Source organism: Abramis brama, assembly GCF_963993115.1.
Source record: "Abramis brama genome assembly, chromosome: 9".
NCBI classification, from domain to species: Eukaryota; Metazoa; Chordata; class Actinopteri; order Cypriniformes; family Leuciscidae; genus Abramis; species Abramis brama.
In genome coordinates, this window is record NC_139971.1 from 39,651,363 (window position 1) to 39,788,460 (window position 137,098).

The 137,098-nt window shown below is 37.4% G+C and overlaps 2 protein-coding genes across 3 annotated transcripts in view; one reads left to right on the plus strand and one right to left on the minus strand.

Moving 5' to 3' along the window:
* Positions 1-31,175: 31,175 nt before the first annotated feature.
* b3gat1a (beta-1,3-glucuronyltransferase 1 (glucuronosyltransferase P) a) lies at positions 31,176-120,136 on the plus strand. Of its 2 annotated transcripts, XM_084123801.1 has the most exons (9): positions 31,176-31,637; positions 71,038-71,230; positions 88,617-88,734; positions 97,765-97,907; positions 100,363-100,434; positions 100,525-101,033; positions 108,699-108,995; positions 119,124-119,227; positions 119,397-120,136. In XM_084123801.1, exons 4-8 carry the CDS (start codon positions 97,796-97,798, stop codon positions 119,208-119,210), a joined length of 1,077 nt encoding a protein of 358 aa, XP_083979927.1. In that variant the 5' UTR covers positions 31,176-31,637; positions 71,038-71,230; positions 88,617-88,734; positions 97,765-97,795; the 3' UTR covers positions 119,211-119,227; positions 119,397-120,136. The 2 variants fall into 2 exon arrangements, with proteins under 2 accessions (XP_083979927.1, XP_083979928.1); XM_084123802.1 differs by lacking the exon at positions 100,363-100,434.
* Positions 120,137-129,669: 9,533 nt separating this feature from the next.
* Positions 129,670-137,098, minus strand: part of bckdha (branched chain keto acid dehydrogenase E1 subunit alpha) — a 9,135-nt gene continuing 1,706 nt past the window's right edge. Inside the window, exons 3-8 of the mRNA XM_084124309.1 lie at positions 136,272-136,358; positions 136,054-136,162; positions 134,798-134,959; positions 133,477-133,683; positions 133,246-133,387; positions 129,670-130,721 (exon numbers count right to left, since the gene is read on the minus strand). Coding sequence (XP_083980435.1) covers positions 130,379-130,721; positions 133,246-133,387; positions 133,477-133,683; positions 134,798-134,959; positions 136,054-136,162; positions 136,272-136,358 — 1,050 coding nt within the window. The 3' untranslated portion in view covers positions 129,670-130,378. The remainder of the gene's footprint in view (positions 130,722-133,245; positions 133,388-133,476; positions 133,684-134,797; positions 134,960-136,053; positions 136,163-136,271; positions 136,359-137,098) is intronic.

Genomic DNA, 137,098 nt, shown 5'->3' on the forward strand with positions numbered 1-137,098 from the left:
TATGGTTTTCAACATAATATGTTTTTGAAGACACACAATGTTTGTGAAGGATCATGTAAAACTGAAGACTGGAGTAATGATGCTGAAAATTCAGCTTTGATCACAGGAATAAATGACATTTTAAAATAATATTTCACAATCTATTGTTTTCACTGTTTTTTGAATAAATGCTGGTTGGTAAGAGACGTTTTTCAAAAATATTTTAAAAATCATATTTGTCAGTTTATATATATATTTGTCAGTTTATATATATATAAATTAAAATAAAGAATAGCAACTATAGAAACAAATCTGATGATTGCACATACAATGAGTCAGTCCTAAACTATATCAATCACGGTAATATTGAAATCAAACACAAAGCAAAAGCTTCTGCTACTTTTCCATGATATAATGTCAGTTTCAAATAGACTATGTCAATTTTAAACATTTATTTATACTACATATACATTTTGTATCATGGCAGTTTCTCAGGTAATTACTAGGCTAAAACAAAGAGTGTGATTTACATTAACCATGTGATTTCTAAACTGGGGTCATCTGCAGTAGCTCTCGTTCACATGCGTAGTCTGTTTTGAGACTTAAAAGCACGCAGCGTTCATTCGCCTTGCTCACTGCTCTCCCCAGATGTTCAACCATATGTGCAACATCACTAAAGTACGAGTAAAACCTTTGGATTTCACAGTATTAAACCTGTGTCATCCCCAATCTACAGCTCTTCCACTCTGCTGCAAGAGATTACAGCTAATGGCCAAACTGCCATCTGTCTGCTAAGAGCTGAAAAATAACAGATTCAAGAGAGATTAAACAGAGATTTCAAAATGCGAGCATGTATATCAGCAGTATATCAGGTAGGACGGTTGTTCAATTAAATATACACCGGTAAGATTTAAAAAATGTTTCTTATGCTCACATAGGATGCATTTATTGCATAAAAAAATAAAAGCAGTAATATTGAGATACATTTTTTTTTTGGGGGGGGGATTCTTTGATGAATAAAACATTCAAAAGAACAGCATTTATTTGAAAAATAAATCTTTAGTAACATTATAAATGTCTTTACTGTTTTGATCAAGTTAACAAATCCTTGCTGAATAAATGTATTAATTTCTTTCAAAAATAAAATAAAATAAAACGTACTGACTATAAACTTTTGAATATTAGTGTATTTACACTGATCAAGAAGCCTAAAGTTGCTGTATTCAACTTCAAGATTTAAAAAGTTATCATGTTTAATTAAACCAAGTTTTCTATTTCTAGTTTTCTAAGTATAAGGTACAAGCTGGGGTGTTTAGTTGTGCATAAATTAACTTCACATACAAATATTCTGTTTTGTATTTTTAGAGGATGAAAGGATGACCGAATCATTCAATGTTTCCATTATGCAAACACAAAAAAGAGATAAGCTTCCATTACTGACTTACTCTTACAATGCAAAATCATACTCTTCATATATACGGATCAGAGACAGGAGTACATACATATGATTTCAATCTGCACTTTTTAGTTACAAAATCAGGAGAATTAAGGTTATTGCTGACGTCATGGTTAAACAATATAATGTTTCCTCTGTCTCCTCTTGCACACAAGGATGTAATCGTAATGTAATCGTAATCTTAATTCCTTCGGCAAAAGATATACCAGTGAGTGTTGATTAAATATTAGTTGTGAGGCACCATCTGCCTTTCCTCCAGATTAAACAAAGCATGTTGATATAAAACCAGCCTTGAAAACTCTCTAATGCAAAACGTAAAGGCCAGTGAAATCGTCATCATTCAGCACAGTCACATTCACGTAGTGTAAAAACGCAGCGCTTCTGGGTTGTACGACAGAACGCAGGCTCACTATTGGCCGATGCTGGTCATGTGTGTGATGCTGGCCAATAGTGAGCCTACGTTCTGACGTACAACCCAGAAGCGCTGCGCTGATACACTACGTTGTAAGCTCACGCTCAATCGGCCCAAAGTCCGGCATCCGAGCAGCGCGGAGGTCTCTTCGTGTTACTGTCTTTTCTCGAGACAAAGAATTTTTTGTTTAAATGTAATACATTTAAATATGTATTTTCTCGTTATTTCGACTCCATAAATGAAAAGGTTTTAATGATATCTGTGCATCATTAAATGTGAGCGAATGTTTGACTATTCTTTTTAACTCTTTAATGAAAATAATGTCAAAGTCAGTTAGAATAATCAAATGTAACAATTTATTATGTCAGGTAAATGTATCATGCCAATTTCATTATCAATTCAAATCAATACAAAACATCAAATGCTCTGGAATAAAGAGAAGAGATGCGAACCCGACATTATACATGAAGCTGAGAGTCTCACTCTCAGCCTCACGGGCTAATCTGAAATACAGAAAGGCCCCGAACCCTTTGCTACATTCCATTATATAGACAGAACCTCTTTCACATGGAAACGTGCTAACAATGGAAATTTGCATTCAGAGGTTACACCTTTTGGGGGTATGAGACCATTTGCCACTCCCTTCCTTTGTGTGTCAGTTATCTCTAAACTCTTGAAAGCCTTATTACCTTTTGTTTTACTTATTTGGAAATGAGACATTTGTACCAGTCGCACTGAGACATTTCAAATGATACTAAATATGTATAATACTCGATGATAATTATTCACATTAAACTATATATTTTCTTGGGTGAAGTCAGGTGATCATCTGAGCATGAGAGAGAGGGGGTGAGGGGAGAGGGAAAGAGATGTAGATTAGGATGACTTGGAGGTGAGACTTTTGTCTCAAATGGTGAGTTCAAATGGTAATTTCCAGCAAGGTCCTGTCTTCAACCAGACTGTCCGGCATTTTCTAATTTCTCAATTCTTACAACGTTAACTCACTCAGAGGCCCACACAGAAGAAAATGAAGAGTTGAATTAAGTCGTTATTTTTGTTTGTTTTTTGCGCACAAAAAGTATTCTCGTTGCTTGATAAACTTAAGGTTGAGCCACTGTAGTCACTTGGACTATTTTAATGATGTCTTTACTAACTTTCTGGGATGGCAGATATCGATTACCTTGCAGCCTATGGAGGAGTGAGACAGCTCTCAGATTTCATCAAAAATATCTTAATTTGTGTTCCGAAGATGAACTAAAGTCTTTACGAGAGTAATTACTGACAGAATTTTCATTTTTGGGTGAACTAACCCTTTAACTTCCCCACTTAATAACATGTTTTTATAAGGCATTTCTTTTCATAGTCTAGTCATGACATTTGTGTGTTTTTGTTTCAATGAAGATGGCTGGAAACATAAAGATTTACAGAACTCAACCGTTTGGTTTTGATTACATGTACCGACCAATGTGTGTTGATAAATGTGTAAATTCAGTTTTCTAAAAAAAAACCTAGTCTAAAGTCAGTGGTGCGTTGCGCATGTTATTCAGATGCTATTTTAAGGGCGCATGCTTGGCCATAATGTAGCGTGTGCACAACGCGCATACACTTTGCTTCTCTCATCTACACACAGACGCAGCAGTTGCCATTTTTAGAAAACCATACATTATTACAAGGAAAAATATTAACACATGAGGGAAATCATTGTTGTGTCCATGAAGATGTGAAAAAATATGCATAAATCTAGCTTACACATTTACCCAAATTATTATACGCCTGTTTAACTGAAGCTAATTTGGGTGGGTTTCTCCCGTCCCCATACAACGTCACTTCTCTGTGTTTTATGGCCCTGACGAGAACGTCGGTCTTCTCGGCTGTGAATCTCTCCTGGCGAATCCGCCGTTATAATAGCAATCCGCCATGGAACAAGCACGCCTGCTCTTAAAGGGAATGTGAGATGTTGCTCTGATTGGTTTATTTCACGTTACGCCCAAACCACACCTATGAGTAATGAAGCTACTTCAGACCAACCCATTTTAGATTTGCGTCGGGCGCAAGAGTCATTTATCCGCTGGTATAATAGCAACAGCGCCCGAGACCCGCCCACAAAGTTACTTGCGTTTCGCTTTTGATGCTTGCGTTTCAGATCGTTAAAATAGGGCCCAATAAGTCAATAACCGAGAGTGTTTCCAAATTCCTTGTCAATGTAATGTCTTCTTCAAATATTTAAAATGAAATGATCTGTATCATGACACTGTTGTGCTAAAAAGAAAAAAAATATTTTGTCAATCATTTTTATTATTTTAATTTTCTGCATCATTTATAACAGACAAACAAAAATACTTTATAATGAATTTGTCTTGGCCTATGTGAAATAAATCATTTGAAAGAGAGCTGCTGTGAGAAACCTTTGAGCTGACCTGATAAGCTTAACTTCCTAGCTTGTCTATGAAAGCATGTAGACTGATTTTTATGTGAAGGATTCGGGTCGTTTTTGCCAGGAAAAAGCATGTGACGTTTACGCTCCCGAGAGCCTCTCTTCCGTTCAGTGACACGTGAAATTAATTCTTAATGTTCAGGATAATGCTGAAAGAGCCATTCTGTGCTGTAATGTCAGTGTATGGTATGCAAAGAAAAGGACGGCGTTGATTCAAACTATAATCTCACATAGCCAGATCTATATAGTCTATAGTCTCAAATATACTTTATAATCAAACTATCATAACAGTGTAATTTTAATCACGTCATCTGTCGTCACAATGCCGGTGAATTGCAGAGCTGGTGTAAACGGATCCACATCGCTATGATCAGATGCTTTCTTAACTTCTGTTTTCTCACCGCTGTTATTTTTTGTTGTACAAAACAACGGCCACCGGTGTCACTAATAACAAGGGTTTCTGAATTCTACATACAGCCCTTTTAAAGATTGGCTCACAGATGAACTTCAGTGAAGTGCATGAAGAAAGGATGTATATGCTTTGGATTTTAAATCCTGGCCTTTCTTCTCTACTTTAAGCCCCTGAAACTGTGCCATCTCTGCTTAATCAGGAGGAATTGGCCCAGAATGGTCCCATTGTTTCTGTGTTCTCCTGATGAATCTGAAGGGAAAGCAGGAAATTGAACTGCACATTTCTGTTGTGCAAGCAAATCCATCAAAATAAGCTTTGTTTGGGTGCATATAAAACCAAAGGCTGTATTGAAGGTATTTGCTGCTGGACATTTAGGCCTCAACATTCTTCTTCATGTCTATAGATATAGATAATATAATATAGCTCAACAGATTGTATGTGGCATATACTGTAGGTGAGAGCTAGGCTAGTAATCACACAGGCTCTATCTCACTAACTAAGCTGATATCGCCAATATTTGTGTTAGTTTAGTCCTTGATGTTAAAAATTACAACATCATAATATTTATGCTATAGCTGTTGGGTAAATAAGTGAACAAAACTAGACTGGCATTATATTATAGCATTACTGCATTCAATATATATAATGAAGGTAGATTTTCCCCAAAAGACTGAACTATGGTCTTAGGAGAAGGGAGAAGTTTAATGTATTGTGATTTTTAGGGATGTCCCGATCAAGTGTTTTGTGCCCCCCATATCTCTCTCTCTCTCTCTCTCTCTCTCTCTTTATATATATATATATATATATATATATATATATATGTATAGGCACTGTATAAAGACATTAGTAGATGTAAACATCTGTTGGTCTGTATGTAAACAATGGCAGACATTGGTACAATGGTAGGTCACAATTATGAATTTGGGACTACTGATATAAACTATAAACTTGTATTTTATATGTATGAATGCCAATCTGTCAGTCAAGTCTGAAGCAAGGCGCAACACATTATAGCAATGTCGTCTCACAGAGTCTGAATTTTCAATATTTGCTGTTTCAATACTTCTTTTGTGTTCGATAATTGTTTTTCTGTTTAAGGAAGGCAAAAGTTTTTTTGTGTAGTCAAGACTTTAGTTACGTGCAGAAACTGACTTTCCAAAATAAATCAACCCTGAAAGATATTCACTGCAGTAAAATATGTGACAAAGCATATTATGTCATTTTTTTGAAGGTTTTTCGGTAACACTTGAAGGGGTGTGCATAAGACTGACATGACACCTTCATAATCATGACATGCACGTCCTGAATATGAAGGAGGTTTTATGCATGTTTATGACAACTGTCATTAAGTGTCATTTGCTCAATTATGACATTTTTTATGCAAATATGACATTGTTTGAGATGTTTTTGTTATGACAACTTGACATAAACCAATACATCATAACCTGTCAGTGTCTTTGTCATGACAACTTGACATTACCAAGACAACATAACAATATATATCATAAATATGTAATAAACATGACATAGCAGATTAATCATCAAATTTAAGAAACTACTTGGCTTTATGGGTTAACATTACATTATATTTCTTTCTTTTTTTTCAGTGGTACAAATTGAATTTGTCATTAAAATGACATTAGGTGTTAATACTCTGTCAAATTATTTTATATAAGCGTCATGAATATTTTTGTTGACCTCAACTACAGTGATACGAATTTATTTTTTTCATTAAAATGTCATTAAGTTTTAATACTGTCAAATTATTTTATAACTAATACTGGAATACAGAAATATATTCATGACACAGTTATAATGGCCTCATGACAGCCAATGTCAAAACCAACCACATGACAGTTTAATGTAATGTTAACCCATAAAGCTAAGTAGTTTCTTAAGTTTGATAATTAATCTGCTATGTCATGTTTATGACACATTTATGACAGGGTTTAAAGGACAAATCCAGTGAAAAATGAACCTGGGGTTAATTAACACATGGTTACCGAGTCGATCGTTCCCTGCGATGCGTTTTCATGAAAATCGAATGTAAAGAGTTTTATCTTTAAAAACAGATTAGCTCATAACACTAGTATATGGGGCACAGAGTAAGTAAAAGTAAATCGCTAGTTAATACCACTAACAATGCTCAAAATAGCCTCACACTAACACGGTAGCATAATGAGGGTCCTTACATGCAAACCGAAGCATTGAGAACTTTGTAAGTGTACAGACAGTTTAATAAGAAGATACTTTATAAAGACAGTACATTACGCGTTGACATGCAGGATCCATCTTGGAAAACAGTCTCAACTAATCGAGCCACGAACGCCGTGCTACGTTATATTTCACAAACGTAATTCCTATCAACAAGCTCACTTAGCACGGCGTTCGTGACTCGATTAGTCAAGACTGTTTTCCAAGATGGATCCTGCATGTAAACGCGTAATGTACTGTCTTTATAAAGTATCTTCTTATTAAACTGTCTGTACACTTACAAAGTTCTCAATGCTTCGGTTTGCATGTAAGGACCCTCATTATGCAACCGTGTTAGTGTGAGGCTATTTTGAGCATTGTTAGTGGTATTAACTAGCGATTTATTTTTACTTACTCTGTGCCCCATATACTAGTGTTATGAGCTAATCTGTTTTTAAAGATAAAACTCTATACATTCGATTTTCATGAAAACGCATCGCAGGGAACGATCGACTCGGTAACCATGTGTTAATTAACCCCAGGTTCATTTTTCACTGGATTTGTCCTTTAAGTTAAGTTGGCATAACAAAGACATCTCAAACAATGTCATTTTGCATAAAAAATGTCATAATTGAGCGAATGACACTTAATGACAGTTGTCATAATAAAACCTCCTTCATATTCAGGACATGTGCTAGTCATGATTATGAAGGTGTCATGTCAGTCTTATGCACACCCCTTCAAGTAAAGTGTTGCCGGTTTTTCTATACATGTATTTCACTCTAACATGAACAGCAGCATTTGACTGTAAATCTTACCTTCCAGCAGTTTACATGCAATTGCGATTAAAGCTCAAATACAGAATCCTACAACCAGATGGATTATAACAAGTACATTACATGAATTCAGCTGCTGATCGTACTGACAGAAGGATTTCAGTGCACACCATATCAGTGAAGTGAAGATTGCAAAACAATGAGGAATCAGCTCAGCGTCAGAAGAGATGGTGTTTGAAATCTATCTATTCCACCCAGCCAGAGATAGCAGAGAGGACGTGAGGACAGAGCTTATTGGCCCGGAGGATTGGAGGTCAATGGCTCATATGTACCTTGCATTACAGTGATAGATAGTTTCATATGCACTAACCCCTTAAAGCTAAACGGAAATTGAAATATATGAGATATATCATGATTTATTTCCATGCTGCCTTAAACATTTCTTCATTTCCTTTTGCAATATGCATGGCATATTGTATTACCTGATGATGCTGCTACATGTGAATCAGAATTTGATCATGTCCAATATTTCAGCTTTATGGCGAGAGCAGGTTTTGCAATCCTCTTTATATGAATCTGTGTACTGCGCTTCTCTCCAGGCAAACAGGTTCTGAAACTTCGAACATTAGCTTTTATTTCCGTCATCAAAAAATGAGCAGATTCTTTTGCCCTCTAGAAGTGGAGCAAAGCCAATCTAGTATCTTTATGACCCCTGTCTCAGCCTCAGTCCATCTGTGTGAATGTGTCTCAACTGACCGGAGTGTTTTGGAGTTGCATCACCCCCATATGTGCATAAAAAACACACCTTTCACAGTTCAGATGGCAGCGGTTTAACTTCGGTTCCAGCCCGCATGTTTCTGCAACGGGTGAATAATACTGTCCGATGCTGCTTCTGCTGAGAATGCTGATTATCCTCAGTGATCAGTGAAGGATGGTCAATTATACTATAATTCATGCCCCACGGTAAATTGCCTCTTTACAGCATTATGCTGCAGAGGAGCATATGTGGCATTAAAGACTCAACACTTCCCTATCTCTACCTGCCCTTCAGACATCTCTGCTCAGATGAAGAAGCGTCATTTCCAGCTCAACCGTGTGAAACTGGAGCTTCTTGTAAACCATCATATGACCAAGACAGTCTAAACAAGACAGCCAGGAACCTAAGGGTAATGTTTGATGACAGACTGAGCTTTTCCACACACATTTCAACAAAAGCCCTATTTGGACGGAATTAACTTTACAAGGGTAGATGGAGTAATGTCATTTTACCACAGGACGTCTGTAATATTAATGGCCAATTCGCACGGGATAAGATATCTCAGTAAAACTAGCAGAAGTGGGAGAGTAACTCGATTTGCGCATCGCCGTCACTCCTGTCGTCATGTGTGAATTACGTTGCGTCCTGATATCACGTGTGCAAACACATATAACCTATATTTATATATATAAAACAGTTATGTCCGGTCGAACGATGTATTAATTCACTTCAGATTGGATTGTGTTGGTAAAAGGCACTTACCTAACGCTAAAAGATGTTTCGTGCCTCTAACACGTGCTATCGATCTTCTTTCTGATCTGAATGGGGTGTGGAAAACACTTGAGTTTTGCACACACACTCGTCCCGGCGTCTAGAACGCAACTGATGCTTTTTCAAGCGTCTCCATACTTTAAAAACAGCGGAAAACTACTTTTAAATAGAAAATGATGAAATATTTCCGTACATATTTACAGCGGGTGCACGGGATTAGTATTACCTGAGGTCATTTTTCCAGACCTTTTTACTGAAGGTAAAAGTTGCCGTCATTTTTACTGACATTGTCCGTAATGATTACTGAGATGGCACATTCAGACAGGACTAAAATCACAGAGAAGCTCTGGTAATTATTACTTTACCCCTCCTCTCCATGTTAAACTAGGCTAAAGGCAGGTTCGCGCTTTACAGAACCAGGAAAACCAGACCCTTCCTGTCAGGATACAGAGCACAGCTCCTTGTCATTTTAAGACTGGACTTCTTCAATGCTGCCAGGTCTTCCAGCCAGCACGACTAAATCTGTAGATGATCCAGCAAATCGAGTCTTCAATCAGCCAAAGAGAACCACTGTCACACATCTCCTGATTTCACTCCACTGGCTCCCAGAATTAAATTTAAGGTTTTGATGCTGGCTTCCAGGAGCTCCACTGGAACAGAACCTCCCTACCTTATATGACTCCTACAAGTAAATGCTCCCTCCCACCGGCTGCGGTCACTGAACGAGCAACACCTTATTGTTACTTCAGAACAAGGTGCAAAATCACTCTCCAAAACCTTCATGCTCTCTGCTCCTCTCTGGTGGAATGAGCTGCCAGTCTCCATCCGAACGGCTAAACACATCACATATTTCTCAAGAACCAGCTAAAGACACACTTCTCCTGCAAGCACTTAACCACCACACACTCTTAAACCACACACACACACACACACACACACACACACACAACCCTTCTATTTTTATTCTAGGTTGTTCAGTCAATTACATAGTTGATAGAACTTTTGCAGACATTAGAAAAAGAAAGTCTTTTCTTTTAAATATCAACATAAAATATCATCAATCAAACTAATTTTTCTGAAGTGTTTAGAGTTAGAAGTAATTTAGAGACATCAAGGCAATTTCATGCATTCATTTTTCATGCTTTCCCTTAATGGATAAAACTTGATTTTCTTTGAGGAATTATCATCAATGGACATAAACAGTACTCCCAATTATAGAATGACTCATTATCTCAGTGAAAAATCTCTTTCTTTTTTCATATTTAAATACATGAATATCAGGAAAAAATATAATATAAATAATTTGTTTCCTATTAAATTATATTTATATATTATTTTATTTCAATATTTGTATTATTGATATTATTGTACTCATATTATTAATTTATTATACTTTAATATAATATTTTTTATTATATTATTATACAATTTTATACTATTATTATTTTTATACTATTACTATATTATTTAGTATACTTTAATATAATAATTTATTTATTATACTATACATTTTTAAATGTATAAAAAGTATAAAAAATGTACATATATTATAACTGTAAAGACTTTGTCACGTAAGCATAATGACAGAGATGTAAATGCATTAATATGTTAATATGATCATTACATCACTCTAAATCATCATTTGTAGAGGTTAAACTACTGTATAACATTTTCTGTTGCATGCGACTCCTCTATTTAACTTATTTCTCTGCGCTCTGAGTAATCTCTTCTTCTCTTTTCTTCTGCTTCTGCCCTCCGTCCTCTCTGTATGCAGCAGAGCTGTATGTCTGCTGGATCCTACACTTTGATCTGCAGAGAGAAAGCAAAAGAGCCTGCTCGCTGAGGGCAAAGTCACACTAACACATTACTCGCTCATTGGTGATAAGGAGGCTTTATGCCATTTTGTCCAAAATGCTTTCATTAACATCACTATTTCCCCCAGCTCCTGTATTCTTTTGGCCGCTAGCATCCACTGCCAAGTCTTTATCTTCTCAGGGACAAGTGGGAAAAGCTATCTTGCGTGGGGGGAAAAAATGGTGCTTTATTAGTCCCATTAGCCCTCATTTGACTACCCAACCTTGGTTGCATGCCAAGTTTGGTACTTTCACACTCAGAATAGTGGAGAAACATGATGAAGAAACATTGTAAGCCTATGAATTCATGTGAAAAGTGAAAGAGTCTGGTGTCTTTTCACTTCTCAGTATCCCTCTATGAGCTCAGAGGAACATTTTAATTTGATGTGGGTAAAATTACAGCAAGATTTACAATTATCAAACCAAACATATTGAGCTTGGAAGGCATACCCCATATTTGTGGCTAAATATAGGCAGAGATGGAATATTCAAAATTAAAATCCACAGCCCTGTTTGCCTTAGAAACCACCAGGCCTGACTTAAAGGGTTAAATGACTGCTTTGCTTTTGATTAGCTAAATAAGATGACCTGGATATTGCCTGCAGTCGTGCGGCAGAGAGGGCAGCTCAGACGCTAATAGGCACTTTCCATAAAAATGGAAAAATTAGGGCCTGAAACTCTTTAAAAATGTCATTTCGCCATTTCACTGTCAAAGGTAATTTCACTGACCCCGTTTCAACTTTAAAAAGGGCGAATGAATGAGGTGCTTTGCCTTCGAAAAATGTTCATTGTGAATTGAACTAAATGTTATATCAGCAATTTTATTTTTTTATGTACTCTATCGGAAGTGCAAATAGCCCGCCTTGTTGGCAGAGGGTATTCACACTAACTCCGCCCACTGACGTCTGGTTGGGCCACACACATTCATGAGTGAGTAATTAGGGTGAGTATGCATGAATGAGGAGAAATTAATGGCAGAATTTTAATTTTTGGGTTAACTAACCATTTAATGTACAACAACACTGAGGTGCAAATAAAATCTGCCACTATTTATAAGTATAAAGCATCTACTATTTACACTAATTGCATAGAATATACTGCTATTTTTACATAGGCTTAGTGTGAAAAGAATCTATAGCTATTTTAACTTAGAATAAATAGCATCAATTGCAAATAGCCGCTGCCTTATTTTATATGAGGTTTGCAACCAATGTGACCAATGTTTTTCTTACAATGACTCACAGGTTTACATTGTAACAGGTTTGAATAGTTGAAAGAGTCCGAATGCTGTGCATTCTTTGGTGTTACAGTTTTACCAAACGTTTAATTTTTTTAAATGGTGGCAATCACACATTTCTAACATTTCTGAAATCTGTGATTTTTCCCCTTCCACCCTGCATAAACGTCATAAATTGGATACCAAATGTCTCGGAATAGGTAATAAACAAGCATTCCTTTGCCACACTCATGACAGCACTGTAGTCAAGTCAAGCAAGTCACATTTATTTATATAGCGCTTTTTACAATAAAGATTGTTTCAAAGCAGCTTTACAGTAATAACAGGAGAATAATACAAAAAAGCGTTACAGTCCAGCTTAAGTAAGTTCAGTGATGGTTCATTTTTGTTTTAAAAAAAGTTATTAATTTAGTTCATTTATATATATATATAGCCACTCCGGAGTAAACCGTGATGTCATCGTCCAGCTCAGTTCAGATCTTGTATAATAGTGTCAATGCAGGCAGATTAATATTATTGTTGAAAATTAAATTAAATGTTAAATTTAATGTCCCCAACTAAGAAAGCCAAGCCAATGGCAGCAAAGTTGTTAAGAGGCGACAGTGGCAAGGAACCAAAACTCCATCAGGAGACAGAATGGAGAAAATAACCTTGGGAGAACCCAGGCTCAGTCGCTCAGTTCTCCTCTGGCCAATGAACAAACACTGTATGATTATGATTCAGGCAGCATTACGGGTCAGAAGTCAGATTGGTTTGGAACAATCACAATATTATCCAGTTCCATCTGGTTGAAGATCGGAGTCACGCCGGCATGGAGAGGATCAGTGCTGATGGTACTGTATGTGATCAGTACTGTAAATGTAGCTTGGCATCTTGTTTTAATGTACAGTGAAGTTTTCTCAAAGTCTTAATTTGTATTGGGAGCAGAGAGCTGAAGGCTCATCACAATATGACGAGTTGGAAAGCCTACGTGAGCGACACTGTGTAGCTAAAGGACAGCCGCTCATTAGGCAACTGAAGACAGTTGAAAGAGGAGACTAGATGGTGCAGACCGACCTATTTTTGTGTTTCAGCACTTGAGGTATGAGCCTCCGGTTTGCCGCATCAGCAGATCTGTCACATCCACTGAGAAAGCACTCTGTCTCCAGACAGATCCATGACATTCTCACACGCTAATGAGCCATCAAATCCACAGCTGATTAGACAGAGCCTTCAGACGTGTTTCTGAAGAAATGCCATTCAAGACCATGTAAAGTTGAGACGTTGTTCTCATCGCAGTGGTCTTACATGTGGAATTGGAGATGTTGATCACAGTTCTGTTTACATCAAGTAAACCATCACACAAAAAATGAAAATTCTGTCATCATTTACTCACCCTCATGGCCAAGTCCAAACCTGTGCGATTTTATTTCTTCCGGGCATCATAAAAGAAAATATTTTGAAGTATTTTCTACTTTTATCCATATTATGAAAGTCCCAATGTTGTGTGAAATTAATCCAGACTTCGGAAGCAACTCGATCATTTTGAATGAACATAAACAGAAGAATTCACTCATTCATTGATCAATGCATACAGACTACATCAAATATAGTGACATCAACCTCAAACGTACTAACGTCAACTAACAATTGGTTCAATTGGTTCTTGAACATCATGTGACCAAACATTAAGAAATTTGAGGTTTGTGTCTCCATATTTCTTGTAGTCTTTCCATGCATACACCAATCAATTTTTAGTTTTGATATGAGAGTTGCTAAAATTAAATAAATAATGACTGTTTTTACTTTTAGTACATTATTATCGTCCCAGTTATGCTCAGTTTTGGTTTCTTTATCAGTCTGTTTAGTCTTTTCCCGCCACTAATCAGTTACCATGGATATTCATTTAATCATCACAGCTGTTCATCACTATGTGTATTTAAGTTCCTCACCTTCACTCATTGTTTGGTCCGGTATTGTTTGTGTATATGGCACACTGTTTTGAGTTGTTGGCTTATATTTAATAAAGACTGTTGATATTTATACCACCTTCTTCTTCATCCTTGTACTTAACCGTTACAATTAGCTTTGAGGCTATCGCTTCTAAATGAAACTTTTATCACATATACACTAAATTTGAAATTCACTGTCTTTATCTTAAGGGAAAACAGCTATTGATGACTCATCTTAATGTCATCATGGCCCTTTTTTGTGACACAAACTAAAGGATATTGACTAAAAAGAAAAGAAAAAAACACTTTTTGATATGTCTTTCCTGTTTAAATCGGAAATATGTCAACACAAGACAGAAAACTGCGCTCATCAAGCCAATTTTATGGGGTCTTTAAAGATTAGGATGCGAGCACCTATTGGGTTTAGCTGGCAGGGCTTGGTATGGCCTGGAAATTGTTCACTGAGGGGGAAAATGACGGTCAGTTTCCCGCTGTCAAGCTATCGGGAAGGAGAGCAGAAAAAACACACCCAGGCCAAGGCTCATGCTGGCACTAGCACACAGAACAGAACCGAGAGAAAAATGCACAGAGCAAGAGAGAGAGGGAGAAGATGAGAGGTGGGACGCAGGCTAAAAATATGGATGAAAACACACTGTCATTGCTGGAGATCATTGCCCTATTTCTCATAGGGTTTGTATTATAGGTTTTAAGACTGTATGCTATACTTATATGTGAATTGACCATTGACATAATTTTGTGGGTGTAATAGCCAATTTGGTGGCAACCTGCTGGAATTCAATAACACCCCTTCCTTTTGCACAGTTTACTCAAATCTTCCATGGAGAAATCCATATTGACTGACAGAAGACTTAAAACACAGGCCTCTTGTTCATTTCCACTTTAATGAACAACCAGAGCGTCAGTGCCTTGCATCAGGAGTAGGGCTGCACAATATATCGAAATATCGCAAATGTATACTGTATATCGCAAAATGCATATCGCAATGCAATAACTGGGGTCATGAACAAAAGACAGAGAAAATCACTCACTGCTCTTGGCTGAATAACTTTTGTAGCTTTAATAAGAATCAGTAAATATTTAATTCATACAGTGAAAACTAAGTAGTGTTTTATTTTTACATTTGATTATTCAGTTTCTGTTGTTAAATAAACCTAATGTAGGCCTTCCTGAAACCCTAAACCCCGTGATTTACACTGATGTTAAAATAACACTTCTTATGCTACAGTAAAACACTGATGTTCACTTTCAGAAGTTGTAGGGATGTTTTCTTGTCACAAAAAGAATGTGAAACGTGTATGTAGGTTCTATAATTTTTTTTAAGTATTTAAGTTTATTTTACACACTTTAAGCATTATCGTTACGCATATCGAATATCGCATTATTTAATAAATTATTGCATTTTGCAATTTTCTTCAATATCGTGCAGCCCTAGTCAGGAGCTGTGCGGTTTACACTCCTGAATGAGGGGAGAAGCTAAAAGATGAGCTCATGGAAATAAAAAATAAGTATGATTGGTGTCCAAGCGGCTGACCTAATGAAGTCTCAGTCGGGCCACTGACATGATTGATTGAGGTAATTTCCTTCCTTTATGAGTGGGTGAAGAGAAACAAGTGTCCTGGAGCAAAATTCATGAGCCACCACAGTGAAATCTGACAGCATGTCATCTCTTCAGATGGAAGATGCGTCAACCCACTGGTGAAACAAAAGTGAATGTGATGTGATATATCCCCTAAAGTAAGTCTTTCATAAATACCCATTAGAGGAAAAGAAAATTAGTCATACAACTTTTCTCATATGCCTTATTTTACAGAGAAAATAGACAATTAAAGTAAGATGTACAAAAGAGTAAATAACATCATTCCACCTAAATTCACACCTGTTATCAGAGTTGGGCGTAACATGCATTACGTGAGTTACGTAATTAAAAATAAAAACAGTGAAATGAAAACTCAGAATATTATGCAAACCTGCAATAATAAAATATGTTGAATAATACATACTTTATGCATTTAATCTCACTTTAGTGTATTTACTGCTGACCTTCAAACATCCAATTCAACCATACTAATAAGCAAAAATGACTTTAGTTAAACATCACATCTGCGTTCAACTTTTTGTTTTTATTGCTTTATTGTTTTTGTTTTTATTGCTGAATTAGGAGTGTTGAACTTTCTTCTATCATTTCACTTTTACTGTGAAAGGCCCAATACATTCCATAAAAAGTAACTAAGTAATGCAATTAGTTACTTTTTTTAGGGAGTAAAACAATATTGTAGCGCATTACTTTTAAAAGTAACTTTGCGAATAACACTAGTACTTCCTAATATAACAGGCATCCTGTCTTTTTTGCTTTTTGGTCTAAATGTATACATAAAACAGCTTAAATTGCTCAATTATTAAGGCACTCTCTGTCTCTGATTTGCATTAATGTAACCTAAATGTTGGTAAAAACCAGTCATTTCCAAAAAAAATTCTGTTGTTGTTTCGATTGAGTTGTTTCCACCTGATTTTTTATTTTATTTTTTTACGGTTTTTGTCTCCCTGGACAAATAATTTCAAAAACCTGCCAATTTTAAAAAGCTGTCCTTCATTTTCAAAACAGATGATGTCTCAACTGGCCTGTCTGAACTTCGGCCTTTTGTTCATTTGTGAAGAAACTGCGTGGTGATTTTGTGCATTGAGCACATTACTGTATGTAACCCCTTTTGGTAACACTTTATAATAACTGCACGCTATTAATCATTAGTTAAGTAGTAAACAGTTAATTCATAATTTATAAAGCATTAATAGACATTAATAGGCAGTTTATAAATACAACTATAAATGCTTTATTATTGATTTAGAAGCATCTCTATAATGTTTAATAATTGTATTTTCATACTTTATTAATGATCAATTTATCATTTCTAAATGAAGTATAGCATTATTTACAAACCAGTTATTTAGGAGTTGTCAGTGATTGCCAGAATATTCCATCAATGTCAGGGAAAGAGTTAAAATGTGTTAATAAATGTGTCAACCAATGTAAAAATAAAGCTGTATAATTTAACATGCTTTACACAGTCGCTTTAGACTCAGGGGTTAGTTAGGCAACAAACAGCGCATGCATATTTCACTCCAAAACATAAATCACCCAATAAACTGCGGCTACAAGCATGCAGCCTTCATGCATACTTACTGTCTGCTTTGCAACAATTTATATTTGGAAAAAACAAAACTTTGTATGTACGCCATGTACATTCAGAAGTACTGAAGACATTTTAGATTTTATTTATCTTAAAATACATTTCTAAAGTGCTGTAAGAGTACTTCAGAAATAATATAACCCCAGTCAGTCTTTAAAATCAATACACATTTTAATTAATTGATCAAAACCGTAGAAGCCTTTATTAAATACCTTTTCACAGAGAAAGAATACAGCACCATTGTCAAGATCCATTCATTTTTTGGTTAAATACCTCTTTTAAAGAGTGACAAGTCAGAATTTCCTTTTGTATGCCAACCACATGCTTTCCATACAGCACATAATCTTCAGAAACATTCTTCGCAGATCATTTACATATCAATAAAATAGTTTTTTTTTGTGCCACATACAGTATGGAGCCTATTTCAAAGATTTTTTTTTTCAAAGACTTGAGTTAGACTTTTAATTTGTCATCTATGTGAGTAAAGAAAATGTGCACACCACTGAGCATTACCCATAATCTCATCCTCGAGAGTGTGTCTTCGCCAGAAACCATCATGAGTCAGCCATCAAAGGTATAAGAGAGTTATTCATCCTCCGGGCATCTTTCCTCCTCAGCTGGACTCCATGCAAAAATAATCAACTAACAAATCAGTCACTTCTAATGAAGGATTAAATCAGACTGAGCAGAGAGTACATGTTGCTAGAGAAAAACATTAGGATGCAGTAATGGCTACTTGTCCACCAGGGAGTTTCATTTCTGACAACAATTCAGCATGTTATTTACTGCTCATGATCAACAGATTTTTGCTGGAAACGCCAGATCTTTCTGGAGGAAGACAGCAGGGGTGAGGAGCCTACACATGCTCAGCAAACTGATGCTGGAAACTGTGTGCAAATATTAGCACATGGAAACAATAAATGCCAGGGTTTAAAAAATAATACTGCATTGTGATTTGATAATAGTGACTGAATGAAGCTCCCATTTCTGGTATCTATTTTTGCCATGCAACACCATATACCGGTACTACTTCAGATAATCTGTTTAATATCATGCACATTTTCCAATCTGCTACACCAGTAAAAATGTATACATGCCATAACAACAATGTTTAAAGCCAAGAATCCTTGAATGAGCGTTGCAAATTTGCATCTCCATCTCGTGTTTCTCCAGAACTCTAAACGCAAATACAAATGAATATGTCAGACATCAAATTGTGAAATCATATCTCAGCTCCTGTATATTACCATTGATTCCACAGACATTTTTCTATTCACATTGTTCTAGTATTTGTGAAATTCTAATACTAATACTAAAACCTAACCATAACATTCATAGCAAAAACAATACACTAAAATACAACATCACAGTTATGAAGGCCAGCAACACAATGTACAAATAAATTTCATGTGTATCTGAATAAATCTGGAATGTCACTCATCGTACAGAAATGCCGGAAGGTTAATGCGAGTTAAGGTGAAATATATTTTTTCTTTTTTTTCTTTTTTTAAAGCAAATCAGTGCTTTTATACGCTGCATCTAACTTTGAGAAAGTAATATATATAGGCTAGCATATGTTTCTTTTAACCTCTTGTGGACAGGATTTTGAAAGCCAAATATTCACTATAGGTGTATACTGTTTCATGAAAGAATAAATGTGTACACATGAGGAATATTAGAAATATATTATCCACTTAAAAGGCTAAATGTACCATAGCATGTGGTGTGTTGGATTGTCTGGACTGCTTGTAGGCTAATTACTGAAATTATGAATCATAATGAATCATAATAAATAAATCATTTTGATGTAGTTATATAAACCTGGCGGCATCAGTTACATGTAAAATGAAGTATTTAAGGCAGTGAATTTTCATATTCATGACTGTATTCTTATTTTAGTAGTCATCTGAGTGGGTGCTTTTTACATTTATTTATTACTATTATTATTTTTTTTTTTTTAAATATACAGGGCTACAGATGATTCTGAATCTCTCGTATCAGCTGTGCTGATCTGCACATATAAGATCCCAGTGGCGGGTCTGGAATATTGTCCATGTCATTCATTTCATACTTCTGGATTGTCACTTTAGTGTCTCCATTCTTACAACCTCATGATAATCAGCACTTGAGACTGTCGTGGGTGATCATCATTAGCGTAATAGGCAATTCAAATGATTTTTGGATAGATATAATCCTCTCTCTTCGTCTCACATTTCATTTTTCTCTTTCCTTGAATGAGAAAAGCAAGACTGCTATATAAACCCTAGATATTTGGCAGCAGATAAGATGCCATTAAATGACATAAAACACAGACACAGCCAGAGGACCACTTTATGGATCAGTCCCTGCATGTCTAATCATTATATAATTCAAGCCATTTTAATAATTCAAAGATGTAAATTCTTTGTTTTCCTTAAATTAGTGTATTCACTGAATCTTGTAATGTATGCTGAGACTAGCACTATAAGCTTTGTTCAGTCTCTCAATACTCTTGACTTTCAGTTGCTTTACCCACTTAATGCCTCTGACTGAAATTGTTTTCCTATAAATAAGGGGTTGGGAGTGTGTGATCTTGCTCAGTTGTTTCTATAGTAACCTGACATCATCATCATCGCACATACAGTATAAAGGTGGAGAGAAATAGTGAAACGGTAAACTTCTGATTTCTGACTGAATTGTCTGAATTGAAATGTCCATGTCTGACAGATGAAATGCAGCTTTGCAACAAAGTTCCTGTTCTAGGGGTTTTTGTTTTGATAAAATGATAACTTAAAGCTGTAACTTCTGTCATTACTGACATTGTCAGCTCCTTCTCTGTGATTACAATGTCAGGTTTAGATATACAGGTCTCGCAGGATCATTTTTTTTACCAGCTCCTATTTGGTGTTTTCAGCTCAATCACTGTACGTGTTTAGTTACATTTTGAAAAAAATCTTGATATTTACATGCATTTCTGTTTCCTACAGAGTTCCTAAAGGGACATTGTAATGGAAAGCAAAATGAGATGGGAGAAAAAATGATGTTAATTAGGGATGTTCTGAGATGATCTCAAGGATTGGTATATCGTGGGCACAAAAACTTGATCGAGACATCCCTAATGTTAATGCTTTTGCATTCCTCTGAGAAACTTTGCATTCCCTCGCAAAAAAATGTAGTTCTTTGCTAACGAATGCCAAGTTTCTCAGGGGAACACAAAACTTTTCCAAGTTGCACTCTATTTTACAGCATGTGCACTTATGAGTACTTCCCTAATAAAGTGCTATGCTCACCAAAGCTGCATTTGTTTGATCGGGGGGAAACAGAAAGAAAAGTAATATTGTGAAAACATATTACAATTTAACATAACTGTTTTTTTGTTTTTTTTGTATATATTTTAAAATTTAATTTGTTTCTGTGATGACAAAGCTGAATTTTCAGCATTACGGTCTCAAACATCATTCAAAATCTATTTCCTGATTTGGTGCTCAAGCAACATTTCATATTATTATCAATGTTGAAAAGAGTTGTTAGAGTTACAGTTCAGAAGTTCAAAAGAACAGCATTTATTAGAAATAAAACACACACACACACACACACACACACACACACACACACACACATATATATATTCAGTATATTTATTTCTGCAGTGCTGAATGCAGGACAGGAATAGATCATTGTTTACAGTCTTCAGTCTTTAATGTTTACATCATTCACACTAGTGCTGTCATGTGTGTTGTTATCTTTGAGTTATGTGGCATGTGGTGATAAAGCAGAGCACAAGTCTTCCACTAATGATGTGGGATGTGATTTCGAGTGTCACCATCATTGTATTTTGTGTGTGGAATGTAAAGGACTGTGTATGTCGGGTTGAAAATCTTCATTCGTTATAAAATGCATGTCACAGGATGTCATCTTCTTATTCAGCAGAGATATTTACTTTAAATCCTCATTTAAAAAAAAAGAAGGTGTATTTTGAAAGCAAAAAGCAACACAAAAAGCAGACGTTTGCTTACAGGAGTTCAGCCTAAGTCAGCGTGTGTTAATGCTGAAATCCTCTGAAATATTCCCAGTGTTTATTTATTCTTTCAACCTCTTCTGCTTCTTCTGTGTATGTCTTTAGTCTGGGTTCCAGCACCTTTAGACTTTGTTCAGTAGCTTCAGAGCCTCAGTTATGCGCACGCCATTGTTTTTCTTAGCAGTAAGAGTTGTCCTTCATCTTTGGTCCTTTTTTCCCAGACTACTGACATTCTTCCTCTAGAGAACTCAAATGCTTCGAAGCTTTAAATATATAGCCGGACATCTAAAGCTAAGGATTTGTTTATTTTGTTACATTATTCTGTGTTTAGAATAATAATTGATGCTGCTTTTCTAATGGTGGACCATGTAGGGTGTCAGTTATAATCGGCATTAAACGGAGAAATCTATTTTCTAAATGCATTTTATTGATCTTGTTATGAACTATTCATCCATGCACGTTTTATTGCTTTAACCTACTTATTTTAATCAATATGTCATATATTGATGTTCTGATTTATGAAATGCCCCGTATGAAAAATGGATATTCATTTTGAAATCTGCTAAAGATAGTAACATGATAAATGTGCTGCTGTGTATAGCCTCTCCTTTTATAATATTTCCAATTAGACACCGCTATAATCCACTTATTACAAAGACACAAAACTACTTCAGAATTAACCACCAATCTCATTCATATTTTCCTTACATAACTTATTTCACATGTTATTAAATGTCATCTCCTTCAGCTGTATTAGGCAACACACGTCTGTGGGAAAGAGATTGTCCCTTCAATAATAATGCGGGCCCCTAAGCCCAAGGCTGAAGACAGTGTCAAACCATCACATGTGCCATTACTGGCTCTCAAACCTGCCTATTCATCATCCCAATGCCTCATAATCATCACAAACGGACTCTTCCATCCCTCACTCTTGACACAACAGCCATTCTGATGGAACCTGAATCCTGTCAAGCACTGAATGGGTTTTACCTCTGTCAGCACTCTCATCATGTACATATGTGTTTTATCATATGCCTGTCTGCCCTGCTGAAAAATCCAGTATAATCCTGTATGAATTCCATGTCGGTCCAGGCTGGTTTATGCTGGTTAGAGCTGGTCAAGCTGGTTGACCATCATTGACCAGCTGTTCCACCAGCACTACCGCTTCCCATGCTGGGCACCAGTAAACCAGCAAACCCATGCTGGTCCCATGCATGCAAAACATACTTTATGCTGCTGACCAGTAATGCTGGATTTTTCAGCAGGGTTTCAATCTGTCAGTCAGTCAATCTAGCAACCACAAGTATCTATCTATCTATAAATTACAGAAACGTCTGTCTGTCTGTGTGTCTGTGTGTGTGTGTGTCTGTTAACCGCAAATCTCTCGAACCGTTAGTCCGATGGATTTCAAATTCGACAGGTGTCTCGCTACGGGCACGAGTAAGTGCAGTGCCAAGTTTGACGTTGTTTATCGTTAAATATATCATTTTTAGAAGGTTGTGGTTTAAAAATAAACATTCTGACATAAACACTCAGTCAGCTACACTGTTTACTTCTGAATATTATAGTTTGGTTCCAGAAGGTGATAAATCCATTTTGATTAATTTGAGTAAAAATGTGTTTTCTTTACCAAGAAAGTGGCAAGATGAAAACCACTATTTTCTGTTTCAAACTTTCACATAGAATCTTTAGGTTATAATATCATAAAAAATTCAAATCCAGATTTTGATTTTCAAAGACTTGTTATAAAAACGGATTATTTCCCCCAAAAAATGCAATAAATTCATGACACTTTTTTTTCCAAAATGCAATTAATCCATTGAATCAATATAAAAGTTATTTTTTATCATATTGAAACTGTTGAAATCAGCCATCGCTTAGAAATATCTCCTGAACTTTTTTGACGGCGATCAGCTCACAAAAACTGATTTTGCACGGGCACTTTGCACTGCTCCCTGAATCAACGCGCTTATTCATTTGTGGATGTTAACTGAATCTGTAAGTCAGCTATGCTGTTTACTTCTGAATATTATATTTCATTCTGGTGCGCTTAACGTTATCGCTACTGTGTAAATGCTATTCACCAACTAAACATATCCTTTTCAATGCGTTCACAGTCTCTTTCACGGCCATCATTTGTAGTAGCCTATTCACAGACTGTTTCCTCGAGTTCACTGTGTGCTTTCTACCGTGCACAAATAAAAATGTCACTGAACTTTTGCTGTGTAATTGTAACAATGAGCACTCAAACACACCAAACCAACAATTACTAAAAACACACTTAAAAACTTATTTTGCACGGGCATTTTACACTAGTGTTCTATAAAGTATGAATATGGGTGGTATGAATGAAATCTGGAAGTACTACATCTGCCATGTTGTTATTGTCACATCATCTAGATTCAGTTGCGACGCTTCAGTTCCATTCATAAATCCTCTCCCGTGGCCTCATGGGAGTGTAAAGTGTCCATCGAATATACACTTCAGAATCTGGCCGGAAGTAGAAGGTCATCCAGAGACTTTTCGCCTATTTTCCGAATACTATGGCTGTATCCGAAATAGCATGCTTCCCTACAGGTAGGCCCTAAACAGTATGTGACATGTCCGAATTCACAGTACTCATAAAAGAGTCGGCAAAAAGTCCCCGGATGACCTGCTACTTCCGGCGAGATTCTGAAGTTTGCATTTAATGGACGCTTTATTATCCCATGAGGCCACGGGAGAGGATTTGTGAATGACAGTGAAGCGACGTAACTGATGCTAGTAGGTCACATGATAATGACAACATGGCGAATGTAGTACGTCCAGGTAACATTCACACTAAACACATTCATACTATGTAGAACATACTTTTTTTTTAATTATTCAGTGTCTACTCAAGAGAGTACACGATTTCGGACGCAGCCTATGTATTCGGACATACTACACTTTTGGCGTACTGCTTTTCACATACTATTGAGTAAGGATGTATTCTATTTCGAACGCAGTGCTAGCATCCTTCATTACCTAAAGTTTGGCCAATAAGTAAAAGTCATTTTAACAGAAGGCTCAACATTTTGGACGTATTCCCCTAACTACCTAAAAGTATGCGAAAACTTGATTCTGCACGAATCGCCTAGGCTGTGTGACATAATTTAGCTTCAAAACTAAGAAATTCATTAAAATATGGCAACTTTGGGGCACTATTCATTGTGTACCTACAACATTCTAAGATTAGAGTAAACTTTATAGTTACCCACACAATGTGCCGTAGACTATCAGATATCAATAGAACACGTTGTCAAATTATATTTGAAAGGATTATGGTCTCTTCCATAGACATCAGTGTATATTTTACAAACTATAAATGTTTTGTTTTTTTGATGGTACTTATCTGTATTTAAATGTTATATGGTTAAAAACACTAAACAGTTGCCAGCCAAAGTGTGAACGCAGATTTTAATTCAGCAGTTGATAATGTGACGTTCTAATCACACTGGTGTGATATGCTTCAAGGGATTAATTATCAAATGTAAAAATATGAGTTGATGAGTTGAATTATGTGTGTTAGATGAGGGAGACATACAAACTGTGCAGTGGTGAGGCAGGTTTGAGAAGCACTGAGCTAGACCAGCACTATACCAGCATAAATCAGCCTGGACCAACATGGAATTCATACTGGTTATTGCTGGAATTTTCAGCCATTAACCATCCATCAACCGCAACCACTAGTAAGAACACCTTCACAACCACTTAAAAACCTCCCAGATACATACCAACCACATTGATTTTAACTTTCAAATCACTACCAAAGTTTTGTAGTTTTACCAAAATACAATAAGCCAAAATAAATCTAAGTCTTTTTTTAAATCTTCAGACAAGGCTTTGACAACCCAGCAGGTTTGAATGTAATTTATGGCTACAATATAAAACAATTTGTTTTGGTTAAAATCCTACAAGGAGTTGAGTGTTCCACTACTGACAGTGTGATCAAACACAAGGATGTCCCCAAGCTTCTATACAGAGTTATAAAAGGTTTGTGTATTGACATTCTGTGCTGTGGATGTAACTCAGTCCCCAGCTCCTGGTGTAATCAATGTTCTGCTATTATATAAAAAAAGAGAAGGGGACAATACACAAGACTTTCCAATAAATCAGTACTCTAACTTTTGCAACACCTGTTTCCTCCTCGCAAAACCCTCTCAAGCCTGTAGGGACATTACTGCAATTACAACAAATGAAACATCATTAAAGTCGGCATGAAACTCAAGTTGCATGCCGATATAACTGTGACGTATATCCGAGTAAAACGGCTTCTCAAACAAGTAGAAATGTAGGGCGGGAGTTTTGTCCATTGGGAATCGATTGAATCGTTGTGGTTTGCTATTGGTCCATCTAATGTGAGTGACAGGTTGTCCCGCCCTTGCATTATTCCATAAAAAACAAAAAAATTGTCAATTTTGATTTCATGGTGACTTTAAATTGACTGTATCTGTAAGTATAAGGTGAAAATTGTATTTATCTAAATGTGTTTTTCTGCAATCTGTGTTTACTCAGCTATTTTTCTTTGTTTTCTTGCTCAGAATTCTGACTTTTCACATTGCTAAAAAAACATTACATTGAGTATTATCCTTCCCTCTAGTCCGTGGCAGACTCGGTCATAGTTGACCCAAGGCACCAATGTTGAGCAGGGCGATTCCCCCAGGCTACTGCCGTCATAGTCCGTTTCCCATGGTGCATCTCTCATCTAAATGCTTTCCACTATAATGAAATCATAAAATAAAGTAGAACCACATATGTCACAGTCTACTTACAACAGATGCAATTTTGATATTTATTTAGAAAATTGAGTCGTGACCTCTGGCATTATGTATAACATGATACATTACAGTAGAGTATGACTATTATATTTAGTCTTAACTAAACATTGGTCAGGATTATTCACTAGTTATGTTCCTATACCACCTATCCCCACATCTTTATACCAGTTAATAATATATTTTTTTTTTTTTACTTTGTCAAAGCTTCACTTTTATTTTTCACAAATGATTTTTTGTGACATTTATGGCTGTAGCTCAACAGCCGTAATGCTCACAGATTCTGACTCACAGTGGGAAGGTCTGAAAGCTACGCCAGTGTCACCCTGGAAATACTGCATAACGCCCTTCAGCTGAATGTAACATGCAACTGCTGGACCCAAGCGCATGCTTCAGTAGCTTCTCATCTTTTCCACTAAGCCAAGCCAAGCCAACGTCGGCCAGTCGTTGAGCATCAGTCGGGCTATTTTTTGCTGTGTTTCGCACGTCGGCTTTAGGGCTGTGAAACACCAAGACGCTGAACCTGATTTTACCAAGTGCAACATGTTCCTGAATCAACAGCTTTGTTGATCCTGGAACAATATTCCAATTAACCTGACTAAATTTTCATACAGGAATGTTGTTTCAGGATCAATAAAATATACTGACCCAGGAACAGGTCTAACTCAGTGAAATCGGGACGTGCCACCAAGACGACGCTCTGTTGTGGGGTAATGTCAGGCAGTCGGTGAACGTCGGTCGGGCTAGTTTTGGCAGTGTGTTCTGCACATTGGTTTCAGTCAGACCTCTGTCGACTTTAGTCCGGCTGATTGATCATGTTGAATTGGCATTGGGCCATCAGGAAAAGAAATCGCTGGCTGTTCAGCTTTGTAAACCAGCGTATGAAAAGGTTCATAATAGTGTACGGTTTTGATCATTTTATAATTTTTAAGCCACAGTACAAGCTTAATGTAGCATTTATTACAAATAAATGTTTATATCCATGAATAATATATTTAAAAACTGAAAATCATCAAATCCGACTGTGCATAACAGGTTGTGCACGATTTAGAAGTGAATTCCCATTTCCATTAGTTAAACTTTAATTCAAATCAAATTATGTAATGTAATGAAATGTATATATAAATTGCTGTATTTTTAGTGTTTAATCAAATAAATTATTTACATTTAACTTAAATTCACCTTCATTTTAAAATTGTAATTATCAAATTCAAAAAATTATTTACAAAAAGAATTACACATAATTGTTTACCTGTTATTACTGTTCAATTTGTTGAACCAAACTTAATCTCTTTTGTCTGTCATTCCAATTCCTATTCAACATCCTGTGGAGCATGGCCAATTCAATTCAAATTCATCTTGTTTGTATATTTAGTTTGTATTCTTGTAAGTGCTTACTGGTTCCCTGTCTACAGCTGACTGACCTCAGTGCCTGTTGACAATCATCCTCTGTGTCACACTTGAATAATTTCCCGTCTTCTGGGTGAGGCTGCACAAACACCAACTTGTCTTATGCTCTCATGCTGTCAGCGGGTGGTACACCACGAACTAATGTTTATTTAAAATGTCTCGCCATCGTATTACTCCAAGAGCTCTGAATGTTCTCTCACCATTGGGCCGACCCATCACTTTAAGAGGGGTTTAAACACTCTGTATTTATCCAGATGGCATCGATCCTGTAACCCACAGCACAGCCAGCAGATCCTTTGTGCATTTAAAATGTGTCACGTATATAATTAACTTTAATGTCTGATCATAGGTCAAGTCTGTTAAATCATTCACTTATTATGATTAACAAGCACAAATATTGACATAAAATCAAATGCATTTCTGACATGTGTTCTCATACCATCTGTAAAACAAGATGGTTGATCTCTCCTCTAAATGATTAATTACTCTGATCTTGAATGACTTTGCCTATACATTATTCATCAGTATATAAATCAGTTGTTTCAACACAACACAAAGGGACTTTGCCAGGCCAGAGTTAGAGGTGACACTGGGATGCATATTTGATTATGCGCTCCAGATTGCACAGAGATCCATCTGTTCAATGTACATGAGCTGATGCATGTCCGAATGTTTAATATTCCCACACGATTCCAAAAAGCTACAAGGCCTTTTGGAAATGAACCCAGATGGAAAAGTCCTATGACGAACTGGTTCTCAGGGGAGGATTGGAAGAGAGGCTGTCATAAAATGACATTTAAAAGAGTCACATACAGTAAGGACTGTGAACAAATATAGAAACTAGGTAGATAGATGTGAGGCGTTGCTATTTTGTCTCAAATCAAATATAGTCAAGCCTCATGTCTGTATGATATTCTGGTGCTGAGATGCTAAGATGTTCCTAGTTGATATGGTGTTAGTAAATGGCTGGAGTCAAAAGAGCCAAGCCCCATGTCTTTCTAATACTCTGAACGTATTCCTTTTTAAGGCAGATTTATGTGATTTTAGCTTGTCTTTAGCTGGGCAAACATTGCATGTCTAATCACTTTACAAGCCGCACACTTTGACATTTACACATATGCATTTGGCAGAAACTTTGTTCCAAAGCAATTTACATTGCATGTATTCAAGTTTTATCCTTTATTAGTTCATGCTTTCTCTGGGAATTGAACCCATGACCTTGGCATTGTTAATGTCATGCTCTGCTGTTTGAGCTACACGAATGCCTTTTGAGATATCATACATATCTTTATCTTTTTTGGATCCATATTCATATTACCATTAATGGTAATATGCAGAAATGTTGCCTGGAAGAAAGAAAAATATGTGAGATGAAAGAGATGTCTACACCCCTTTTTTTCTGTTTAAAGGGGCAGTTCATCCCCCCCCAAAAAATAAAATTCTGTCATCATTTACACATCCAAAACTGACTGATTTTCTTCTGCGAAACACAAAAGAAGACATTTTGAAGATAGTTTTAATGTTTTTTTCCATAAAATGCAAATCAAAATTATTCAAAAGAGCATTGGACCTTACTGACTTTCATTGTTTAGAAAAAAAAAAAAATCTTTTAGATTAAAAAAGTAGTTCCAAAGTAGGGCTGCACAATATTGGGAAAAAACTGACATTGCGATTTTTTTGTTTTTCTGCGATATATACTGCGATGAGAAATTTTCACCAGATGACTTAAATAGCTCTATTTGGAAATAATTACTCATTCTTGAATGATTGGTGTGATTTTGTAGGGGAGTGAATCTGCATAGAAAGTAATAAGCAAATTACAGGCATAGATAAATACAATAAAACAAAGATACAAATGAAATAAACAGTGCTTTATGATTTACTATCAGTATTCAGGTACATAAATTGAATAATCAAATGTAAAATAACATTGCATAGTCTTCACTGTATAAATTACTTCGATAAGCATTTGGGTAACATTGACACAGACAGCGACAGGAATAGGCTCCTGTCACTTTAAGACCGAATCCACGGATGCAATATACAATGATACCCATCCATTTACTTTCTCAATTATTTACATTCACGTGAGCCCTAAGCGACTATGTTTACGAGGATACTCACAAAGACAGGCATTATTTTCTGTGTATGTGTCTGTTCAAGTACAAATATATGCGTAAGAGAATAGTTTACAATCGCTTGAATGTTTAAACTGACAGGACCTAAAACACGTGCAAGTGATAAACTTTCGCTCTATGATGGTTAAACTTTGCAATTAATCCAAGAATCACGTGCGTTTCGAACCGTGGTCCCTGGTCTGTACAGATAGTATCCTTATACTTAACATCGCACATCCTGTGATGTGACTAAAGCCCTATTCGGACGGGATCTTTACAAGGGTAGATGGAGTAATGTAATTTTACCACAGGACGTCTGTAATATTTATGGCCAATTCGCACGGGATAAGAGATCTCAGTAAAACTAGCAGAAGTGGGAGAGTAACTCGATTTGCGCATCGCCGTCACTCCTGTCATCATGTGTGTATTACGTTGCTTCCTGATATCACGTGTGCAAACACATATAACCTATATTTATATATATAAAACAGTTATGTCCGGTCGAACGAGGTATTAATTAACTTCAGATTGGATTGTGTTGGTAAAAGGCACTTACCTAACGCTGAAAGATGTTTCGTGCCTCTAACAAGTGCTGTCGATCTTCTTTCTGATCTGAATGGTGTGTGTGAAACACTTGAGTTTTGCACACACACTCGTCCCGGCGTCTAGAACGCAACTGAATGCTTTTTCAAGCGTCTCCATACTTGAAAAAACGCGGAAAACTACTTTTAAACAGGAAATGACGGAATATTTACATACATATTTACAGCAGGTCTATTCGCACAGGATTAGTATTACCTGAGGTCATTTTCCCGGACCTTTTTACTGAAGGTAAAAGTCGCCGTAATCTTTACTGACATTGTCCGTAATGATTACTGAGATGGCACATTCAGAGAGAAGCTCTGGTAATTATTACTTTACCCCACCTCTCCGTTACACTAGTCCCGTCCGAATAGGGCTTAACGTGGATGCACATATTGCGATATCGATGCTAAAAAGATATATCGTGCAGCCCTATTCCAAAGTCATACAGGTTTGTAATATGAGGGTGAGTAAATGATGACAGATTTTTCATTACTGGGCAAACTATCCCTTTAAATAGTGGCGCAATTATCGCTATTATTATCATCTCACGTATTTTAGATTTGTGTGTACTTCACTATTGGTGTTAATTCAAAGAACAGCAGTGACAGTCTTTATGTATAAAGTAAGATTTGTCTTATGTGCAATGACAAGAGGAAATATACAACAATATATGTACACGCACACATGCACAGCACCACTAACATCCAATCAATCCGTCTACAAACCTCTTGTTCCCCTCTCTCTCCCCCTCCTTCTCTCACAGCCCACCCTGCTCTGAGCCATAATGGTACATGCCATTAGTGAGCACATCTTGAGCAAGGAGGGGGTCTCTGCTCGCCGAAGAGCCTACGTTAGAGCCACATAAACACATTCACAGATGTGTCTCCATGCATTCTGACAGACCGACTGAGCCAAGACCGCCACGCTGAATGAAGACGGAGAAATCAGGGGGAGAGACGGAGAACAACCACCAAGCAAATTACCACACCATTACTGCGGGGTCTTGCCCACATCCATCTCTCTCTCTCTCAGATCGTGGGCTTGAGTGAGAGCACGTCTGACAGGGAAGAGAGGAAAACAGGAGAGATCTACCGGCAGATTCATCCTCAAGGCTCTCAATTACAGCCCGTTTCCACTTTAATCCAGAAGCCACAGCACAGACAATACAGGGATGCTCTGACCAAAAACAAAGAAGAGAAGAGGAGAAAAAGAAATCAAGAGAGACACACAAAGACGGAGAGTGAGAGATGGACGGATTTTTTTCATGAATGAAGCATGCAGCAGCATGTGGTGGAAATAGCAGCGTCTGCGTAAGGTAAGACAAACCTTCTTTGTGTAAATCTGTGATAAAGCACAAAAACAAAGATGCACAAATGTTCTGCGTTGACGAGCAACGACTGAGGCTGAGACTGCTGTTTCTCCATCTCGACTGTGGATGAGCCCTGGAGAATAAGCCATGCATATGTTAAGATATACACAGAGATGAGCTTGTGACAGAGACCTGAGGCAAGCCTGAAGAAGAGAATCACTCATAATCCGTACAGAGCTCAAAGAGCACTGTGGTGTCGGCTAGAAGGATTCAGTCACTGGCTGGGAACCTTGGGAAACAGTCGTGTTTGTGTATATATATTCATGAGTCTATGCACAGTGTCTGTTTTGCTTCTGTTGGATCTCTTGACAGTAATGCAGCATAGACTTAAAATGCAGTCATTTTAACATATTTTGAAACTCACCACTCTTAGGATATTAAGTCCAGGTCATCTGCAGTTAGTTATATTCGGTTGCATTTAGATCAAATAAGTGTCAGTTTAATATGCATTTCATAACTGCACTGCAATGATAACCGCGCAAGTATCATAACAGAAGTGTCAACACTACTAAGGCTACGCAGCACTGCTATTGCTAATCTACACCTGGGTATTAGTGTTCAGTCATTAACAGCTTAGTTTAGGGCCCCTCCCCCCACCTGACCCAGTGTCAAAACAACCCCGCATGCTGGGAAAAAAACCCCGGGAACAATGCATGGCCGGTGCTTAGCAAAAGTGTGATGCTAATTAAACTGAGAAAGCTTTTACAAATCTCTGTGCCATCAATGCTCTCTTTTATTGTGTTGAACCCAACTCTGCCAGCTGCTGAAGCAATAACAACCATAGCTAAATATGTAAATCATTACATAAGAGCAGGAACGGTGCCGCTCCAGGGCAGGACTATGAAGCCATTAGTAGAGATGTGTAAGCGATGTTATCAGAAAGTGCGTCTCTATGAGGCTGCGTCTGGGATGGAGTCAAGGAACTGGCATTTCAACAAACTGGGCAACTCTTACTGGAAAGTTTGGCTCAAATGAGCCTGTTGCGACTTCAGAGAGGCGAACAATTAACAACTGTGAGATGCGAACAAACAAGTTAAAGAACGTCAAAATTAATCTTATTGGTTATGGCGAACTACAAACTCTAGAGCAAAATCTTGGATGGTGATGATGTCCTGTCTTTTACTGTTATGAACAACATGAAACGACATTCGCAACCCTTTTCACTTCCTTAATACGATGTATTCCCTAGTGAAACAGGATTTTCAATGGGAGAAATGGGGCACGACTTGATTTTATTGAATTGGGAATTGATTGGATTGTTAAAGCAGGCGGTACCAGATTGGAGACAGACCTGAATGTGAGTTTGCAGTGATTGTTCGATGACTTTTTCCATCTTGAAACACCACTGGCAGCCGCTTTTGAACAGGCTTTTTGATTGAGACGTGGATCTCTTTGTATCCTTAAATCTATTATATCCACAATCTCTATTGCATTGATGCTAACCAGCATTAAATGAATGAGGCTGAAGCCCAGTCTCAGACTAAAATGCATGTTTGAGCTGTTTTAACTGAAAGCAACTTTATTGCCAAAATTGCCATATCTAAAAGTCCCCCAGTAGACTGGATTGGTTATAACATGTTTGTGACGTAGAGAACAGGGGTGATTTCAAACCGCATTTTTGAGACTGTCTCGCACAGGATTAGTATTACTTGGTGACCTCTAGTCATTTTTAACAATTGCGAAGGTTTTCTGTGACCTTAATGCCGTGCGAATCAGCCATATCTGTAATTTGTGAAGTAAAAATGTTTCGCCGAACATCGAGGTCCTTTAATCATATTAGTCCCATGCGAATCAGCATCTCTGTGATTTGGCCAGGATTTGGCAGGGTCGTATATATAATTTTTTCAAGGTTTTTGTTTCCTGTGCACTTTCACGAAGAATGGAGGCTGCGTTGGAGTGTTTTTTCATAGAATTTTGGGTGCTGGGTCATATGGCTATACACCATACAACTATACAATAAGCAGAAAGAGAAAGCTGAAAACTATCAGAAGAGTGAAAACAAAAAGAATGATTAGATGGAGATGAATGACATGTATAGCAGCATGCGGTGAAGAACATTCTTCTGTTTATGATATATCATACAGCAAGACCTATAACGACAAGACATTTCCAAGCAATAGCCTATCCAAAATACGCAAAGCCTTGACATCATATCCGTTGACAAGTCAGTAAATTCGAGGTAAATCACAGGCTTTGCTTATCCCATGCGAATGCGAAATTCAGATGTGTGTGGGGTGGGGGTCATTTCTAAATCACACGAGGTCCCCAGATAATATTAATCCCGTGTGAATAGAGCTTTTGGTTCACTGCAGTTTTAAGAAGAAAATACTCAGCAATGGTGTCGACTGATGAATTTGCACGTGGTTTGTCTTAAAGCATATTAAAAACACCACATAGGCATATAAACATTAAAAACGTGATTTTCACCACAGGGGGTCTTTAAAATATGTCACTGCCATTGTTTTGTCTCAAGAACAATGTTTTTATCCAAGGCACATTTATAAAGGCTACTTAAATGTCCCAATTGAACTTAAGGCCTAATCCTGGCTTAATCTAAGCCCTGTCTGTGAAACCAGGCCTATATATAATAAGCTATGCTACCTGGTGAACTTTGCTGTTCTTTCTCTCTCTCACGAGGGCTCTCAACCCACTCAAACATTTTTAGCCAGCGCTCTGCTTTGTGGTGTCAGCACATAACACTGGTGGCTTTATTTCACCTTCAACAATAAAGACTCACAAACAGAATATTTATACTATATATTCAGCACAGTAAGCTATAAAAGCCCTGAATGACCTGCCATAACTCGTGTGATCACAGAGCACTCAAAAGGACCGAGGGGACAGAAGCAAAGAATACAAGCCAACAATATCATGCAACTCCTCAGATAAATCAGTGCGGTTTCAAGGAATTCTGGATTAAGCAGATCTCAAAAATATTTTGAAGTCCCTGTGGGTAAAATTCACTGCGTTTCTGCTGAAAACCGTTCTGACGTTGGCATTTGAAAACACACTAGGCCGGGGCGGCTTGCTGTAGGCACTCTTGCTTTCCCTCACACACTCTCTCGCTCACATGTGAACAATTTTTTCATGTAGCAGACAAGCACTCTGATTCAAACTGCAAGTGTTATGTCCCATTTTGCCTACTTTCACATGGGAACCCACACTGTTTCACATGTGTCACACAGGCTAGGTTAGTCTAAGCTCTCAAAAGACTGTAAAGCGATTCACGACGCCATCTGAATCTCCATGCCATGAATATTAACTAGCACAATTGTTCCCTGAGTGACGCTACCATGGCCGCATTATTCATTCATCGCCACAGAGAGTAACACACCGCTACGGCCAGATCAGATCTTTACCAGCTCGCGGTGCCCGGAGTGGAGCGCTAACACCCATAGCTCTTTCTCAATGGATGGATAATGAACAGCTGAGAAACAGAATAAGAACAGAGGAAGAGAGGAAAAGACAGATTGCCAGGCCTCAGGCTGGGCTGTTATTCTGCCTTCTTGAATTGGGCACCGCAGGGCTTTGAGCTTGTGTTTGGCTGCCATCTCTGGCCCACTTTAGTTGTGCAGCCGTAGACACACACACAAACACACTCCCATTACAGAAGCGTAACACCCCCAGGGACAGCAGCTGTTACCCCCGGAAGAGCTCGGCTCATAGTAGCAGAAGAGCTAAGAAGCTAAAGTGAGGGTGCCAGGCCATATTTCCTCAGAAGGGTCCATGTGCCAAACAACTTCATCCATCCATTCATACCGTATGTGGCTCACCTTTTTCTTAATGATGTCTGGCGGCTGTACAGAAATGGTATAATCCTATTATGAGTCCTGATATGCTTGTGAGGAGAAGGTACACTTCACTGAGCGCCATCATATGATGATTGACAAGCATTCTCGACTCCTTTCTGAAGCACATGGGTGGCAGAGGTCCAGGACCATGCTGTTCATACGCCTCACATGTGTTTGACAAAAGCAAATGGGCTATTCAGTTTTGGAGGAAAGAGACATAACAAAAGCAATGTATTTTATTGTAATAGTCTACCATTGCTTGTGTTAAAGGGATTGCTGACCCAAAAAATGAACATTCTGACATCATATACTCTCCTTAATGGTGTTCAAAACCTTTCTTTTGTGAAATACAAAAAAAAAAAAGAGATATTTTAATGAATGTTTTTGTGAATACAACCAAAGTCCCTTTAAGGCAAGTCATTTCACTCAGAGTCCATCTTTGAAACAGCAATTTCAGTCATGCAAGTAAACATTCAATTCTCCAAAGCTGTTCACCAAGCTTACAATTAAATTTCAGTGTTAAAAACAAACAAACATATTTTTCAGGCTAAATCCACCAATGTGTGTGTGTGCAGTACAAAGAACGCATCTCAAAATACTATCTGTTTCTATCACAACCGGATCTTTTAAAGGCAGCTGCAGTGACGCGATTACTTTCAGTGATTGTCTCTTTTATTTAGAAGGCGGGATAAATTAAGTTGATTAAGTTGCACTTTCTCCCATTCATATGAGTGCACCATCTTTGTGTATCTAAAGTCTTTCAAAATATCTTCACTGTGTTCCACAGAAAAAAAAAAGTCACAGAGGTTTGGAATGACCATCAGTTTAAATGTCATTATGCAAATGTAATGGTCTGCAAAATATCTTCTTTTGTGTTCCATAGAGATTTAGAAAATTAAATGTTTTCTTTCCAATTAATTTAACTCGATTAATCACAATTTTTTTCTGTGATTAATCGCAATTAATAATTTCACAATTAATCTACAAATGAATGTAGAGACAAAATAAAGGCCAGTATCACTGATACTAATACAGCTATTGATGTCTGGATGAATATATATATAAAGCTTTAACATGTTTTGAGGGCCTGAAAACACAAACTTTTAAAAAACAGATTTCAAAGTGCAAGTTTTGAAACCGATACCATTATTTTCTCTGTGTAAACTACAAAAAAAGCAAATTTGTGAGAACGGTGACATAATGCATTGTGTATTACGTGTTCAGGCTATAGATGCACAGTGTTCCTTTACAAAGCGACATCCCCAACTACTGGCCTTGCAGCAGAATACAGCGTTTGTAGGCGTTTTTCGAGGCTACATGTCAACGGGGATCGTTTTGACAACAGTGTCGTCTTCCTTTCCGTTTTTAGTACATCGTTTTCGTGTAAACGTACCCTCAGTCAGGAGCAGTTCATACAGGTCATGTTCTTGCTAGCTGTAATGGAACGGAACAGACACTCTTATAGCAGTTCAGTTTGAAGAAATAGAAATAAGTAACGGCCTAAGATTTCTGTCTGATGTATGTATGTACTATAAACAAAATAAATAAATAAAAATGTACGTAATCTGCTAACATTCACTGCGTGAACTTGCTGTCTTTTACAGAGTGGGGAAATATCCAAATCCTGTTTATTCTCATTCTCGTACTGCATATAAATGTCTATGAAGACACTGTGTACTTTACAGTGTACTTGAGGAGAATGCAAAAGGAGCAGCGAGAGCCATGAGGGGATAATAAGCAAATGACCTTTAAAAACAATAAAGTCTCCCTTTAGTAAATCTAATTCAGCTAAGTATCTGTCGGCCGTGCCCGTCCTCTGGAACAGCAGTAACACACATCGAGTCCCTCCTGTCTGGCATCAGACCCCGGTCCCTCAACAGCAGCTGCTGCGCTCACGATATGAGCACTGTGAAACATCTGAGACCAATCAGATTTTCTAATCCTGTGCATTCACTATAAAGTGACCGTGACCGTTTCATCTCTGGACACCAAGTGCATTCATATTTAATTTGAGTCTTCAATAATGTCCTTCTTACAGTGTGAAACAGGATTGATACAGCAGAGCATCTGGCCTTAATGATTTGGCTTCTGTTTGGGGAATTCAGACCGTCACACAGACAGTCGGATCGACAGACGTTAATTAACAGAACATTGTATTGTATTCTTTAGACAGACTTGTGGTAAAAATAAAACACGATGGCAGCAGCTTTCTTACCTGTACGCGGCGGCATTTTGATTCGGGCGGTTGGGCGGAACTGAGTTTATTTAAGTTTTATTTAAGTTTCACTAGCTGCGTTTACATGGACCCTTGAAATCGGATTGACGGCTCAATCGGACTGAAAAACCTTCATGTAAACACCTTAATCGATCGGATTGGAATTTGGATCGGATTGAAAGGGGTGGTTTATTCCGTTTGTAATCCGATCGAGAGAACATGTAAACACTTGATCGGATTGAAAACCGAATCTGAAAGGACTGCGCATGTGCAATGACGTTGAAATAGCGTAATGACGTATGACGCGCGGAACGAGCTGTTCTTCCTGTTGAATAAAGTGTCATATAAATGAGTGTCCCGTCATTATAAACTTCTCCTTTCACTGTGAAGTGGAGCAGGACAACGTCCCACCAGTCCTTGTTTCGGATTCTCATCCACAGACGACTGGTTTGGGCATTTTTACTTTGTGATGATATTGTATATTTGTATATGCTCATTGTCTCCAAATCATGACCAGAGACGGATGCATATTAAGTCTGCTGTTTAAAACAAATAAAGAACCAATGTAGCAGAATAGTTATGCCATGTAATATAAACTCTGTATATTTGTGTAGTGTGCGCATGTCAAAAAATTATTTCCGATTTTAAGCTTGTGACATATAAACGAGCACATCAACTTCTGCCATTTATCATTCATCATTCATGTAAACACCGTGTTCAGATTCATCAATCGGATTTATTTCATTAGCTACTGTTCATCCAGTTTGAAATGTTGACTATAAACAGAGGTTTCTCAGATTTTTCATTGCGGACTTCTCTCCGTATTTCCGATTCTTTGCAGCTTTTATCCACTGCCTAAACGCACTGGATCCTTCACTGGAAACCGAAAGTAACTCACTCCTGCTAAACGTTTACTCTTTGAATTCCTGCACCCGGGAACAATACAAGTCGACACCATGATGACTAAAATTTTGCTAAGAAGTATTTCCTACTAAAGCAAGGCGGTATTTGAATGGTAATTGTATCCATAGCAGACTGGTGGGAGTGGCCTTAGATGGCAACATGCCCAGTGCATTATGGGTGTTGTAGTTTTCCTACCTATTTGGCAAAATGGAAGACAAAAGCCTTTTTTTCTGTTTTCTCTAGTCAGGGAGTACCGAATTAAAATAAATAAAAATCGCCTTTCTACTATATAGGCAGCAAAGTTTAATTGAAAGTCCATTTTGCCTGCATGTACCCCTTTAAAGTCACCTTGTTGTTTGTCACATTCATTTGGTTGGCCTCTTGCAATATATGACTTGTATTGAATGTAATTATGTTAATTAGTAATAATAATATTATAGTCACTAAAGATTTCATTTGATCAAAATGAATTCTGAATAAAATATGTTTCTCATTATCATTGTGAGATGTAATTAATTTAAAAATTTAAATAATATTATTCTAAATATTTGCATTGCTTTGATTAATCATGATCTTACGAGTGCCATCAGTAATGCTTGCTGATTAACATTTGTTATATTTTCTCATCTCTGTACAATTTAACTATATAACAATGCGTATTGTTCTTTCAGTATTCATGACTGTGCAGCAGCACCACTTGAACTGCAGAAAGAGGTTTTGTGTTTGTCATCAGGTTGCTTGTTGTAGTATTTCCCCTGATGACCTGCTAGTTAAAGTAGTTACAGATAGCCTCTTTAAAGCTATTGTGTGCTGTCAAGCATGCTGTTAGGAATTACTGCTCATCTTTTGTGTGATAATCTGGCTCGAACATTGCAGATCGCATCAACATCAACAGGCATGCTGATGTGACACCGTGCTGCTTTCAGCCGTTCTTGCTGAGCAGGACTCATGACCTGTAACAGACCTTGCATGTATCTGACAGATAAACTGATGAAACCAGATAGTATTTAGTATGTTAAAGATTTAACAGGATATTAAACCAGAGTGGAAACATTGCTTCATCAATAAGACGACACTATATTCTTGCCTGGGGCTTTAATTATCAGGTTAAAAATGGTCAACCTCAGCCTCGTAAACCTTGAATTAAATCACGCTCTTTCACTTTTAGGGACTCGATTACCATATGAGCTTCTCAAATGTGAATATGTAAAGAGAAAAAAAAAATTGTATGCATTATGAATAACCCATGGGTAAATTGCTCTTTAATGCAGGTTAAACAAGCTCTATATGTGCTTGCCAAAAATTATCCGGTTGTGGTCACTGTAATTTTCAACCTAGGCTGTCACTGGGGTGTAAGCAAATTTTTCGAAACCTTTGAATGAGACTGTGCGAATTCATACGAATTAGACACCAATTTGCCAAAACGTAAAACAAGTTATAGATTGCCTTGAGGCTGTACTAAAATCTGTCTATCTATCCATCCATCCATCCATCCATCCATCTCAACAAGCCTTGTAAAAGGGTGCCACCTCCAAAATATTCACTGACCTGGAACGCATAGCAACAGTTACTATGTGTCTCTGCTTTGTAATGTCAGTAAAGATGGAGGTTCATAAAATCTTTATACAATACAGACCAAACTACGATATGACTAAATATTCTGGTATTTTCTGTCTCTTTTCCATTATTGCACAGGTTAAACTCAAGAGATTAAAGCAGAACTGCAGCAACTTCATCTCCACAGCTGGCTATTGATTTTATAGAGTGAGATGTGATTTCAAGACTTTCTACTGCAACAATTTTTTTTTTTTTTTTATTTGTTCAAATCCACTTGCCCTCTTTCATCAGACTTTTCTTGGTGTCTAGTGTCCAGTCTCTAGAAAGCAGGACACATGTGCTTTTGAAATGGCTATTGCAGCTTAATGAATGTCGGGAGAAATCCCATTAAGGTCCATCAGTTGCACAAATTATGTTTACAAAGGAGGATTTGAGCAGCTGGTGGTAATTTTTCTACCGAGAAGTGGGCCACTATTGCTGGAGAACGAAGGGATTTGAAAACAAAGTGCTGCGTTTGAACAAAAAAATGTTAATGCGTCAAACCACACAATAGTCTTGACCACATGTGAACGTGCCGCTCTCTCGGCTGGACAGTTTTAACAAAGTTGGCCAAGACCAGTTGATGATCTTACAAAATGATTTGACAGAATTTGTTGACTGAAAGGCTCCATGTGATTTAATGGCGAGGGCTTTGACACTGTTCAATTGTTCCATAAATGCTAAATGGGATAAACAGAAACTCAATCGATTTGTCCACAGTGAAAACATCTCAGCGGGATTTCTGAGGTAAAAGCACCTGGTTTATCGACAATATCGCGGTGTACTAAACTAATCCTCTATGTCTTTGGTAGAATACTGTGCTGTTATTGACATGCTAATGTTCGGTGTTAAAGACAGCGAGCGTTTTTAGTTATCATGGGGATTCCCTGCTTTTTCCAATGGTCCAATGCTTTTTACACCACTGCAGTCATTCTAAATGAGCTACAAAACCCGACTCTGACTAGAGGGAATAACAAAACAAGGACCCAGCACTTCGTCTAGCAACAAAGAGAATGGCTGATATTCTTTCTCTCCCACCACAGTCTATCTAGAGTCTTTGTATTTAGAGAGAAAAAGCTTGTGAGGCTTGAAAATGCCAATTTGTTTCTTAGTCATCCTCCCATCGTGAGCCTACTGCGATCCTCGTAGGTAATGAGTCTGGTGTGCCAACTATTTGCATAGCCAATTAAACCTCCCTGCCTTCAATAGGGGCACTTTAAGAGGATAATCAGGGCTGGATGGGAGGCTGAGACGGGAAGCATGACTCATTTTAGACTTTTGGGTGACTGAGAGTCAAAAAGTAGCTCGGATTTTGGATTAACAAGCTAGCAGTGTTTTCTCGCGTGGGAGAGGGAATTGAGCTATACATATTTTTATTTTTTTTTCAATAATACAGAGAACGCAAGGATGTTTTAGCATTCATAATCATATTAGTCATTGTCAGAATCATCGAAACAATTGCGAGTAATCAGATTAATCGAGAAGTCGGAAGTATCCAAATAATAGGACCGAAATAAGTTCTTATTCATCATGCCTGACAGTATGTAGTATGAAATGTCATGCCTCATTCACAATAGAATCAATACATGTGCAAATGGCTTCATATCAGGTTTGATTATTCAGGTTATTTTAGTCATTACGAGTGATGTTGCTCATTTGACCCATAGCCACATCAGCAAATTATATATGAGCTGTTTCACTCTCTTAGTCCTGAGAGTGATGTGCCATATAAGGCACACATGTTAACAAGCTTTTACAACATTGACTTGATACTGATTTTCCAATATCTCCTGTAGATGAATATTCATGAATGGTAAGCTATAAAATGAGCTGAACACATTTTTTTCCCTCATTTGTATGTCATGGTGATAAGGGGTCAACTTCAAGCACTTTGATGTCCCTAGGGCTGTTTTTTTTAAATTATTATTAAAAATAACAGATTATTTTTAAATAAAGATCAAATTTTACCATGCCTTCATTATTTATTTTTGCTACGTGTCATTTATTTTGTATTTTACATAAACACTTCATATTTTTTACTTAAAAATAATTTATATTTATACACATTTATATTTTATTTGCTTTACTCTTGTCCCAGATCAAGACTTTCCATTAAAGTATGAAAATCCATCGAAATAAGAATTATGACATCTTTAAAACTATTATGATATAAACACATTTTTTTAATATTTAGTATATAATTGTGTCAAATTAAACAAAAAAGTTAAATGGATTATATATATATATATATATGTATACATGTATACATATACATTATATATATATATATATATATATATATATATATATATATATATATGTATGTATACATGTATACATATACATTATATATATATATATATATATATATATATATGTATACATGTATACATTATATATATATATATATATATATATATATACACACACTGTATATATACATGCATTTTCTGTAAAGCTGCTTTGAAATTATGTATTGTGAAAAGTGCTATATAAATAAATGTGAATTGAATTGAAAATGCATTTATATTGAAAATAGCTTGTTTCAAGAGATTTATTGCAAGAAACAGCCATATGTCAAAACATGCGTGTAATATGTGTGGTTCAGAGGGAAATAAAAGAAGCAGTTTTATGTTTCAACCTTGGTTCTTCCTTTAAAAGGTGGCCTTGTGATATTTTGGAGATGCATTACATCTTGAAAACCATGGCTACTTTATAACTGACCTTCACCTTATCAGACGGGGCTGTTTTCTCCTTTAGATAAGCATCAGTGCAGTGGACATTACTGGCGTTGATTGTGTGGAACAGGCATCCATTAGAGAGTGTGTAATTGATCGGTGTGTGGCCGTTTCTCTCTCACCCTCTCTGAGCACCAGGGGTGAATCATGACCTCTAAGGCGACTGCTAGACAGAGATGTGGGAGAAAAGAATAATGGTGCAAGCGATACATTCTCATTTACAATCATTTACACCACTCAATACTGCAAAGCTAAAGAAAATGGGTGGATTTCATTTAAACACATGTGAGCAGGTCAATGCAAGATGCACAAGTTGTCTTTCAGCATTTTGCAGTGGAACGGGGCATTTTTCAGATTGATTCAGTCTGTGTCTCGTGTCCCTGCGGACCACACAGTCCTCCAGGGGAGAAGTTTGCACGCACAGAGATGTCCTCCTCAGTCTAACTGAAAACAATGGCCAATTAAAGTGCTCCACCTGTCCTGTACACACTCTACAGGAGATTTGTTTGGGAAAGTGTAACATGGCTTCCAGGAGGCCATATGTAATCTTAATGCCAAGTGTCGCATTCAGAGCATGTGCAGATTTAGTCCAGATGAACAGACTAAATTTTTATCCTGCAGATTAGGCCTGATATCACTCGTGTGAGATAAAGATGTGTACTTTTGATCTCCTCTGGCTTTCTGTAACTCGGCACATGGTTGAACCAGTTGGTACAAAATTGATTGGAGATTGTAAGACAACACACTTATCCTCACATTTCACAAAGGAGACATATGTGAAACATGATGATTTACAAACCAAAGTTGGGAAATATATGGTGGAAAACATCCCTCGACTTTACGGATTTTACATTTAAAAAACTATAAAAGAAGAAGAAAATATATATTTAAATAGTATTATTATATATATGTAATTATATATAACATAATTACATATTTATTGGCTTATAAATATAAGTTTGGAAAAAAATATATAAATATGATAAGTTCAAAGGAAAAAGAGGCTGTTCAAATGCATGGTGAGTTTATTATAATTTACCTTTTAAATTATTATTATTATTTTTTTTGTAATAAAAGAAAACAAAAATTGGTATGTTTTCCATTGAAAGCTGAAGATATTGGAGTTAATTTTCAATTGTTGCTTTTCTAAATACAATCACAAATACTTTCCAAAACAATCTTATATCTGTTTGGATAGTTTTGACAAAAGTAAGTCATTTTCACAGGTTTTAATCATGTTACTGCCAAAACTGCTTCACAATATCACACTATATATTCCAGCCCACGTATGAATAGCATTCATTTAATTTCTACCACTTTATAAGCTCATTTTACTATAAGTAATTGGTTTCATATAAAGCTGGGGGGTTGGAGTTTTAGTGAAGGGTCAGTTCTTAGTTTCTAGTTAATTAGCTCTCTTGCTCCCTCCAGCCTGATAAGTTTAAACACACGAACTGAATAAAGACATCTGAAGTCGTATTGAGAGGGTCAATCAGACTGAAGCTAGCGCAATAAAAGAGAGGTCCGGCTCTGTGCAAAAACAAACTCAAGCCAATTCACATCAGCTCTTCTGGGGCCCGGGGCCTATGAGATTTTGATCCGGGAGTGCTCTGCCTGCCAATGCCGGCTCTGACAAGATCCCAGGCAAGGGCGAGCGGGACACACTGATCCGAGTCGAGACCTTGGCACAGCGCTGCTCACTGGCAATACTGATTTGTTCCCACGGCAACGGCCATGCGTGGTTTGCCGTGCTGAACACATGCAAGATGGGAGAAATCAGACATCATGCTGTATTTGTACCAGTTCACCATCCAATGTTGAGCTGCTACACGGCACGATCTGAACATAATGATGTCCTTATTTTGATCAAATGGAAGCCAGTCATGAAATCAGCTCTGCTGTGCTTCGCCTGGTAAAACAAAGAACATCTTATATATAGCTGTCATTTGGTGGTGCTTTTTTGTTGCTGTTTTGTTTAGCCCACAGGATTTATTTGCTCATTACTTTGTCAAGATCTCTTTATTCTCAATGTAAAATGAGTGTAAATTGCTGTTGGAGTCTCCTGCTGTGTGAGTTCTGGTGTGAATTGAGCCAGATGCTTCGCAGAGTATCACCGCGTCTCCTGAGACCGCAAGTCTGCAGTCGAGCTTTTAATCAAAAACCTGCATGTCACTGAGAGCCCAGGAAACAGATCTTCCTCTTCATCAACATGTCCTCCTGACTTTCATTAGACGCTTTCTAGATGTATGTTTATTGGAGCCAGCTGTTATAATGAGGCAAGAGAGAAGAGCAAGAGCCCTCGAACAATACAAATTGAAAACAGGGTTTCTGCAGGTATCTTCAAATTAAATGTAATGCTAATGCCATTTTTTTAATTTTTAATGCCATACACGACCCATGACTAACCACGGATATTATATATATTAGTGCTGTCAATCGGTAAAAAAAAAATAACTCGATTAATCACACATTTTTTCTGTGATTAATCGCAATTAAAAACACATTTTTATAGGTTCATATTAGTTTATATATTTTATAATGTAATAATTTCATAGTTAATCTACAAATGAATGTAGAGACAAAATAAAGGCCAGTATCACTGATACTAATACAGCTATTTATGTCTGGATGAGAATATATAATTGTTTTTTAAGCCACAGACAGTAATTAACAATTATACCACTCAAGTCAGTCAAGAGACAGTCCTGTGACAAAACATTGCATATCAACAAATCATCTGCACAAAAACGCAAAGTGAGCTTTAACAGCGGATGTCAAGCTGATGAGGGAAAGTAACTACAGCAAGAGCCCTCGGACAATACAAACTAAAAATAAAATAATAGGCTAGGCCAGAAAAAAAGAAATACACTGTATATACTGTATATTTATGGTTTCATTGTAATGCCCTTAGTATGTCATTACTTGTGGGTGATGTGGGATCGAGTCCTGATTCCAACTATTATTTCATTATTATCATTAAAATACTTTAAATCAAAAACATCCGTTAAATGTATAATGACAATGAAAATCTAATACAAAAATAAATTGATGCATTACAATATTGCGTTACTCTCTAAAAAGTAACTAATTGTGTAACTTAGTTACTTTTTATGGGTTCCATTACTTTTGTGTTACTTTTTTTTTACTTTACTTGCTAGTTTGTTTTTTAATAACAAAAAAATACATTTTTGGTAAATATAAGGGCCCTTTCACACCAAAAGTGAAATGAATAAGCCTCAGGCTGAAGGAGTCGGGGGCGCAGCTCAAACAAACCTTTCAGCTGCGCTGCTGTTCTGGATTGCAGATTAAAAAAAATAAAAAAAAGACAAATTTTATATTTATCTAAAGCCATTTTTGCAAAATGTGTATGTTTGAATTGGATCATCGAAGGTAAGCACATTGACATTGGTTAATAAAGTGAGATTAAATACATAAAGTATTTGTGTAATTTAACTTTTTGTAGTTTGCATTTCACTGTTTTTATTCATATTGAGGAATACTGAATCTGTTTTTGTGCAAGTGAGATGAGTAAACGCATGCACGCATTTAGTCTACAATATCTAGACTATTATTTACAATAATCACCATGTTCACACACAATGCCTCTGCACTCACTCCTGATTTCTCTCTACATCAGGACAGGAGAGCTGTTAGTCAATACATGAGAAAACAAAGTACTTGGTTACTTTGAAAACGCAAGTACTTGTGTACTTTGCGTTACTTTGAAAAAGTAACTCAGATATTTTGTTGTAAATTTAAAAGTAATGCGTTACTAGTTACTTGAAAAAAGTAATTGATTACATAACTTGCATTACTTGTAATGTGTTTCCCCCAACACTGTTTATGATTCTGCATTATTTCATTGTCATTAATCAAATATAGAGTTTGATTATTACATTTGTATATTTTTTAAAGATTGCATTAAATTAGTAAACAATGCAAAATAGAAGAAATTTAACTGAAGGCCAATTATATTTTCCTCTAACAAAAAGGAAAATACAGTCAGGCAGTGAGAAGAGGTAATTAACCAATAAAATCCCCCGTTGTTCTGTATGAACGCATGACTAATTGTTATTCCTGTCTTACTCTCTCTCTCTCTCTCTCTCTCTCTCTCTCTCATGGTGTCAAACATGATCAATACCACCTTCAATCTTCCTTGCTCAATCACTTTTCAAGTAAAATCACACCGAGATGCAGAAAAACATAATTAGATTTAAATTAAGCCGCTTTTCCACTGTACGGCCAAACTGTTCTCTTAAAGGGTTAGTTCACCCAAAAAGTAATTACTCACCCTCATGTTGTTCCAACCATGTAAGACCTTCGTTCATCTTCGGATCACAAATTAAGATATTTTTGATGATATCTGACAGCTTTCTCACTCCTCCATAGGCTTTCAGAGGGACCCAAACTCGCCGGCCCAGAATAGTTATTAAAAACATTGTTAAAATAGTCCAAGTGACTACAGTGGCTCTACATTATGTTTATCATGCGACGACGATACTTTTTGTGTGGAAAAACAACAAAAATAACGACTTTATCCAACTATTAGTGTTCTTCAATGTGGGCCTCTGACGAGAGTTCACGGGAGCGCCAGGACGCATGCGCGAGAACTGAGATTACGGCGTTCTTCTTCTACTACTACTTGTTACTGGCTGCTCACTCCTATTACCGCCATCTACTGTACAAGATGACGCCCCGACATTGCCGGAAGCACAAAACGGTCTGTTTATAAGCAGAGGAAGACGCGCGCTGTATGTAAGCTATTGAATTCGACACTTATTGTGATTTACGCCTCGATGAACATGATGTCGGGACGTCATCTTGTACAGTAGATGGCGGTAATAATACTCCCAAGGAGTGAGCAGCCAGTAACAAGTAGGAGTAGAAGAAGAACGCCGTAATCTCAGTTCTCGCGCATGCGTCCTGGCGCTCCCGTGAACTCTCGTCAGAGGCCCACATTGAAGAACACTAATAGTTGGATAAAGTCGTTATTTTTGTTGTTTTTCCACACAAAAAGTATCGTCGTCGCATGATAAACATAATGTAGAGCCACTGTAGTCACTTGGACTATTTTAACAATGTTTTTAATAACTATTCTGGGCCGGCGAGTTTGGGTCCCTCTGAAAGCCTATGGAGGAGTGAGAAAGCTGTCAGATTTCATCAAAAATATCTTAATTTGTGATCCGAAGATGAACGAAGGTCTTACATGGTTGGAACAACATGAGGGTGAGTAATTACTGACAGAATTTTCATTTTTGGGTGAACTAACCCTTTAACCGTTCCATTCCATGCCAATCCGGCCCAGCCGGTATATGGATATGATTTCATTTTCCACTGTGAGGCTGATAACAGAGCTCTTTAGAAATGTAAAACAAATGTGTCAGTCATTGCCTTGATAATGCTTGAGTTTACAGATGGTATGAGATGTAAATACTGAACAATCATATTTTAGTTTTATTATTAATTTGTGTTTACATCACTCAAATACAGCTACAGAGAAACTGGTAGCCAGACAACAGAAAAGCGTCACGCATTATACCAGCACGATTCAGATTAGACGACCATGCTGAGAATTCCAGGCCAAGAACGGTTTGTAATCAAGCCGTGCCGAACCAAGCTCAAGTGGAAATATAACTGGAACCATTCCTTAACGTTCGGCTCAGCAGTGGAAAAGGGGCTTTAGATTTCAAATAAATCAGTCGTACCACTGCAGAAATGAAATTTGGGGAATTCACATTCCCTACTTTGGTGCCTGAAAGGCATTTATTTCAGTAATTTATTACAGTTACCCCAACACTGATGTTTATTGCCCGTTTATTTTCTAACTGCAGAGGTATCACATTTGTGGAAAAGATACTAAAACGTGTGTTTTGGAATAAAAAAATCCAATATAAATCCAATAGGCTTTCATCTAGTCATCCAAACCTACAGACACCTGACTTCAAAAAAACATCCCCATTAGTGTGATATTCCTTGTGTGGATAAGCCTGTGAAAGTCCATTTACCACCTTCTGTCTGTACTTGGCCACACCATCCTCACCGTTCTGGCACGCAGGCTTTATCCTCATTTACCATGTAAGCAGATTCAGGCATTACAACAGACTAGCTGTGGATGTACAGTCTGTGAGACCTGCTAAATATAACCGCTGGAGAGAGTTGTGCAGGGTTTTCTGTCTACGTTTGGGTGTCCTAGAGCAGGAGGAGCTCAGAAAGAGGTTAGCAGTGTGTGTTATCCAGATCGCAGGAGGCTGAGCTGAGAGTTAAGAGCCGTAAAAGCTGCTGAAATGAATAAGTAGAGATGATCCGAGCGAGAGCGACAGGAAAATTACAAATCTGATAATACTTCCTGTTTGGGTGTGATTAGCACAGCAATGAGCAATTTGTTTGCCATTAGAATCTATCAGATAAAAGAACTGTATGTGCTATATTCAGGGGATATATTAGAAGAGACTGACAGCAATTATCACAAACATGTTCAGTCATGTGCTGCGTTTACATGGACCTTAATAATATAAATTACTAATAAATTACTTAATAATATAAATTACAATTTATTCCGATCCGATTGACGTGATACAGTACGTAATAATCGGATCGGAATGAATTGTCCAAATCCGATTCAAATTTAATTTGGATTGTAAGGTGTGGTTTAAACATTTTGTGATCAGATTGAGAGGATCGGATTGAAAAACAAAACTGGAATTAGGGCTGTCACGATGTTAGATTTTTCACACCATGGTTATTGTGGCCAAAAGATTTCACGATATCGATATATCGCGATATCTATAGAATCTATGGGATGGGGCGGTGGGGGTGGGGGGGGTAGTAGTTATCTATGGCAAATTTTTGTGAAGGAAAACAAGCATGTTAAGTTTATCTGGTTTTAAACTGAAGCCAAACACTGTCTGAAGGTTTCCTGAAGAACTGAAAAGCTCTTAAACCTATTGCCAATAAAGTCATGCAGATAGCAGATTTGAACAAAAAAATCAAGTGCAAATACAAATACAAAAATAAGATGAGTAAAGAAAACAGGGTTCTTAATTTTAATAATCACCCTTTATTAAATATATGAACACAGAAACCCCCTGTTAACAGTTAATATCACGTTTCCCATTCCATGACTAGTAAAATAATAGCCGCGTCGCGTCTATGACAACTCGAGGTATCGCACACCGGACGCGCACTTTCTCAGTTTATGGCCAGCAATATCATTATGTTTAAGGACATTATGGAATTGAGATAATGTCTGTACTATGTTATGATTATACTGTACAATTAAATACAATAGTTGCTGAGTCTGTCATCTGAACACTTTACCTCAGAGCGTCCGTTAACTGAATGCATTGAGAATATCACCTGAAAATCCGATAACATCAGCAATTTTCATTCAAGCAGCTGATTTCTGTAAATAAATGTAAAATTAAATGTATATTGCAGCACAGGGTGAAATCATTTAGGATGATTTGAGACAAATATAATGTAAATTTAATATAAAACGATGTAAATGGCGCTCTGTGTCGTGGCAGGATTTTGAACAAGGTCCTGAGCCGTTGCTGGGCGCCGCCGGGGTGTGTACACCATAGACTGTAAAAGGTGTACACTCATACAGAATGTGTTCTAATTTTAAATACGTGGCGCTGCGCTTCTCGTCCGGTGTGCGACCATCTTTAATGTGCTGTTTTCTTTGATGAAGTCGAAGAACTCTTTTCTTATTAGGCCTACTGGCGAGCTTACTTTTTTCGGTTGTGGACAGAGTGTTTCACTCTAGCTACGCGAGTGCGGACGAGCGCTGCGTCGTCTTCTTATTTGACAGGTGTTCGCGGGTGCAATACTGCCACTTGAGAGGTCAACCAGGTACTGGCGCTGTAGTATTTACGTGTCATGTTATCATAAGAGTCCTATTCATTTTAAACATTGTGGTTATTATCGCCAATACCGGTATATTGTCACACTCTAAATTAACACGATGTCGATATTTCATGCTTTGAATATCACGATTATCGTCAACACCGGTATATTGCGACACCCCTAACTGGAATATACTGCTCATATGCAATAGAAATGGCATAATGACATATGATGCAAAAAACAAGCTCTTGTTGTTGAATGAAGTGTCATTTTGACTGTCATGTTATTCTAAAACTCCTTCTACTCAGAGCAGGACAACGTCCTTGTTTCAGACTCTCATCCACTGATGGGGCATTTTCTCTGCTTGATTAATGCAGCTCGTCATCTCCTAATTAGGACCCGAAATCAAAGAATAGAAGCAATTTAGGATAATAGTATGCGCAAACAGCGGGTAACTGTGTATTCGTGCAGTGTGCACGTCAAAACAATCCATTCTGATTTGAGCGTGTGACATAAATGCCCACATCAGCCCGATCACCTTATTTAGCGTTCATGAACACTACGTTTCGGATTCATAAATCGGAATTAATTAATTCCGATTGCTCAGAAGAATCCTGTCTGTTCCTGAGAAAAACATGTTTGTTCGCTTAACTTTGTGACAAACTCAATAAAAAAGCTGATTTTGAAAAGGTCAACAGACAAGACAAGTTTTTAGGCATTGCAGACATTTTATTTGAGAAAACTTTTAATCATATTTAGAATGATATTAAGTGTCATCTTTTAAGAACCCAGTGATTTTCAACAACAAAAATGTAATTTAATGAGATTCTTCATGTGGAGGAGGGATCATTGGGTAATGGCTTGTTAGAGTGCAGTGCACAGATGAGAGCGTAACCCCATTCTGCAAAGGACATGGATGTGTTATCTTCAGTAATGCTTTAGGTTATCTAATATTATATTCTTATTCTTTCTCTTAAAGCAAATCTTCAAGAGAAAAAAAGTCATTATCCCATGATTGAATTGAAAAGGGAATAACAGACTATAAATCTATCCTCATTATTATTTCATCTGCATTGAAGGATACTCTATGGATTATTAAGGATTAGTATAAAACAATATTTGCAGATGGTAAGGAACAAGAAATGTTCAGCCATAACTCTTAGTCCTTTCACACTGTATATCTCCAATAAACAGAGTTCATAAACAGAATTTATTTTCCAGTACAGATTAATAATTAATTACTAAAAAATATTCATGAACCTAATTAAAATAATATGATATAATAATATGAAACTAGCATAACCTGAATACATTTAATTATTTTTAGATACACATGCTACTATAATAGTCTAAGGACTAGAAAATAAGGACTGATGAAGTTTCCAAGTAACAAATGCATTTTTCCAGCAGTGGCCACACTATCAATGGCTTGACCACATGGTCGGGTTAGTATAAGTGGACAGAATATACAGTTTGTACAGTATAAAAACCTTTACGCCTATGGGGAGTCCCCACAAAGATAGCGAACCAGACTGTGATAAGGAGTCAGTAAAATTACCTTGTCAAATAAATGCAGCCTTGGTGAGCATAAGACACCTTTATCAACTTTTGAAGGGTAATATTTGTACCTTTTTAGAGACCTGATTATGTAATACTATTCATTTTGTAAAGGTATTCTATTATTCTAGCCGGGTTGACACTCAGTTGTAACTGAGAGTGGGTCTGGGGAAGGTTCATTCACAGCCCATTTCCAAAGGGGCGTCACCAACGGACGTCGCTCAGATGCCTCTGGGCGCAATTGGATAGACCTAAAACCAATCAGAGCGATGAAGGAGATGACGTATGAAGAGCAATGGAAAAACAGTGTTGTTCTTTGCTCGGTTTTTAACAAAAAGGAAACGTTCAAATCGCTTAAAACAGACGCGATAGCTATCGTCATCGTGTAAAGCCCGCCTCAAAGTTTGTGATTGGTGCCTCGATTTGGAAAAATTGGAAATGGGCTTGAATGGCAAATATCAAATTTGCCAGAAGTTTGTCAGGGTTTTCCCTATGCCGTAGCTGATTCGAATGAGTGATTTTCCGGATGTTCCACGGCGGCAGCCATCTTTGTTACGTACAAAGTCTGCTTCAACGTCGCTGCGCTATCGTCATCGTGTAAAGCCCGCCTCAACGTTTGTGATCGGTGCCTCGATTTGGAAAAAATGGAAATGGGCTCGATTTTGCAGAGCAAATCTCAAATTTGCCGGAAGTTCGTCAGGGTTTTCCCAGGCTACTATTATTCCCCAAGCCGGCCAATATTCTCTAACATACAGTTTGTCTTTAGTTAGCTAGTTTAACCTCTAATTTAGAGTTCTTTGTTAATAAACAGAGAGCCTGAGGTTAAATAAACCGGCCGTGTTATAGAGTGACACAGAATGAGAATCTTCAACCACAATAAGAAACCACAGAGTCTGATCCATTTATTCCTCTATACTAGTTCATAAAACAGCCACCCTAAGCCCAGAAATGCTGTCTGGGGCTGCGTATACAGCATGACAAATAGCTTACCCTGCTTTTAGCTCAGTTCAATAAGGCCCAAATTGCCACTTACACGATTTTGCTGAGAGTATGGCAGATGCGGTTGAGACTGAGACTGTGCAGCCTTGTGTCGAAGCAATTTGGGTCTCACATTTCGAGCAGGTAAATGCAGCGATGGAGCTAATTTTATAGACAGCTGTGAATAAAATAGAAAGAGTTTTCAGTAGATGCCTTTATTAAATCGGGGTGCTTGTCTGTCTCGCTGTCAGTATCTGAAAATATCCTCGGCTGAACTGCATTTAACTAATCGCGGATGGAGGTCTTTATATCTTTATGGTATATTTCAGGACACTTTCCATCATCACAATGGTCAAGATGCTCAGTTTGAAGGAGAGAGCAGCTCATCTCAAGCCTTGTTGGGTTCATTTACAAGCTCACAGTAGCAGTATTTCTTAATGCTAGTTCAATTGGCATGAAGACCTGGATGCTGACCATGCCTCTGTAAGCGCCTTGTCTCTTTAGGAGATTAAAAGAGCATTCACTAACAGAAATAATCTGCACTCCCCCCATACACTCGTAGGCAAATCCTGAGAATATTACTTATATTACAGAATGCAGTGATGGGAAGAACACCTTCTGTTTTACCAAAAATCAGTCTAACTGAGTACATGAAGCTATCTAAACATTAAACCTGTGTCACAGGGTAACTCAACATTCACATTATATGTTATTTTGTAAGTAGCCTTGTAAAAAGAATAATATACTGTACAAAATATATACATAGTATACGAAAAAGTATTAGTTGCTTGTAAATAAAAGTGATTTTCATATGTTGCTGTAAGCCATTCACAAAACCCCAATATGAAAGAGAAAGATGTTGTTAACAAACCAAAAGATATCTTTAAGCAACCCAGGGCACCTTGAAGAGTCAATATTCTGATTTATTTTTGCTTTTCACATGGATGCTTGATTTTTGTGTGAGAAACACCTACAGGCTGCCGTTACAGCTCCATCGGTGACCAAAACTCACTTCTCTGTTTGTCTTTGCGCTGTGTTTATTTTACAGCCAGTGATTTGCGATTGGTGTTTGGTCGGGATGTTTGCATATGTTATTGATTTTCTCCTAAGCGCTCAGGGTGCAGAAAGGAATAAATAATCGGTGCGAAATTATTGCCTCGGTGGCAAGTTCAGCTTTGTTTGTGGAGGCTCCCTGGTGTGCTTTTTTAATCACACTGTGCTAATTGTAGCCTGAATTCACCAAAGCCAGCAAGCCTGCTGTAGGATTACAGGATCTTTGAGGCATGCACAGTGTAAAGGCCTGCTTCATTCGCTCGTGAAAGAGTAAACATCAATTCACATTCAGTGAAAATCTGTCAGGCCCTCACCGCCGCCCCCACACACCCATGAATCCATGTCAATGCAGATAAAATGTAAGATGCTGCCTCTCTGCATCCACAGCTGAGCTACTGTATCTCCTCAGTGTTTCCTTGAATCTAACAAGACTGCAGAAAAATGTCAGTTGACCTTCCATACGTGCAAGTGTATTTCTGTCTTGCGTGGTGAGATGAAACATTGCCATCCAACTTTGCTAGATGTAGTGAATTTAAAGTATCAAAATATATTGTTATAATACATAAAACACTACAAACACTGTATTATAAAACGTCTGTTTTATTTAATTGCAATTTAATTTTTTTAATTTTTAAAAATATTATTTAACGCAAAAGGGTGAAATACCAACAACTACTAAGAAATTCTCATATTAAAAATAATAAACTTTTTGATAATTTGAAAATTACATATTTATTTTTATAACAAGATGTATATATTGTAATATTATAAAATGTTTGTAATTGCACATAAGATTTAAAAATAGACATTTTACCAACCATTTTACCGAGATGAATTAAATAATGAATTATAATAATACAACTTTTTTGATGATATCATCTTTTTTTTATTAAATATGTATTATCATAAAATGTATTTATTATTAAAAAATATATATATATATTTTTTATTATATAAAATATATAATTTATTTAAACAACAAATCAGACAAGATTTAAAAAAAACTTTTGGACCTTAATAAAAGTAGACAAAATGATTGTTAGCATGAAAGAAATGCTCATATTTTTAAGTTGAGTGCATGTTAGTGTTACACACAGGCCAGGCAAGATGTGTGGAAGAGTCCCTGGGAGGGATGTTTAAAAAAAAAAAAAGTCATTCTGTAGGCGGCCTTGTCTGAGCTGATAATCAGAGTCTGATTCAAACAGCAAAAATGTTCCAAAAAATGTCATCTAAAGGTGAAGAGTGTGAAGTTTTCAATTATAAAATGCCGCCTTCTATCCCAGGATGCAGACAACAAGTACACTGTTTGTAGTTTCAAATTTGGAACTCTCTGGAATCTCTACTGGAGAAAAATGCTTTTTGTCACCACATCTACCAGCAGGAACTAACTTACAAAGCTAATCCAACTGAAATAGCATTTAGCTAACAGGATTTCAAATCACAGGCTGCGCCCATAGACTGTAAAAAAATATGGACGTAGTGTCCGTGACGTCACCCGTAGGTTTCTGAAGAGCATTTTTGAAGCCAAAAGTGGGCGGAGCCGGCCGTCGCCATCTTGGCCTTGCGTCACTCCCGGATTAACAGAAAATGGGCAAAGAGGCCGAGAAATCACGCCCAAATAGCTCGACGTGATCGAGTTAGCTCAGGCTGTTAACGGCTCTGGGTAATGCTTGATAACGTTATGCTACTGACAGTACCAAGTCTGCAACTGCACACAGGGCCTCGCGCTAAAGTGACACTTGATGATGTAAAGCCAATTAAAAGTTCCTGTTTTTGCCCTTCGAAATATTATAACTTAATAGTTAAAAGACATGGCTACAAGTGAGACTGTGTATCGTGATTCTGTACTATTCTGCTAGTTGAAAATGTATTATGCAGTAACTTAATATTACTCTGAGAGTGTGTGTGACAGTGATTTATGTGCCATGTCAGTCACTTTTTTATAGTCTATGGTCCGTCAGCGCGGCATCGCTCGTCAAATTCGTAGAGAGCTTTTCAGTCCATTTTAAATTCTGATTTTGGCCGCCTCTCAAATGGGTTAAACCATAGATATATTGCCTATGAAGTTCAAGTAAATGCGCTAGAAAATCCGCGCTCATTCAAGGATGTGCATTTATTGCATGGACGGAGAAAGCGCCGACACCTGCATTTCATCTGACGGTACATAAGCATATTATAATCCATCTGTTCCGTGAGAGCAGAACGAACGAGCCTTTATTGACGTTTTTAAATTTGAAAACTCCAAAAAGCAACGAAATTGTCAGACATCCATTAGTGCATGTTCACAGAGGAAAACAACTGAAATACAGCGCTGGTTGTTCTCTCGAACGATACTCGACGACAACGGCGAAATCCAAAGCCGTGTGCTTTGTACCCAAGTAATGGGTGTATTAAATTGTATGAAATAATCCCGAAAAAAAAGCACAAACACTGCAGAGAAGGCAAGTTCAGCAGCAACATTTGCTGAGGTGAAGTGACGGCTAGTAACAGCAGACAAACGGCTAGCATTGACATCAGCAGCAATCCACCTGTCACTCAAGTGGCCACACCCTTAAATGCAGACATTTAAATATTAATCAACTAAACGGATGAGTTATAAAAAAATTCACCCCCTCACAGTTGTCATGAAGGGCAAAATTAGCTGTATAGACCAAAGCCACATAGAGATCCAGGCTGTAAACATGTTTTTTTCTGCTGTAAAGTTGGTAATTTTAACATGGGGGAGATACAGATTTGACTCACTTCTGCAGCCAGCCCAAGCGGCCAGTCAATGAATTGCAGTTTAACTCACTTCCGTGTTGGTTTCAAGAGAGAGACGGGGAGGTTGCCGCTTGGCTGCGCCTGAAAAAATAATTACTTTGGGTAGATACATAAGTATATGTAAGTAAATATCACACAAGTTCTATAGTATAAATGTAATCCGGACGTTAGTCTCAGCCTCAGACGTCACGCTCACGGACTGCTGGCTGAATGCTGATGCCACACTTAACTGGAAACACTTCAAAGTCGTCATCTGATTGGTTGAATTCTACAGGATTAGCAGGAGACGTGTGTGTTGCGTTCTTTAACGTTCTGCCTAGGGGTGGGGGAAAAAAAATCGACTCTCAGATGCATCGCGATGCGGACGTGGACGATTCTGAATCGATTCACAAATGTCAAAAATCAATTTTTTTCAAATCAAAAGTTTTTTTTTTCTTCTAACAACGCTATATTGATGGAACGCAAAAGGCTGAACTCTGAAGCGCGGAAGAGCAGCGCCCGGACAGACTGTGGCGTGCGCATAACAGAGACGCATGATGGCTGAGCGCGAAATCCGAACGGCACCCTCTTCATTAAAAGCTAACGTATGCAAAATAGGCATCATTTCATTGTGGACTATTTAGTATTTTTGTATGAGGGCTGCTTTCTGTATTGTTTAGTTTTCACATCAATATGCTGTAAACCGATCTGTTATACGTACGTTATACGTAGGTTTACTGTACCTCCACAGGTACAATGTGTATCAGTGCAATGCCAGTCACAAAAAGTTGTGAGTGCTCTCTGCAGATGTTCATTTACTTTTTTTGTATAAGCTGTTTTTGATTGTTGTATACAGCAAACATTTCAAGTCATAACTCTTTATTATTTAGTTGTGTATAAGAGCAGCTTTGTATGTTACTAATTATTCAGAATATGCGTACGTCCACAAGCATTATGTTTGCATGAGAGCTGCTGGTACATAATTCTATATTGTTTCGTATGAAAGCTGTTTGTGATTTTGCGAAAGCAAAATGTTTTTTTGTGTGTGTGTGTTTTTTTGTTTTTTTGTCTGAAGGATTTTTGTCTGAAGGATTATATTGCTCATTGCACACAACAGGAGGATGTAAGTCTATTATTTTATGTTAGAGATTCAGAATATGTTGAAGTTTGTATTCATTTACTACAAGTATGCTGCTAGTACAGGCACACATTCCTGTTGGTTCTTTGCAATGTTGGGACATATGCTGGCAAATGTAACCTTACAGTTGACTTGCCAAATCACTTCCATTTGTTTTATTAATAAAATATATTGGAAGTAAATTCTTTATGGGTCATTATAAATTCTTTGCTTTAAGAGTACCAAGTAGTCACACACACAAAAAAAGATGCATCGATAATCGTTTTAGCATCGCATCGCAGCCCTCTGAATCGTAATCGAATCGAATCGTGAGATTCCCACCCCTAGTTCTGCCTGGAAACAAAGCCGCCGTGATGCCAAACCCCCTCATGGAAGAAGAAAGCTGTCATGTTTACAACTGTGACAATGAGCGCTTATCAGGATCAACTAAACGCTGGATTTTCAGTTATGTGAAGCATGTAAAGTTCACGGCATAGACTCTTTAAAATATGTTCAAGAGTTTCACACGCCAGTCTGTTATTGTAAGGACATCGACGTTACATTTTGACGGCCCTAAACATGATGTAGAACAAAACTAACTGTGATTGGTTGCTTTACATGTCAGTCAGATGCCCTTGAAAAGCCAATTAGCCAATGAAATAGTCCAGACCTTTTGCCGTCACCTACACAAAACTATCTGGACATATAATATCCGCCATGTTGATACTGTCATGTGACCACAGTTGTATCACTTCATTGCCATTCACAAATTCTCTCCCATGGCTTCATGGGATGGTAAAGAGTCCAATGGACATGCACTCCAGAGTCTTGCCAGTAGTAGGTAATCTGTGCACTGTTTTATGAATATTGTGAATTCGGACATAGTACTCTTTTCTCTAGAGATGTCACGAAGACATTTTCACACCAGTAAATAAACTTGTGACAACACCAGTATTACCGATAACACCTGGGGTATTAGATATATATATTTTGCAGGCATCAGGGAGCCACTATCAATATGTGGGGTATTAAAAATGCTTTTGAATACGCGCTCGCTTTTTTACTTTCGTTTTCTAATTCGCGATCATGCATATTAATCTTAGCATAGACTAGACTCATAGACTAATCTTAGCACTTTCACGCAGTCAAACGGCATGGACCTGATGTGAAATCTGAATAAAGAAAGACAGTTGGTGGATGCGAGTACATCTGTAAAATAAACATGTGGGAGAGTAAACATGAATTCATGATCACATAAAGAAAGAGAAAGATCGCCTTTAGCATTGTAATATAACCTAGTTAATGTGACTGAAACATCTCTCAGGAGAGACAACTGCTTTCATTTCAGACTTCAGAACATGAAGTGCCCTGACGGATGGGTGTCTTGTAAAGATCAGAGCCACATTTTCTTAGGTTGGGAGAATATAATGCACAAAGCAGTGACTCGCACAATGTAGTGGTGCTGGTTTTCAAACATAGACAATTATGGAAGTGCCCAATGGCACAAAAGTGAAACCTTCTCGGCTGTCAGAAAGTGCCTCTCTGCAGACTGCAGAAGTGGAGCATCACAGAGGCGACAAGAAAAGAACAAAGTGACAGGGACGGTCTTATTTCCTAGGGTTCTTCAGGGAGCAGATGCAGGCAATCTCATTTAGCGTTAAACATGAGACGAGATGTGCCTTCTCCTCCTCTCTCACTCCGGCTTTATCTCTCTCGCACACGCAAACTTGTTGGTGTCTGATCATGTGGGCTTTGCTTGAGTTGTAGAGAGCTGCCACTCATCCAATGGCTATGGAGTGACAAAACCCTTGGCGGTAATTTCAGCAAAAAGCTTGGCAGCGCAGAAGAGAGGAGAACTGTGGCTGAATGCGATTGGCCCCCAGATGCCTCTTTTGGAAGATAGCAGGATAGGCAGCTTGAAAAATGCATTGATATTTTGAGGGAGTGAGAAGGAATGAGTGGAATTGGAGAGAAACTGAATTTCCACAGGTGCGATTTTGGAGTCGGATCAATTTCTGAGCCTTCGGGTGCATATTTGAAGCCAAAATTTGTGTTGTGAATTAGCCAAACGAATGATTTGTTCCTTGATTTTTGTGGATATGCAGTCTTGAAATCAGTATGCAGAGCTCCAAATCCAGCTCACAAGACAAATGCAAAAATATACAAACATTACCACTCCAGTTCGGACACACAAGAGACCCAGCGAAAAGCTTCTCATTTCCAGCATATTATTAAGGCCATAATCAACTGGGTATCACGGTCCTCCCCTTGTCCCTATGTGGTTGTAATTACACTGACATGCAGACAGTGGCAGGCAAAGTGATTTTCGCTCCCTGCAGAATGAACACCACCTCTTTAACCATCCAGTCAGGTCGCTCGGGGAGCCACACGCAATTTCCATCCTCATTCAATTCAATTGCTGGAGCATGCAAATGGAATTTCTCATTGTTTGCCTGACTGCTCCAATAGTAGTTCTTATTTGCAGGACGTCACCTTATAACCACAATGAGTAATCTGTAAATACATGAGGTCATGTCATATTTTCCCTATTATACATTGAATATGTGTTTAATTCATGACTGACAGATAGTGACACTGTATATGGAATCGTTTTGCTCTTCATAGAACATTAACTACCAATTCTGTGATTCTCTCTACTGATTTGATGGTATACTGAAGGCATTCACCAACTATTTTTGTGAAAAAATTAGAAATACGCTCGAAACAAAAAACAAATATTAAGGTAACTTCAATAAAGATGACCCACCAACTAGGGCTGCACAATTAATCGAAAAAAAAAAAAATCACGATCTCGATTCAAGCATGAATGCGATCTCATTTCTTAATGATGGCGATTCACTTCCGTGTATTTCCCTGCATTCAGATCATGCTGCATTCACGCGTTATTGGTCACACTCACACAATAACAAAATAGGGTTGTGATGGCTGACCGACATCACGATGGAAAGGTCACGTATATCTATTGATTCGTGTACACTATTGGTTGGGAACGGAACCTATGGCTCGCAAGCCATACCTGGCTCTTTGGCAAAAATCATGTGGCTCGCATGGTCCAACAAACGATAAAAAAAAATGAAGACACATCAACAGAGATCGGCTCTTTCTACAGAAAAAGCAACCAATTACAATTCCCTTGTTGTACTACCGAAGTTAATGAAAAGTGTATGATAACAATAATAATAATAATAATAATGTGGAAGAGGGCTTTGAGCTGGGCAGGACCAGCGGCGAAGAGGCCATCTTGTCCGGAGACACTGGCTCGGCGGGCGTGACATGAACAGTCTCTGGATCGGCAGACGTGACGTGAACAGTCTCTGGATCGGCAGACGTGACGTGAACAGTCTCTGGATCGGCAGACGTGACGTGAACCGTCTCTGGATCGGCAGACGTGACGTGAACAGTCTCTGGATCGGCAGAAGTGACGTGAACAGTCTCTGGATCGGCAGACGTGACGTGAACAGTCTCTGGATCGGCAGAAGTGACGTGAACAGTCTCTGGATCGGCAGAAGTGACGTGAACAGTCTCTGGATCGGCAGACGTGACGTGAACAGTCTCTGGATCGGCAGAAGTGACGTGAACAGTCTCTGGATCGGCAGAAGTGACGTGAACAGTCTCTGGATCGGCAGACGTGACGTGAACAGTCTCTGGATCGGCAGAAGTGACGTGAACAGTCTCTGGATCGGCGGGCGTGACGTGAACAGTCTCTGGATCGGCAGACGTGACGTGAACAGTCTCTGGATCGGCAGACGTGACGTGAACAGTCTCTGGATCGGTAGACGTGACGTGAACAGTCTCTGGGTCGGCAGACGTGACGTGAACCGTCTCTGGATCGGCAGAAGTGACGTGAACAATCTCTGGATCGGCAGACGTGACGTGAACAGTCTCTGGATCGGCAGAAGTGACGTGAACAGTCTCTGGATCGGCAGAAGTGACGTGAACCGTCTCTGGATCGGCAGAAGTGACGTGAACACCCTCTGGATCGGCAGAACAATCTCTGGATCGGCAGAAGTGACGTGAACAATCTCTGGATCGGCAGAAGTGACGTGAACAATCTCTGGATCGGCAGAAGTGACGTGAACCGTCTCTGGATCGGCAGACGTGACGTGAACCGTCTCTGGATCGGCAGACGTGACGTGAACAGTCTCTGGATCGGAAGAAGTGACGTGAACCGTCTCTGGATCGGAAGAAGTGACGTGAACAATCTCTGGATCGGCAGGCATGACGGGAACAATCTCTGCAGACGTGACGCGAAGAGACTCAGGCTTTGCAGGCATGACACGAAGAGACTCAGGCTTTGCAGGCATCCTGGGGATAAGAATCAGGCGTAGACGCCTACTTGGCTGGAGATTACAATTTAAAGCTGCTGGATTCATCGTTTGGTCGGTCGTTCTGTTATGATGAGGCAAGGACGAAGCAGAGAGAGAATCCATACGCAAAACTAATTTAATGAAACAAACAGGAACTCCAGGGCAAACAAAGGAACACAGAACTCAGGACAGGAACATGGAAACAGCTACAACGACCGACAAACAACAACTGAAGCACAGAGGTTTATATACACAGGCAAACAAGCTAAACAAGATAACAAGGGGGTGTGGTTAATCAGAAACACCTGGGGAGACTAATAAACAAGAAAAACTACAAAGGACTACAAAACATGGCACAGGACAGGAAATAAAAGTCCACACAAGACAAGGGAAACACAGGACAGGAATCATGACACTATGGATCAACACCAAATATTTTTGTAAAAAACAAAAAACAATTATTTATTTTTTTAAACAAAACAGACTTAGGGTAATTCTAATTAAATTAATTTGCTAAAGTTCAGCTAAATATAAAGTGCAATATACAGTAGGCCTATAAAAAAAATTATAAATGATATCGCCCCTTTCACATTAAAATTAATTCAGTAAAATGCATGACTAGATTATTTTATGCAAGAATCATAAAGATACTTGTGAATATTTGTATACAAACAGTTCATACACACACATACAACATGCGTATAATATGCATGTACAAAAATCTGTGCAGCTGCATTTAAATAAATATGTATTAAAACATAACACTTAAATACATTAACCTGGTACTATATAAATGAATATACTTGATAATATTCAGCTACATAACATTAAAGGGTGTCAAGTTGGTACACAAGAGACAACTTTCATTCCATTTGTGGATTATCTAGAGCATGTTCAGTGGGAGAGAGGTGAGTGTAGGTGTTCATGAGTGGGTGGAATAACCGCCCTCATCTATTTTCTGCTCTGAGTTTGTTTGTACGTGCAAATCCCGACTATTTTTAAAAGTTTAAAGTATGAAGTACTTCATAACTGAGGGATGCAGCAAACCCAATTCTGTTTCATGCATTAGCATATCCACCTTATTCTTGACGATCTTACTGCGTTTTGAATTATGGGTGGCACTTCCGGTTTTGGGAACTTCCATTCAAAAAGACTGAAACGAACCATTTCAAATCATAAGATTGCCCTACAAATAAAGCTTATCCGTCAGGTTGACTCAATGAGCTATCAGTTTTATTCCATGTTTTATTTAAGAATAACATGAGAATAACGTAACACGTGACATGTTATAACAAGAATATCTATGGCAAGAGCTCTTTTCAGTCACTGCATGAAAAACGTCAACATATACTGCACATTTGCGGTCTGTTCTCCCGATTTAACTTATGATATATGCCATTAATAATTCACTGGAATGCACAAAGAATCTCTCTTTTTTTCTCCTCAAATCCTCACGTCTCTTTCCAGGTTTGTTTTCACAGGTAAATACAATTTATTATCTGTCAAAATGACTGAAATCACTTTGAAATAGTATCACGCAATGCTGAAGTATATAAATTATTATTATAATAATTATTAAGGCAACGTATGTTACATAATACAGATTACCACAGTGATATTTAACCGTCCGATTTTGCTGTGGAAAGATTCACGCTTTTGGGGTTATTCATGGTCTGTTGAAAGAGCCTTGTTGATGCTTTTACACTTTTAAATGTCCTTTTAATGTTCAATGGTTGAAGGATGAGTAGAATAATGTAATGTCATTGTAAACAGTTTTAAAAATATATTATTGCGTCCATAGAGCTAGTCTTTCACTGATTGTTTACAGCTTAACGGAAGTTACACCCATAATTCACTCAAAGAGTCATGGGGCGTAGGAATAATGTGGATATATTTTGTGCCCTGACTGTGTTCAGATATTTTTACAGAATTTTCTACTAGGCTCTTCTCAGTTGTCCCTCATTAAAAATTTAACCCAAGCAGGGCACCAGCACTGTTTTGGGAACTTCTGAGATTGGGCACGAAAAATCCAGCATTGGATTGGTTTTGCATCATGGGTTGCTGGTTTGCTCTAACGGCATAAACCAGCCTGGACCAATTTTTCTAGTTCTGTATTTTTCAGGCAGTGCAGAGCCCGGGGCAGAACACAGAGAGAGACGGGGTAAACAGAGATGCTGTAAGCAACTTCAGCCAGGGCAGAAAATGAACCCATGCTCCCCTTTTCCTGGGATTAATTGAATTCTTGCTGCTATTAAAGTGGCTAGGAGAGCTGAGCGACAGCTAGGAATGCAGAAGAGGTCTGGACTCTTCATGTCTGTTGCGCTGACTGGGACGATATCTCTCTCTGATGTGCGTTTCTTTGTGAGGAAGGGCTGCAGTTGACTGTGAAGGATGTTACTTTAAATAGTGCCTTAAAAAAAATGCTTGACACTATTATCCTTCCAAAAATAGAAAACGGCAAGACAGAATGTATAGGAAAGAAAAATCACACCTGAAATTGTTTCAATTGTTTCTTCTAGACAGTGTTGGAGATCAAACTGAGAAAAGACACCAGTAATCTCGTATGCTCCTTTTCAGGCTTTTTCTATCGTTAACTGAAACCATACAAAATCTAAATACTTGAAATAAACATAAAATAAAATAAAAATAAAATAATAGGCAATAAATAAAGGCAACATTTCTCATTGTCATTTAGTTTAAGTTGAAGTACTAAATATCTAAAATAAAATAAAATAAACAAAAACTCATAACTAAAACAATAAAAAACAGACATAAGTACAAACACTACAAAATTATTAAAAAATTTAAAATTTAAATGAAAACAGCTAATATAAAAAATAATAATATCTAATTCACAATATTAACAAAAACTATAATAGTAGATCAATAATACTAAAATTTTATTTTCCGATAAGATAAATACACAAACCATGCATATTCGCTGTATGTCAACATTTCTCTTTTAAATTGAATTATTTTAAGGCATTTTGAAGAAATAAAAGGAGATAAAAGTTCTCCCAAACAGTTTACCCCAAAAATGAAAATTGTATCATCATTTACTCCCCCTCTTGTGTGTGTTTTTCTTTTTTAATAAATGGTGGTTGGTATATGGTGCATTAATAAAGCTTAATCTTTAGCAAAAAGGTCACCTTCAGTTGTGAGGCTTTGCAGTCATTTCTAGATGAGCTTAGATCAGATTGTCCTTCTAAATGTCCTTGAGAAGGTTTGGGTGATAACCTGCTTTTCTCATCCACCTTTATCACCTGGCTATCCCGCATGGATCGGCTCATGTGTTTAGACAGGACGAATGCACCTGTTCTATGAGCCATTCCTGTGGAAACCCAGATGAGTGAGTGCAGTTTAGATGCAGGTGTGCCAGAACTCATAACCTGAGCATGGACACTGCTTATATCCAGATAAAGCTGTTATCAGCACGCTTCCAGCCGGCAGGCTTTAGCGGACCTCTCTTTTTTCCCCAGGACTTTTCAAAGGGGGTTTCCTTCAAAGGAAGCAAAGAGAAAGTTTCAGTTCTGGGCAGAAGGATTTAACCCTAAACATGCCCCCTAGCTGTGGGTTAGATCATGTGCAGGGGAGAGAACACACGACGCTGCTGTGACAGAGACATTTTAGCATTTGTATTACCAGTCGGACCTCTTGAATCTGGTGGTGAAGTTATCGAAGGATTCTTGCTCAGGCATACAACAATAAGTATTCAATCACACGTCTACCACATTTCAATTTCATACTGTTCATAAGGTGAAGGCTCCTCACTCTCTAAGCAATCAAATATAATCTCAAAACAATATATACTTCAGTGAGCAACATGGGTCCCTTAAGAGTACGTTTGGGTAGTTGTCCACTTCATTCCACTGTTTTATAGCTTTGTGAAGAACAGAAAATACTAACACTGCTATCGGCTTAGATTCAACTGAACCTGTAGAAGGAGGAGGTCTGAAACAAAGCATTAGAGAACGCATTGATTGAACTGGAAACTCATTTAAAACAGTTCTATGCTATTCAACAACCGAGTCCACGCTAGCTGTGCTACTTTCATTCCTATTAATTTAACACAAGCTTACCTAACAAAGACATCCGAAAATCATATTAAATGATGAGTATCAGTTATTATCCACAGATATTACAACTTGTTCAGAAATACTTATGAAAGAAATGCAGCAAATAAGGCATGATAAAGCTCTCTTTGAAATTATTTTTAACTTTTTTTTTTCTCATTCCTGAATAGTTTTTATATATACAGGCAGACATGACATTATTTCTTGTCCTCATTATTGCTTGTACACAACTGACAGCGTACCTCGCAGATACTTTACAGCCTTGAATCATCACCACCAGCTTTTGCTGAAGTCCTAATATAATATAATATAATATAATATAATATAATATAATATAATATAATATATGTAAGGTGCATTTACTTGATCAAAAATACAGTAAATAAAGCAATATTGTGAAACACTATTACAATTTTCAATAACCGTTTTCTATTTTATTATATTTTAAAATGTAATTTATTCCTGTGATCAAAGCTGAATTTTCAGCATCATTACTCCAGTCTTCAGACTCACATGATCCTTCAGAAATCATTCTAAAATGCTGATTTGCTGCTTAAAAATACATATTATTATTATTATTATTATCCACAAATATATATTGTTGTGGAATCCTTGATTTTTAAAAAGTCAGGATTATTTGATTATTAGGAAGTTAATGAATAGAACAGCATTTATTTGAAATAGAAATCTTTTGTATCATTATAAATATCTTTACTGTCACTTTTGATCAATTTAATGCATTTGTTAAAAAAAATTAATAAATAAAAGTTAATATTGTTAACATTTGTTCACATTTAGTTACCAATAGTTTATATTTAATTATATTTAAACCTTTAAAATAATACAAAATACTGAAACATATTTCTATAGCACACTGAGTGATTAGTTACAAAGCCTGAAGTATCAGTGTGAGGTTTTATGGCACGAGTTTCACATTTATTTTTATTTTTTTCCTATAGTCACTTCTAAAACTTTATAGAGAGAAGTTCGGAACTTGCCAAGAAGTGAATTATTGATGTGGGCTACTGACTACAGAATAAAGAAGCATTTACTTCGTGTGGGTTTGCCTGAATTAATCATAACATGAGACTAAGATGGGGGATGAATTCTTTCTTTACAAAACCCACCAATTTTCCAGTAAATGACAGATGTCTTCTCGCAAAACTGGACCCAGCCATTATCGACAGCATCAGTTTACCGTGCACATCAAACATTCAGCAGATGGCCTTTTGTCTGTACTGCGTTCTTGCATTTTCCGCCTACATTGTTAAACATGCGCAACATGCAATTTTGACATCAGCATTCGCAACGTCTCTGTCGACAGAAATGTTTGAGGGAACCATCGGCAGTTAACTGACCCAATGTTATAAAACATGAATGACAGACTGGATATGCAGTATTTAACGGCAACATTTCCAATATTAATGTTAATCATACACTGACATTTAGCCTAATAAAATCCCCCAAAGTATCTTTCTTCCCTCTCCCCAGACTTTATGGATTCCCTCCATACTAGCCATAGCTATAGTTTCCATGGAGACAAACTGACTGTATAAGACCTGTACATTTCCCACATGCAGATGTGTGCAGTGGTCCAAGAGCCACAGAGCGTCATTGAGATATTAGGGTTGACATTTCTTGCTGCCAAACACCACGTCAAGCCCCTTTCCCACGGGATTTATGGCACGGTTGATGTGGTAAGTGGCGCTGACTGCAGGGTGGAGTACGAATACACTGCAATAGAAAGCAATGGACTGTTGATTCATCCTCCGTGTCTGTGGGCTTGCACACTTGATCAATACTAATCCCCTCATCCGTCACGGGTCACATCCAGCTGTACATCTCTCACTGTCAGCACATGAGTGCACATGAAGTGATTCTCAGGACACTTGTTTAACAGTCCTCTGGGATGAGCTGCTCAATAAACTTAACAATTTTCCGGACATTCACATTACATTAAGAGTGATTTTATTTGTCAAACTCTAGATATTTCTGTATATTTATAGTTTGTTAATTTGCCATATTTTTTTTTTTAGCTTGTCACAGTGCATTCTGGGATTGCCTGCCCTATATGAAGCCTATGGCCCTGCCCCAAATGGCACACTTCATATGTACTTGCAGTCTTTTAGATAGTTCACCCAAAAAAGAAATTCGGTCACCATTTAATCACTCTTATGTCATTCCAAACCCATAAGACTTTCATTCATCTTCAGAACACGAATCTTTTTGATGAAATCTGAGAGCTTTCTGACCCTCCATTGATAGCTACACAACTAGAACTTTGACGCTTCAAAAAGTTCATAAAAATATCGTAAAACTAATCCATATGAATTTAAATTTTCTGAAGAGACTTTCTGAAGAGGCTTTTTAAAAAAAATAATTTTTGAGTTTCTTAACCCAGTGAATTGCAAACAACTAGAAAGCCATGTAAATGCATTGCTTAAAAAGAGTGGGAAGCCTGAAGAACATTTGGCTTTTTAAAATTTTGAAATCCTAATTAAGACATTTTAAGACAAAGGGCCCTATCTTACAGCGCCAAGCACGACACAAGTGTTTTTTGCTAGTTTCAGCCTGACGCAGTTATCATTTTCACATCCTGCACTACGTTGTTTAAATAGCAAATGCATTTGCGCCCATGGGTGTGCTGGTCTGAAAACTATTTTACTATTTTATTTTATATATGAGTAAAAACATTTTTACATTTTTTTGTTTTTCTTAACCCAGTAAATAGCAAACAACTAGAAAGCCAAGTATATTCCTGAAATTCCTGTGGGAAGCCTGAAGAACATTTGGCTCTTTAAAATTTTGAAATCCTGAAATTATATTTTTATTTAGCCTACATTATTAAAATTGGGACCCTTTAAATGTTGCTGTGTACAATGGGGGGGGCTTGGAGTCAAAAAGGTTAAGAACCACTGCTATATACAGTAAGAATTTGGTCTAAAGAAGGTGTTATATGAAGCGTAATCATTTTTAAACAGACTTCATGTCAGGAGCATGCATACAGCCTGAAAAGTCTGCCAAGGCAGCTCACTAAGTTCTAGAACAGAACCAATTTGCACTTTTGCTACTTGCTATGGTCTATTTAGCAACATTTTAAAGTTTACTAGCATATAGATGGCCTCCAAGCTTAAACACATTGACTAAAAGTCGAAAAACACAACATCAAATTTTTATAGGGTTTTTGAAAACATTAAAAAAAGGTCTTGAAGTATTAGCTTTATCTACTAAACCCAATTTGTTTTAAGTTCCATTATTAGAATGGATCTTGGCGATAACTTGTATGCCTCTGTTGTGGTCCTGTCAATAACCTGTTAAAAGAAATTCATTCCACCCAATCTCTTTTGATCAGTGGGTAGACGTGTGATTTTGCCTATTACACTGAATCGATAGACAGGCTCCAGGCCAGATGCATAACTTTCTTAACTGACACAGGATTCATTCTCGCCTTCATCAATAATGGATCTAAATGGACAGCATCAAATAAGATCTCAGACTTTAGCAGGGATTCGGCCTCCAACAAAGAGTACAGGCAACAGGAGGCGGAAAAAATCTAAATCAAAACTTGAAGCTGGTTTTAGAGGAAACTTTATTTATAATGCAGGCGTGTGTCAAAACGATTCAAGTGTGGGTAAAAAACACTTTCTGAAGGTTGAAGAAAACTTCTGGCCACAACTTTTTTTTTTATGTGTGGCAGAAGTAAAAAAAAAAAAAACAGGTTTGCAATGGACAAATGTAAGATGTTCATATTAAGAAATAGAGCAAAACTAAAATTATTCAATAATTTTGACATATATATATAGGCCTAAGTGTGTGTGTGTGTGTGTGTGTGTGTATGTATATACAGTATATATATATATAATGTTCCTGTATGAGATATAGCCTCCGTGAGTACATCCCGATATTGATAACACTGCCTGAACATCACCTGCAATCAGATTCAGATTTGAATTCAATCGGTTCAGGTGCAGTGTGAACACGCGCGTTGAGGGTTTTCTGTTAGAACGGTGTCGTGTTAGCGGCCCCTAAGTTAATAACTAATGATCTTCACAACGGAAGTGAATAAATCAATCAAAACTAACTTTAGCTGGACAATAACTTTATCCTAGAGCTGCTGTAAAGCCAAAACAATCTCTGTTACTGTAATTTCCTATTATCACTGTAAAGCTGCTTTGAAACAATTCATATTGTTAAAAGCACTATATAAATTGAAGGTGACTTGACTTGAACACACAACCTACAGTCCACATTTATATTTATCCATATTTCCCACCATAAATAATCTCCAGTAATGAATGACGCCTACTCCAACCCTGCCCTCCCCTCTACCCCTGACTCTCAAAGGGTCTTTGTCCGAGGATGAGAATGAGCCATTCTCTCTCTCACAGATGACCCCTCTTGTCTCCACAGGCGCTGCTGAGGACGTGACTGCCCACGTGGTCTGGATGCCAGCCGCTGCCTCTCAGAACCCCTGACAATCCCAGAAACACATCCTCATCCTCCGTTTCCACGCTCTCGACCCCCCCGGTCTGCGAGGATTATTGAGTCTTGGGATTACTGAAGTGTCCACTTTGGCCGCGGGAGAAAGGGCACACTATTACTTGTGAGTATCCTCAGCTGCTCCAAGCCTCAGCTCTGCCTGCGCAATTACAGTCATTATGGGCTTTTGTGCTTACTTGGTGGAAAAGAAAATGCAGGGAACACTTTATTAGAGCAAATGAAATGCTTCATCATATATTATTGGCCATTACTTTAATTATCGGCATAACAGAATGAAACGAACGAAAACAGATCTTTCTTGCCTTGAGTTCTTATATCTGAAATGGGCTCGAGACTAAATTGAAGGAACTGGGGCATTGCCAGAGATGTCATGCTAATGTTTTGGCCATAAAATGCCTTGAGCGGGACTCGGGCATGTTAGGGATTCAGTTAGCGTCCGTGTGAGCGGCTGCATGGGTTGTCAACCTACCGCAATAAATAATTGAAATGGATGTCCGACAACATTGTGTGTAGTTTCAGCGTTTGCTAGGGTTGCAAGCTCTGTGAAAATTTTGAGTTTTACTGCGAATGTGAGAATTGGTTTAGAAGCTCGACGGACTCAGGGGGAGATCACACACCATCTGATTTCAGCAATCTTCCTGCTGGTGTAAAATATCTTAGGCCTGTTATTACCGGAGAGTGTCTGTCTGAGTCTAGGGGCGGAATAAAACATGTAAGGTGAAAGCTGCAGATGATTTGGAAGCCAGAATGACTTAATGCAATCTGAGATGAGGAACAGGGAGAGCCGGAGAGGCTGAGGATGTGACACATGGATGGATTTTTCTGTATGTTGATGTGGGCTGCCTGATTTAGAAATACACATGTAGTGATGAAACCAACACAAAGCACACACGTCTTGACTGGACGAAGAAAACTTGTACTACAAAGAAACACACTAAAAACATGCTTTCATGCTGTTAAAGGTAGAAAAAAAATAGATTTACTTTTTTTAATGGCTGTTCTTTGACATATTGTGTGCAATTTATTGGTGCTCATTATTTCAAATAATAATTGGAAAAAAACCAATTAGATTAAATCAAAATATAAACTACCCGTCTAACCCAATTTTCGCTTTCTTTGCTATTTCAAACCCCAACTCTGATGCTGCATTCAACACACTTCCCCTGGAATAAACTTTAAAATGTTAATTAAACACTTGTCATCTACTCGTTGTTTAATTGTTTACTTGTTTTCTGCGCAAAAGGAAGTCAAAAATATAATAGTAGGAAGTAATTATTATGATATAAAGACAATATAACAAACGAGACAATGTTTTGAATGGAAGATCATTTCCACTGCCCAAAAAGAATTTAATTATGAGCTTAGAGAAGGAAAGAAATTCACACTGAAAGTCACAATTGTGAGAAATATCTCTGAAGTAGAAATGGTCTTCGATAGTTTTGCGTAATTCAAACCACCGTAACATCCAAAAATTCTCCAAAATGGAAATGGGTGGAAATGTCTCAACATTAGTGTTTTGGAGGCAAAGTTGCAAAAATTATATTTTCCTCGTGAAACTGCCCTGACATATATGGTTGGTAAACACTTGAAAAGCAGAGAAGCAACAATCCTGAGTAAATCACAGTACTTCACAGTCTCATTTACTAAAAGGACGGATGGCTAATCAGCAAGTCTCGGGATCAATCCAGGAGTCCAGCCGTCATGTATCTTCCATCGGCTAGTGAGCGTCTACTCAGACTCTGAACACTGCTAAATGAGTGTCTAAGATAAAACAGCACAATGGCTGTCACAAACACACTCCAACATACAAAGGTGCACAAACATGGTCTGAAAACACCAGGAGGCTGTGGATGTGATGAATTGAATGGAAAGACTGTCCTTTCCAGCACAGCAGTGTTTCAGTGGCACATCCTGATCCTGCAGAGAGAGAGCGGCTTGAGAGACCCGGGCTGATCGGCAGTTCTGGGAGTTAATTAACACCAGAGGTCTAGCAGCTGTTGTGCCCCCCCCACCACCACCACCACCACCACCCTACCACCCTACCTTTCAACTCTGTACCACATGACCATATCTTATAGACGCGATCACACTTTAACATGTTTGCTAGGACATATAACAGACCTAAGCATTAAAGCAATAAACAGTATGCATGTAGTGGGTATAAAATAAGATATCTGCAATAGATACAAATATTTACAGAAATTACTTTTCAAATCGCGTGGGTAATTAGGGTCAACCTACGCAACTATCTATAATTACAATAACACAAAATAAAACTAAAGTAATGCTGTAAAGACAATCCTTTTTGTTAAGTATTTAAAAATGAGTTATATCAAATTATACAGTATAGTTACAAAAGGCAATAAAAGGTAGACAGACAGACAGACAGACAGACAGACAGATAGATAGATAGATAGATAGATAGATAGATAGATAGATAGATAGATAGATAGATAGATAGATAGATAGATAGATAGATAGATAGATAGATAGATAGATAGATAGATAGATAATGCACAAATGGAAAGACATCTGCCCATCCATCCCACCCACAGGGATAAAAATGCCTCTCATTATACATGAGCTCTCTAAATGAAAAACTCTGTCCTTAAATAAATAAGAACCAGACAGGAGAAGTGTTGATTTAAGTTATTTGATCTGTCTATGAGTCCGGTCCATGTTATCAGCCCACTGTTAGGCAGATGTGAGCAGGCCTAGGAAGCCTAGCAACCCCTGACACATGGATAATTAATTTATATTTCTAGGGGAAGACACTTAAGCCCATCCACGTCCATGGTCAGAGCAGTGTGTTAAGAGAAGAAACTAGCTTGTTTTCCAGAAGGCTTCTGTATTGTAGACACAATGAAGCGTTTGATTTGACATCCTTGCGCCTCAGTGGCCTTGCATGTTAAAATGCTCTCTCAATTTGGAACAGTACTTCATTTCTTAACCCTTTCTGTGGAGCCTCAACGTTTTATAGATAATAAAATGCTCTCTCAATATGGAACAGTAATTCATTTCTTAGCCCTTTCTGTGAATAAAAATGTGCTTTCCTCTCTCAACCACACAACATGAGTGGTGGCATACATCCGCAAAACAACCCAGAACAAGATCTATTAATAGGCTGTTCTTTATCTGCTCATTAAGAAATCAATAGGAAACATCCACATTTGAAAAAGGAAGTAACCTTTGCTCCCGAGACTGATCTGATATCATCAGAAAATCCTCGTATCTTGCATGAGTTCAATTATAGCTGCTGCGATACTCCAAAGAGTCTACTTACAGCTGTGTGGGAGTGCAACGGATGTGTTCGCATTTGAGTCAAACTCACGATTAAATCCATGAATGTCCAACACAGAAACTGAGACAAACCCATGGCATTGTGGCTTATTTATGTGACATGATTTTAGCGTTTACATGGCTGCGAGTAATGCAAGTAAATGAGCCATAGAGTGTGTAGTAAATCCACACTTAATCTTTTTCTTTTTTATCGTGTCTATTTTTCTGCTCTTTAGAGTAATCCCATCACTGAAGAGCGTTTCTAGTGTGTAGCATTTACCGCAAGCACTTCCATATGGCGTTTGCATGCTCCTAGCCTGTTTGCACGCAGCTGCTAAACTATGCAAATAGCAACATAAGCTCAACATATCTTGTATGCATAGAAATTAATGAACCGTAAATGTGTCTGTGAAGTAAGATGGGAGAAATAAATGGGAAGAGGGGAAGTGAGGACATGACTATAAAAGACATTGCCTAGTACATACTAAAATGGGTAGCATTTTAGAACATTGTTCCGTTATTAATAAATAACTACACAGGAACAAATAGCACTGTTGAATGCAGTAGTTCACTATTAGGTTTTTTCATAAAATTTTAATTCTTTCGCCCAAGGGTGTAGATTTGGTTTGAACATTGGGGGGGTTGAAGTTTGGGTATGCCTCCTGATGCCTCCTTTTCATGCGATCATGGTATAAATATTGGGGGGGTTGCAATGCATAGATTTTAATATTGGGGGGGGTTATCTCCCCCCCAACCCCCCCACGATTTACACCCCTGCTTTCGCCCAACTACAGCTCACAATTTCTGGAGGAGACACTTATTGAGTCCTAAAGAGCTCATGAAGCAAATTTGACAAGGAATGCTAATTAACATTTCCTTTAATAAGGGAATTGGAGGCTCTCCAAAAAGCTATGGAAAAACAGCACTGGTGGAGAACTTCTGTTACAGTATGATGGGCCCCAGGGAAGACCAGAGGGAGGAGGAGAACCTTCGCTACTGAAAAATATAAATCCAGATTTCCACAATCCTCTGTGGGATTTGCAAGATGGATGCCCAACTTTTTTAGCAGTTGGAAGCCCTGAGGCGGTACACAATAGTGGTCCTCCCTAAGTGATATGGTAGTTCTGTTTTAGAACAGAATAGAAACAAATAAAAACATGTGTTGTTGTTGTTTATATGAAAGTTATATAATGCCCACAAACTGCACAGTGTATGGTAAGCAAGATTTACTGCAAACCCTAATGCTCCAAATAATTAATAGGTTTGAGTAGGGTAAACTTAAATTAAACCAATTAGTTCAATCAAATCAACTTTTATGAGTATTTAGACATTTCTTTTTCTTTTGAGTTCACAAAACTGACACATTTTAAGTAATCTGAATTGTTTCATTGTTTTGAGTTTTATGAACTTGTTTCTTTTAATTTGCGATCGAAGCATTGTGTTACCAATTAGCAAGTAAGCATTTACTGAAATAGCTAGTTAAAGCTAGCCAAGTTTCTACTACTAAAAATATTTAAATTGAGATTACATGATAATTTTATGTTAAAAGTATGAATTAGCTTACTCAAATATTTCAAGTTAAGAGCAATTAAACTGTACGAGTACGAAAAGAATTTTGTAACTTGAAAAATGTTATGTAACTGATTACCTCAAATTTTTTGAGTTCTGCAAACTTATCTGGATTCACAGTATAGCCCTTAACTTCTGTTAAAGGGATAGTTCACCCAAAAAATGAAAATGCCTTCATATCATTCAATTTGGCAAACTATCCTTTTAAGTAACTAAATGTGAACTAGTCCCTGTGTTGTATCCCTGTAGCTCTTCACAAAGTCGGAAGCAGTAACATGTTAATTTACGCGTGAGCTTAAGGAAATCATATTAGAAAAAATGGAACACTGCAAAGTCAGGGATGAATTTTAATCTCACACAGCGCAAGAGCAATCAATCCTTCCTATTCAATCTCTCCCTCGGCTCTTGGAAATGAATTCAGCTCAGTTTCATGTATTTTATCCCTTTCTCAAATCAAACAGTCTGAAACGACAGCATTACAAGTGAGAGAAGTATTAACCTCTTTGCCTTTGTGGGTGGCTGTGTGGATAAGTGGTATAAGAACTACTACACCCAAATGAATGGCATGCTAGATTGATTCCTTGATGTGTGGGCCATTGTTTGTCATTATGAGTGTGCTTTGCTAGACTTAAGCTGTTTAGTTCTACAAGAACCTCAAGGCAGATTTACACTGTCTGGTCATGCAAGCATCCATCTCATCTCAGCCCAAACATGTACGTCATCACTAGCTTTGCTCAGCAGAGCAGACTTCTGGCACTGTGTCCTTAAGAATAAACATGAACACATTAAACAGGACATTTCTGAGGACAGGACAAAAGACGTTTATTACCATTACGCAGTACTTATTGCATTCAGTACAGACAAATCACACCTCAGACAAGGTATGATTTCTTTTGCTGTGGTGAAAAGTGCAGAAAAATGTCACAGGAAACAAACACAGGGAAGCTTTTAACTTGATACATTATAAAAAATATATTACTTTTAAACATTAACAACAGGACCCAAATACACTCTACCGATGCCATTGAAAATATAGGCAAAGGAGATCGATCTTATAATAAGAATTGCTTTCAGGACTGTTAAAATATCAATCAACCACAATTAATCAGGGAAAAATCAATATTGTCCTACTCAAGCAAAACTATTCATGTGACATATGCCTACTATATACGCTTCTAAGCGTCTCTTTAATGATTTATGTAGTTGAATTGTACTATAAGTACTTCACTTTTTGCTGCTGTCCGCAACCATATCACAACAGACCTGTGTCCATTTATTTTTTACACATCTTCTCTGTGCCTATTTTTATCTCACTCCAGCTTTGTATCCTTTCTCTTATCTTCACTCTCTGCTTGTTCAGTGCCATGATGACACTGGTAGTGCTGCTACAGTGGGTTAAGAAGCCAGTCAGATGTCAGGTTTCACTGCAAAATCACTCATTGTGCTCTGAAGCATTGACACCGCACTTTCTGCTGTTGCCGATACCAAACATCCCAGTGTGTCAGCAGTTCTTTCCTTCCTTCTGTCATATTAATCTACCGCTGAGTACATTAAAATGTGACTTTGGAGTAAGCACTCAGTGTATTGCTGTCTGTAAAATGCCAGAAAAATGATAGGAGAGAAGAGAAATCCTATCAGGTCAAAAGGAATGTCGGCTGTATTGCATTTCCTTGTTCAAGGACATAACCTCTACGGTAGAACCACACTGTATAACTTGAGAACGTTCAGCACAACCTGTATTAGGCCATTTTTTTATTTGCAACAGCCTGAGGATACATCAGGCTATTTAAAAATATCAAAGCACATTCAGATTTTATTAGGATATATTACCAAACTAGGAAAATTACCAAATCTTTATAAATAAACCACCGATTTGAGCTTTAAACAACTACATTCTCACCTGAAAAACTCTACACAAAAACAGTTGTATTTTTAAATTACGTGGGTTTTCCCCTCTGCTATTGACGCTTGCTGGTTAGTGCGAGATGCATTCTGGGATACCTGGCTGTCTCAAGTCACCTCTTGATGCATCCTCGATAAAAGGGGCGGATCAAGAACACATCCAGGGATTTGAACTGTACTTGGCTGGATGTGAACTTTGAATTGGATGACGCAACTGATGACGTTTCACAAGTCCACAAATACAGACAAGAACGCAGAGTCACTGAATTATTCACTCAACTGATTTGTTCAATTCTTTCAGGAACAAAACAAGTCACTGTCTTTATGAATGAGTCGTTAAATCAATCATTCATCCAAGAAGAGCGATCTGGCCCGTGCAATATTGCGTTAAAGGGGTGGTTGATTATGATTTCACTTTTCTAACTTTAGTTAGTGTGTAATGTTGCTGTTTGAGCATAAACAACGTCTGCAAAGTTACAATGCTCAAAGTTCAAAGCAAAGGGAGATATTTTCTTTTAAAGAAATTGCTTTTTAAGGACTACAACAAATGGCTGGTAGGGACTACACAACATTCCTCCCGGGTTAGTGACATCACCAACCCTAAAATTTACATAAACCCCACCCCCGGGAACGCAATTTATAGATTATTGAGACAGAATATGCTAATCAATGACTAGAAGATAACTACACATAAGTTACATAAATTCATCAACTAACCATTCGGAAATGTTCTGTTGCATTCTACATATTGTCAATTCTTCTTGAGTCTCTCCATCTTTGTCTGACTATGGTTTGAACATAAAAGGCTAAAAGTTTTTGAAATTTTCCGTGCATGTCTGTGTGAGGTAAAAGGACACAAGCTGTTGAAGCTCCGCCCTCTGTGCCGGGAGCAGCAGCTCATTTGCATTTAAAGGGACAGACACAAAAACGGTGCGTTATAACACCCCTTTAAGTATATTCTTTCAACTGTATGTTCTGCTTATTTTCAGCTGCTTTCCAGCTGTCATATTTCAAAGAAATCATATCGTAAGTAACAGTGACAGTTTTACTTCAAGAATGTGATGCCCACTTTTTATGGGATGTAATGATGTGGAAATTAATGCATCAAGTTCTAGTCAAATGGATCCATAGTCCCTGGTGGAAGCGATGCTGGCATGCCTCCATCAGAGACCGCTTTTGTTCTTCATATCTATAGTACATATGCAGCAGTGCAAAATAATGTCCAAGCGTACAAAGGAGGGTTTTTATGACGCTTTGGCTGGATGCTTCAGGGCCATTCTGAAGCCATAAGCAATCCAGAAGTAAACAATATCTCTTTCTAGTCTTACAGATCCTTAATGCAGTTTTCCAGCATCCCTGGACACAGAAAGGAATAGCAACATAGTCCACATATGTCCATCCATAGAATATCTCCATTCATAAGCATATTTTGTTGCACATGTGTTCATTTAAATGTCTTGTATTTAGTATAGTTGTCCATGTTTTAGTGAGTTCAACAGAGATGGTGCTAATGGCCGTATAATTTCCTTGATCTTTAAGGGAGGTATCAATGTAAATCACTGTGTTCCTGTGGCTTGCAGTGGCACACCTACGGTTCAGAGCATGCGACAGCAAGCTAAAGGACAAAATCACTCACATCATCAGTCTGAGTAATTATGCAATTAAGAGAGCAACAGAGTTGTATTGATGTTTGCATAGAAAATTGCATAGGACACTTTTGTTGCAGTATAAATTATTTTAATTAGTGCATGCGGCACTGTCTCGCAATTCCTGTACTTGATAATGACAAATGAGGAGAAGTGAGAAAATGTGTTCTTACCTCTCCTTATTATGGTAAATTCAGTTTGTTCATTTAATAATTTGCTGGGTTAAAAATGTCTGGATTTGTTATGTGTCATGATGATGATAAACTTTATAAACAATATATCTACACTACCGTTCAAAAATATGTTTTGAAAGAAATATTTTTTTTTATTCAGCAAGGAAGCATTTAATTGATCAAGAGTCAGTGAAGCCATTTTAATGTTACAAAAGATTTCTATGTCAAATAAATGCTGTACAAAAAAATTATATGTCAAATTCATACTTTTCTTTTTAACTTTTCTATTCAGCAAAGAATCCTGAAAAGAGTATGACTCTAATCAGAATAAAGAATAAACAGAATAAGCAGCAATGAGTAACATACTGTATGCCACAAGACAACACGAACAAGACTAGCAAAGAATAGGCCTTTTATTAAACATGCAATCGACCCTCAGAGAGCGTGAACCTCCTGTCCAACTTTCAAAGGTCATGTAACTTATTATCTTGGATGATAAGAGATTCATTAAGCTGTTCTAGAAAAAAAGTGTACAGTTCTCAAACGACTTTCACCCTTACAAATATAGACTAACTTTTCTTATAGAGCAAGGACACAGTGTCCAGGTTTATCTATGAATTTACCAGGAGGTATTTGAAAATAAGTTGAATAGGAAAGTAAAAGGAATAGTTCACCCAAACAGGAAAATTAATTCACTTCATGTTGTTAAAAATCTGTATGACTTGAGGGATTTTTTTATTTTTTGTGAAAATGAAAGATAAATAAATAATAAAAAGCAATCAACAAATGTACACTACATACATAACATTCATAAAAAACACAAATAAAGCATATTACAAGTCTTTCTCATGAAGATGAGTAAACACATTTTAATTTCCGAGTTAACTTTTTCTTCAGTTTATTAATGAATTGTATTAAAAGGAAAAATGTTACACCTGGCCTAGTTTTAGATACTAGGAACATCACCAATCCACCTACTCCTTATTAAAATCCACACCAATTAGTCTCCATCTGAGGGGGAGTAAAAAAAACTTTTCTACCTCAGGTGATTTCCCTGTGGTTTAATTAGCAAAGATCAAATTCATAATTCTGCATTTATTTTTCCAGCATGTCCATGTATATTATTGGAAGCTGTGACTCAGAAGAGTCCCAAGAGTGAGAATTCCTCAACATACCTCATTAGACGGCCTCCACACTTTGCTTTCTCCCAGTCTGATTAACTTTTGAGCTAGCAACTAAAAATGCTGTGATCAGTGAACTGAAGATCAGTGCTGGAAGGCTATTAACAACAGCCCCGTTCAGCTGAAAGTCTTGTAATAGGAGAAATACACGGGATTGGGATTTAATGACCTTTGACTTTGTGATGAATTAAATACTTTGGTCATTAGCATACTAACATGGTCATCCAGACAGCCCACTTTGTTCAAAGGTTAAGATACAGTGCATGATATTGTGTGTATTTATAGCATCAGGACCAATGTCTATTATAATTAAAATGATTTGTAATGGGATATTACTGCACATAATGTATTTCTTTCACTTGAACAATGGTAAATGGAGTAGTTTTCTCTCTCATGCTTTAAGTTCAATAAACTCTTAAGTTTACTCTTTAGGTCAACAACACCATTATTCAAAATGGACAAAAAAAACATTTTTTTTAAGTCCGTTTTAAGATATCTTGTATGTGAGTTTCTTGTTCTGTCAGAAACATTTTTCAAAGGCTCATGTTTGGGAATATTCCGGGTTTAGCACAAGTTAAGCTCAGTCGACAGCACTTGTGGCATATTGACTACCACAAAAATAACTGTTGCATAATTTACAATGGAAGTGAATGTGGTAAACATTAAAATAATAAACCTTTCAATAATATAGCCACAAAATATAAATACTATGCATGTTAACATGATTGTAGTGTGGAAGAATCACTTACTAACCTTTTCCGTTTGAAATTATATCCAATTTTACAACTTTGTTGCCATGATAACGTAATGCTGTAAACCTAAAACGTGTTTAAGACTTAAAGTAAGCTTCACATTTATGTTTTAAAATTGCCAGATTTACTTCCATTGCACAACAAGTGCCTCATTGTAACCTTGATTTGCAAGGGAAAAGTAAAAACATTTTTTTATTGGTTTTGATTGAGCTTATTTTGTATCGCACCCTGGAATGTTCATATAAAAATGCTAATAAACATAAGGTTGGTTAATGTTGCTCAGAGACTTCATAAATATCTCAGATCAACACAAGAGCCATCGTAACTAATCCACATCGGCCTGGGCACCAATTCCAGTTGCTTCTATCTCTGGCCTCAGCCTGAATTTGGTGGCTGGCCCTTCAGATTACAATCTGCAAACTGAAAATAAATGGAATAGTGGAAGGAGGACAGGTCTTGGTGCAGGTTCTCAGTGTGACATGGCCAGCCTGAGGCTAGCCTTTGAATCTCTCGACAGTGCTGAGCTAGTACGCTGAAGACAGGACTCTCACCATCAATCACATCTATCTCTGTGCAAATGGCTTAGACCTACTTCACTTACCCTTACTGGAAAAATGCTCCCCTCTAAATCAAAGTGGGAATAGCATTCCCTCCATCTCCTTCTGGCTGATTAGGTTATTTAACAACACTGAGCGGAGCACAGCATACAGCCAATGCATACAAATGCAGAGATGTAAATCTGTGTGCATAGCGCTGACTATGAGCCATAGCTGTTCACTATGTCTAAGACTTATGATTAAAAGGTCAAGAACTTCAACCATTTGTAGACACAGACACACAGAGACACTCAACTCTCTCGAATGACAATGTCTGATTAGACAGATCTGATTAAATAGACAGGCAGACAGAACGAAAGAACAACAGACATATCTAATGGCAGATAGAACGATAGATAGACAGACAGATAGAATGATAGATAGAACGAAAGAATGTCAGACAAATAGAACGATAGAACAACAGACAGATATAATGACAGACAGATAGAATGACAGATAGAATGATAGAATGACAGACAGGTAGAACGACAGGCAGACAAATAAATGATAAATAGAACGATAGACAGAACGAAAGAACGACAGACAGATAAAAAGACAGATAAAACAATAGAACAGACAGATGTAATGACAGATAGACAGATAGAATGACAGATAGACAAACAGACAGATAAAACGAAAGAACGACAGACTGATAGAATGACAGATAGAATGATAGAATGACAGACAGATAGAATGACAAATAGAATGATAGAATGACAGACAGATAGAATGACAAATAGAACAATAGACAGAGCGATAGAATGACAGGTAGACAAACAGACAGACAGAACAATAGAGAGACAAACAGATAGAATGATAGAATGACAGATAGAACGAGAGCGACAGACAGATAGAACGACAGACCGATAGAACGAAAGAATGACAGACAGATAGAAAGATAGAACAACAGACAGACAGAACGATAGAACAACAGACAGACAGAACGATAGAACAACAGACAGATAGAATGATAGACCGATAGAACAAAAGAATGACAGACAGAACGATTGAGTGACAGACAGAATGACAGAGCAACAGACAGATAGAACAAAAGAACGATAGACAGATAGAAAGACAGATAAAACGATAGAACAGACAGATTTAATAACAGATATAATGACAGACAGACAAACAGACAGATAAAACGAAAGAACGACAGTGATAGAATGACAGATAGAATGATAGAATGACAGACAGATAGAATGACAAATAGAAAAATAGAGAGAGCGATAGAATGACAGGTAGACAAACAGACAGATAGAACGATAGAGAGACAAACAGATAGAATGATAGAATGACAGATAGAACGAGAGAGACAGACAGATAGAACGATAGAGACAAACAGATAGAACGATAGACAGACAGATAGAACGATAGACAGACAGATAGAACGATAGACAGACAGATAGAACGATAGAATGACAGATAGAACGATAGACAGACAGATAGAACGATAGAATGACAGATAGAACGATAGAATGACAGATAGAACGATAGAGACAAACAGATAGAACGATAGACAGACAGATAGAACGATAGACAGACAGATAGAACGATAGACCGATAGACAGACAGATAGAACGATAGACAGACAGATAGAACGATAGACAGACAGATAGAACGATAGACAGACAGATAGAACGATAGACAGATAGATAGTGTTCATTTGGAGGACAGTTACTGCTGTTGTCAAGCTTGCACTCTTCACTCTTGCTCTTTGCTGAGATCATCAGGTAAATGGGCTTTATGGATATCAATAATGACCTGTCAGGCCACCTTTCCTAGCAGCCTTCGGAGTCATTACTGGGACACGGACGAAGCAGGGGGCAGCGGTCAGGAAATGAGTGAATATTTAAGCAGGGGCAGAAAATGAGAAATTACTATGTTCTGCTGTATTCTGTGCTCTCAGGTCTGGGAGTGCATTCCAATTAGCTCGTTCAGTGGAAACATCAGCATTCACCAAAAGAGCCTTTATCAACTCCATCTTTCATTACTGAGATTAAAAATCCCTGGGCCATGTAACTCCAAATCCTCTTGTAAGTGACGGACACTGCTTACAAACTTAGTGGGAGGTTGACTGAGGTGAGTGACTCTAGCACCTCTGATTGACCAGAACCAGGTTCTGATCACAACGGGATGGTAGTTATCGACCTGCAGGTGTTCGGTTCACTGCTGGTTAAGTGTGGTTGATGCATGACCTTGTCAAGGCCATCCTGTCAGACAAGGATTAGTTCTGATGTTTGTGATTCAGCCCACGTTATTTAGCATTCTCACCCTATTATTTTGGCATTTTCCACAATAAATCATTTAGTATAGCCGCAAATAATATATATTTTTTAACTATTACCTAAATATATAGTTTATTTCCTAAAAATATATTACCTAAATATAACCGAACGCCGATTGGTTCTTCCAACAGCATGGCACCAGCCAATCAGAAGTACTTCCAAATCCACATAACAATCTATACCCTAGCCTGCGATCGGAAAGCTTATGTTATCCCTCCTCCTCCCCAGCACCACCTGTAGGGGTTAAACCATTCACTGCAGCAGCCTTTCCTTCGTTTGTTATTTTTGACTAAGCTGAGCAAATTGTATTTGCTCAGCAGCAGCAAATCTCGTCTGCCAAAATCAAAATCAGGTCTATGTATATTTCATGCCCCATGCCAATAAATGCTGGTTGAAATTTATCCACTCCAAGAGTAGTCAAAACTGAACATAATGTCAACCAATCAAATGTAGCTATTTTAAATTTTGCATCCCTCCTAGCACCTTAAAATGGTGGTTTTTGCTGGTACCACTTCAGAGACCATTGACTGTATCTAATATATTGAACTGATATTCAATTAATTGTAGAATTAAAATAGAAGAATTATTTTAATTTATTAATTGCAAACTGTAAAAATTTAATATTCCTGAAAATCTTTAACACCCAAGAAGTGGGTCTTTCCTCTTTCTACAGCATGACAAGTAAAATGTCTATCTGGTTATAAATATAAATACGGCTAAATAGGGTTGCATAATAAAATAAAACAGCCCTTTAGATATTTAGTTTGATCTCCTGATGTTGACAATCAATATTTTCTGGAGGCTAAAGTGATAGTTCACACAAAAATAAAAATGTCATCATCATTTACTCACCCTTATGTTGTTCCAAACCTTCATGAGTTTCTTTCTTCTGCGGAACACAAAAGAAGATATTTTTTTAAGAATGCTGTTAACCAAGACGTTTTGATTAGCATTCATTTGGTTACCCTTTTGGCTACCAGTTCACACATTAACCTTCCAATGTATGGAGAAAAAAAAGACACATATAGTGGTGCAGGGATGTGGGTCCATTCGCCACTGGTTTCCTCGAGATTTTCCTATGGCTTTTTAAAATGTTAAATAAAATAAAAATAAGATCAATCTAAAAAAAAAAAAAGGCCTGTGGTAAACATAACTTGATGATACTTGGACGTTTTGTTCTACAACATAAATTACACACTCAAATCGCAAAAAAATATATTAATTCTGAAGCTGTTATGTTTATTTTATTTTTTTAAACGTACATTTCTAATAAGCAACTAGATAAGAACGTTTGAGGTTTGAGTGTGTGCAGTTTACAGCATGGTAAAACAAAACGTCCAAGTATCGTCAATTTATGTTTACGACAGAACTTATTTCACTCATCTTTTTTTTTTTACATTATAAAAATCCATAGGAACATTTTTAGGGAACCAGTGGTGAAATAGTTCTCCAGGTTTGGGTGTCATCCCTCCACCACTCTATTTCTCAAAATATGTTATAAAGGTGAATAAATTATTACATTTTTTAAGTTTGATACTTGAAATTTTGATTTGTGGACTATCCCTTTAAGCACCCCTTTCACAACCTAATTTTTTAAAACAAACAAAGAACAACAACTTTTTGCTAAACTTTAGGCCTATATTAATCTTTCATCCCTGGCAACCATTCTCCAATACAGTCTCATATCACTCCATCTTCTCTTTCATCTCGCATAATAAATTTATTTCACTCATATCAATATTTAATGCCCATTCATTTATTTATTTGCCAAGTAATCATGTAATAAGTGGGATAATGAACAGTCAGTCAGTCATTATTGAAATATAACCCCCTTCAGGATGATATAAAAACCTTAATGATAACTTTTGATATGTCTATTTCATAGATTATATTATTTCTACTGAAGGGGGAAATTCTGAAATCCCTTGTCTCTTCAGTATATCTATATCCTTTTGAGTGACTTGATGAGTGATGTACATATATGGTTTACAATCAAGTTATTAATTAATCCTCAATGCATTATATGAGTGTGATTACCAAAAAATGTCTCTTCATGTCTTCTTTAAATGTCTGTATTAAGTTTCTGAGAGGTGACTGAGGGACTCTGGCCCATGCCAGGAATTGCCACAGGGGTCATTAACTAAGAAATTGTAAAAGTCTTTACTTTACTGTTAGATTAAAAAGCCCCTATTATGCTACTTTAAAGTTTCCTAATGTTGTTTTGGAGTCTCCTACAACAGGTTTACATGCATCAAAGGTCAAAAAACGGTTTAATTTTCTCATAATATACATTTGCACATCACCACATTTTCAATGATTCTCAAGCGACTCGTCAGATGAATCAATCTCTCTAAATCCCTCCTTTCCGTGAGCTACTCTGCTCTGATTGGCCAGACAGCTCAGTCTGTTGTGACTAGTCTACATGCCCATTGCCATAAGAACGTCAGCTCTGCTTGTCCTGAGGCTTCCTACACCGTAAACTAAACACAGTAACGAACAATGACGTCGATTTTACCATATCAATGCGAGCATGAGTCTGATAATGAAACATTGGAAGAACTATTCATTCAACCCGAACCTCCATCGCAAGGACAACTCTATCAGGATGTTTCAGTGATACACTACTCAGTTTGAGATACATTATGGGATGTTGCAACTGTAATTCCTCACCATTAGCATTAACAAGTGCATGTCCATCAACAAACCGATTATTTTACTTATACTTATTACCGAGAATTTTTCTAATTTATTGCGGTGAACACGTGGAAACTGCATCAATAACAGTGCATACATTAGCCGAGCTCTAGCGTGAATGACTGTAACATAAACGTTGGAAAAACATATCTTGCTCCATGCTTAACCTTTACTCAAAGTAGTGAGAATGACAGATAATCTGCATTAATAGACAGAGTTTTAGGTAATAGTGGCCCACAACTGATCAGCAGAAGTATTTCAGTAAGACAGTAATAATGTGATTAAGCAACCAGTTAGCAGGAGACCTACACAATATAAAACTCAAAACTAAGTATGTTGAACACCATCTTTCAAGAGCAAGCGGTTTGTGAATCCTGCATTGAACTAAAATAAAGGGAACACAGCAAAAGTTTAGGATTATTCTGCTGTGGTATCGTGGTAAAGATGAATTTTAACCACTGATTCTTCACATGCTCGTCCTTTACCTTCACATTGTAGAGCACAGCGTCTTCTCGACATGATGCTATCCAGACCAGTATCCACAGGAATCAGCTGCCGGTTTGAGGTTCAAGTTTTCCATAGTGTCTGCGCGCACAATACGCTAATCGTCACAACGAAACGCATTATGACTCGTTTGAAAAACGATTCATTTCATTGACTCAGAGTCGACTCTTACTTTTGAAAGACGATAACTTTATGTACGGTGATCTTTCAGATTTAAAACTCTGCAGGATGGTTTCATTCACTTAGATCTATGTTACACACTACATGAAAGGTCATTTTCAAAAATCCATAATAGGGGCACTTTAAAGTGAAAATACATGTTATCTTGATGTTTTGGGAACAGTCTCCTGTTTATAGTTAGAGCCCGACCAAATCAACTCTCTCTCCTCTTCAATTTTTCTGCCTCCAGAGAAGCTAAAAATACACTGTCGCTACTGCAGTCAACCAGCATTTGTGCTACAGCCTACACACACAGACATCCTTGGTTCAAGGCACAGCATCATCATACCCAGCTTTCATGTGTGTGTCTGGATGGGTTTCAGTGATAATAGTTTCATAACAGAATTATTATTCTCCTAGGAAGAAGTTTGGCATAAAAGGGCACCTGACAGCCAATTCATCTGTTCCTGTTATTGCAAATTTTACCACTGAGATTAAGGGAGAGTGAGAGCAAACAAATGCCGCTCCAAATGCAAAAAGATTCATTTATTAGCTCTGGGTGGCTTTACTAGGTATTAATATTGTGATTTGGGACAAAAGACACAATTATCACTGTAACAGTTGGACAAGAGGTGGAATAAGAACAACAAAATAATGGGTTTCATCAACTATACCTTGTGGTTCTCTGAAATGGACAGAGAGAATCTGTAGTTTGTGAATCAAAGATGTCTGTTTGAATGTTTCAGGAACTTGGGAATGCAGCATGGGATGCTCTGGGAGCCAACAGCGTGGTGGATGACCTCCAGCATGCGGCCGTCACAGCTGGACCTCACGCTCGTGGCCATCCGCCGTTTCTAACTAAGGGTGAGAAGTTAATAACAATAATATATTCATTTTGTTGATTTGTTTATAATTTGTAGTAGTACAGGAACAGATTACATGAAACTCAAATGGACTATGAAGTGTGCTTATATGCACTGGCGGAGCTAGGGGGTGGCCAGGGGTGGCCGTGGCCACCCTTGGTCTAAGCTTGGCCACCCCTTTGGCCACCCCTCTCACAACTGCTGTTTCTGTCTCTTTTTTTATTGACAAAAATTGTGTTTTTTAAAACGCTGAACCGTCTCTTTAAGACCACAAAAAACGTGAGACTTTTCTCACGCACATAGTAAATATAGAGTCAATCTTTCTCAACTGGTTGGTTGCAAGAACGAATAGTCGAATAGATGCAGTCAACAACAAACGTAGTTCTCTTTTTTTTCTCATGCTACTTTTATTTTAGAAGGTGTGTGTGAAAGCTTGTGACACTTCTGTCAGATGCTGAGAAAACGGCGTTGTCCTTATTCAGTTGGCTATCTTTGGTAAAATGAGATGTTATCAGGCCAAATGTCAGTAAAACTAACTTTTCTGTCATATGGCTGACAGCCGTTGTACTGTGCTTGCACATTACGCGCAAACGCGGCGTGCTGTAGCCGTAGTTGCCGTTAATTAACTCATGTAAGAATCAAAAAGGCGATTAAAGCTGTCAAAACTTCATGCATGTATTTGTTATACTATGCGTCACATGTGTCTGGATTAAATTATTCTACAATGTGAGATCACAATATAAGGCACAAACTGATATGTAATATTTTAATATCCAAATAAATGTGAGCACTGTGCATTTGTACTAGAAGATATGCATTCATTTTGCGTTAATTTATTAATTTGTAAAAAATTGTAATTTGTTCATTTTACATTATGTGCTGTTGACTTCCGCCTTGTTCACATTCTTGCACATGGCGATTCAAAAGAGAACTTTTGTTTTCCTTTTTAATTTAGGTATGATAGAACTGTTGCAATTATTTATTTTGACAACTAATATAGAAAGTTAAACTTTTTTGACAAACTCGGAATTGGTTGAAGAGTTCATTGATTATAAAAAACGCATTGAAGGTTGAATAATCTTTGGACTACAATATTTATCTGCATGCTATCTCATCCATGAAGATGCAACAATGTAGAACAAGCAAGTTGAACTTTAGCTATAGTGTGTGCCCTTTTATTACTATTTAATTAATTTTAATATGAGGTGGTGGGTAATAATAAAAAATATATAAAATTCACTCAGTATTCCATGATTCCTAATTCACTACTAACTCAATTACAATTAAGTACAAATTAACTTTATTCAGTTGTGTAGGCACTAAAACAGTCCAATAAATTATATTCAAATTATTTTTTATCAAAAAATAATTAAGATTTCTGTGCCACCCCAAACTGGTTGCTGGCCCTTGCCTGGCCACCCCTATGAAAAAATCCTGGCTCCGCCACTGCTTATATGGTTTAACCCTTGTGCATTGTTTAAATTTACAACCTTTCGTTATGTTTGTGGCTGAAAACAGCCACTACTTTAAACTGCTGTAAAAATGTATCAGATAAATATTTTTTTCAAATTTTTTTGCATAAATCTATTAATCAACCTCAGTCCTGCTCAAAAATACTAAATGTTTAAAAAAAAATCAGGATTTTAACTCTTTAATTGCCAAATTTGTAAATGATGTCACTGATTTGGAAAAAAAAAACACAAAATGACTAATTTTCAATATAAAATGTGATTGTAGACTGGATTTTTTTTAACCTTTTATCACAGTCTTGGACATGTCAAAGATTAGAAACAACACTGGTTTTGATGCATTGTTAGTTTTTGTGCAGCATCAGATTTTAACTTTTTCTCCCTCATTTACTGTTCGTGGCTGTTTTTGCCCCATTGACTTCCATTATAACCACATTTTTTGATTGCAAAGCCATGACACCATATAATCATGCATTTTTGATTGTTGGTGGTTTTCCCTGTTGGGAAGAGGTAAAATTTGTAATTTTTACTGTTGATAACCAGGTGGCACCATTAACCCTTTAGATAGGCCTGTGCAAAAAAAAGCTTAGTTTCTGGCTTTTACATGGAGTTATATGGAGTTTATATGAAGTATAATAGCATAATAAAGTGTGTGTGTGTGTGTGTGTGTGTGTGTGTGTGTGTGTGTGTGTGTGTGTGTGTTTGTGTGAACTCACCTTGATGCGTCTGAGAAAATCAAAATATGCACCTCAGCTCTCAGAACTACATGGAGTAAACAAAAACAAAGTAAGTGTATTTCTGCATCTGCTGCCTTTTGATGGTGAGAAATGCAGACTAAACAAACACAAAGCATGTGGATTTAAACGTGTGCATGCAAGCCTGCTGGTCATTTGATGGTGAGAAGAGCAGCAAGCAACATGAGAAAGGGCTTGACTTGTAGTGAAGTTTCAGAGATGATTATGCAGCCTGACCCCTCCAGCAGGATGTATTGTCTTCCCCCTCTGACACCACAGACTCAGGAGAGTCAGATCCTGATTTGGATGTGGCACCCTCATCATCCTCTCTAGCTTCCACTGAAGGCGAGGAGGATTCGGAGGATCCTGGATCTGGGTGGATTGGGAGAAACGGCGAAGTGTGGTTTTCCACTAACGCGGAGACAACTCCCTTTCTTCAGCCTGCCAGAGGCGTGACTCCAGGGCCGACGCGCTATGCCATCACAAGGCATAGTCATACATGTTTGTATGACTGTACAAACATGTATGTGTTGACGCAAGTCATGCTGACAATGAGGTCAATCATCTCCTCCGTAAAAAACAGATTGAACACGGAATCCATGTTCTGGACCCTTGTGATGGCATAGCGCGTCGGCCCTGGAGTCCCGCCTCTGGCAGGCTGAAGAAAGAGAGTTGTCTCCGCGTTAGTGGAAAACCACACTTCGCCGTTTCTCCCAATCCACCCAGATCCAGGATCCTCCGAATCCTCCTCGCCTTCAGTGGAAGCTAGAGAGGATGATGAGGGTGCCACATCCAAATCAGGATCTGACTCTCCTGAGTCTGTGGTGTCAGAGGGGGAAGACGATACATCATGCAGCTCGCTGGAGGGGTCAGGCTGCATAATCATCTCTGAAACTTCACTACAAGTCAAGCCCTTTCTCATGTTGCTTGCTGCTCTTCTCACCATCAAATGACCAGCAGGCTTGCATGCACGCATTTAAATCCACATGCTTTGTGTTTGTTTAGTCTGCATTTCTCACCATCAAAAGGCAGCAGATGCATAAATACACTTACTTTGTTTTTGTTTACTCCATGTAGTTCTGAGAGCTGAGGTGCATATTTTGATTATCTCAGACGCATCAAGGTGAGTACACACACACACACACACACACACACACACACACTTTATTATGCTATTATAATCCATATAAACTGCATATAACTCCATGTAAAAGCCAGAAACTAAGCTTTTTTTTGCACAGGCCTATCTAAAGGGTTAATGGTGCAACCTGGTTATCAACAGTAAAAATTACAAATTTTACCTCTTCCCAACAGGGAAAACCACCAACAATCAAAAATGCATGATTATATGGTGTCATGGCTTTGCAATCAAAAAATGTGATTATAATGGAAGTCAATGGGGCAAAAACAGCCACGAACAGTAAATGAGGGAGAAAAAGTTCAAATCTGATGCTGCACAAAAACTAACAATGCATCAAAACCAATGTTGTTTCTAATCTTTGACATGTCCAAGACTGTGATAAAAGGTAAAAAAAAATCCAGTCCACAATCACATTTTATATTGAAAATGAGTCATTTTGTGTGTTTTTTTTCCCAAATCAGTGACATCATTTACGAATTTGGCAATTAAAGAGTTAAAATCCTGATTTTTTTTTAAACATTTATTATTTTTGAGCAGGACTGAGGTTGATTAATAGATTTATGCAAAAAAAATTGAAAAAAATATTTATCTGCTATATTTTTACAGCAGTTTAAAGTAGTGGCTGTTTTCAGCCACAAACATAACGAAAGGGTAGTAAATTTGCCCACAGTGTACTGTTGAGTTTTTGAAAAATTTCAAAGCATTTTCCCAAAATATGTGTCAAAATAAGATTTGTCACCAAAATTCATTCCATTTGCTGAAACACAGAGAAAGTTATGGCCAAATTTAGACTAAAAAATACCCCGTAGTGGATGAAAACATCCCCAACAGCACATAAGGGTTAAATTTAAGGATGACAACCAAAGCTGTTGTTAGGAGGATGACTAAGGGTACGTTTACACGACAACGATATGCTTAAAACTGAGAAGTTTTCCGCGTAGACGACACCATTGACAAAACGATCCCCATTCACACGGATCCGCGAGAACGACTAAAAACGCTGTATTCTGCAGCCAGGTCATTAGATGGCAATGAAACTCTATAGACTGAACAAAAAGCATGTGCCCGACCGTCATCGTCTTCAGAGATTCGCGTTTTTGTTGTTTACACTGAGACCATTTTCAAAAATGTGCACTTTGAAACCCGTTTTCAAAAGTTTGTGTTCTGAGGCACCCAACATGCCATTGTCGTGCATGCTAGTGCGTGTTTACATCGAAGCTTCTGTTAGTAAATGAAGATATGATGGATAAACCCGTGGCTTAATTGGATTCTTGTTGTGTCAAAAGTGATAAGACTTTTCAATTTTATTGACATTACCTTCTTTGATATTACTTTGGTCACAGTCACTATGTTGCTGGTAAGAGAATACAGGCTCGACTCTTGTCGCACGTTCATAAAGACGGTATTCGAGATACGCTACTGTAAATTGCTTTGACATTTCAAGTCTCACACCTTTAAAGGGGTCATCTGATGCCCATTTTCCACAAATTTGCGGACGGTATGATTCTTTACAGTCTTCATGTAAAGTTTGTAACATACTTTGGTTAAAATTCCTCAATGGTCGGAAAAAACACCCCACCCCTCCATGGGTCAACACAAGACGTTAAAGTGCTGCCATGGCAACCTACCTTGATGGACAGAATACAAATGGCTGAGGGCGGAAATATGCTAATACTGGACAGCAGTGTTTATGCTTTTTGAGGATTTAAAAAAAAAAGGAGTGAATGGATTTTTGTCATTCTATGGTGGTTGTGTCCACACACTGCAAAGACAAATTTAATGCAAATACCATATAAAAGTGAATTTTGCATCTGATGACCCCTAATGCGGTTGTCAGTCCAAAAAAGAGAAAATAACAGTGTGAACGTAGCCTGGTAAGATGTAGCCTGTAAGTAGCTAAACATTTAATATTTGAGAAAAAGTAATATCCACCGATGCAAATTACTCAACTAGCTATCATTTACAAAAGTCATGCTGAAAACGTGACGACGCAAGTTTTGCGTTGCGTGCTGTGTGCATACTTTGATATAAACAATTAAAAAATGTTTGCCCATCAATCATAAAGGACTCATGCTTTCTTAGTGTACTACTCTTGTACGTTAAGTAATCATCTTACCTTGATGGCAATCGTCATCCATCAAAACATGTTATGAAGTCGATGAAACGACGATGACAGCTGTTTGTTGACGCTCTTATTGGATATTTTCTGTTTAGTTCTTCTGTGGTTGATGGAGAGGTGGGGCAGAGCAGAGTATTAATAATCATATATGGTCAAATATGGCCTAATTTGATTTTCTTGATGCTGCAGTCAATTATGCACCGGTCCTCCTAGCCCACTGATCTATATAATGTCATTCTATATGTCCTAGCCGCATAACAGCAGCGCGCTCGTCAACGTCAAAATGATTGAGAGGGCCATTGGCCAATCAAGTCATAGAAGGCGGGCTTTAAAATTTAAACCAATAAGAGCGGGAATTCTTGTGCGAGTCGCGATTCGATGCTTTGCTTCGGTTGTAACGGTCAAGGTAACGTAGCTATTCTAGCTAAACATTTAATATCTGGTAACTGTTTTACGTAGCACTAATTAATGTACTGTGTAATTCATATGTTACAGTAAGAATCATTTCGTCGTTTGCAGCATATTTTTCAAAACATTAAAGAGGTAATGTGTGCGTATTGTGAATTAAATTAATGAACCTGCTTTTAGAAAATGATTAATAAATGATTCATAAACTCAAAGTGGCTGAGTTATCATCATCGCATGTTGCTGTCACTCAAATGTTTTTACGTTGAATAAGTTATATAGCCTATAAAATACAGTGTATACAAAAAAATATTTACTTACTAATAAATTCTACTTACACTACCGTTCAAAAGTTTGGGGTCAGTAAGATTTTTTAATGTTTTTAAAAGAAGTATCTTCTGCTCACCAAGGCTGCATTTATTTGATAAAAAACAATAAATAAAAAAAACAGTAATATTGTGAAATATTATGACAATTTAAAATGACTGTTTTCTATTTTAATATATTTTAAACTGTAATTTATTCCTGTGATCAAAGCTGAATTTTCAGCTTCATTACTCCAGTCTTCGGTGTCACATGATCCTTCAGAAATCATTTTAATATGATGATTTGATGCTCAAGAAACATTCATTATTATTATCAATGTTGAAAACAGTTGTGTACAAATTTTTTTTTCAAAATTCTTTGATGAATAGAAAGTTCAAATGAACAGCATCTATCTATAAATTACAGGAACGTCTGTCTGTCTGTCTGTGTGTGTGTGTGTGTGTGTTATTCGCATATCTCTCGAACCGTTTGTCCGATGGATTTCAAACTCGACAGGTGTCTTGCTACGGGCACGAGTGCAGTGCCATGTTTGACGTTGTTTGGATGATGCAAAAGATATTGTTAAATATATCATTTTTAGAAGGTTGTGGTTTAAAAATAAACATTCTGACATAAACACTCAGTCAGCTACACTGTTTACTTCTGAATATTATAGTTTGGTTCCAGAACGTGATAAATCCATTTTGATTAATTTGAGTAAAAATGTGTTTTCTTTACCAAAAAAGTGGCAAGATGAAAACCACTATTTTCTGTTTCAAACTTTCACATAGCATCTTTAGGTTATAATATCATAAAAAATTCAAATCCAGATTTGGATTTTCAAAGATCTACTATAAAAACGATTATTTTCCCCCAAAAATGCAATAAATTCATGACACTTTTTTCCCCAAAATGCTATCATATTGAAACTGTTGAAATCAGCCATCACTAAGAAATATCTCCTGAACTTTTTTGACGGCGATCAGCTCACAAAAACTGATTTTGCACGGGCACTTTACACTGCTCCCTGAATCGACGCGCTTTTTCATTTGTGGATGTTAACTGAATCTGTAAGTCAGCTATGCTGTTTACGTCTGAATATTATATTTCATTCTGGTGCGCTTAAAGTTATCGCTACTGTGTAATAGTAGCCTATGCTATTCACCAACTAAACATATCCTATTCAATGCGATCACAGTCTCTTTCACGGCCATCATTTGTAGTTGCCTATTCACAGACTGTTTCCTCGAGTTCACTGTGTGCTTTCTACCATGCACAAATAAAAATGTCACTGAACTTTTGCTGTGTAATTGTAACAATGAGCACTCAAACACACCAAACCAACAATTACTAAAAACACTCAAATCCAGATTTTGCACGGGCATTTTGCACTAGCACTTAGAAGGTTGTGGTATTCATAAACACTCAGCTACACTGTTTACTTCTGAATATTATAGTTTATTCACAGCCATCATTTGTAGTAACCTAGCCTGCTCCCTGAATTCAATGTGTTCACAGTCTCTTTCACGGGCACCAAACCAACAATTACTAAAAACACACACAAAAACTGATTTTGCACGGGCATTTTGCACTAGTTTATTTAAAATAGAATATTTTCTAACATTATAAATGTCTGTAACTTTTGATCAGTTTAACTCATCCTTGATGAATAAAAGTATTGATTTATTTATTTCCCCCAAAAATAAAAATAAAAATCTTTCTGACCCCAAACTTTTGAACGGCAGTGTTTAATGTTACAAAAACTTTAGATTTCAGATAAATGCGGTTCTTTTGAACTTTCTATTCATCATAGCATCATGAAATAAAAATGTAAATAACTGTTTTCAACATTGATAATAATCATAAATGTTTCTTGAGCATCAAATCATCATATTAGAATGATTTCTGAAGGATCATGTGACACTGAAGACTGGAGTAATGATGCTGAAAATTCAGCTTTGATCTCAGGAATAAATTACACTTTACTGTATATTCACATAGAAGACAGCTGTTTTAAATTGGAATAATATTTCACAATATTACTGACTGTTTTTGTTTGTATTTTTAATCAAATAAATGCAGCCTTGGTGAGCAGAAGATACTTCTTTTAAAAACATAAAAAATCTTACTGACCCCAAACTTTTGAACGGTAGTGTACATAAAATAATCTTTATTCATTTAATTTTCTTCTTTGAACAAGAAAATGTCTGCAGCCATTGTGTTTTAAAATGTCTGTGCTTAATGAGTATTACATTAATGTTTATAAAAGTGTTCAAATGGTACACCAAATCTTCCTAACATAATGGCTAACAGCAGGTTTTCCTGATCTCTGCTTTATGGTTATTCATTTGCTTATTTTAAAATGAAGGGAAAAAAAATAATAAAAAAAATTGGAATACACTTTGACAGACAGTCAGAAATGCATGAAGGTATTAAGTCATTCAGTGCTCTGAAACCAATAAAAAAAAAGCTTAAAATCAATCCTATACAGTTCAAATCAGCTAGGTGCAATGTGGTTTCTCCTTGTGGACCTTGTAATCTAATTTTGTGTTTGTGCCACTTGGTAGGTAGTTCATCTGTATTTGTCAAACCAGTGTAGTGCATGCACTAAATACTGTCATTTGGCTCTACCGATACATAAAACTGCAAGTCATCAGCAAAAAAGATTTCCTTTCATGTGTATAAATTATAATGCCTACAGGGATCATACACAATCTTTTCACCTACAATTTTTTTGTATGTTAAGGCTTTGAATAACTTATCTATAATGCTTCTGTAATGTTCAGTAAAGTTATATTTTGGACATGGACATGTGTCTCTCTCTCTTATTGTCTGACTCTCTTTATTTCCGTCTCAGGTAATGACCAGGCATAGAACCAACCCTGGAGATGCCGAAGAGAAGAGATATTCTTGCCATCGTGTTAATTGTGTTACCATGGACCCTCCTCATCACTGTGTGGCACCAAAGTGCAATTGCCCCCTTGCTTGCCATCCGAAAGGGTACCAGCCTCTCTTACATATAATGATATGTCCTGTTGCAGTGCCAATTTTGTTATCAGTCAAAATGGGAAATATCTGCACAAAGCCTAATAGAGTCTCTGATGAACTCAGCGAGTCGATTTATTTGTGCTCACTTGAATGTGGTCATGCTAGAAAATAAATTTGCATATCATTATTCACAGCAAATTTATTTTTTAAAAGAGCGTTAAAAAGGAAGTGCTAAACAATATTTTATTTTCCTTCAATACAAATTTGTTTTCTCTCTAACCAACCACAAATCCGTGAGTTGAACGAGTGGACTTTGTCTTTCAGCTATGTGCCATTTCATGTGAACTAATTTAGAAAAAAAATCATTATGCATGTGGATAAAAACAAATCCCACTTTGAGTTTGAGTTCATGAGCCTCACTTTAAAAGTCCACTGACTCCAATGAAATTACCCTGCAGCTTCTCATTTATTCAACTGCAGAAGATTTCACCAATAAAACCACTCTCTGAGGAGCATTTCTGGAGGCTCTAGGTCAAAATTACCACTTTGCACGTCTACAATTTATTTTAGCTCCCACATTAAAACACTTATTTAAGTGGATGATTCACATACACCAGCTGTACACTGCCCTGTTATTTATGGGGCATTTGGGCCAATCTAATGCTTCACAACAAACAACTAGTCATTGACCACCCTTAACTCAACCTACAGGGAGATCCGTAGGACACCCAGCATTTGAAGATTTATACATCTATATATGCATGTCAATAGCATAAGCTTATGGAGATTTACAGATGTGAATTCATGGAACTTATCATGAAGCAATTAACGTGGGTTTGTATGATGCCTAGGAGGCAGTGAACATCTGGACTGTTAATGGAGTGCGCTAATCTACTGGTGCTAAAATGTCTGAAGTGAGAGCAGGGCACTAATTGACCAGTGATAAAGATCTGATATGTGAGGTGCCACCATCATTTCTGCCCTTAATGAGCTATCAGCAGGATTGTGCTGGAACTCCCCACACCATCATTTTGTGAAAATATTGTAGAAGATATTTGGTAACACTGTAATTAATTTAGCAGCATCATTCCTGCATGGTCATTTAAATCGCAGAGGTTTAACAGAATTGTTCAGCCAAAACTGAAAATTCATTCTTTCCTGGAACAAAACAAATTAGCAATTTCGAAGAATGTACCATTATGTCCTAAAAAGCTCAGAAATTACTCAATTGACCTCTGCTGTTAATAGACTGACGCAAAGGTCATTCAGCCCCAACCCCAATTAAACGCATATGAACCAACAATTCAAGCCTTGCGTTCAAATATGCTAATTTTAATACTATATAGGTGAAAAACAGTATGTGTACATGTATCCTAATTTTTTTGTTTTCATTAAACAGTAGGCGAAAAGTACCCAGATGATCTACTACTACATAGAGATTCAGAAGTGCACATCAAATGGACACTTTACTATACCATGAGGCCATGGTAGAGGATGAGAATTGACACCGTAGGTCACATGAGAGTGACAACATGGCAGATGTAGATTCAAACCAAATGTAGTTCCTACTATACAGAATGCGATTTCAGATGCAGTTAAAGTTACTAGGTTTTTAAGGTCATAAGTATGTTGCCATGTCTCCAATTATGTCTACAGGCCTGAAGAGTTTAGCTCCAACTTTCTCCAATACATCTGCCTGTGTGCTTCTAGCAGTCCCAAAAACCTTGTCTAGCTGGTTCAGGTGTGCTTATTTAGGGTTGTAGCTAAACTCTGTCGGCTAAACTCTGTCGACATCATTGGAGACCTCTGCCATAGACATTGGAATTGTTTCAAAACCATGTTTCTCCTTAAACAAGTAGTTCTGTTTTAATGTCAGATTTTTTTTTTTTTAACGACTTCTGCTGATTACAGTCATTTTTTAGAAGAATTCAAGAATATTAATAAGCAGCATTATAGTTGATCTCCCCCTTTTACACTTTTATTTAAAATGCGTGATTATACATATTTTAAACCGCTCAGGTTGCATTCCCAGTCTTTTAAGGCCAAACAATTGCTTTATGTGAGAAACACCAAATTTGATCATCCACCGTAACACTCAAATCCCACGAACATTTATGACTTGCTGCCTAAAGAAGCGCTTCCACAGCTTAGAAGCCTAATGCTATAGTCATGACTAAAGCGAGTCATATTGACATTACTGGTGCTTTTATTAGCATTAATACACATTTATATTAATGTGCTTTTATGGTGATACTTTGTATGCCAAGATATTCTCCAAAAATTTTCCTTTTGCTCTTCACGAAAGAAAAAGTCATACAGGATTGGAATGACATTTTTGTCTGAACTATCCTGTGAAGAATTCAAGAGCAAATCATACAGAACCTGTGCTTTATGGGTTTGAATCAGTGCTATAGAGTAATGGTATTATGATCTCCTGTATTATGGTTCCTGCTCTCACCCTCTCCAGTCTGTCGCCATCTAGTAAAAGAGATCTTAATCATACCAGAGCGACTTACCATCCACCGGCAACGGCTAGCAGGTACTCCTCTAAGGTTTGAGGCATGCGTCAGACATAAAGAGAGCAGCCTGGAGTGCGCTAATGTCTTAATTCTCTGTCTCTGTCTGGCAGATGACGGGACGGAGACTAGGCATGAGAACAGCCCAGCCACGGACTCAAAGGAATACTGCTCACAGGACAAGGACATAGTGGAGGTGGTCCGTACAGAATATGTGTACACAAGACCTCCGCCCTGGTCCGATGTATTGCCCACCATCCACGTCATTACCCCGACATACAGCCGCCCGGTGCAGAAGGCAGAGCTAACGCGATTGGCCAACACCTTCCTTCATGTGCCCAACCTGCACTGGATCCTAGTGGAGGACTCGCAGAGGAGAACCCCTCTGGTCACGAGGCTTCTGAGGGAAACAGGGCTAAACTACACACACCTCAATGTGGAGACCCCAAGGAACTACAAGCTGCGAGGGGACACGAGAGATCCCAGGATCCCACGTGGCACCATGCAGAGGAACCTGGCTCTGAGATGGCTACGGGAGACTTTCAACTCCAACAGCAGCCAGGCGGGAATCGTCTACTTTGCAGATGATGATAATACGTACAGTTTAGAGCTGTTTGAGGAGGTGAGTTAAGACGGGTGTAAAAGTCGCCTCCATCTGATATTCAGGATACATAAATTGTGTATTGTCACATCAGTAATGGGTGTGTTGGTAAGTGACTGCACTTGTAAGTAGTCTTACTCCATTGATTAAATAATAGCTTTGTTTGAGTGCTTCAAGTGCATGATCATTTGACTTAGCGTATTACATTCCCATTCCCATATATTACATACTGCAAATTATCATCAAAAAAAGCAAAATATTCATTAATTTAAAGTGCCCCATTATGCTATTTTAAAGATTTCTAATTTACATTGTTTATATAATTTACATGAATAACAGTGTTGAGGGTCAAAGTAGAAGTTGTTCGCGGGCAACCAATGTAGACGATAGGTTGGCATTATGCACATTTGTTTAATTTTTACGTAGGTATTACATTTACATTTATGCATTTGGCAGACGCTTTTATCCAAAGCGACTTACATTGCATAAGGGACACATTTACATTATTATCAGTTCTTGCTTTCCCTGGGAATCGAACCCATGACCTTGGCGTTGTATATAGGCATGTATCAGGAAGTGAGACTGGATTTTTCGGCAGTTCAGAACTGATTCTTTCTTTTAGGAGACAATAACTTTATTTGTCATGCACTTTGATCTTTAAAACTTTACAGAGCTTTTACAACCACAAACAGATTTATTTACGGCATAATAGCGGCACTTTAATTCCTAATAGTTCACCCAAAAATGAAAATTATTTCATAATTTACTCACCTTCATGGTTTTCTGTTGGAAAAATAAAAAGAAGGCATTTTAAAGAATGTTTCAGCTGCTTTTGTCATCATGATGAATGTCAATGGCTCCAATAAAGGACATAAGAGCGTGAAAATAATCCATATGACTCAACCGCTATTCCAAGTCTTCCGAAGCAACAGATAAACGGGTATTTAATGAAATCAAAACATTGATCAATGCACTGACTAAACATTCTTCAAAATAACTACTTTTATGTTCAACAGAAGAAAGAAAGTCATAAAGGTTTGGAAAACACGTTTGGAAAGTCGTACAGGCTTTGTACAACATGGAGAAAGTCATGGTTTGTAAATGATGACAGAATTTTCACATTTTGGGTAACACTTACTCGGGTCTTGTAATGCTACAGGTAGGTAAATACCTGTCAGGACTTCCTTCATCACATGAAACACTTTCAAATCCCCTGAATTTTGAGACGCTGCTCTGAAAAGAAAAATCATTGATGGTGGGTGGTGAAAAATGATCAGGCACATACTTCTGAAACACTGGCAGCTAAAGACACAAGACTATAATTAGGGTTGAACAAAAGCTGCCATTTTTGTTGATATATGTGGGTTGTACATTTTAAAAGATTAATATTTATACTTAACATACTTTCAATTGCATGGTACTTTGCAATAACATGCAGATTTTGCCTTTTAAATTAGGCCTGGCCTTTAATAATACACATATAGTACCATATTAATATATAACATGATTTCTTATGATGCTGACATTAATCAGTGCTGATCTATAGAGCCACATAATTACATTCTAATTTTATTATAAATTTTAATGTGGGAGAGACTATGAAAATCTAGCTTCTTAACTTAACTTTCATTGAAGTTAACTTAATATTGTATTTTTGTTTGATGCACATTTTCATTTTTAAACAAATTAGTTTGAGATCAAACAATAATTGGCGGACTCCCTGCCGTACCGCCTCAGATCCCCTATGGACTGTGGACTCTGTTGAAAAATCCTTGTTCTGAATATTACATTTTAGAAAACGTATCAAGAGTTTATAATTTAAATATAATGTATTTAAATAGCAATATTCCGAAGATAAACTAGTTTCAACCCCACTCTGGGCTGTTCTTATCTAACTTAAAAGAGCCATTGTTGTGTGTGGCCTAAAATCAGTGACCTACAATGAGAAAACATCACACAGAAGAGCCAGTAATACCTTTTACCTTTTGAGATGAAGATATAGTAACAGTTAATGAATTATGCATCTGGCCTTGTTTAAAACAACCATGCCTGCCAGTGTTTATTAATTATTAAGCTCTTATTAAAAATGCCTAGGCAGGCACTCTGAACGAAAGGGTTTATTTACAGAGGCTGTGTATTTTTACCCACAATCTCCTGGCTTTCTTTTCCAGTATTGACTCTGCTGTAAGTGCTCTGAGCTCAAGGGACACAGGCCACTTTCCCTCTCCTCTGTGACTACTTTGACTTGACAGAATCATTTCAACATGTCCTATTCTGAATAATGAGTCATCTGCATGTACGTCTAGGTCAGGCCTTCTCCCAAAAAGGTGGATGAGAAGAAAGTCTACTCTGTAGAAAAATAAAACAAAACATACAGTAAAAAAAAAAAAACAGCATAGTATGTGGCAACTGTACAAAACACAGGAAAATGTCACTTTATAGGAGACAGCGTCTCTACATCTTTGTGATTCGTCTCCCAATGCAATACTTTATCATCTGATGCTCGTAAGGGTCAAAGTGTTGGAAAGATCAATTAATCACAGACTAAACAACTGACCCACTCGGACATCAAATCACTTTTGGTCACGTGATCGACACCGTAATCTAAATGACACATTCATATGACACGAATTTCCCATGCGATGCACTTTCTAAAACATAATGGCAACTATACATTTGCATGTACAAATACTCTTATACCGTGTGACAAAAAAGTGTGTATTATAAACACAAATTTAATTGATCAAATTAAATAATTAGCATCAATACAGTAGCAGTATAGTAGCCGAAGGGATAGTTCACCCAAAAATGAAAATTACCCCATGATTTACTCACCCTCAAGCCTTCCTAGGTGTATATGACATTCTTCTTTCAGACGAATATAATCTTGAGTTATATTAAAAAAATATCCTGGCTATTCCAAGCTTTATAATGCATTGAATGTAGGATGAGATTTTCATTTTTTCATTTAAAATATGATCTGGTATCATTAGTATTGTCACCAGTATGTTCAGTGTGTTTAGTATTCATGGACTTAGTTTATCTTCATTAATCTCAGTTCCTTTGTTGAGATCCCGCCTCTCCTTGGTCGTCATGGTTTCTGTCATTATGAGTTCATGTGTATCAGCTGTGTATCATTAATCACCTCGTTTGTATTCACTACTTAAGTTTCTCCTTCACCGTCATTCAGTGTCTGGTCACGTCTGAGTTAAGTGTGTTTTGCAGCCTGTTCGCCTGTCATTTGGATTATTGTTATTAAAGCTTCATGTTGGAACCTTTTTCATCTTCGTTTGTTTACCTACAACTACCTGTGACAAGTATTCAGCTGACAGTCTATTTTATGCCTGTTATTAAAGTAAATGTTAAACCTTAAAGGTCCCATTGCATGAAAATTTCACTTCATGAGGTTTTTTAACCTTAATATATGGTCCCCCAGTGGCTAGACGTTTTGATGGGTGTAAACCAAGCCCTGGGTATTTTTGAGAAAATGAAAGCTCAGACGGGCGAATCTAGAAATCTTCCCCTTATGTCGTCATAAGGGGAAAGGTTACCTCCCCTTTCTCTGCTGGCTAGGGCTGGGTACCGAGTTCGATACTTTTTAGGTACCGAACGAATTGCCTCGATACTATCGAGTATCGAAAAATGACTTGTTTTTCGATACCTAAGGGGTTAACTCGTCAACGTCAGTGCTCAAACAAATACAAGCCTAAAGTCGCTCACGCACATACCCGGTACAAGCAAACTCCACACACGAGACGCGCGGAACTCTCTGCGCACATACTCATATGAGACGCGCGCGCGCACACAAACTGTCAACGCACATTCTTATGAGACGCGAGCACACACACACACTCACAATACCCTAAAGATGTGGAAAAGTCGATCAAAAGTGTGGCTACATTTCTCCAGGCTCGATGCCAACAGCGCGCGATGCAGTATTTGCGGTAAAATAATTGCTGCAAAGACGGTACCACGACAAATATGATGAAGCCCTTGACAGTGCACGGAGTAAACATAAGAGCAGAAAGTTGCTCCGTCTTTGACTGGTAAATGAAGAGATACCTTGTTGATCACTCTGACAGTGTTTATATTACAATAATGACCTACTGAATGTACACTGCCGTTCAAAAATGTGTTGGTTGGTCAGATTTTTTTTTCAGTAAGCATTAAAGTGATCAAAAATGACCTTAAAACGTGTAATGTTACAAAAGATTTCTGTTTCAAATAAATGCTGTTCTTTTGAAATTTTTATTCATCAAAGAATCATGAAAAAAATTATCATAGTTTCCAAAAACTGTTTTCATATTTCTGAAGGATCATGTGACACTCACTGTAAAAAAAAATTACATCCCCAAGTCAAAAATTTCAAGTGACCGATAACATCTAAATTTTTCAATTAGTCTGACGTATTATTTCTCATTGAGCCAATGTTAACAGACTATTGCAACAAGAATTTCACTTGGGCCAATTTAAAAATTTAGATGTTATCGGTCACTTGAAATTTTTGATTTGGGAGGGTTAGAATTTTTTTACAGTGCTGAAGTAATGATTTTGAAAATTCAGCTTTGACATCACAGGAATAAATTACATTTTGAAATATATTCAAATAAGATTTTAAATTGTAATACTATTCCACAATATTACAAGTTTTACTGTATTTTTGATCAAACAAATTCAGCTTTGGTGAGCATGAGCTCTTTATAAAAAAAATATGTTGTTCCTTATGTATATGTATAAGGAATATTTTGTTCCTTTGTCCTTTTTTTGTTCCTTTGTGCACTGGCTAAGGAGCATGAGTCAAACTGAAAAAATAAAACCAAAGTTTTTCTGAGGTAATGTGTTATGTAATCTTATTAAAATGGATTTCATAAAATTGGTATCGAAAAAAGTATCGTTCAGGAACCGGTATCAAAATCAAGGTATCGGTATTGGTATCGAAATTTTTTGAACGATACCCAGCCCTACTGCTGGCCCGCCCATGAGAAAATGAGCTGCGCGATATTGGTTTTTACTCAAGAGACATCATGGCTTGCAAACGAGCGAAGCATGGCAGTTGCTCAGTGTTTGGATGTACAAATGAACACAAAAGTATTTTTTTAGTTCCTTCATCCGAGCCTCTGAAGAACCAGTGGGTTATGTGAATTTCTGATGTGTAATTGTTCAAGTTCAGACAGATAATCTTTCTCTCAAAGTCGTTCAATACTGTTCATGCATCAGTAAATCAAGCCAGTGACTAAACGATCAACTTCACGTCATTTCTCTTAGTAGGATGAATATAATCTTACTTAAACTGTGATTAATATATATACAGAAAGCGATCAAAGAACAATCCCTTTCCAATCGCCCAAGCTGTCAATCACACAGCGCGAGTTTATCTGGACACTTGCCAAAACTCGTTATGAAATCAATGACGCTGTTACACTGCACAACAAAGCTCTTACTGTACTTACCTCATGTTTGCATTGGTGAAATCATTAGTGAGAGTGCAGAAACTGCGTTGCAATGATAAGATCTTCATTCACGTGATCAACAGGCTGTTATCTGCTCAATGCTCATCACTGCAACCTTTTATGTGATGGGAATAGATCTAAATACTTAAAAAAAACTTCTCACGATTCGTTAATCCCGATAGCTGTAATAGTAAAAACGTATAATAGCTGTAATAGTAAAAGTTTTCGAGAGAGTTCCACATGTAATGCTAGATATTTCATATGCAAGCATGTCAGCCAATCACAGCAGTGGGCGTTTACACTGAAGTCTCACAGCAGACACGCCCCTTCAAACAGAGCGTTCAAATCAGAGGCTAAAATCAGGCTAGGAAAAATGCCTTTTATTTCTAAATTATAACAACTTTTGATCTAAAAAACATACTAACATTATAAGGGCACCCCAGGAAACATTCTAAAATAATAAAATAATCCATGCAATGGGATTTAAAAGAAACATTTGCAATCAATAAATTTGTATTTACTGGTAAAGCACCTTTTACAATAAATATAATTCTAAGATATTACTGTTAATACTGACAGCCCTAAACAAAACAAAAATATTTTTCTATATTTCTCTCAAGTTTTCCACAGATTGTCTTGTGCCCCATTCTGACCCAATTTGAAAACGCCTGTGTTAATGCAAGCATACAAAAATATTATTATAATAATTAAATATAATAAGTTGCTTGTTGAAAGTAAAAATCGGAAACCGCGTAAATGTCAGATTGAACAAGCGATTCTAAAACTTTGCTTCTCATGGTATAAGTCCACTTCACATCACCATCTATTGGTTCTCTCCTTTTCCTCAGTTCAGAAATCAGCGTGAAGCACTTTAAATGTGAGGCAAAAAGCAAAAAACAGACGTTAATAATGTGAAACTAGGGCAGCCTTAGCCCTCCCCAATGACAGCTAGTTTAGAAAAGATTAATGGCCGGATCTGCAACGAGCATGCATCCTTTTCAACAGTTTCCGATTCCAATTGTTTTTGTTTCCGCCAACAGGTACAGAAAAGGTCCCTCTCTTTCTTTAATGAAAAATGGCAGTGGCACAATATAATATTAGTAGCTCACGAAGTAATCAGATTGAGGGTGACATTTTGGCCAGGACTGTTCACTTAATGCCTGATATGTTGGGGAAGGGTCACAGTCAATTACGTGAGCCAGATTTAGATCAATGTGGACAGCCTATAACAGTTCAGTCAGCAAATCCATCCTTTACATTTAGCTTAGCCTTAATTTATTTTTTCATTTTACAGCGAGTGGTTTTCGTAAATTAGAAAGAGACAGTGTAACTTTCAATCTAATCCTTCTGTAGTTCTTTGTAAAAGCTCCCCTTGGATACAGTGGAAGATGCATTATGGGTATAAAGACAACTGCTCGTCTGGCCCGCTCTAGCCTTCACTATTCATTAGGCAGTTTCCTTTTATGATGTGGACCACTTGCGCTGGGTGGCACACAAAGCATTTGGATGTAGAAGTGAAGGGAGCGTTTGAAGCAGGAAGATTAAAGGCGGATCTGTCCCTCTTTCTCTTTCTTGCTTATTCTCTGTTTTTTCAGTGTCTCGGCTCCAATCTTTGTTCACCTCCTGTGACCTGCTCAGGATGAATCCCGCTGTTATTATCTATTTGTTTGTATGTGAATTACCGCACTGTCCAAAACATGATCTGCAGTCCTGAGGTGTCTAATCAGACCTGTGCCTGTGCTGCCACTTAGAGAAAGCTCACTATAAACAGCAGCTGAACAGCCATGGATATGATGAATGTTTTTGTGGCATGTTTGTACAACAGGGATGAAAGTGCCCCGGGGTACTTTATTTCAGTTCAAAACGCAAAACAGAAACAAACTTTCCTAAATACCTGTTCCTATGTCCCTGAAAACAGTGTGATTTTCCTGATCCATTCTTTCATACAATAAAAAAAAAATTACATTTTAGGAAATTACAGATTTATGTAGCATATGTAGCTGATATGTAGATAACATAATTTTATAATTTAGCTTTCCAGTATTGATGGTGGGGAAAAAAAAATGTTTTATATCATATATATATATATATGAGATTCAACACTTGATGTAAAACATATATATATATATATATATATATATATATATATATATAAAAAATCAGATGAGGGTTTTGTACCCTAAAGAACAGTAACAGAACAAAAAGATCTAATCTATAATCTCTCTCTTTTCTGCAGATGCGATCAACTCGTAAAGTATCAGTGTGGCCTGTGGCGTTTGTTGGAGGTTTACGGTACGAGTCTCCAAAGGTTAATGCAGCAGGAAAAGTGTATGGCTGGAAAACAGTATTCGACCCTCATCGGCCCTTTGCCATCGATATGGCAGGGTTTGCCATCAACCTGCGGCTCATTCTGTTCAAGCCTCAGGCCTACTTCAAGTTACGAGGGGTGAAGGGAGGCTACCAGGAGAGCAGTCTGCTCAGAGAGCTGGTTACTCTCAACGACCTGGAACCCAAAGCGGCCAACTGCACTAAGGTGAGGAGATTGACATTATTTACTCACTCTCATGTCGTCGTTCAAAAACCATATGCAGTAGGGCTGTCACTTTTTATTCGATATTCGAATATGCATTCGAACATGACGTGAAATATCCGTAATCAAACTATAAATAAACTATCCGGTTTTTAAAGTGCCATGTGTAGCGCCTTTTTTACAGTCTATAATTAGACCATTTGTTTTTTATTTTATTGTTTGCCATCTCATCCAGTAGCAGGTGCTCTAAACGTATTGTAGATTAGGCCTATGAACAAATCAAGCGAATAATAGCCAACAGCCACCCTGTTTTGAAAATGGAAGATAACACACAGAACGGCCAGCCTGAGCGGACAATTCTACCCCAACTCATCTAAAAAGTAGTGTCTGGAAATATTTTGGGTTCTACACCGCAGATGGTAAAGTAACCGTTAAAGATAAGGTAGTTTGCAGAATTTGCAAAAAAAAAAAAGTTTACTTACTAGGGGTGTGCCATATCATACCGTCCACGATAATACCGGTATAAATTTTTACATGATAAAAAAGTGTCATATCGCGATATCACTGATATAGCGACGCAATGACGTATGGCGCATTACGTTCCCTAGCACGCACAACAACACCTGTCTGAGCGCGAGAGCAGCAAGTCAGCCTCCAATGACGATTTAGTACCTAAAAAGGAGCTACTTCAATAGTATTTAATAATTCCCGCAGGTCTACCACTTATAGTGCGGGAAATTCCCCCGCAAACACTGATTCACTTTAGCATGTACATTGTATGAGTAGCCTAAATGAACCCACACAGATTCTAAAATTAAATCAATCATTTTAAAACTTTCTCCAAGACGCAATTTTACCAACCGCGTGAGTGTTCAGCGGTGCCGCCGCCGCGTCTTCTCTCTCTCACTCTCAAAATGGGTTGCTCAAGTCAATCGTCGAAACCACACTCTTGTGTTTAGCAGTAAGGACATGACGGAATTGTCTTTTTGTCACTTGCATCGTAACTAAAGTTTATAATTTTCACTTCTTTTTAAGTCTTATCAGTTTAAACATTTGCGATTTTAAACTATTCAGTACACTCGCGCGCTCTCTGAGAGATGTTTACTCTGCGTGCATCATTAAAGCCGTCTCACAAACAGCTCGCGAGTAACAAAAGTTCTTTTTTCGCCGATTATATCGCTTTAACGGGGTAAAATAGTTATAGTGACGCGCCGTTATATTTCTGACGTACGCTTCTCCGAGTCCAAGCGCTCGCGCTATTTCTGACAAGGGACAGACACAGGTTTGCATTTTGCATAAATGATCCCGTCGCTTCAATGTGTTCAATATAGACAGCCTTTGACTGTTATAGCGTTGTAGACACGCGGTGTAAGGCAAAAATTAGGAAATAAAAAGCACGATGGAATAGTGCCAGTCAGAGAGGCCGTTATGTCAAATACAGTAGTATACTGCAAATTTAAAAAATACAGTAAGTCTCTGTATGTGGTGTTTGACGTCACAGAAAATTCCCATGATGCAATGGGAGTCACAGTGATTTACTGTAAAGAGAAATAGCAGTATAATACTGGGTGATTTAAAGTAAATAACTGTAGAAATTACAGAAAAGTCTAACAGTGTTGTGTAAAAATTCCGGTCATGGTTAGTATATTCGTAAACAATCGGTTATGTCCGAAATAAGCATAAAACGCGCGTGACAGTGTGACCGACAGTATAATGAAAACAGTAATGGATCCGGGCACTAGCTCTAAAAGTGACAGCAGCCATATGTGTCTGTCATTAATGTTGTCGTCAAAACAACAAAAGATAGCTTTCATTGTAAGGAATCAGAATTAATAGCCTATGTATTTAATTTAGTCAGGACTCAGGACTATCAGTGTTATTTATTGATTACCTTATTCAGTTTCTGTAGCATTTCTGAATACTAGTGTTAGACCTACCCCAAAACTTTTCTCTTTATTTGTATCTTTATTATTTTGTATATTTTTTTTGCTACTTTTTTCAATTTAATTCAAAGATTGAAATCAAGCTTCCTTGTGTTGTGTAAACTCTTGAGTGAGCAAACATTTAGGTGAGATAAATGTAATAAAAAAAAATTATCTACATTTTTTTTCTATATCGTCATAAATATCGTCCGCAAATATTCTTGAAATATCGTGATATAATTTTGAGGCTATATCACCCACTCCTATTACTTACGCATCGTTGACATCCAATCTTCGCGCTCACCTGTCGAATTACCGTCCAAATGAGGCAGCGGAGTCAGAGACACAGCAGACGGCCAGAGCATCGCCAGGCGTCTAACATCGTATGACTGCATGCTTTCCTGCACAACCGGTCAGCAGCTTTTTTTCCATGTAGCCTAATTTTGTGATTGGCTATGCATAGTGGCACTTGATAACCTTTGATGGCACCTTGATAAGTTGATAACCTGCTGTTTCAAACATTAAGTCAAACATTTTTTCAGACAGGCTATGGCCTGAGTCCTGTTTATGACTGTCAGACTGTTAATAAATTTGTGATTGAATCTCCGTTACGGTAGCCTGGCTAATGTCAGACCAAGTCTCATTTGAGACTTGGTCTGGGAACTACATGTTCATTTTCTCATATTTGAGGCGTGGTTTACGAATGCCCAGAGCCGTTTATTGGGCGCTATGAATGTCTATCAAATGCGCCTGTACGTAGCTCATAGCCAATCGCTTCAATTATACCAGATGACGTATGTAGAGCGGCAGAAATTCGACGAGGAAAAAGACGATTTATTTGTACACGATGGCGTTTAGCGAATATTACCGTTTGTGCAAGATAAACATGAGGGTAGAAGGTAACGTCGAGTCTGATGCCATGTTGGATCCATAGATATAAACAAACTGCTTCGATGTCATCATCGTCTTGCTGCTCCCTCCCCGTTCTGTGATTGGTTCCCTTTTTCAGGGGAAAATCTGGTCCATGGTGTCCAGGCTGCCTAGCAGCGTGAATAAAATCGCGCTGCGAGCAAGGCAGCATGGGGAAACCCAGGCTACCGTTACGGTGTTTTTTTTTGTAGATATTCAAATATATTAAAATACATTGCTTGATATTTGATATCCGTTCGAATTTGATTTTTCTCAAAAGTGACAGCCCTAATATGCAGTTTTTCCAGTAAAACACAAATGGAAAGATATTGTTTTCTTTCATAAAATGGGTCTCATTCAGTATGCGTGTGTATGCACAAATGTGTGCATGAAATCTGCATACTAAAACAATTCATGTTTCACCAATAACTTTCATACTCAAATTTATTTAGATTTCATAAAAGAAAGTGTTGGAAGTGGAACAACATTCTCTGAGTGGCCTTATAAATGAAATTGGATATTTCATAGGGGTGGGAATCTTTTACCATCTCACGATTCGATTCGATTCCGATTCTTGAGGCCACGATTCGATTCAAAATCGATTTTCGATTCAAAAAGATTTTCGATTCAAAACAATTCGATTTTATTCATAATGATTTCTAATCAGGTTTCTGATCATGATCTACTCTCATCTGCTTTGCAATACAGAATGACAAACGGAGACATTAAAGTGTCTTTAAGTTCAATTCTCAGGGAAGTGCCTTTTATCAAAAACATTGAAAAAATATTTTTACTTGGTACTTTTAAAGCAAAGTATTTATGATGACCCATAACGAACTTACTTCCAATACTTCCTATATTAATTGTATTAATAAAACAAATGGAAGTGATTTGGCAAGTCAACTGTAAGGTTACATTTGCCAGCATATGTCCCAACATTGCTGAGAACCAACAGGAAAATAAATGTGTGCCTGTACTAGCAGCATACTTGTAGTAAATTAATACAAACTTCAGCATATTCTGAATCTCTAGCATTTAATAATAGACTTCTAACCAACATCCTCTTGTTATTTCCAATGAGCAATATAATCCTTCAGACAAAAAAAAAACATTTTGCTGTAGCAAATTCACAAACAGTTTTCGTTCAAAAATATAGAATTATGTACCAGAAGCTATCATAACGTATAATGCTTGTGGACTTATGCATATTCTGAATAATTAGTAACATACAAAGTCGCTCTTGACTTATACACAACTAAATAATAAAGAGTTATGACTTGAAATGTTTGCTGTATACCACAATCAAAAATAGCAAAGAAAGTGAATGAACATTCTGCAGAGAGTAACTTAGTCAAAATGTAACTTTTTGTGACTGGCATTGCACATATTGCATACAGATCAGATCGGTTTACACAGCATATTGATGTGAAAACTAAACAATACAGAAATTAGCTCTCATACAAAAAAATACTAAATAGATCACAATGAAATTGCCAATGTTCCATTCGTTAGCTTTTAACGAAGACATTCTCTGGTGCCGTTCGAATTTGGCGCTCAGCCATCATGCGTCTGTTATGTGCGCGTCCCAGACTGTCCGCGCACTGCACGTCCGCTTCAGAGTTCCGCCTTTTGCGTTCCTTCAATGTTACGTTATTAGATATTTTTTTTTTTTTTTTTTTTTTAGAAAATCGATTTTTGACATTTGTGAATCGATTCAGAATCGTCCACGTCCCGAATCGCGATTCATCTAAGAATCGATTTTTTTTCCCACCCCTAATATTTCATGCATAGACATTTCATCTTAAATATATTTCATCATATACAGTGAAAGAGTGCTGCGTTATAGCTCGAACTGCGAGGTTTCTTTGTATAACAATGCAGATACACACGTACGTATGTTCAGCTGGCTAATGAGAGGTGTTTATAAAAGGTGTTTATTGGGTTTTAACTGGTTTGCTGACATTTTCAAGATAAAATCTCACATGCTAAATAATCCACACAATTATTAGTGAATGAGACCAAGTGGTTTTCATGTCTTTAGCATTTGGAATGTTATAGAGCTGATTAAATAATGAGCTTTTATGTTTAGTTTAAATACTCATTTAATACATAGAGCCAAGTCTCTCTCTTCTAAAAGACACCCAAGGACAACTGTTAAGAAAAACTAAAAAAACCCCTACTATTCTCTCACTGTTGTATCACAGTCTCACTCTTTATGTACAGGCTTATATTTTCTCAGCAATTCTGGAACAATTTGTTGCGCCGCTTCTAATGTTACTGACTCACAGGATGAATCACTTCTGCTGTATTATTCATGATTTGTCACTTGAATGCTTGACAGAAAAGTGTGTATGTGCGTTAGAGTGTGTGTGTATATACATAGAAACAAATGTCTAATTGGTGATTTGTGCAGGGATTAACTAATTGATGCTTTATTTGATGTTACTGAGTTTAGGGATGCCGTACTTAAGTCAAGACTAAACCAGGATTTTACCATTTAGAGACAGACAAACCATAACCAATTCCTGGACTTGCTACCCCAAAGATGTGAACAGTTGTACAAATACACCTCATCTAGTTTCTAGATCATTCCTTGAACTTCATTCATTCAGAGCAACTCAACAGACACACTATTATTGCAAGTGGGATTGTTAGCCTCCACTAGCAGTGGGAGTGGGACCCCGACCCATCTTGACACAATTATAAATTATTCATGAGGGTATAATGAGGGCATGACGCTGGTTTCTGAAAGACATCAACAAGGGAGACAGAAAAGAAAAGATGAGTCAGACAGTGTTTCTTCCTTTGGACATTAACAACAATTTCTGGGTAGTTTAATGAGGCAGATGATTATTTTTTGTTCTGATTACTTCATCTTGATGACATAAATAGGTATAGTAAAATGCACAATTAGTGTTTGACATTAACGCTTGTCCAGGACAACTGGATTTGTTGAAGGGGCAAAGTAAAGAGATTTTACTTGCCCGACCGGACAAGTAGGCTAGTCGGTTTAAAACGTCAATAACACAAAATAACTTAGCATCGAAAATTTTCTGCCGAGAATGATTCTGATTTTATTACATTCAGTGTAAACGGCGATTGATCGTGTTGATTGAGTTGAGGCTCGCCCAGCCTGTGTGTAAGCGAGACTCTCGTGGAGAAATCAGAAGAAATATGTGCAACAGCGCGCACAAAGAAACTCACAGAAGCTTACTGAAACATATTTCTGTACATTTATAACATGATGTAGTTAAGCAACATCACATGACCAAGAGTGGTGTTTTCCCATCATGATTGCAAATATCACATTTATTTTATACAACTGTTCAATTAACAAGTTAATATAAAGTGACTTGCATTTTAGACTATATTGGCAGTTTTTTCTCCATTTCGTTACTGAATGATTCAGTTTTTAATGAATCGTGTGATTCAATGAGCCATTCATAAAGACAGTGTAAAATAATAAATATAGCTGTTTGGAACGCACTTGGTGAAGGGAGCAATAAAATAATATTTTCCTCATTACCTTTACCTGGAATATTACCATGAAAACTGTGCGGCGTCCATCACCAATTACGTTCTTACAACTGGAATTTGTTATTATTGCTGTTTATACGTTAACTAAGTCAAAGTCTCCCGCCATCTAGCTTTAAAATTAATTGCAAGGAATCGCTTCCCTGGGTCACATGACCATAAACGGTAAAATTACTTCCTTGAAGTGACTATCAAATGTACCCTTTGCTTTCCCGAGTGCCCTACAAGGGCACAAAAATGCCAAATTCGCCCAGTCACTTGCTTCATTCTTGAACGAATCAGCAATTTGAACAAATCAGCTAAATTAATGACTCATTCATTAAACCAGTCATATGCCGCCACCTACTGGTGGTTTAGTGTCATATTTAAAAGCATCATTGCATTTTTTCCAACATTTGATATTTGTTTATTCAAAGATATTATTTAAAACATAATTATATCTCATAACATTATTTATGCAGCTGTAAGTTAGCAGTGTAAATGCGTTCATGCTACCTCTGAGCTTCTTTAAACTGTCTAAATGGTAAATGCAGCTTCTGTGTTTCCTCTGCAGTGGAAAGATGGATTTTGTTGATACTAATTTAATTTGATTGGTAGCAACTAACAACCCTAAAGTGTCTTATTATTCTAATTAAACTTATAGATCAAATTTGCACATTTAATAAGCATATTTTAAATATTTTAAAAGCACTTCAGCACTTCAGATCTGTACCCAGAGAAATGTTCTTAGAGATGTTTCATGCTAAATGTGGATATACGCTGTGGATGGTATACTGCTGCTGAGGAGGAACTTTATAGCTGTGAGTGTTTGTGAGCATTACCGTGTAGGAGGGCAGAAAGTGAGCTTAAAGATCAATAGAAAGACAGATGGAGCAAAAACTATTCTGAAAACAAGACTTAAAGGCACAATATGTAACTTTTTTGCTTTAAAAATAGCAAAAATCACTATATCTAAGTTATATATTTTTTTAGTTGTGTACTTACATTATCCCGACTGTTTCCAACAACTTTCAAACCAGGAGAAATTTGTAATTTAATTCGAGAAACGTCCCGTTTCCGTTGTGTCGCCGCCAATGCCGTCATATCCGCGTTGTCCCTGGTTTCCGCTCGTGCTGCCATGGCAACCAGAGCTATGAACCAGAGCCGTCTGATAGTAACCAAAGCGACAGACGTGGACAAATGTGTAGTTCACAATGTCTATTTGCACGATGTTGTTGTTTCGTTCAAACATTATGGACCATGACAAGCAGACTTTGGATAAAAAAGGAGAACTAAAACGAGAATCAATATCAGCGCGGTGTTTTCGAGATGCCTAGAGCTCCCATAGACAGTATATAAACGAGAGCTCCACGTCCGAGACTTCGACCTTTCCTAACTTACATGTACTTTATTAAACAGGTGAGCACATTTACATAAAACTAATCAATGTTTTATAGTTCAACAATGATAAAATGTCAGAATATGGTCTGTATGTTATTCTAATGTTGATCTAGTTTACTGCTAGTCTCATACAGACTAACACATACATTTAAACACATTCAAATGCAGTTTAGTGTGCTAGTGTAATGTTAGACCAAGTGAAACAGCGCTGCGTTACCTCACAAGTTTAATTTGTCTAATAAACTGACCTGTGAGTTGTAATTCTGCACTTGCGTGTAGTTCGGTAGAATGAAATGTCCATATTCCTTTTAACTGTTATATCCGCGGGATCGCGTCGCGCGTGGAGCTGATAAGTTAGCTGTCTCTTAGCAATCCCGAACTGCTTCATATCACAGTCATGATAAAAGCATCTGTATTCAGTCATCCATAAACATTATTAGATCAGTCGGCTTGACGTTGACGACAAGATCCATAATTCTTAGCAAATGTTGCGTCATCAAACTACGCCTTTGTTATTGTAAAGAGGTTAGCGACCCCTAGTGGCGAAAAATTCCATACTGTACGTTTAACTAAGAGATGGCAATGACAAAGACAGTTATGCCAACAACCTGATCATTATTTCTTGGCTAAGTCCTCTTTTTTTTCTCCAAAAATGGATATGAATTCAGAAATTAAAATCGTCCAATTATTAAAGGTGCCTTGTGTCAAAAAAAATAAATTCATACTCCACATACCAGATGGGGGCAGTATACCTCCAGAAAGTGAGTTGGTCTACTCTAGAGTATGAATATGACATCTTCAAGCTACTCCTCTTCACCTTTACCAGTGAATATGTTCATATTCGTTTTGTTCATATTACATTTTTATTGTTAGTTTGAATTACATTAATTTGACAGACAGCATTCGCTGATGTTGACCAAGCTAGCGCCAACGTAACCAGAGCTTCCAACTCTCACGCATTCACCGCGAGACACACGCAATTGACACTTTTCACACGCTCTCACGCCACACATCAATTTTCTCACGCACAGAAAAATCGCGAAGCAAAGAGGACACGGAGACCGACAGACTAGACAGAGCAGGTTACTTATGATATAAAAAAATCTCAGCTCTCAGATTCTGTCAATTTTATTACGCAATTCAAACAATAAATACCGTTTTGGCGCTTGTAAATGTTTACACGACAGATCCCTAGCGCACGTGAACCAATCATCTCTACTAGCTAATAGTAAAAAAACACGAACACTGTTGAAAGATACAGTAGGCTACGACTTACCAAAATGTATTCCTCATACATAATATCGACCAATCAGTGTTTTTTTATCAGCGTGAAGAGGTCAATAACACAGTTGGAGAACAATTATGTCAGATTTACCTCAGGAAAGCCATTTAATAAACATAATATAGGTCACGTAGTTGGCAAGAAAAAAAGAGCTATAGAGATTGTGCTATATATGTGTACTAATACAATACTATATTTATGTACGTTATATATACGTTTATCGAACAGCCTTCGATACATTTCTCTGTTATAACTTCCCGAATAAACTACACAAACATATAAAACAAACTTCTAACGAAATACTAACAGCATCTTACTTACCAATCCAAAAGAAATGTTGCAAGTTCGGAGTCGAACCTCATTTCTTTCATGTCCATTAGTTGTCTGGTTCTGTTCCTTTTTTTATCAGATTTTATTTGAATGTAGTAGTGGACAGTAGGCTACTTTCCACACGATTGACATCAGGTTCAAGTACGCCCACAAGCCGTGCGAGTTATTCGTGTATTGCATGTTTGGCTGGTGGTTATGTTGCCCGCATACCGCCTCCCATGGCCGAAACTGGTATTACGACACCTGTCGGGCCGTGGCTAGTAATGCTAATGCTAATTCAGGTTGATATCTCTACAGCACTATAACTTGTAATTTTTTTAATGACATCATCGCCCTTATTTCTTCTCATTCTTTTGATGCGTGTAGCTCATTTTTGGGATATTTTTACCTCAATTCTGACACTTGGCACCTTTAAGCAAATGTTTCTATCCAAAGTTGTGAATTTAACTTGAAGTATCACATAAAACATTTGCAAATGAAGCACCGTTTCCATCCCATGTGTTTAAGAGAACAAAATCGGAAATTGAAGCAACATAACTGTAATAAAAATGGAAGTGGCTTCAATCAGGGAACCCACTGTGACTCGTTTTTCCTAAATAATAAATTACTTGTGATAATAAATTGCTTGCAATTTCAATGTATTTTTGTTTGCAAACATATTAAAAAAAAAGATCATGAAATCATTGGCCCGGCATTGAGAAGCACTTCATCATCACAACAAATTATCGTCTCTCCACCCCATAAACCATAATGTGTTTTTGTTTTTTATTACAGATTCTTGTGTGGCACACAAGGACGGAAAAACCTGTCCTGGTAAATGAAGGCAAGAAAGGCTTCACAGACCCAAACGTGGAGATCTGACATCTGCTTTAACGCCGGTAATGAAAACGCAATCTGTTCAGACTTAATCACGGCGTCACTGAGCGAATATGGGGTCATTGAAGGACACGAGATCATGTGTTTAAAACGCATCTGGCCCTGCTAAGTGGCGGAAGTGTGGCTCTGTACAGATGTACCACTGAATACTCCTCTTACTTTGTGTTGCAGGGATGCTTCCAGCAGGACCCAAAAGGGAATGGCGGGGAGTTATTACCAACTACCACATTTTTGTACAGTTTGGATGCTTTTTCCTGTAAACCACAACTAAATGAGTTCAACAAGATGGACCTATTATTCTAAAGCACAGATAGTCTTTTTAAAAGGCAATATCATCAGTATTTTGCGAGAACAAAACCAGAAGGCGCTAGCCACGCCGAGACTGAAAGAAAATTGTGGTGTATATTGATGAGGGAACATCTGAGAACTGCTCACTTCCATGAACTCTCAATTAAGAAGAGATTAAACATATCTCAAAGGCGGACTAAGAGCGAATGGTCATCAGTTTAAGAACGTCAATGTTCCTTCATGTCTTACAGACTGATACTTAAACATAAAGAAGGGAATGTCTTCTTTTTTTATATAATATGTATTATTAAGTTTGTTTTTGTTGTTTACATCACTGTCTTGCTAGCACAGCACTACTGATATTTTGCCTCGATACAAGTTCAGCGTCACTCTGCGGTGTTAAACCAGTTCTATCATATACCAGGGCTAGCTGCTATACTGGATTTAGCGATTACAAGGTTGTAACACGGTCCTCATGATGACTAAGACCTAAATTATATGAATAGCACTTGAATTTGTTCCTCTGTGTCCATTGTTCCTGTTAGGACATGCGTTGTAAATATAACTTAAAGATGAACAATCAGAGACTTTAAAATAAAGTGATCTAGCGTTCAACAGAACAAGCAATGTAACTACTGTATTTGTACTTCAGTTTAAAGTAAGAATCCATAGTTTTAGTTTACTATTACAACATTCATAATACTTCACTCATGTTCACAGAGGTCCTACCAAAGGAGACGGGAGCTGATGGGTTTTACAATGTTAGCCTTCAGTATTAATTGAGCTAGCCTCCAAAAGCAGCACAGAGCTCGCCTCAGTAAATATTCAGATGTATTTATGTGTCAAGCCGAAGCTTTGGGCTTTGCAGAGGAAATCTGTCTTGAAGACATGTTGCTGTACTAATGAAGCTAAAGCCGAGACACCTGGGAATCTAGAGCGAACAAAATCTCTGCTTGCAAAAAGCAAAGCTATCTTCTTATATATAAAAAACAAAACCTATGAGCATGTGAATATTCAAGGCACATCACTGCACATGTACAACAAATCTCAACATTTACTAATATTATGATACATCTCTGACCTGATTAGCATTAGACTAAATTTGTGTATCTCTTTAAGCCGTGTTTTATAGAGCCAAAATCGTTTATTTCGAATGATCCGATCCTCTTTAGATTCTGGTGTCAAGGGAAATCAGGTCTCCATTAGGACCCCAAGTGATACCACTGACTGACATGACCTTTAATGTGTACTCTCCTTTGTGCCTGAATAAAATGACTACAAAATCGCAGTATATGTAATTTAAACTACGTTATAATTACCATTTAATGTCTGTTTTAGTTACCTTACATACTAGCATGGCACACAGATACACAATTAGCCTGATTAGCTTGCACACTATGCACTTGCACTTACCCTACATGTATTCACAACGATCTTTAATGTAATTACGCAAGTTAATTTATTATTATTATTTATTAATAGTTTGTAAAGCGAAAGACATTACATTATGTCAAATGTGTTTTATTATGCACTAAACAGTAAGCAATTATATGCATATTTTAAATTAATACAATTTGTGTGTACTTATAACTAGTAAAGGATATTTTTGCCGATATTCAATCAGCCTTGTATTGTTACAATGTTGGTAGTATATGATCTTTTAACAGCCAGATGGTGACAAATAAACAGGGATTTCTGGGTGCAGGTAACATGGAGAAAGAGTTCACATTGTTAATTTACATACTAATGACATTGCAACAATACAGAGCCAAAAATCTGTTAAAATTGTCCTTTAACTGATAGTTGATGGAGACCTGATTTCTCACGACATTTAATTGTACAACAAAACAGCATTAGACTGTTCGCCCGGATCGGATTGAATCCGAATGCGAAGGAATATTGTATCCTAAACACCTACTGCGTCAGTAGAACGGAAGTTATAAATAAATAAAAAATAATTTATGTTTAAATTATACATTTTTCAAAATCAGCCATTTTTCTGCATGTTTTCAGGTATTTATTAACCACAGCATGGTCAATAGGTGGAGGGTGAATGCCACAACATGGTAGATTCACAAACAAATTCATAGTTCATTTTAAACTACCACTAGGGGGCAAAGTGCGACAGTCGTACACAGTGAAAAGTTGGCTAGTCGACTTTGAAGATGCGAAATTTCTATGGACACTGCAATAGTTGCAATATGACACACTCTGCGGCGTCGTTTTTAATATTTCAACAACACATCAAAAAGGTAAAAAAATATGCAATCTACTCCACATTACTGCAATCCTGCAGATTTAAAGTTTGCGTTCTTTTGTTTCAGCCAAGAGGTGCAGTGGCGTATCAATCTTCTATTGGTCACACTTGATACGAATTCGAATCTAACAAAATATAGTGCAACCCTTTAAGTATACTTAGTTTTTTACCCATATAGGACATGTGTGGAGGCTTGTTTCCACCACAGAATAAAACATTTTAAAAGATAAATGCAACTTTTTATCTCACAATTACGAGTTTACATCTCGCAATTCTAACTTTATAACTTGCAATTGTGAGTTTATATCTTTCAATTCTGACTTTATAACTTGCAATTGTGAGTTTATATCTTTCAATTCTGACTTTATAACTTGCAATTGCGACTTCAGAATTGCAAGATGTAAACTCGCAATTGCTAGAAAAAAATCTAAATTGCGAGATTACCTTTAATCTTACCTAGAAACTAGCAATTACCTTTTTTATTTTTTTATTCTGTAACAGAAACAAGCTTCCATACATGTGTGCCAAAAATCACCAAGAACAATTCTTGTTTTTGTAGTATTTACTATAAATGATTTATCAGTGCCCTCATAATCTTTAATCAAAGATTAAAGGCGGGGCAACCTGTCACTCACATGAGATCCAATCAATTCCTGATGGACAAAATCAAGTCTCGCCCTACATTTTTCCTTGTTCGAGAAGCCGTTTCACTGGGATATACGACACAACAGGGAAGGAAAGACTAGCGCAACTTCCATTTCATGCCGACTTTAAGCGCTGACTTTAGGTTTTAGACTGGCTTCAAGTCTCATAACATTGGTTAAAGTTTTAAAAGCAGCTGCAGTTCATTGCAGTCCTCTGCAGAATCTATAATAAACATACTGTAAACACCAACGGCATGAAAAAATTATACTTCTAAACCCTGAGCACAAAAATGAAACAAGATCTCCAGCTGTTTCATGTTTCATCTGGAAAACACATTTACGGGTAATGTCGAGTTTTGCTGCATTACTTGTAGCTATACATAAACAGTGTTAAAAAAAACATGGTCAAGCACAAATACTTCATATGTCTGACCGTAGACCATTATTTGAGGAACTAGTATTTTATCAATGCCATTTCAATGTTGTCAAAATATCTGAAAGGGTTAATAATTCTTGATACTTTAAAAACCCATAATTAGCTCATCAATCAGTTTGTGAGTCTTAGGGTGAACAGCACATGTTTAATGGGGAAAAAATGTCCTCCTAGTGGGATGTGATGGATTATTGCTCTAGGATGTTTCAGGAAAAGCGACTCCTTTGTTATTTCTGAAGTTTGTGTGAATCAAAGACTTCACTGAGCACACACAACTCTGTGCTCTTATCTACGGCTAACAAAGTACCACATCCCTACTGCGTTTCAAAAGCCTCTTGAGCTCACGGAGGCCTTCAGACAATACACACGCAGGCTGATGAAGGACAGGCCATTAAACTGAAAGAACACTTCTATTTATTTATTTATTTATATATGTTTCCATTTTCTTTTATTGTGCAATTAGCCCGCACAGTCCATTAAAATATGAAAACCATAGAAAAAATACAGTCTTTCTGGCCACACTTAATCGCTTTTATTTGATTCAGATCTGTGTTTCCAGCATTTCATTAAGTCTGTGGTCACAAGGGTCAACTTCTCCGCCAGGTTTGTTTTCAATTCATGCTCTGAAAAACCACATCCACCCTTTCTTTCCAGAGCACAGGAGTGCATGTCTGCCAACAACACAAGACAATTACTGTCACCTGTTAGTTGCTAGAATGAAACTGTTTGCTTTAGAACGAGAACACAATAGCAAAACATAAAGATGACATTTAAACATGTGAATTCATTCTAAAAAAAAAAAAAAAAAGCCTTCTAGCCTGTTTCTTTCTCTTTTTTTTTTACATCTGCATCTGTTTGTCAGATGCTGCCACAAAATCCCCACTTAATGTATCGTTGAAGAAAAACAACTGTTTATGTATTTATTCTATATTGATATATTTATGTATTTATTTACATTGCAGAGTCTTTTCTTATGAAGCTGAGATATAAAATGCCTGCATCTGTTTCTTTCTCATCCTTACGAAACACTGGCTCACAAACAGCACAGGTCCATGTGTTTTCTCATTCTGCTGCTGAACTGGGACTTGATCGATGGACTGAACAAAACACGCGGCTCATTAAAAGCTGTTGACGAAACCAACGTAGGTCACGACCTGCAGCACAAGCCTCCTGTTATTAAGGACATCTCTCCTGATTTCCAGATCTATACATCTGAATCCAATACACATTAGCACAGTTGTATAACCATCCAAAATCATGCCAGGTTGTTCGGTCATTTATTTTTGTAAAAGTGATCAGATTTTCCACATTGCCCACCAAGTGCTTTTGCTAAAATGAGTATGTTTGCCCAAAAACACCCACCTTCATCTTCTCTCTTAATTGCAAGCTGCAAGATGAAACTTTTTTTTTTTTTTTTTTTGCATGTTGCTCTTGTAAATGTTCTTATTTTTGTTCCACAGATCATCTCAGAACGAAAGAGAATAAAAATGTCAGAAAATAAATAAATGTGTTAGGAAAAAAAAGACCATGTGGTTTGAGTTATTGAATGTATTATTAATTGTTTTCCCAGCAGGCACCTTGATATCAATTTGACGTCAAAAGTTAGTCAAGACTTGATCAATATACAGCATATCATTTTAAGGTCAGTGTAAAAGGCGATGTCTTCCAGTGGTAATTGGGTGAAAAGAGAAAGTTAATACCCTCACTGAAATTGGTTTATGTATATGCAGGTCAATATGTTTGACATTCAGTTTACATCAAATCAATGTCATGGATTGATTTTGACATCAATTTGATGTCTTTTCAACATCAAATGCCCACATGTAAATCAAATTTACAATTTTCAGTGATATGTTTAAAGGGGACATATCATGCTAAATCCACTTTTTTAGCCCTTATATGCATTTTGTTGTATATTTGGAGTGTTTAGAAGTACAGAAAAGTTGAAATTATTTTCTTCAGGTGCTTCGTTGATATCTTTATATTCTGTTTTTGTCATATTTTTCAACCTGTTCCGATTTTTCTGTTCTCTATGACGTTTTTTGAACTATTACGTCACAGTATTTGCAGCGGAACTGCCAAATAAGGACATTGACTTCCGGCCCAACACTTCGAGCAATCCGCCTTTTTTATTTCTCGCTGCAATTTTGTAGTCCAAGCTAAAGGATGCAGAAGTTACGAAGGGGTAAGTTAAAATGTTCGGTTGTTGGATGTAGTAACCCACACGCTTCATTACACCGTTTAATGTAGATGAACTGCTGCACTTGTGAGCAGAGAGAGAGAGACCCGGTCGCGCGCGCTCACTCTCTCTCTTCGGAGCCAGGCGAAAGTGTAAACAAGACTTCACCGTCTCCAAACTAGACGCTGTCTTGCTCTCTCTCTCCCTCGCACATATTAATCAAAATAAATCGACACGGTGGTAAAAGGTCGGAAGACCAATGTTTCATGTGTAAATACAGTTACACACCATTGCGATACATCCATATGAAGACGTTGTTCTGCAGGTTCGTCGTCTTCATTTTCATCTCGCTCCGGCTCCGACTCTGGCTCGAACATGTAAGGCTGGCTGGACAAGTCTTCCGTTGTTGACATTTTGTTAATAACGTGTGAATAAAAAGTTTCTGTGCCGCTAGATAATCGTATCTCTGCTGTCAAACTACAAAAATGGCCGAACGGGGTGGAGTTGAACCGAGTGTGGGCGGGGTATGAAGTGTCTCAATTGTATTTAAAGAGACCGCACCAAAACGAGTTGCTCTCAGACGCACATCAGAAAAGGGGTAGAAAAGGGGCCTGTCGCCTGTGGAGCTATAAAAATGAGGAATTCAGACCCAAGCATTGCAGTTCCGCTTTATATAGACTACAAATGTATGATTTATATGTAAAAAGGAACGATTTAAAAGCATGATATGTCTCCTTTAACACTGGAATTGTATCGTACTTCGTCTACTCTTTAAACAGCATTATGGAACACTATCAAGTATCAATATTCAATATCACTATCAATGTTCAAGTCCTACTAGGAAGTTCGTAGTTTACGAGATGGGAAGTCGTGTTTATGATGGGTAAGATGGGTAAGACATCTTGAGTAAGATGGCGGTGTGTACTTTCTCTTAATTAATTACACAAAAATACAGCAAGGTTCTACTCTAGTTCTAGAAAATGAAGAACAAAGAAATGTGCATCAGGTGTCCCATACACAAAAGAAATATATGTAAATATATTTTATAGTGTCAAAAATATATGTGGCATATATTCCAAATACATTGACGTTGTCCACTTATATTTATCATTTTGAAATATATTCTGAAATATAACAAAAATATATGATGTTAAGTGTGAAATATATTTACATTTATAACATGTAATGTAAAATATATGACAACATATATGATCATAAAATGTTTAGCTTGCTAAAGAAGGGTCGAAAATGTATTTTGATCATAGTAATTCCTCTACCTTTTCCCCAATACACAACAGTAGGCTACCATATTTCACTACTGTATAATGACACACAGCTATAATAAATACTGTACTTACATTTAAATGACTGCAATGTAAAATGACAGATAGTTGCTTTCCTAGGACTATTAGGTGGCACATACCTAACACTAAGTGCAATTATTAGATTTATTGTTGTTTTATTGACATCTTTCCTGAAGTCATTTAAATATTGAAAATATGCACAATATTTATGATGCAAGTATAGCAGTGACACTCCAACAATGAAGTGCACTTAAACAATAGATAGAACTCAGTGTCTAACACTGCATACACACACTATTAAATATCTGTATTCAATTCTGTAAAAATAGGGGGAAAAAAAACCCCTCTGCATTCTGTGTGTTGTTTCCTACATAAAATTGCCATTTTAGGCCAATAAAGTTAGCAAAGGGGCAGCCGTGGCCTACTGATTAGGGCTTTGGGCTTGTCACCGAAGGGTTGCCGGTTCGATCCCTGACCAGTAAGAAAAATGTGGGTGGGTGAAGTGGAGTACTGCTCTCCCATGCCCACATCCATGGCTGAAGTGGTCTATCTAAAAATTAAATTGAAAATGTGCTGTTTGTTTGTGAAAATGTTGACTTTTTAAATTTCAAAATATATTTACATATATTTATTGGGCCAATTTCAAATATTTGCATATATTCCAAAAATATATTCTGAAAATATATTTCAAATACATTTCTTTTGTGTATGAATACATCTGCTTTAACGCCGGTAATGAAAACGCAATCTGTTCAGACTTAATCACGGCGTCACTGAGCGAATATGGGGTCATTGAAGGACACGAGATCATGTGTTTAAAACACATCTGGCCCTGCTAAGTGGCGGAAGTGTGGCTCTGTACAATACTTCGGTATTGTGGTATTCCGCCATGTTTCTCACTGACACGCCCACAACTCTTAAAGATCGTGGCTTAGAGAAAATCCCGCGCTTCCCACTGGTATTTACGACATTGTGGTGGCGTTCAAGTGCGTTCATCTCGTAAATACGATCTATACGAGATGACTTGAACGCAACATATGGCAACAGCTTTCTTCCCATACACAAAAGAAATATATTTGAAATATATTTTCAGGATATATTTTGGAATATATGCAAATATTTGAAATTGGCCCAATAAATATATTTCATACTTATATTTCATATATTTTTGTTATATTTCAGAATATATTTCAATGTATTTTTTTCTGTATGGGTCCCCAAAAGTGTCAAAAATATATATGGCATATATTCCAAATACATTGAAATATATTTTGAAATATAACAAAAATATATGAAATATAAGTATGAAATATATTTATTGGGCCAATTGGCCTAAAACACTGTTCGTTTGGCCTAAAACACTGTTTGTGGTGATCCAGTTTGAAATCCCATATTTCCATATGTTTTTCAGGTTTTATCCACTGCCTAAACGCGCTGGAATCTTCACTGGAAACCGAAAGTAACTCACTCCTGCTAAACGTTTACTCTTTGAAGTCTTGCACCCGGGAAGTCGACACCATTATGACTAAAAGTTTGCTAAGAAGTATTTCCTACTAAAGCAAGGTGGTTTTTGACTGGTAATTGTATCCATAGCAGACTGGTGGGAGTAGCCTTGGCCAGCAACATGCCCAGTGCATTATGGGTGTTGAAGTTTTAGAGGCAATGATAACCTCTAAATGTAGACTGTATGCATGTGATTAAGGCCTTAGTTCAATTAGGATATTTCAGTTGCTTTTATAAACGTGCCTTAAAAAAAAACAATACTGGTGTGCATCTTGACACAAAACAATAGTACTGATATATTTTAAGATATCAGCAGCTCAAACATGCATTTTAGTCTGAGATAGCTTAAGCCTTGCCTGTGAAACCAGGGGCAATGCTGATCGCAGCAGTCTATTAATGTGTGAATAGTCATTGAAAATTATTGAAAATATATTGTGTATAAAACAGGCCCATGAGAATAGCAATCAATGTAAGTGGGGATCATGAGACAAATTAGAAGAAAATCAGTGCTTTTGAAAGAGCCATGCCTTTGAACACCACAGAAAATGTAATGGCCCTGGAAAATATTCATAAGATCTGTTGCATCATAAAACACCAGGCAGCCGCCCGTCTAACAGTCAGACTCAAGCTGTTGTTGTGACAGATTTCATCAAATCTGCTATAATGTTCCTGTTTGTACTCATCATTTATGCTAATCAGACCCATGGCTATGGCACATACAGATTTGAATATTGTTTTTATGTTCCTTGACAACATTTAATCTGCATTCCAGATTCTGACTGTCATATAACAATCAATGCAACATTGCACAAAAAATGTTGTTGCTAAAAGAAATGTACTTTGACAAAGAAAGTTGAACACCTCTTTTGGAACAAATAAATAAATATCATATAAAAGGCCCCTAAAATACCTGATTTCTCTCTGACAATTTGCCAAGCCACCTTAGAGAACTGTTACTGTAAAACTGAGACAACAATGAGCATCAGAGACTCAACGCCCCAAAACAGGGATTAACAAGAAGCCATTTTAAGAATCATCAGGAATACAATTGAGCTAAAATATGAATACTGAATATGTATTTAATTTGGTTGTGATACTATGAGAAGATCTGACGTCTGATTAAGCTCAGTGTTCAATCATTTACAGGAAGCAGAGATGATATTTGTTATCTTTTATGTAGAAATCTGGGGGGAAATTTGCTTCAATAATAGAAGAGAAAGAAATGTATCTGATCCCCAAAAGGTCAGTGATTACTGGAGTGATAAATGGAGGGAGCTCACAAGAACCACTATGAGCAAATTGCCTAAAAATGGGCTCTGGCAGTCTTGACCTTTGTGTGATTGTGTAATTGCTTTGAGAGCTTTATACCATGCTGAATGTAACATACAAACAGATTCAGCTTAACAGAATCATTTTTGGTAATATGATTCATGATATGATTTTCCCTACGAGTCCAAGGTACAAAGATACAATATTGTAAGAATAAGTCACAGGGTTCCTGTGTAGCGCCAGTGAGATTCTCATGAATCTCTCAAAACATGTCCCTGTCATATCTCACCCATATATATATATATACAAATTACTTAAAAAATTAATAAATAAATAAAAGTCACTTCATTGTCTTCGTTTGTTTTGCCATCCTCTGCATTTAAGTTAACGGTTCACTCAGCCCTCATCAATAATGAGTCTCCACAACACACTGAACATTATTAGTCTGCATAACACTTCAATCACCACCAGTTATTACATATTTAAAGCCCACTGTGGTCTCCATAAGATGGGGGTTACGACCATAACACAAGGCAATATACAGTAAGAACTTCATTATATGAGCAATTACATTTTATGAGCATCTTTATTGTTTAAAATATTAAATTTACAATCCCCTAAAGTTAATCAGAATACATCTCAAACACAGCATCATGTTGTCCTCATATCATGTAACAGTTGAGTGAGTCTCACACAGAAAGTTTGTAAAGTTCATTAAAAATCACAGCTAAACATGTATGTATATACTAATGGCTCAGTTTGGAGTGGAAAGTCTAAAGGTAATGATGCACACAAAAATTAAACATTTCAAAAGCTCGTGTTACAATCACTTTCAGTGAGTATTAGTGTTGTTTATGGAAGAATTAGAAATCAAATCAATGATGATCGTTTACAGTGATTTAGAAACCCATATTCCAAAGATACTGAATGAAGAGCACCTTAATGATGTTCATCACAGGATTTACTCAAGATTTTCATGAAGAAACGCTAGTGACTGGATTGTTAACACTATGCCAATATGATGATACTGTATTAGAACACTTGCTACATTAGGCCAGTGTAGAAGATCTTCAACCGTTTTCCACTCCTCCTTTTACACCATTTTCCAAGGCACAAAATAACAGAATGGAGGCCCTCTAGTGGCAAATATAGAGGATAACAATACATCTTTCAGTATTTAATGCAACATGAAAATGAAGAAACGGGGAAAAAAAAAGAGAATTCAAACAATCTGACATGTGCAAGACATTTTCCAGTTGTGTCCACGGCCCATGGCCTATTTCTCATAGAGATCGAGTGGGTAATGCTCTTTATACTGCTGGACGTGCCGCCACATGGCGTCTTTCTGCCTGGCTATTTGAGGAGTCATCTCATCGTAGACGTCAGTGAACATCAGGTCGGGGTGGGGCTTCAGGCGTTTCTCGGCTTTCTCGAAGGCCACCATGACGAGTTTGCGGGACTGCTTCCTCCAGGCGCGCTCCTCGTCCTCGTCCCACCAGCCGCGGGCCGTCATGTAGTGTCGCAGGCGAGAGATGGGGTGGTCCTGCTTGTCCCAGTAGTTCACCTCGTCCACTGAGCGGTACGCAGAACTGTCGTCACTGGTGCTGTGATGACCGATCCTGCAGCGGGAAGAGGAAATCATTTCACAACACTAGGGATGCACTGATATTTCAGTAATATGTGCAGAAACCACAACTTACAACTCATATTGTGAGTTGTAAGGGGTGTTTTTATTTGGGGTGTGGACTGATGGGGCATTGAACCCGAGGTTACCCCGTGAGTCTGTCCTAGAGCTCCTCCTGTCCAATTTTAGGGAAAAATTGGGTCCATCGGAGACGTCCAATGGAATTCTTAGGCGCGCCAAATAAACACCACAGTAAAACTATATGCAAAATAAGATATACCGGTGTTTTGCCAGATGAGAAGTTATGTATCTTTTTACTACTTTAATTAATTTTACTCTAATTCATTTTCATTTATCTATTTTAATTCCTTTTATAACTGTTTTAATTTCCCTTGCTTTTATTTTGTGTTTATTTTCTATGCAAAGCACTTTGAATTGCCATAGTGAGATTATTTTAATTCCTTTCTATGTAAATCATTTTGAATAACTCTTTTAATTTTCCTTGCTTTTATTTTGTGATTATTTTTATTCCTTTCTATGTAAAGCACTTTGAATTGCCATAGTGTATGAAATGAGCTATATAAATAAACTTGCCTTGCCTTATGTAATAAACTGGCTGGCAAGAAAAAGGTCACTGTTTGGATTTAAATAGGCAAATGCTTAAGAGTCTATGATTATTATGTTTCTAGCATGTTATATGTTTGGCAACAGTTCTTATAACTCTAATTGATGGAGTGTGTAGCTTTTAATTACTAAAACAACCATGTAGGAAGACACATATAACCAAGGACTCTGTTGTACTTGTAAGACTGGAGAAACTGGAAGAACTGGAAGAGAGGGCAACTCTCTGAGAGAACAAAGGAAATTAACATTTGAACTCACTGCACTATCGAGACACAAGTCTCACCTTAGAATCATCCTAATCTACATCTCTTTCCCTCTTCCCCCGTTCCTTCTCTCCCATGCTGAGATCACCAAAATTCACCCAAGAATCTATATGGTTTAATGTGAAGAATTATCATACAGTATTACACGTTTGGTATCATTTGAAATGTCTCAGTGCGACTGGTACAAAGGTCTCATTCCCAAAGAAGTAAAACAAAAGGTTAATAAAGTTAAAAGAGTTTAGGAGGGTGTGTCTTCCAGGCAAATGGCATCCTGCTCTCAAAAGATGTAAACTCTGAATGAAAATTCCCATAGTTAGCAAATGTTTCCATGTGAAAAGAAGTTTCTGTCAATATAATGAAGTGCAACAAGAGACTCAGCGCGTTTGTGTAACTGAGATCAGTCTGTGATGCTGTGAGTGGCCGATACTCTCAGCATCATGTACTTTCTAATGTCGGGTTTGCATCTTTTCTCTTTATTCCAGAGCATTTGTATTGATTATCTTTGAACTGATTATGTAATTTGCATGATATATTTACCTGACATAATAAATTGTAAACATTTGGTTTTATTCTAACTGACTCTGACATTATTTTCAGTAAAGAGTTAAAAAGAATAGTCAAACATTCGCTCACATTTAATAATGCACAGATATCATTAAAACCTTTTCATTTATGGAGTCAGATGAAATAACGAGGTAAGACATATGAAAAAATGTATTTCATTTAATCAAATTACTTTGCCACGAGGAAAGACAGTAACGCGCAAACCCGTATTCTTGGAGACCGCCCATTGGACCGATATATGAGCTTACATACTAAAAGGATTCGCAAGCGTGCAGAGCTTGCGCTGAACAAAAACTTTGCTGTTTTTAGCGGATTCTGACTAACTTAAACACGTCTGATTGGCCATTGCGTTCACGCGCTCAACAGATTCGTCTGTGATTGGCTACAAAACTCGATGCTGCAAAAACACATTGTAAATAGAAACCTTTGACGCTCTTCACACAAACACCCAAGGGAGCGTTTTAAAGCAGTCCGCTATCAGCGGGTAATGGTAATGCAGAACGGCAGTATCATCACATTAAATGATCAAATCTTTGGCGGCCGGCATCATATTTCCAATGCAGAAAAATCCCTGATAACAGACCACTCACAGATCCCTGGGATATGTCTCTCTTGTCTCTCGTATCACACTTGACTTGTGCTCTAACACTGTACCAAACAATCATCCTGGCAAGAAGATGAACATTATAATAGTACAATAGTACAGTACTATTAATTAGGGCTGGGCAATATGGACAAAAAATGCATATCTCGAAAAAGCTGTTGTAAGAAACTTGTATCAAACCTGACACGTTTTTCCCCCCAAGCAATGGGCTAGTTCTCTCCTACATATTTTATGCTGCTTCATAAAAGCCTACATTGCAAAATATTGTGTTGACAAATAGGTTCACAGTGCATCTCATAGTGTTTTCTGCTGAGTTTGCCACTCTACATACAATAAAAATAGGCCCAACCCCTAATGGCACCGACGTATTCTCCTCCAGGTCTACACTGTGCCACATAGGCTGTTTATAGCTAATAGAAAATCCTGTTCCTGATATTCAGCTGATTCATGTAGATAAACTCTACCTGTAAGTCATGGCTTCAATGAGGAAGGGCTGGTTTTCAGCCACCGCTCTGCGTCGCGCCTCCTTCGTGGCGTTGTACACTGCAAAAACATCATTTCCATCGACACGGATCGACATCAGTCCATAACCTGGACCTCGAGCAGCTTTGGACGAAAATTGAAAAAAAGAAAAAAATGAGGCCAATGAAATGCAGAGATTCACATGGGAGTCTGTGGCGAACACAGTTACTTACCAATACCATCGCCTCTATACTGCTCATTGGTCGGGGTGGAGATAGCATAACCGTTATTACGGCAGAAGAATATGAGAGGACACTCAAGAGTGGTGGAGAAATTAAATCCAGCATGTGCGTCTCCCTCACTGGCCGCCCCCTCTCCGAAGTAACAGATCACCACACGGTTTGTGTTCTCCCGCTTCACTGCGTACGCCGCCCCGGCCGCTGATACAGACACAGATCAGAGCTCTTATTCAGATTAAGAAATTAATACTTTTATTCAGCAAAGATGCATTATTTGAGCTTAATTGAGCAAAAATGAGAGGACAGTAAAGAGTAATGGCTGCTAAAATTACATATTAACTATTGTTTATTAAAATAGAAAACAGTTCAATTGTAATAATATATTACTGGTTTTATTGTTTGACAGTGTTTCTCAACCGGTGGGTCATGAGTGGTTCGCGGAGTGCGTAGTCAAAGAAACAACAACAACAAACGTAATTCTAAATATTTTTCAGATGCGAGACTTTTATTTTGAAAGATGTGCATGAAGCTGTTGACTCTTCTGTCAAACGCAGTTTACTGTAAGTAAAGAGTAAACAAGTAAACATGTTTTAGCATCTGCTGTCAGATGAGATGTTGTCCGGCTATATGTCAGTGTCATTATTTTAACGTTATTTTCATAACTGGTTACAAAATAAAAAGTCTCTCACCTCACCTGAACTTTCCTGTCCTGTCAGGTATTGTATTGTGCTCAATATGGAGGTGTGTGCTGTATATCACTCAGAGCAAATTAAATTACGTCATTGTTACTTAACGGGTACGTCGTGTGTTGGCTGAGAAGGATTTGCATGATGTTCTATCCGTTCATCAGGATCAGTGACCATGTTTTATTAATAGATGTTAAAGTATCGTGTATCCCAAAATGCCACTTTATTTTCACTTTGTGCTGTTTTCTATAAAATATATAGTGGTGGCTCATACCAACTTCATTGTATTTACAAAAAAAAAAACACTAGTTTGAGACTGCTATTTAATAGACTTACCTTATATTGTACATTCATCAGTGTTAGTGATATTCTTACAATTTATGTGTATGTGACGTTAAGTGGGACGGTACATTTTTGTGTCACCTTTTTTTTATTTTAAATTAGCTTGGTTCAAACTCCTAAAACTTTGGGTCGGTCCTTAATGACCATGGGAAACTGTGGGTCTCACAGCCGAACCAGCTGAGAAGCACTGACATAAGAGACGTCTTTCAAAAACATAAAAATCAGACCCCAATCTTTTGAACAATAGTGTATATAAATACTCTTGATGTACTGCGTAACATTCTTACCTTGGGGGATCTGAGTTGCAAGTGGTGAGGAGATGGTGACAAAATTAAGGTCTTTAGAGCCATAGTGAACTGGCATTTGTCGGCCCTTGCCCAGGTCATCTGCGTTTGCGTAGCACTGTGCCATGAACATATCCAGAGGGAAGCCTCTGTACATCAGTACACCTACAGAAATTCAGAAAAAATACAATTCAATTGAATAAAATATTACTACATAGTAAAATTGTGTTAAATATAATAAATAAATATTATGTAAAGTCAAATATTAATACAAAATGTATTACTTCATCAGTGTTTGAGAAAGTTACTAAAAAGTAATGCATTACAATATTGTGTCACTCCGAAAAAAAGTAACTAGTTGTGTTACTTAGTTACTTTTTGTGGAGAGTAATGCGTTATTACTTTTGCGTTACTGTTTCTCATCTGGGCTGGGCTTGCTTGTTTTCAATAACAAAAAAAGTTATATTTATGGCAAATGTAAAGGCCCTTTCACACCGGAAGTGAGATAAGCCTCAGGCTGAAGGAGATGCTAACTGACGTACAGTAGAGGACGCCGCTCAGACTAACCTTTCAGCTGTTCTGGATCATGGAAGAACAAGAAAGTTTAACACTCTTACTTCAGCATAGACATCATTGGTTAATAAAGTGAGATTATGCTGTCTTCACGTGCTATCAAAAAAGTCGTGATTACCAGCTCGTCGCATTCAAGAGTTTTGTTGTCGAGAAGAACAGGACTCATGAGGACACCAGGTTTATTCTTGCCTATTTACTGAGGAAATCTTATTAAAGTAGAAAATTAAATTAATTGACAACCATCTAGATAAGTTAGCTTCCAGACAATTCTGTTAATTTATCTCAAATACAGGCTATTTTCACTGTGTATACAACACACAATATGCTTTAAATGATTATATGTCAAATATGCACTACTTTAACAACAAGCAATACACGTTCACGATTTGTCTACATCTATAATAAGCATCATGTTCACACAGCACCTCTGCACACACTCCTGATTTCTCTCAACATGCGGACAGGAGAGCTGTCAGTCAATAATGAGAAAAGGTAACTTGCACTACTTATTTGAAAAAGTAACTCAGATATGTTGTTTAGTAATGCATTACTTTTACTTGTAACTTGAAAAAAGTAAAGCTGATTGCATAACTCATAATGCAAGACGCAATAACTCAAGTGCAAGACTTATTAATGACAAAATTGGGAGAGTCACTATTGTATCTCCAGCTTGTAAACATTCTCACCAGCTTCTCTGTATTGTCCGAAGACCAGATCAGCAGGGTCAAGAGCTGCAGCGCTTCCAATATGTGTGCCCTCCTCCCCGTAATTGGTCATGTAGAATGAGATACGACCCTTCAACACAAATGCGTACTAAATTTAAGCATTATAAACTTTCAGATGTCATTAAATTTCATTTTTACGATGGAGTCGGTATGACACTGAAATCCACTGCATCGCTCACCTGCCTCTGAGACTCGTAAAGAATACGATCCATTGTGTTGAGTAATGTCATCTTCTGATAGAAATTCAAAACCGTCTCTTTTGGAAGCTGAAACACAAGTAATGCTGTGAAGTATTTATTAATATTCATATTTATTCATTTCCATACATTATGCCAGTGTGATTTCAGTAATCCTATGAGAATGTTACAAATCCCACTGTATGACATGGATCTAATAAACTTGGGTACGACATGTCGGTAGACTGTATGATGATGATGACACCTATTGAATCGTAGGCTACGACGCTAGTTATTATAGAAGAATAAACCGTCATCAGCATGAGCTAGTGGTGAACAAATAGAGCAAGAAGAATCGCATTGGCAATTGTGGTTTTTATGTGTGAAAAGTGAAAGAGGGGAATATGGATGCGATCGTGGCTAGAGAAAAGAGGAAAACTTGGCTTTTCAATCTTGCAAATGGAGCTTGAGGAAAGTAGTTTTAAGTTTTAGCGCCATGTCGCTTTGATCAATACACCATTACATTTTTTTTCTGTGATCTGGGACAAGCCCTAGTGATGGGTCGGTCATGAATGATTCGTTCATTTTGAACGAATCTTTAATATGACTCGGGACTACCGAGTTGTCTCAGAGAGTGATTTGTTCATTTTGTGTTGACCGCGCAACATCCAATAGGTTCTGTACTGGAAACAGGAATGATTAGTTCATCTCTCGAGTCTTCGGGTTCGGGTCCGAGTCTTTCGTTCTTCCTGTCAGTCCCATAGAGGCTTTGCTGTTGGTACCGGAAAGAGAAATGTTTAGTTCATCTTTTGAGTCTTCGGGTCTGATTC

Coding starts and splice junctions, on each gene's coding strand:
- b3gat1a (XM_084123801.1), top strand. CDS start 97,796: ATGCCGAAGAGAAGAGATATTCTTGCCATCGTGTTAATTGTGTTACCA. Junction 97,908..100,362: donor CTTGCTTGCCATCCGAAAGG/GTACCAGCCTCT, acceptor CACCCTCTCCAG/TCTGTCGCCATCTAGTAAAA. Junction 108,996..119,123: donor AAGCGGCCAACTGCACTAAG/GTGAGGAGATTG, acceptor TTTTTATTACAG/ATTCTTGTGTGGCACACAAG.